At 38.1% G+C, this 122383-nt stretch overlaps 7 protein-coding genes across 9 annotated transcripts; 3 read left to right on the forward strand and 4 right to left on the reverse strand.

The window, feature by feature from the left end:
- Positions 1 to 25337: 25337 nt before the first annotated feature.
- faxcb (failed axon connections homolog, metaxin like GST domain containing b) lies at positions 25338 to 34344 on the reverse strand. The gene is made up of 6 exons (XM_056258516.1): positions 33877 to 34344; positions 31542 to 31677; positions 31116 to 31312; positions 28669 to 28886; positions 27325 to 27441; positions 25338 to 25973 (listed from the first exon to the last, which is right to left on the reverse strand). The coding sequence occupies exons 1-6, from the start codon at positions 34134 to 34136 to the stop codon at positions 25690 to 25692; spliced, it is 1212 nt and encodes a 403-aa protein (XP_056114491.1). The 5' UTR covers positions 34137 to 34344; the 3' UTR covers positions 25338 to 25689.
- Positions 34345 to 36821: 2477 nt separating this feature from the next.
- Positions 36822 to 42016, reverse strand: coq3 (coenzyme Q3 methyltransferase). The gene is made up of 6 exons (XM_056258518.1): positions 41782 to 42016; positions 41473 to 41625; positions 39373 to 39472; positions 38244 to 38486; positions 37642 to 37801; positions 36822 to 37401 (listed from the first exon to the last, which is right to left on the reverse strand). The coding sequence occupies exons 1-6, from the start codon at positions 41943 to 41945 to the stop codon at positions 37211 to 37213; spliced, it is 1011 nt and encodes a 336-aa protein (XP_056114493.1). The 5' UTR covers positions 41946 to 42016; the 3' UTR covers positions 36822 to 37210.
- Positions 42017 to 43990: 1974 nt separating this feature from the next.
- Positions 43991 to 60515, reverse strand: pnisr (PNN-interacting serine/arginine-rich protein). Of its 3 annotated transcripts, none has more exons than XM_056258510.1 (12): positions 60442 to 60515; positions 59738 to 59835; positions 59470 to 59652; positions 57974 to 58206; positions 57725 to 57893; positions 53951 to 54141; positions 52898 to 53041; positions 52712 to 52811; positions 52046 to 52099; positions 51551 to 51742; positions 44703 to 45729; positions 43991 to 44351 (listed from the first exon to the last, which is right to left on the reverse strand). In XM_056258510.1, the coding sequence occupies exons 2-12, from the start codon at positions 59826 to 59828 to the stop codon at positions 44321 to 44323; spliced, it is 2415 nt and encodes an 804-aa protein (XP_056114485.1). In that variant the 5' UTR covers positions 59829 to 59835; positions 60442 to 60515; the 3' UTR covers positions 43991 to 44320. The 3 variants fall into 3 exon arrangements, with proteins under 3 accessions (XP_056114485.1, XP_056114483.1, XP_056114484.1); XM_056258508.1 differs by having other exon boundaries at positions 44703 to 45732; XM_056258509.1 differs by lacking the exon at positions 60442 to 60515 and adding an exon at positions 60204 to 60224 and having other exon boundaries at positions 44703 to 45732.
- Positions 60516 to 62699: 2184 nt separating this feature from the next.
- On the reverse strand, positions 62700 to 95462 carry usp45 (ubiquitin specific peptidase 45). The gene is made up of 18 exons (XM_056258511.1): positions 95187 to 95462; positions 94219 to 94327; positions 93835 to 94004; positions 93001 to 93101; positions 92482 to 92582; positions 82767 to 82915; positions 81187 to 81282; positions 80925 to 81055; positions 72924 to 73011; positions 69270 to 69351; positions 68966 to 69057; positions 68630 to 68686; positions 68363 to 68491; positions 67126 to 67786; positions 66097 to 66194; positions 65725 to 65811; positions 65484 to 65625; positions 62700 to 63969 (listed from the first exon to the last, which is right to left on the reverse strand). The coding sequence occupies exons 2-18, from the start codon at positions 94319 to 94321 to the stop codon at positions 63839 to 63841; spliced, it is 2418 nt and encodes an 805-aa protein (XP_056114486.1). The 5' UTR covers positions 94322 to 94327; positions 95187 to 95462; the 3' UTR covers positions 62700 to 63838.
- An 825-nt stretch (positions 95463 to 96287) lies between these two features.
- On the forward strand, positions 96288 to 100554 carry tstd3 (thiosulfate sulfurtransferase like domain containing 3). Its single transcript, XM_056258519.1, has 4 exons — positions 96288 to 96562; positions 96896 to 97087; positions 97178 to 97337; positions 100039 to 100554. Exons 1-4 carry the CDS (start codon positions 96439 to 96441, stop codon positions 100103 to 100105), a joined length of 543 nt encoding a protein of 180 aa, XP_056114494.1. The 5' UTR covers positions 96288 to 96438; the 3' UTR covers positions 100106 to 100554.
- Positions 100555 to 102419: 1865 nt separating this feature from the next.
- On the forward strand, positions 102420 to 107097 carry zgc:172323 (uncharacterized protein LOC564165 homolog). The gene is made up of 11 exons (XM_056258520.1): positions 102420 to 102706; positions 103571 to 103724; positions 104265 to 104414; positions 104655 to 104774; positions 104861 to 104956; positions 105040 to 105174; positions 105347 to 105457; positions 105603 to 105713; positions 105798 to 105922; positions 106069 to 106557; positions 106943 to 107097. The coding sequence occupies exons 1-11, from the start codon at positions 102483 to 102485 to the stop codon at positions 107028 to 107030; spliced, it is 1803 nt and encodes a 600-aa protein (XP_056114495.1). The 5' UTR covers positions 102420 to 102482; the 3' UTR covers positions 107031 to 107097.
- A 5092-nt stretch (positions 107098 to 112189) lies between these two features.
- Positions 112190 to 117834, forward strand: prdm13 (PR domain containing 13). The gene is made up of 4 exons (XM_056258512.1): positions 112190 to 112620; positions 114136 to 114267; positions 114352 to 114472; positions 115906 to 117834. Exons 1-4 carry the CDS (start codon positions 112480 to 112482, stop codon positions 117345 to 117347), a joined length of 1836 nt encoding a protein of 611 aa, XP_056114487.1. The 5' UTR covers positions 112190 to 112479; the 3' UTR covers positions 117348 to 117834.
- The last annotated feature ends 4549 nt before the right edge of the window (positions 117835 to 122383 follow it).

The raw sequence follows: 122383 nt of genomic DNA on the forward strand, positions 1-122383 counted from the left end.
AGTTATTGTAATTTTGTAATAAATGGTCTCATTCTGTTCTCTCATTATTATGGTGTGAAACAAAATCATTTAATGTGGCATTTGAATAATAATGACTGTAAAAAGTTATGGAAACCCTAATGAGTTGAGCTAGAATTGCCATCAATCTAAAGAATGTTGGTTTGATTAGTCTGGCTTGTCATAATTAACTTAAAATATTACTAAAACAGTGATGTTGTGTGTTATCAAATAAACACACACACACACACACACACACACACACACACACACACACACACACATACACACACACCACACACAAGTTGTGTTTTCATGTTTTATGGGGACTTTCCATAGAGATAATGATTTTTATACAAACTGTATATTCAATCCCCTTACACTACCAGTAACCCTACCCATAACAGAAACCTTTCTGCATTTTTACATTTTCAACTTAGTGTGATTTATAAGCTGTTTTCCTCATGGGACCAAAAAAAGGACAAGGATTTCGGATATTGCCATCTTTGCATTTTATTTTGTCCCCATAGGGTTTATCAAAAATGATCAGAAATGGCCACTGATGTGTCTTTAACTTCAAACTTTACTTTACAACAGAGAAGTACTGGAGTTATTTGTGTCTTTTATATTGTCTAAAATAATTTTGGGCCAATTTCTCACTTTTCCTATCACTCTGCTGCTCACTCCTTCTCTCATGTAACAAGCCATTGAGAAGAAAGACATTGTTTTGATGTTCTGAATAATACATTTGTCTGTTAGAATTGACTGAGAATGTGGCGATTGTGACATTTATTTCATCGTAAATGGCCACATTCCCTCGTGACCTGTCCTGCTGGCCTCTCTGGTGGATAGAAGGCGCCGCGCAGGCTTGGCTCCAAAGAATACGTGCCGCTGGCTGTCCATCATGGACAAGCGGTGGGCTCACAGAGGGAAACAGATGCATACGACCACGTCTTGGCTGGCATTTGCATCGATGAATGACTTGTCCAGTCAGTTTGTCTCATGGGTGAATTGAAGCCCCATTGTCACCACAAAGAGCACGGAGTCTCTATGGAAGCGTCACAGGCAATCACAGGCCAAACTCTCATTAGGACTGGAGCTGTATGGCAGATAAAAAAGACAATTGATTTTGAATAACAGGTTTCTCTCCAATTGTCGCTTTATTTTACTCTGAAAAAGACGCTTTTTGTGCATTATGAATGTCTGATTTTCATAAATGCCTTATCAATTTTTGAGGTCTGCCTGAAAGTTTTAGACTAATGAAAACTGTAAAAAAAAATGTGTCAGTTTAAATAAAGAAATAAATGATAAAATAATAAACATCAGCATCTGACTGTACATTATCCTTCTTATTACATGGCTACTTAAAATACACATAGACATAAAATAGAGATTTTTATAAGCTTACTTGATTTTCATTAATGTAAAAAAATGTATGTGAAAAAAAAAATGTACAAAAATGTTCCAGTTTTTATTTGCAAATGGGCTGATGACATTTAAAAAATGGTGAAAAAAGTTTCTTTCATTCGGCCCCAAATACACAAGAACAAATCTGATGGTCAATGAGAAAACGAGGATAGTTAGAGGAGGAGGCTGATGCTTCGATGAGAGGAGAAGTTGAATGCATTTAGCTTTGATGGGGAAAGGTGCGTGAAAAGCGATGATTTGGAGGATACAGAGAAGCAGTGGATCATTTATAAAGAAAAAAAGGGGGCTGTGGAAGGATTGACAGGAAGAACGGTCTGAACGACAAAGAGAAGGTTGACGGTGTTGAGTCTGTTAGCCTCCAGCGTGGACGGCTCCCTTGACTGACAGTGTGATCAGCTGTCAGCTCCTGCAGGCATCACCGACAGGCCTCCTGTCTTCTGTCAGGCCTCAGTTCCAGCCTGCTGTTCCATACACACTGCAAACACACACACACACACTCACACGCCAAAGCCCTATTCTCCCTCCGACCCAGCTGTCAAAAAGAGCACAGCTAAATAATGAATCTGGCCATATTCCTTGAAGGAAAGGCAGAGGGGAGGGGAAGCGGGGAGAGAGAGAGAGAGAAAGAGAGGAGTTTGAGGATCCTCGAGGGAAAACCAAAAACAAACCTCAGTCCATTTAATCCCTCCCTTCACAGCCACAGTGGAACAAGACAACAGCATCAACAAAAATTCGGCTTTCCATCAGCTGTCATAAATAAGACTTGCTATGACATTATCCTCTCTCTGTCGATCAAAGACCATACACACACAGGGAAGAAAGAGGAGGAGGAAAACAAACCAAGCTCCTTTTATAGATCCTCAGAGACACAATGTTGGTCAAGCATTAGGCGCCCAATTTCTACGTAAGTAATTTTAAATGAATAATGACAGAAGGCTCTTTAATATTATGACCTTTGCAGCACCAAAAACATTCTTTTAAAGTGGACCACTGATAAAGACCCCTCTGTGTAGGGTCACAAAAAGTGTTAATGGAGCTAATACCACTCGAATATCTTGTATAATTAAAGATTCACTTTTTACAATGGGAACCATTTGTAAATTATCTGGACCCTGTGGATTTAATTGATGAGAACTTCTCACCAACTATAGCCTAATGACAGCATGCTAAAATGGAACTTTGTATTTTATGAGCTTTTTAAATTTTATTTGTGATTTGTATTTTGTGGAAAATCAATTAATATATTGTTGGAAATAATGACTTTAAAGGGGCTATGTGTAGGTTTTTATTTTAAAAAATCTTTAAGATAGAGTCTTCATTTGTACATTTATGAGCCAACCATAATGTAATAGAAAGAATGACACCTTGACTGTCCACCACGGTTGCCTCTATCAGCCTTTAGGCTCAATTGTGTGTGGAGGAGTCGGGTCCGAATTGGCGTGAAAATTCACAAAATGTGTCGTCATGCGCGTTCTCGTCTACTTGGGCTTACATCCGTACGGCAGCCATTAGTAAGCAGCGGCAATCGCAAGCAGTAGTGTTTCAAATGGACTCTGCAGACGGAAAGAAGCAACCAGCCTCCAGCACAATCCAGATACCCATGGAAGTTTAAAAAAAAAAAGCCTTATCTAGTGCGGCCAACGAGCGTGCGAGCGTGCGCACCGAGAACGAGCATGAGACTGGCTGCAGTTTCTCTAACGGCCACTGGTGTCAGTAACGGTAAGAAATTTCAGAACTTTCACAATGCTCTTTAAAGGGGTCATGAACTGGCTTTTCACATTTTTTTATATTGTTGTCTGAGGTCAACTTATGACGTTCGCTTGGTTTTTACATTCAAAAACATCAAAATGAATAAGTAATAGGCTATTTTCTACCCTAGTTTTGAGCCTAGCTCAAAAACGCTCGGTTTTTATGGGCATCTCGCATTGAAGACTTGGAAGTAAACGCCCACTGCTGTGAGTGGATAACAGTTTTGCATATTATAATGAGTTTCGTGTAATGCGCGAATCGGTGGGCGGGGCTAAACCGGCCGTGTTGAAGTAGGCGTTGATCTTCTTCTGCGGGGGTGGTGTTTTATCCTCTTTGTCGTCATAGTTCCCCACTTTGAAAAATGAGTCGTTTGCTGAGCCTGGTGTCAAGAAAAGCTTTTATTGGACTAACAAAGACGTTTTCAGTTCTGAAACTTACAGGATATTCTTATAATATGATGACCTCTTAGATGTCAAAAGCTCAAGGAAAATTTGATTTCTCAGTTCATCGCCCCTTTAATAATGACTCAGTAACTGTCTTTTTTTTAAAACAGTAGTCAACCTCAATTTTAAAAAAAAGTTTACAAAGAGCCAACAATATAGTATTTGATAGTGATAGGGATAGTGTATTAGTGAGAAGGTGATTCAAATAAAACAAAACTAAATAAATAAAAAAACACTCCTGCTTATTACATGACTAAAGAAATTCAGCATCTGTAAATTATCCTTCTTATTAGATGGCTACTTAACAAATTAAATGCACATGAAATAGATTTTTATAAGCTTACTTGCTGAAACACTATTTCCAGACAGCATTATTCTGAAATATCTGACTACCATTAGCCTACTGAACAACCAGAATTATGTATTCCATCCAGACATCCACGTAATAACTCTAGATATGTTCTATAACAGACCTTTATGGTTGCTGAATGCCATTGACTTTAATGGTACAAGGTTAAAACATGAATCGCTCTCAGCATTTCCACGCTAGGAGGACAAGCCATTTAATGCTACCATTTTCAGCCTATGCTGTGGATTTTCTTATCTCATCCTCTCACTCCCTTTAGAGACCCATTCACTTAACAGCAACCATTTTCAGGATTGGAGCAATCAAAATTTAAACCCGTTAAAAATATTCCTGTTCCCACTCAAGCCATAATGTAAAATTCAAACATTTGATGCACGACAAGTCTTTAAACATGCGTGGCTGTATAACTGAACTGGTTGGATTACTAAAGGGCTACTAAAGTCATTGTGATCCATTATCATTATTTGAAACTTGCTTTTCAAGGTCAAAACCTGACCTTATATCAGCTTAATTTCTCCATTGCACCTTCTCTTTGCATCTCGCTCTGATTTACCCCCCCTTGTTTTTAGTAATGAGGCTTGATTATTTCCATACACACTTGTTTGCAGACACACACACACACGCACACATCCCGGCCCATTGGCTCCAGGTGAGAGCATTACAATTCACATAGATTTGAATACATTTGCCACCTTGCCAGGTGTTCTCAAACGCAAGCCTATCACCATGGCAAATCGCTCGGCAGCCGCGCAACTGAATGACACTTCACATTCAAATCAAAAGCAGTTACTCCAGCTCTCTTTGGCATGATAGTCTTTTGAACAGGAGCAAGAGTAGGGGGAGGAACCTGTGGCTATAACAACATTATCTGAATTAGAATGGCTTTGATCACTAACAATGGACGGCGAAACACTTGAAATAAAGAGCTTTTGTAAATCCAGTGCCTCAAAACTGGGTATGACTCAATGTAGCGCAATGGCTTTCCTTTGAGTTAAACTAACATGTAGCGCTCACACATGTGTGAACACGAGCATTTTAACTTCAGAACATAAGAGCACATATGAATTATTCATTTTTAACACTTTCTGTTTTTGATCCCTCTTGTCCAAAATGATACACACCTGTTTTGTTTTTTTAATCCCTATATAGTGGCATTCAAAAGGCATATTTGTAAAAAAAAAAGTTCTCATTGCTTTTTCATGAAGATCATACCTGCTGCTAATTGTAACGGTAAACACTGCTCATAATTATTCACATTTCATATCCATATTCCGCTTATCGAAATGATATTTGATTACACATATCTTGCAATTGACTTCATTTCGAAAGGTCGACTATTTGCACAGGCCAGGGAGTGATTTAAATGGTTCATGATGATTACCAAAGTTATTCGCCTTTTGTCTAAATGACAGAATCTGCAAATATAATTAGCACTGGTGGAAATGCAAGGAGATAGTGGCGTTGGCTGTCATCACGTTCTCCTATTGTTACGGCACTGTGTCCTCCAGCTGAACTTCACTACACAGAGTTTAATTGGTTTCAGGAACTCTGGTTTGAGGAAGTCATAACCTTGATCTTCCCCCGGATAAGAGATTTCTCTTTTTTCGCCATCAAATACATGCAAATTTCAGGCTCAGCCTGGGAGAATTGTAAACAGACAAACATTATTTTATTCCATTGTGATTCTGATTAAAGAGAAATAATTAATCACAGTGTTTTAGTGGCCCAGAGACAAGAGGTGCACTGATCTAGTGGAAGAGACTGACACAATTGTTTCGATGAACAGAAATGGCTACATAGTGGCTTATATACTAGGAAATAAATACTTTTTTTGGCTGTAAGTGGCACTGTTTCATGCTATAGAGATTGAGGGGGCATTTACACAACACCAATTCAACTAAAAACAGAAAACTTTGTATGCGTTTTGGCCGTTCATTTACTAACAATAGCATTTTGGGGGCCTGAAAACGCAAACTTTTTGAAAATGATACCGTTGTTGATTTGTGTCTTTGTGATTTGAAATGTTACATTTCCAGTCTATGTGTAGTGTTTCTTTACAAAGTGACATAGCTACTGGTCTGGCAGGCATAATACAGCGTTTTTAGTCGTTTTTGCAGATCCGTGTGAACAGGGATACGTGAAACTTCAAAAACACAATGAAAAACCTTTCCATTTTTAATACAACGTTATTGTGTGAACAAATTCATCCTAATTTCCTTTTATTCAGCAGTGTTTTACTTTCATTCAACCAAATAAAAATCAGTTTTGTACCTTTATAATATCCTGACAACCACCATAAAAGCACAGGTGGTAAAGAGATTAATCAAAGTTCATCAGAAGTTTCCCCCGAGCTAGTCAATTTATGTTTTTTTTTATTGTAAATTATAAGATGACTTGTTTTTTTATCACTTGGGAAAAATCTGTACATTTAACAGAACGTCTGGTTAGATCTTTTAAAGAGTTACTGTTAACCAATTACAGATTTAATTGTAGCATATTACGTAGTAATTACAATCATTTTTTTTTAACAGTGCGGAATCATTTTAGCAGTTAATTTTTACAACCACCACTAACACATCACAACCTAGGACTATTTTTAAAGTTATGTGGTGTTATGGGGTTATATACAGTATTTTAATTTGTATTTTATAGATCCAAAAAACAAACAAGGATACAACATTTTTTTTTCCAATAAGTTGCAGAGTAAGTGAATAAACAGTGGACAGGTTACCGAGACACTGAATAGATTTCATTCTGCAGTCTTGGCACGTAAAGCCTTTTCTGAGAGCACTTATCTCACTATTCCTCAAAGGTACAGAGATCAAATCCCTGCGTCCTTCACACCTGCCTCTCTTTTCTTTTTTAGTCAATACGAACTAGAACTCACTCTTGAGAAAAGCTTTAAAAGTTACAATTTTCAAAAAGAGCAATCCAGGAGAAAGACCAATATAAAAGTGTAGAAATAATGGACACTTGCGAAACTCGCATACTCGTTTTCCCACTTTCTCTGAGAAAAACAATCTTTAACAAAAAATCAGAAGACAATGGAAATAAAAATGGCAATAAATGATATTTTTGTAATGCCTGTAAAGCTTAGAAATGAAAGCCAAAGAGAGCTAATGAAATCTAAAGGGTTTTGTTGTTGTATATAATAATGATTTGGAAGAAATCAACTTTAATGCTGTATTAAAAGCATTAGTCCTTCAAATCTACAGTATTAATGCTTTCATTTCATTACAATGCTGTAAAATCGTTGTCAAAATCACTGACATTAATACACTACCGTTCAAAATTTTAGGATAGGTTTTTACATGTTTTGATAGAAGTCTTTTATGCTCACCAAGGCTGCATTTATTTGATCAAAAATACAGTAAAAATAGTAATATTGCTAAATATTTTTTACAATTCAAAATAACTATTTTTCATATCTATAAATTACAGGAACGTCTGTCTGTCTGTCTGTGTGTCTGTCTGTCTGTCTGTCTGTCTGTTAATCGCATATCTCTCGAACTGTTAGTTCGATGGATTTCAAACTTGACAGGTGTCTTGCTACGGGCACAATTATGTGCAGTGCCGAGTTTGACGTTGTTTGGATTAGAAATGCAAAAGATATCGGTAAATATATCGGTAAAAGAAGCACACATTGGCTTTTGCCGCTCTAGCTCCCCCTCTCACACTGCACACTGTGTGGCCACTCCCCCTCCAGACTGCACACTGTGTGGCCACTCCCCCTCTCTCACTGCACACTGAGTGGCCACTCCCCCTCTCTCACTGCACTCTGAGTGGCCACTCCCCCTCTCACACTGCACACTGAGTGGCCACCCCCTCTCTCTCACTGCACTCTGAGTGGCCACTCCCCCTCTCACACTGCACACTGAGTGGCCACTCCCCCTCTCACACTGCACACTGATGCCACTCCCCCTCTCACACTGCACACTGAGTGGCCACTCCCCCTCTCACACTGCACACTGAGGCCACTCCCCCTCTCACACTGCACTCTGAGTGGCCACTTCCCCTCTCACACTGCACACTGAGGCCACTCCCCCTCTCACACTGCACACTGAGTGGCCACTCACCCTCTCACACTGCACACTCAGGCCACTCCTCCTCTCACACTGCACACTGAGTGGCCACTCCCCCTCTCACACTGCACACTGAGGCCACTCCCCCTCTCACACTGCACACTGAGTGGCCACTCCCCCTCTCACACTGCACACTGAGTGGCCACTCCCCCTCTCACACTGCACACTGAGGCCACTCCCCCTCTCACACTGCACACTGAGTGGCCACTCCCCCTCTCACACTGCACACTGAGTGGCCACTCCCCCTCTCACACTGCACACTGAGTGGCCACTCCCCCTCTCACACTGCACTCCCCCTCTTAACCTGCACACTGAGTGGCCACTCCCCCTCTCACACTGCACACTGAGTGGCCACTCCCCCTTTCACACTGCACACTGAGTGGCCAGCCACTCCCCCTCCACACTGCACACTGAGTGGCCACTCCCCCTCTAATGTCAGAATAAACATTCTGACATTAGAGGGTTGTGGTTTAAAAATATCTGAATATTATATTTTATTCACGGCCATCATTTGTAGTAGCCTACTCACAAACTGTTTGCTCAAGCGTAGCATTTTCTCGGAGTTCACTGTGTAGCTGCTCCTTGAATCGTCGGGCTTATTCATTTGTGGATGTTACTAAATCTGTTAGTCAGCTACACTGTTTAATTCTGAATATTATATTTTATTCTGTTGCGCTTAACAATATCGTTTTCTCAGAATTTAGGCTCCTGTGTAATAGTAGCCTAGGCTATTCAGCTACTCAAACATACCAAACCAATAATTACTAAAAACACACAAAAACAGATTTTGCACAGACATTGCACTAGTCTATCTATAAATTACAGGAACGTCTGTCTGTCTGTCTGTCTGTCTGTTAATCGAATATCTCTCGAACCGTTAGTCCGATGGATTTCAAACTTGACAGGTGTCTTGCTACGGGCACGAGTAAGTGCAGTGCCGAGTTGACGTTGTTTGGATTAGAAATGCAAAAGATATCGTTAAATATATCTGTAAAACAAGCACACATTAAAGTAGTCGTTTAAAAATAAACATTCTGACATTAGAGAGGGTTGTGGTTTAAAAATTGTGGTTTAAAAATAAACATTCTGTCAGCTAAACATTAAGTCAGCTACACTGTTTACTTCTGAAGTAAAAAAGTATCGATTTTCGAGAAATGTAGCGATTCTTTTCAAGGTTGTTATACATTTATTACAATGTAATTATACGTTTATTACAATGTAATTATACATTATAAAGTGTTATTATACATTTATTACAATGTAGTTATACATTTATTACAATGTAATTATACATTAGTGTTATTATACATTTATTAAAATGCAATTATACATTTATTACAGTGTTATTATACATTTGTTACATTAATATTATACATTTGTTACATTATTCTTTTTGAAAAAAGTAGCGATTCTTTTTTAAAAAGTAGCGATTCTTTTCTGAAAAAGTAGCGATTCTTTTTTAAAAAAGTAGCGATTCTTTTCTGAAAAAGTAGTGATTCTTTTCTGAAAAAAGTAGCGATTCTTTTTGAAAAAGTAGCGATTCTTTTTTGAAAAAGTATCGATTCTTTTGTAAAAAGTATTGATTCTTTTGTAAAAAGTAGCGATTCTTTTTGAAAAAAGTAGCGATTGTTTTTGAAAAAAGTAGCGATTGTTTTTGAAAAAGTATCGATTCTTTTTGGAAAAAGTAGCGATTGTTTTTGAAAAAGTATCGATTCTTTTTGGAAAAAGTAGCGATTCTTTTTGAAAAAAGTAGCGATTCTTTTTGAAAAAAGTAGCGATTTTCTTTTTGTAAAAAAATTTAATACATTTGTTACAGTCTTATTATACATTTATTACAATGTAATTAAACATTTATTGCAATGTAATTATACATTTATTACAGTGTTAATATAGATTTATTACGATGTAATTATACGTTTACTACAATGTAATTATACATTACAGTGTTATTATACTTTACAGTGTTATAATACGTTTATTACAATGTAATTATACATTTATTACAGTGTTATTATACATTTGTTACATTATTATTATTATACATTTGTTACATTATCATGTTGTTACATTATTCTTTTTGAAAAAGTAGCAAGTATTTTGGAAAAGTAGCGATACCTTTGGGGAAAAGTATCGATTCTTCTTGAAAAAAGTAGTGATTCTTTTGGAAAAAGTAGCGATTCTTTTTGAAAAAAGTATCGATTCTTTTTTTTTAAAGCAGCTATTCTTTTCTTAGAAAAGTAGAGATTCTTTTTGAAAAAGTAGCGATTCTTTTTTGAAAAAGTAGCGATTCTTTTGAAAAAAATAAAAAATGTAATTACATTTGTTACAGTCTTATACATTTATTACAATGTAATTATACGTTTATTACAATGTAATTATACATTTATTACAGTGTTATTATACATTTATTACAATTTAATTATACATTACAATGTAATTATACATTTTAGTGTTATTATACGTTTATTACAATGTAATTATACATTTATCACAGTGTTACATTTGTTACATTATTATTATTATACATTTGTTACATTATTATTATTATACATTTGTTACATTATTATTTTGTTACATTATTCTTTTTGAAAAAAATAGCGATTCTTTTTGAAACGCTTAACGTTATCGTTTTCTCAGAGTTTACGCTCCTGTGTAATAGTAGCCTAGGCTATTCAGCAACTCAAACATACCAAACCAACAATTACTAAAAACACACAAAAATGTATTTTGCACGGGCATTGCACTAGTATTTTAAAATGCCATTACTCCAGTCTCTAATGTCATGTGATCCTTCAGAAATCATTCTCATGTGACGTTTCTTATTATTATCAATGTTGAAAATAGTGCTTCTTAATATTGTTCTATGAACCATAATACTTTTTTTTCAGGATCATTTTATGAATAAAGTTAAAAAGAACAACATTTATTTGAAATAGAACATTTTTGATCAATTTATTGTTATTCTGAGAGTAAAAATCAACACACTCTGGGGTGAATATACAAGTTAATTAACGTTTCAATTAATGAACACTGACCAAATTGTTACTTCTGTGAAAACTGTATTAAAATGAACACAGGAGTCCAAAAAATAACTGCTATCGGCCCCTTGCAGCGTTGCATCCCAGACACTCAGGTAATTTAAAAGTAATTTTAGTCATTGTTGTTGATACTGTATCTATTCATGATCTATCTATCCATTCATATTTAGTGTGCATATTTTTAATTGAAGTTTATACAACGCTATAAAATCCCATTTCATCCAGTAGACGACCCATTTCCTTTCCACCGCAGCTGCCAAGCATCTCCCTCTGCGAGTGTGACACACTCCCATGGAATGTATTCAAATATTTTGACATTTTGCCTTTCCTTACTTCCAGAGCAGAAATGATTTGTGACAGATGGAGAAGGGCTCTGTCTGATGAGCTCCTCCAACACCACGGGCACCTCTCTCGTCCTCAGTGTGCTCTCCTCCGTTCATTCCTTCTCTGTCTCTCCCTCTCGCCTGTCATGTGTGGTGGCCTGTCTCTTTCCACAGCTGCCCCAGGTGCATCCTCCCTCAGTGATAAACACACAAAAGGGAGACTCCATCAAAAAGTTGAGACAAGAACATGTTGCTGTTACCTCGAGCCGTTCTGGTCTGATGGTCCGAGAACACTTACACAGCCAGTGCCAATGGCTTGTGACGGAGGCAGCCTGAACACAAAGCTAAATGATGTAACGTTCGACAGCGGTTTCCACAGTAGTGTTACCTGTCTTACTAAGTGTCCAATTACTATCAGTAAAGTAAACTGTTTAAAAAGACGAACGGATACCACAATGTCTACATGACAGTTGGCACCGTTTTGTGCCTAATTTAGCCATGTTATTTAGATGTGTTTTTCACTAGTAAAAATGAAGCATGGGGGAATAGCTTTAATTGTCACAGTCACTGGGCTGCTTGTCTGTACTAATGCAGAGGCAGTGAGAGACGCAGGACATGCGATGTTGACACCAGAGCAGGAGTTTGAATAATGCCTCTCATTAGCCACTGAAGCGGTACTTCTGCCTGTGTCTGTCCCCGGTCATTTTGCGCCAGCGTGATAAAAAAACAAGCCCATCGCGTCTGAAAGCTGTCATCAATCAAAGGAGGATGCGGTTTACTGCTATGAAAAGGCATGAATCTCTGTGTTAGTTTCTTAGGCAAAAACATCATACTGCTCTGTTCCAAAACCTAGTAAGCTGCCTATGTAGACAGCACTTTGAGTCATCATAGACATGAAGGGTGCCTCCTAAGATGGTTTGTTTTGGCCAAATTATATGGCAGCAATGTACATATCTTTCACAGAGAAAGATGGAAAATGAGTCAAAAGAAGAGTTGATCATTAATGATCAATTAAACAACAGTGTAAGATTGGGGAAGAAGAATGTGGATTTACTTTTAAACTCTAACATATATATATATATATTTAGCATTTGCATGATGATGATGATGATGATGATGCATCAGCCAATGTGTGACTATAAATAGAAACATCTGCTAATGTGTTGTTAGCAAAAACTGTCAAATATATTAAAAGAGGTAAGTTGGCCCCTACTGGGGTAAGAATCATCTTACCCCCTTTATATTTTTGGTAACACTTCATAATAAGGTTTCATTTTTTAGTTTACTACATTACTATAGTACTATCAAGTTTAATAAATGCTGTAAAATATACTGCTCAAAGTTAGATAATGTTAATAAATAAGGGTCTTATTGTAAAGTATTACCATTTCATTACACTGAAAAGTATAAAAATAATAGTTTTGTATAATTGAAATTTATTAATTTACTCAATATTTGAGTGTACTATGTATTTTCTGCCTATTAGAGCATTGCATATTTACTTTACCAACATGCTAACACAAAACTTGAAAAAAATCAGTTGTGAATGAAAACAATAATAGGCTATATGTATGTAATGTAACAGTAATGAATGAAATATTGTGAAATATTATTACTTTTGAAAATAGTCTTTTTGAATATATTTTAAAATGTCATTAATTCCTGTGATGGCAAAGCTGAATTTTCAGCATCATAACTCCTGTCTTCAGTGATCCTTCAGAAATCATTCAATATATTTGTTGCTCAAGTAACAAATGCTTCAAAGCATTTATTTGAACCTGAAATCTAGATACTGACTTTTGAACGATAGTGTATAGACAGCTAAATGGGTTTTGGAACTGCGCTAAAACTCTACAGCCACTGACAACAGGAACAGTCAGGATCAGTTTCCAATACAGACACTTTTTCTTGTATATTTAATTTTTTTTTTTGCAATTTCCTTCCAAAAAAGACTGATAAGACAAGCAAAAACTGAGAGAGGGAATCTTGTAAGGCAGCATCCATCTGTGCTTTGAGCCGTTGATTGAGTGTACGTCTGGACATACATACTCTCAAGAGCCAACGGGGCAAACCAAACCCCAGCTACACAACACATCAATCAATAATACACACAGAGTAGAAGACTTAGAGGGAGGCGCAGTCTGAGCACATATGATAACAGGAGATTTCCAGCAAACGAGAACCCGGCAAAGAGCTGTTCATCATCACACAATCTGCAGAATCTCCCTCCTCTGCCATCCCTCAACTCTCTCACAACATTTTCGGTGTGTTTGTTCGCGAGGGCTCAGTGGTTTGAACTGAAGCAGATAGACTGAATGTTTTTGACTGAAAGTTCCACTGACACATTTTGTTTTCATTAGGTGTGGGATGTTTTACCCAGGTTGTGCCATCTTAGATGTGGAGTTTGTTTTGGTGGAAATGCTCCATTATTTGATGTTTTATGTCCAGAGAGAATGGGGAAAAAAACTGAATACAGACAATGAGTATACTTGCCAATGAAGGAGATAAAAGGTCCAGCACTCATTGACTTCTTCCTTTGACAGACGTCTTCTGGAGTCATTATCACTGTCTGGGGTGACCTAATGCAGCACAGCGCCACAGGATGAAAGAGCTTGTTTACTGAGACAGAATCAGAATAAAGAGCATTAATCACCTTAATGAAGAGCAAATCAAACCATCACAGATGATCCCATGTAACAGAATGTACTGTTCAATTCAAACGGGCAATGTTTCAAAATGACAAATCAGTGAAAGTTGGTCATGTTGATTGATTTCCTCTATGAAACGCTAATAGATTTAGTCCTCACTGGGCAATTGCCACTCATTAACCTTCAAGCGGTTTCATTTGAGAATGTATTGCTGCCATTTTGCAGCACCACACAAAGGCAATTCAGCAGATGATAAATATCCTGACTCTTCAGTGGCAGGTCACATATCAAATGAGCACTTTGGCACTGCAAACTCTGGCTAATAGATAAACACATACTCTAAAAAAGAGATAAAAGAATAGAAAATATGTGGGATGTCTCACAAGGAGGTTTGGGTCCACTCTTATTTTCACAGAGTTCACACTTACATACAGGGCTTGACATTAACTTTTTTGCTCACCAGTCACCGTAGCAAGTGGTTTTCCAAAGTTACTAGCCACATTAATATTATCTCATAATTTGTCAGGAGGTATATTAGGCTGCTGTCACTCTAAGACCTGAAGCACGAATCCATTATACTGTTACACATGCATTTTCTTTCTCAAATGTTTACACTAAAAACATAACTGACTGTGTTTATGTGAATACTCGCCAAGACCAGCATTTTGACATTTTTTAATGTGTATTTGACTGTTTTAAGTGCAATAAGCAGCGAAAAAGAACTCAATTTAGTACTGTGAGGGGCGGCTTTATGTGCGTGCACTTTGGGTGTGAGCACAAAATATGCGCAATGCCACGCTGAAATGCAAGCTCCGTAACACCAACAATATTCATCTGGAGCAAATGAAATGGGTAAGTGACAGGATGCGGGTTTGTGTGTAACTCGCTGTTGGAGAGATGAGAGAGCGAGAAAGAGCGGCTGCGTGTATGCGGAAAATTAGTATTTGAAGCGTTTCAGATATTTCAGTATTGATATGTATCGAAAAATCTATATTTTTGACAACACTACATTGCACTTAGTTTATTATTTCAGATGCCTTTTTAAAAGACTATACAATTGAAAATGTATATATTATATATAAAATTCAACTTGCTATAGTAGTGACTGTGTTACATGCCACTGCTGAAATCCACTCGAATTGGGCGGGTTGTCGGGTGTTAATGTCAAGCCCGGCTATAAAATCAAATATAATATGCGTATTTGGCGTGTTGTCTGAGGAGAGGACTCCGAGCTCGAAATTTGGCCCGAACCCAGAACACTAATCCCCCCATCCCTGGCTAGGATAGGAATAAACGAGTGTGAGGAGTTGGGGTGGAGGAGAGATGCTGGAAAAACTGTTGTGGAACAGTGGAAAGCCGGCTCTATAAGACTCATCTGGCAATGATTGGGTAGTGCTCTCTTCCTGAACTTTGTTTATAAAACATAATTTCTATTTTTATAACCAATTTTGTTATTAAAAATGTTAATATAATTATGAATGCACATGTTCCCTGCAGCATCACAAACATCAGCAAAGGCCAGAAAGAATTTAAAGTTTGCATGAAATAAAAATTCCCCGTCTATATGTGCTATAGATCTCAATTCATCCATGTCTATGATTTTTTTAACCTTGTAATATTTTATCAAAATCGTCATAACGTGTTTTCTTTTTCGACAATGTTATGTATGCCATAATACGGAAAAGATCTGTCACTACTTCCGTTTCATTATGACTTTAAGTGTTGGGTTACAAACTATGATTGAATGGCTAGAACTAATTAAATTTACGAGTTCTAACAAATAAAAGAAGATATTTTGAAAAACAAAATTTGTTTTGGACCCCATTGACTTTCATTATATGGACAAAAATATAAAATAATAAAATATTCTTAAAAATATTGTCATCTGTGTTCCACAAAATAAAGAAAGTCCATTTTAGCTTGAAAAAGTTTTATTGAATTATTGCTTTATTCTTGTCTTACTATGCATTGTAATTTTATTTATGTGGACCTCAGGAAGATTTCACTTTTTCAACAATTAAGGATATTTCTGACCACACTTGTGTCACACTTTGGCTAAAGTTCACCACATTTGCTTTAGTTTTTGGTTCTGTATCAAACTTTACAAGCACCTCCGGAGAGAGAGGGATGTTGCCATGGAGACCCTAAAGGTGAGTTCTAGGGGTTTGATCCAGGGCGAAAGAGCGTAACTGAAGCCGCCTGCGCGTTCTCTCACTTAACTGACTGACTGAGCACTCATGAGCACTCATCTCTAACTCACACCCATATAGCGTCTGTGAGCCAAGAATTCAATTAGTCACTCAAAACCCAGCGATAGCCCCAGGGGGAGTCAAATCTCCATCATTTAAAAGTATGATTACAAATAAACCAATAACATTTTGACTCTCCGGGAATGGACCAGTAGATTAGAAAATTCAGATTAGATCTAAGTGCCTGTAGATTCTCATTAAAACAGCACAAACTACTGAGAAACAATAGGTAATTAGGAGCCTAATGAAGCACAGCACCGTTAGCACGACTTGACTGTGTGTCTCTCTGCTGGGACCCAGTTTTACTCTACACTTATCCTACAGCAAAGCTTCCAGCCTTTCATTTGGGCAATAAGACATATTTAATTAGATTAATGAACGTTATAAGCTCTCTGAGGAATGGCTTAGTACACAGTGACAATGCAGCAGCTTATATGTGGGGAGGAACACTTGCTGCTTCAGGGCAGACCTTTTCGGTCTCTCAGGACGGAAGTGAGAGAATTGACAGCTACGGTGCAATCTGTCTCTGCGTTCCGCCAAGAATAAAGGGCGATGTACAAATCGTTTATTGCAAACTCGTGTTTGGGAATTACAGGAGAGAGTTGGGAGTCTCGAGACGCGAAACAGAACAGAAGTGGACTGAGAGAGCTGAGAGGGGTGATTAAAACAGGTTTTTCTTGAGAGTTCATAAAACCGGAGTCTGGTAGTTTGTTTGAGAGCTTATTAGTCGTTATTAGTGCTTGAGGAGAAACGAGAAATTGGATTGTGGAATTATGACAAAAAATTCTGACTTGAAGTGCAACAAGGGCAGAGATTTAGTTCATAGGCCAAACATCACCACTTTCAAGGAATCAAAACTGATCCTATTTCCTATTTACTTTTTTTAATGAATGATATATTGTTTCGCTTAGTATGTCACAATCTGGAAGTAAAATTAGTTGTAAATGGCAATTCATATTGACTAAGTACAAAAGGGTATTCACAAAGGCTCTGAAAATGACACTTGTAGTTGTAATATGCAGTATTGTTCAAAAGTTTGGGGTCAGTAAGATGTTTTTTTTAAAGAAATGAATAATTTTATTCAGCACGGACACACTAAAGTGATCAAAACTGACAGTAAAGACATTATAATGTTAAGAGATTTCTATTTCAAATAAATATATATATATATATATATAGGCCTATATGTAAGATATATATAAATAATATATATAAATATATATATGTTTTGTTTTGTTATTGTTTTTTTCCGCACAAAAATGGCCACAATGATGTTATGCAAAACTGGTTTTCATAAATCATGTTATGAACAGTGGTGCTATATAAAATATTTAGATGTTTTAGTCTACTAAAAATAATGCGTTATAATTTTTATTTTTTTTACATTAACAGGAATTTATACACTGTGACTGACACAAAACAGTCACTGCTGGGAATGAAAAAGTTGGACTTTTGATTATTCAGCTTGTCTAATGTTATAGTGCCCTCTATAGGCTGTAGTGAGAATGTGTTCTGTGGGTCTTTCTCTGGAGTGTCAGCTATAGCGCCCTATAGGCCCCGTATAGGTCACCACCACCAATAGCAATAAGAAGCAATACATCTGTAGTCAGGCACAACAGTATCGTAACTGAAACCGGAAGAAGATATAAAACTGAGGGATAAGCTATTTTTTTCACAGTTTAAGTGAAGCTATTGACTTGTATCCATAAACAGCTGTCCACTTAAGCTCATAAGCACAACACATATTGTGGCACGTCTGCCGTCGTTGCAGCAGGTCGCCGCTTGAGTACCTGCAACTGCGAAATAAATCTCTTACACTGCGCCGCCTTTGGGAAAACTTTCAGTATCAGTGCCCCCCAAAAAAGGCCCACGCCTAACTGATCCAACTGTTCTGTTTGCGCTCGTGTTTGTAAACAGATGAATAATTGAGCCAAGTTCAAATCCGCCGTGGCAGAGGGGTGAGAGAAGAGGAGGAGGATAGACAGATGGCCTAGAGCAGATAGTCTAAAGCGCGGCGCTCCGAGCGCACACACCAAAGAACGCGGGCCGGCATTGTTCCGCCCGCCAGGGCCGTGCTGTCATGCGGCGTACAAGCCATCCCCCCAGAGCCAAGGTCTTAGCGTGTCAGTGTCCCGGGCCCATTGTCTCTGCGTTTTTTAATTTCTGGGACGCAATCGAGTGTGACGCCAAAATGTTTACCTAGCGTGTCTGCCTTAGCCATGAAGTGAGGAAAATAATAAAAGACAGAGAAAGGGAAAAAAAACATGTCCAAGGGTCTCAGCACAAAATAATCCACCGTAATGCTAGAGAGTTTAAAGAGGCTTTGCCAATATCCCTCTGTTTTCAGGCAGGGAAAAAAGAGGAGGGAGAGATAAAGAGCCAGGAGAAACCATCAGGAGAGAGAGAGAAAGCTGCTAAAAAACCCTCAGCCTCAATGGGATTGCTAATGATTGTTTTTAGAGAACAACAATTGTGGTATTAGGGCATAAGCAGCTGAAGATAACATCCAGGGGAAGAGAAACAGCAGCTTGGGGAAGGAGATAATGAGGGAAAAGTAAAGGATTCTGGGATGGGTCCCCGCTCTGTTGCTCCGATGCCCCTCTCAGTCATGGGGTATCAAAGTGACTCGCCCTTTCTCTTTCTCTCTTTTGAAAAAGTACCTGCTCTAATCCACCAGGAGGACGGGGGTTGAAGACGTCCTTGCAGAGCAGATCTTGAAAAGCTGTAGGTCAGAGAACAAGCACCCTTGGAAGCATCAAAAGTGAGAGTGGCTTCTCTGTCCTCATCTATTTGTGAGACAAATGGTCAGACATATGTGGGTCTTTGCAAAGAATATAATCAAGGACATGGCACTTTCGCATTCGATTCAAAACAGGAGCTTACCGCGAGCTTATCGTTTCTGGCTCTGTCCGAGGACGCTTTGAGAAGCGATGTGTGTGGAAAGACCAGCCCACACACATACAAACTCCCTCTGGCTCTTGTCCAGCGGGCGAGGGGACTCGTCCAAAACAAACTGGATGCCAAAGAGCAAACAAAGGCTTAATTGGTGAAGAAAACAGCGCCACCTGTTGGCGTTGTAGTCCGGTCTTTATGAACCGCACCTGAGCCTGGCTGCCAAGGCTGAGGGGAGTGAGGTCTTTCGGGAGGGCCTAGGGAGTCACCTGGCACATGCAGAGCTGCACTCTGGGCTCATGTGGGCCGTTTATTCCCATCTCTCTGGATCCACAAAACACACACACAAACAGGAAGACAGCGGGGGGCAGATGGAAGGGTCACTATCTCTGCCAGGTGGCCAGGGGGCCTGAGGATGAAGCCAGATATGATTTTTCTCGCATAACACACACACACAGATTGAGAAACAGAAATGTTATACACAACAGTTCAAAGAAATAGGAATAGATTGTAGACATTCTTCAAATTTATGGTTATGGTCTTTGTGCATTTAACTTTATAGGACAGATTGGATGTACAGGGAAATAGAATGGGATCGAGACAGCGCAGGCTGGATTCCAGATATCTTGATTCACAGCCTTACAATTCCCTGTTTATTCCAGACGGTGCGAAGGAAGTATGTTCCATATGGATTGTGGAATGTGTTTTGACTTTCAGCTGTGTTTGTGACTTTTCCTAGAGTCAGTGTGCAAACAAGTGAGCAGATGACTGAATGAATAAATGAAAGTGTATAGCAGAGAGAGTCTGCCATTTTCCTGCATGCTGATTACCCATAAGACCATTAAACACACGCACACGCACGCACGCACGCACGCACGCACGCACGCACGCACGCACGCACGCACGCACACACACACACACACACACACACACACACACACACACACACACACACACACACACACACACACACACACACACACACACACACACACTCTCTCTCTTTCTCTCTTTTGAAAACAAACTGAGTATCTATCTATCGACCATTTTAACAACTCATTAGTTCATAATTCAAATCCAGTCCTAATATATTATGCTCACCAGCCACTGTGGCTAGTGGTTTTCCAAAGTTAGTATTTTCACTGGCCACAATTCTGACATCGATACCAATGGACAATAACTGCTATATAGATATTTTTAATATTAACTCATAATTTGTCAGCAGGTATATTAGGCTGCTGTCACTTTAATACCTGCAACTGTTACACACGTGTTTTCTTTCTCAACTATGTTCACTTGTGTTATGTTTTAAGTGCATGTTTACGTTCACTTAAACATAACTGACTGTGTTTACGTGAATACTACTCACCAAGACCGACATTAAGTGTGTATTTGACTGTTTAAGTGCGATAAGCAGCGAAAACAAACTCAATTTAGTACTGAGAGGAGGCTTTATGTGCGCGCACTTTGGGTGTGAGCACAAAATGTGCGAAAATTAGTAAAATGATGTGCAATATGCGCAATCCCACGCCGAAATTCAAGCCTTGTAACACCAACAATATTCATCTGGAGCAAATGAAATGAGTGAATGAGGGGAGGTGGGTTTGTGTGTAACTCGCTGTCAGAGAGATGAAAGAGCGAGAAATCGCAGCTGGTAGGCTATCATGTATCTAAAATAGGTATTGGAAGGCCTACATAGGCCAAAATCACATATATAAAAATATCAATTCGTTATTAGGAATTTTAGCAATATTACTGTTAGCAATATAACAGGTTAGAAATTAAAATTTCTCATATCGTGGAATGATTTTGGGTGATTTTTTACTTAATTGTTAAAAATAAAATGTTTTGGGCTCAAAAATTGGAGGGGGCACATTTATATGAGCATGACACTTCGCTTCTGGCTATTAGCAGAAACAAACAGGAGCTTTAAAAGGGATCCGCTCCACGGTTTGAAAGTGGAATGACCTAAAGTCTCCCTGTCTTGGTGCTGAGTGTGTGCAGGCTGTGCCTCTGCCATCCTCAGTCTAAAGCCACAGATGCTGCAGTGTTTGTGTGTTGACTCTGTGTAATTTGTTTGCACTAATTTGTTTTGGGGTATCTGGGGAGTTCCCTTTTTAATTTGCCTCTCTCTGTTTACCCCTCTTTGTGGAGCACTGATCTGTTAAGCAGCAGTAAGAGCAAGAAAGAGAGAGGAAAAGAGAGAGAGAGATGGGGTGTAGAAGAGCCTAAATTAATAGAAGGTACTATGCAGATTGTTTTAAGCTCTGGCTGCTCCGTCGGGCCCAAAGGCCTTGCTCGCAGCCTGCACCTGCTCCATCCCGCGGGAACCTGGTTCCTGATCCGTGGCCCCTCTCCCTCTCCTGTCTCTCTTCTCTTCTCTCTCTATCTCCATCTCTCTCTCCCCTGCTGTTTCCTCTGCACGCCTCCAGTGCCTGGAAACGCCTTAATCAGCCCTCCTCTGCGCATGAATGGCTGCCACTCATTAGCCTGATTGAAAAGATGGTAGCTCATGCTAAACACACGCATACACACATGCACACACAGGTTGGAAAACATTCACACACTGACTTTTTGAATATTAAAACCTACATTTAAGCAATTTAATGCAAGAGTGTTGTTGTTCCGAATATCAGCATGACAGGCCATAAACAAAAGTTGAATACTGAGTAACTTACTAACAGTTCAACAAACAAAACATTAATATTAGGTAACTTAAATTTTAGGCAGAGTATTGCCACGTACTTGTTCTATTTTTGCTTCACCAATGAAAAAATACTGTTGTCAAAGTAAAATCAAACATCCAAGCAACACACAATAGTGGTGTTTTGTTTGAGAATGAAGCAGAGTTTTGAATGAACTTACTCATAAAACAGTGGCTGTATCCTAAATCTCAGTATATGAAAAGAGTAACATGTCTAAATTCACAGTATTCATAAAACAGTATAGGCAAAAAGTACCTGGATGACGTATTACTTCTGGTGAGATTCTAAAGTGTGCATCTGAAGGACACTTTACTATACCATGGCATGAGGCTAATGGAAAGGATTTGTGAATGACAGTGAAGCAACACAACTGATGCTGGTAATAATAATAATAATGATAATTTGTTACATTTATATAGCGCTTTGCTGGGTACTCAAAGCGCTTTACATGGAAGGGGGTAACTCACATGACAACAACAACATGACAAGTGTAGTCTGTCCGGATTACATTCATACACACATTATTCGTACTATATAGATAGTACTTTTTAACGCTCGCAAAGTAGTTACTTGTTCAAAAGAAGTACCTACTCAGAATAGCCTATGCGATTTTGGATGCAGTTGTTTTGTTTTGTTTCTGAATGAATCAGTTTTAACCGAACTGGTGCCATGAATGATTCAATGACTCACTCATAAAAATTAATTCCTGAATGAATCAGTGCTTTGAACGAATCGGTACAGTGAATGATTCAATTTCTCACATATAAAAAAAAGGCTGCATTCCGAAATCGCATACCTACTTTATAGTAGGCGAAAAACAGTGTGTGACAAAAGAAGTGTTCGAATTCACAGTACTCCTAAAAGAGAAGCCAAAAAATTCCCAGATGACCGACTTCTGGTGAGATTCTGAAGTAATAGCTTAGTAAAAGCTCGTGAAGTAAAAGCTCGTGAAGTAATAGCTTATTCAAATGCCTACTCAAGAGAGTATGCAATTTAGTAGCCAGACATTTGTTTTGTTCCTGAATGAATCAGTGTTTTGAATGAACCATTGAAGTAAATGATTCAATGACTCGCTCATAAAAAGGTCACTCGTTTAATTCCTGAATGATTGAGTGTTTTTGAATGAATCGCTAAAGTGAACGATTCAATAACTCAATCTTAAAAACAGTCACTTGTTCTGTTCTTGAAAGAATCTGTTTTGAACTAATCGGTTAAAATAAACGATGTGACCTGAAAAAAGGACAGAGACAAATGGAGTGACACAAACAGTAAAAAGTAAGTGCCACTTGACCTCTCAAATCTGAGGACCTGAACTGTTGCATAATTCCCTAGTAAATGTAAAAGTGGAAAACAAAAGTAAAGCGTCAAACCACCAAACAACAACAACCAGCAACTAATTGCATTCACTGGCTTAAATGGTTTGGAAGAGAAAAACATGGCTCACACACACTTTGAAATCACCACAGCTATTTTAATTGATGTTTTGGAGCAATCATTGTCAAACAACCACTCAGTTCAGGATAACTAAGCACTCATGGGGGGATCTCAGTTATGCACATTTTAAATAGTAGAATCTTTGTCTACATTGCCTATATATTTATAACCATCATTTTGCTTCCATAGACAGGAAATTAACTCTGTAATATGGCTTCAAGATCTAGTAACAGATCTATAGCAAAATGGACTTTGACATCTTATGAGAGCATAATCCAGCTATGTTCTCAACACACAGACACATCTCTAAAAGTCTATTAATAAACATATATCACAGGGTAGAATTAAAATGCATTGGTTAATGCACATTTTTGAATGTGAATTTGGATACAACTGTTAATCAAAATGACAATTTTTAGTTGTGCATCTCCTTTAGTCAATGAAAAAGCTTAATTTTTTTTTATTAGGCTACTTTATATCCAAAAATAATCTGCAAAATTAAGTAATATTAACACAAAATGAATATGAGACTGAGTTTACGACGTGTATTTGACTTTGGATCTATGCAGGGAATAAAGATATCCACTGGTGCACTTTACACCAGCTCACACAAACACATGCAGGTAAATGATGTATTACATTTAGCTACTGTATATCACACACACACACACACATATAACACATCCCACTGATTGTATGGACCCTGTTTTAAGTCCTCTCATTTTTCCATCCATCCAACTTTACATTGTCCAATCATCTAAAATGTGCAAAACAACAATGGAAAGTACACAACAGAATTCTGCATGAAAGATCGAACCTTACAGGGATTTAAATCATTTCATTTAGTACAGGCTTGGGTTTCAAGTAAATTCAACAGAAAGAGGGTGATCTCATCATGCTGCTGTTGATCACAACAATGTTCCCTCAACTAAGGCAAATCTGCTCATCTGCACGCACTACACTTTGGTACATAAATCAGACACTTGGATAAAGAAAATGTATAATTAGACTCCACCAAAGCTGACTGCTTAGTTTTCACTAGAGGTTTACTGTTGTTATTAATATTTAGAAATATTCTTTTAAGGCAGAAACTTGAAGTGATGCCCGCAAAGGCAATACAAGTGGCTGCATAGGACCACCTCAATATGTGAATGGTCACAGTGCCCTCTGGTGGTGACATGCAAAGCAGGTCTGTTTAACAGAACCAAAACGGAAAGAGACACATGGGGATGAAGAGAAAAGACTGTCACACACGTACAAATGGTTGCAGTCAGGCACACAGGTATTAAGCACCATTCAGACAGACCAAGAGTCAGCTGACACTGATGACACACACTGGAGCTATAACCAATACAAATTATAGGAAGGGATTATGTTCTATTGTAGCCTAAATATTTGTGAAGATTCGATTCTCGTTTTGTTATTTTGTGTTTAAGCTTTTTAAATCTTCATCAGTCCTATTTTTAAGTACTTTAGCTGACCTCGGAGCAGGAGTTATTAGGTTTAAAGTCACCATGAAGTCAAAACTGACAAATCTTAATGGAATATTGCAGTATTTATAAAAAATTAAATAAATTCATGTGCCCTCATAATCTTTAATCAAAATAACTTCCCCTCCCTCTTGCAACTACATCTCTTCTCTGATGACATGTTTGCTGCCGCGAGGGCGGGACGACCTGTCAATCACATGAGGTCGACCAATCGCAAACCACAACGATCCAATCAATTCCGACATTTTTACTTGTTTGAGAAGCCGTTTCACTCGGATATACATCACAATAGGGAAGAAAAGACTATCTCAACTTCCGTTTCATGCCGACTTTAAACAGAAGAGAGGCATTCACACAGAAAAAAAAAACTAACTCTCAACCTCACACAAACATCCTAGAATCAAGCAAGCTAATGTTTGTCTACATGATTCTGTTCTGGAGCAAATGTTTGATCAACATTTGAGAGAAATGCCTTGACTGGTCTTACAAATTCAATGAGTTGAATTTCAATCGTTTCCTAGAAATTAAAGCCAATTCAAAACCATACTGAAACTGTGGACAAATGAACTGCTGTAATTTAAAACATCTGAGAAAGATGGATGAGATATAATGTTTTTACAAAGGTGACTGTCCAAGATGTACAACTGAGAACGGATGGTCTTTTACACGTCTCACAACGGGAACTGAAGCGAGCGTCCGACTTTTGCTTGTCCATGACTGATGTCAAGTTGTATACACACGTTTTGTTTCTACTTCAGGTCCATCAAAGTGTGATTTATCCAGGCATGAATGATCAATATCAGTTTTGTGTGCCAGCAGATAACAACCACCACCTCTATTAGATTTAACCCTTGACCTGCTCCACATCTGAGCCATCTACTTCAATGTCAGAGTCTGAGAGCGAGCGTCCAGAGTGGTCAGAGTTTGAGTTACTGTATGAAGGCAGGCTTAGATCGCTCTCCTCTAAAGTGTCGGTCCTGGAAAAGAGACCAAGGTCCAGCTGGTAGGTGGGCGTCCCGCTGCTGTCATTGTCGCTGTCATAACAGAAGTCCTCTAAGTCCACAAACCATTCGGGCCAGAACTTCCTCCGTATGCGCTCACAGTACATGGCGAGGTTGATCAGTTCTCCTGTACACAGATAGACATAATTGTTTGTGTAGCTTTCTTGAAACATGTCAAAAAGGGTTAGATTAATGGCGATTAACAACTCATACACGGTAACACTTTACAATAAGGTTCATTTATTAAACATTAGTTAATGTATTAACTAACATGAACTAACCATGAGCAATACATTTGTTACTGTTTTTGTTAATCTTTGTTAAAGTTAGTTAATACAAATCCAGCTGTTCATTGTTTGTTCATGTTAGTTCACAGTGCATTAACTAATGTTAACAAGATTTTAATAAAGTATTAGTAAATGTTGAAATTAACATATACAACGATTAACAAATGCTGAAGAAGTATTGTTTATTCTTAGTTAATGTTAACTAATGTAGTTAACTAATGAACCTTATTGTAAAGTGTTACCACTTACTTTATCACAATAATAAAATAAATAAAAACAGTTAAACATGAAAGTATTATGCAATCATTTAAGACATTTCTCCTTATATAGAACCTTTTTGGCATAAATTATTCTTTAAATCTGAGTCAGGAACTCTAGGGTTCTATATAGAAACCCATTGAACTTTTTATCTAAGAGTGTAATTTTAATAAGAATACAGCGACATATTTCTATACTGCTGAGGTGAATTGGCATTCTGTGTATGTGACTGAACTGTAACATGCAGAAGCACAAATAAATGCTTATAATGCCATCTAGTGGAAAAAGTAAATAATTACATTCAGCAAACTGCCATGCAAGGGCACAAACATTTTAAATACCGGTAGTTTATCCAAAAAATTTAAATTCCAATACCTTACTCACTTTCCCCAAACCTGTTTAATTTTCTTTCTTCGGTGGAACACAAAAGATGTTATTCAGAATGTTCGTGCTGCTCTTTTTTGAAACAATTAAAGCTCCAAAAATAACAAATGTACCCCAAAGTACTAAACAAAATCCAAAAGACTTGTGCACTATATGTTAAATATATTCTAAAGCCATATGATCACAATGGCTTTTAATTGAAAATCTTACTTTTTTGTCCTCCCATCCCCAACCCATCCCCATTCACCAACATTTTATAGAATAGAATAAGTTGAATATTCTGTCTAACATCTCCTTTCTTGTTTCATGGAAGAAAGAAATCCATGCATGTTTGGAACATCATGAAGTTGAGTAAATAATGACATTATTGGATAAACTGTCCCTTTAAAAACCACAACATCCAAAACTCAAGACATGCATGAATCTCCCTTTTGCCCTACAAATATCACTACTTATGTTTTAATCGGCCAGGCAATAATTTCTGTGACTAATGCTGAACATTATGTTTCTATTAGGAGTGCAAAACTGCAGTTGTGAGGTCTTGGTCACCTTTAATGAGCTGCTCGGGCCGTGTTCCAGGCAGCGTCCACATGGCTTGTGCAAGGTGACCGAACACTGTGGCATCCACACTGGACAGTTTGGGACCCATGATGTACTTCTTATCCCCTGGAAGTCCAGAAAATAAATATTAACCCCCAGCCATAATGTAAGACAAACAACAGACTTCTTTAAAATGGTTTCAGAAACACATTACCTTAAAACAGCCACTACAAGAAAATATTTATAACCTTTAATTTATTCAGTTGGATCAGATGGATCCACTTCAACTCCATGTGGTGACAAGTATGTAAAATATTGTGTCTTCGTGCTTTGTGACAAGTGTAGTTTCACACTTTGACACTTGAGCTATATAATACTTGCAGGAATATATATATTTTTTTAAAAGGCCGATGATTAAAAAAAAACATACAGTTTTAAGGCCTGGAATAAACAAAGTTACACTACCGTTCAAAAGTTTGGGGGCAGTAAGATTTTTTTTTTAATGTTTTTGAAATAAATCTCTTATGCTCACCAAGGCTGCATTTATTTTTTCAAAAAATATATATAAACAGTAAGACTGGGAAATATTATAACCAAACAAGTTAAAATAATTTTTCTTGAATATATTTTAAAATATAATTAGTCAGTGTCACGTGATCCTTCAGAAATCATTATAATATGCTGATTTGGTCTTTAGGAAACATTTCTTATTACCATCAATGTTGAAAACGATTGTGGTGTTTAATATTTTTATTGTTACATTTTTTCAGGATTATTTACATGAATATAAAGTAAAATTTTATTCAAAATGTAGCATTTATTGACGTATTGACGTAACAAGACGAGAATCAACATTGGCTTGGCTTTTTCGGAGATGGCGAGAACTGAGAGGTTTGAAATGTAGTAAAATTGACACGGAGATGGGGTAAATTGCCATATGTAGCTCTCTAACAGAGTTCATTATAAAGAATTATTATTGGGAAGGGTCATTTCATTATGTGTTGTTGTAGTGCTGTGCTGGAATACATTTTTTAAGGAAGTACCATGTCTATTAATGAGTATAGCTACAGTAACATCTTCAGCTGGTCAGCTTGAGACCCTTTCCATCTAAACTGGTTATATCTTAAGCCTAGTAGTGAATATTTTATGAGCAGTAGGATAATATCTATATCTTTTTTTAGTTCACGGTTCACATCCGCACAGTCATGCAGAGCCGAAGCACAACCAAAACAATGTTCTTCTGCAAAATGCATACAGTTTCGTTTTTTTTTAAAACACATAGTGTACCTTTAAACATTGTGATCACATAAGAAAAACATGCTACTTTAAAGCTTTATTTCTTGTTCTCCTCACCTAGCAGTGTGGCCAGTGTGCGCATGTCCTTCTCCATGAGGGTGTAAACCTCCTCTTTAGTGAAGCAGCCAATGCCATGACAGTACATCTCCCTCTTTACAATCCCACCAGTCAGCTGACACAGGGTCCATTTGAGCAGGTCACTGAGGGGTCCGGGAAGGTCCAGCATCCTCTGAGTCTCCTGAACATTATCCACCCACTGACAGTATGCAATGGTCCTGTGAGGACGAGAGAGAATTAGAGGTGATTCCCTCCATAAATATGTATAAAGAGTCATTTGTACTGTGGAGAAAAAAAGTCATATAATGAAGACAACCTGTTTAATAATAATACTTATTGTTATTATAATATAAGTAATTGGCTTTTATATTGTCATTTTTCTATGACAGTGTATTTGATGAGACTTCGTAGATTCGTTTCAATTTCTTAAAGATAAAAACCTGAAAGATTTTTTTTGTATGGATTTTAAACCTAGTCTTTAGAAAGCAGATTTGACATACTAAGTGCATTATAACATGCAGTATAACCATAGAATAGAGTGTACGGTAGTTTAGACTAACATATTTGAAAACTTTACTGTATGTAAATATATGTATGGATGTACTGTATATTTAAATGCCTAATACGTTTATTTAGCAGCTGATTTAATCCAAAACAACTTGCAAATGAGGAAATCATGAGGAAAACAAATAATTGACAAGCGATTCATCATAATATGGGCTTATTTATAATTCCTAGTTTATTATAACTGAGTGCAGCTTCAATATCACACAGAAAACAAACTCAGTTTGGCCTTTGAGATTCAACTTTGAATTAATTCTCTGCTCTGTGATTATCTGAATCAAATTAATTAAAGCGGTCTTCTAATTAACTTCTTTGCACACTAGGCAAAGCGTTAATAAAAGTCGTTCATCCAAAATGGCTTCAAGCGCTCTTTGGGTTCATGGCTTTGAACTCACCACTTGGAATTTACAATCAGCCTTTCATCAGGTTTAAATCAGATTCAAAGCTTCAGTGTGCAAGTTCTGCGCCAAAATAACAACTTTATTCATCCATGTTGCATTGACCAACATGGCATTTTAATTTGTAATGACATAATACATAAATTCCATGAAAAATGACTGTATTCTACACATTTGTTAATATGATATTACAAGGTCTTTTTATTTAAATGGGTCAAGTGTGTTAGGAGGTTCATTTCTTGACCAAAACAAACTAGTGTTATAATCCATTTTTTCTGTCAATATCCCAGCATGACATCCATAACTCTTATTCATAGCTCAATAAATGTCCCTGCTCAGTAAGCTTTTCAGCTGACATACACAACACCACTCTGAAGTGGACAGATATTTAAACCCATGAATTATTCAATCAATAGCCATGTGGGAGCCTATATATAGCACAGTGTAAAGCGTTTCTGACAATGTGAAGACAATGCACAGGAAAAAAAAGAAGAAAAAATTATTTCAAGGAAGCTAATAATGCAAAAGCAATGAAGAGGAGTAGATTAGGTTGTAAGAAAAGAATGTCTATACCATTGCTCTTCCCCCACCTTGATCTTCCCCTCAGTATAATGCTTACTCTAATATACCCAATGTGTAGGAGAATGTTTCAGCTCGAGTCATTAATTTGATAAATCTGATGCTTGCACTGCAAATCTTGCCAGCTGTACACTCCAGGCTTATCATGCATATTTTTTTTATTTTAATGGTTTACTATTACAGACTCTACAACTGTTCGTTGATTTTATTATGTAAGCAGAAATGGCTATTTTTTAAGGATTGAAATCTTACAATTGAAATATTCCAATAATTTGGAATAGAAGATTTGAAATATTTTTCATAAAAAGAACATTCACTTTGATTAAGTATTACAAAAATGATGAAGATTATTAATCTACTTACGGTCTAGTTAAAATCTGTAATGTGTATGGCAGCTTTGTACTTCTGGACAAGTCGTACTAAATAAAATAAGTACCAAGTCTAAAATTCAGACAAAAAATCATTTCTATAGAATGATATATACACATTTTAAAGTTAAAAATAAATTATATGCATTTAATTAATTTAATTAATTTTTAATAATAATAAAAAATGAACTAAATAATTGTATTACCGGTATTATAAATGTAAATATATTCACCAACCTAAAGGATGAAGCATGATTTATACTTTTGGGTAATAGTTATATTTGTATACCGTATTTAAGCCCTTGCATCAAAAATGAGTTTTTTTACATATCACATATTGCATTTTTCTTCAAAGGTTCATTTCCTGACCCCAACCCTCCAGTGTTATAATCCAGATTTTCTGTCTATATCCCAGCATGACATCCATATAACCCCCTGCTCTAGTCAATAATCAGTAAGTGCATATTTGTCCCTCACAATCCAGCAACGGCTCAGTAGCAGGAGAGTGACTCATTCTGAATGCCAGCACATGACTCACCAGTACAAGTGTTCCTCCACCATGGTGGTGATGGCCCGTGCTACCGCCTGCTCCTGAGCGCTCAGACTCTTGTTCAAGCTCATACCAAGTTTCTCCTCCAGAAAGTCAATTATAAATTCAGTTCCACATACCTGCTCGTAGTTATACTCAACCCAAGGCATCTTGCCCTGGGAAGAGAGGCTTCCGTCAAAGTAATTCTGCAATGAAAGAAACATAATGAGGGTGTAAAAGATGTGAATAATAATAATAATAATGATAATAATAATCTTTATTCTGGAGCATCTGGATGTGAATGAAATAAAAAATTTTCTAAGGGCTTTCATGAATTTCATTGACATTTCAACAGCAGATGGTGCCACTTCTAATAACTGCATGTAACCATTGATCAAAAGAAATCCATAATCCATACAGCTCCTTCATGCATACTTGATAGGGCAGATCAACCATGCGCAGATATGTCTCCATTTTCAGGCAGAAAGGTGACAGGCTTGGCACCCCATTTTTTGGCCTGGAGAACTGGTGAAGGATGATGGCGTCTTTAGAATCCAATTCTTGCTCTTTCCTGTAAGGAGGCGATCAAACAGATTTTAAAATCAGACCAATCTATTCGAGATTTCCATATGAACAGATGTATAGTAAGTCAAAATGCTGATGGTTAAATATCAGAGTCTGACAACTTCACATGTATTCATTTGCCATGCATTTTTTTATCTAAAATGACTTGCAGCTTATTTATGGTACGCATTTTATCATAATATCATATTTGTTCCCTGGGAGAATTCATCACCCTGGCATTGCAAAGCATTATGCTTTACCAGTTGAAGTACAGAGAGAACATGGTTTTACAGGAACAAAATTTAGCCTTAAAAGCAGCCATTTAGCCCCCAAAAATCTCGTGGAGTGCAGTGGAAAACAACTTATACTGTAATTATGTGTAAACAGCAGGATGTGTGTGGGAGGACACACACAGGCAGGTCTTATTTTACAAGCAGCAAATACAAGTCCAAGCCTGAGCTTTCAGAACAACACAACCTAGTCCTATTCTGATCACAAACAACTTTAAAAACTACAGGCTGCAAAATTCAAATTCTTTAATCTCAATCAATAATCTAAAACAGGACAAGTCTGTCTTATCCATCATTAATAAAAAGCAATCATGATTTCTACACTCTACAAATAATATACAAAACAACTGATTGGAGATTCATTTTCATAATGATTACATAACATGAGTAGTTACAGCGTATTACACCTGTGGGTCTGTAATTAACCATAATGGTAACAGGAAGTTTACCTTATGCATTGTTTTATGGTATGTAATTCTTAGAGTTAAAGGGATAGTTCACCAAAAAAATAAAAAATTATGTTATTAATTACTCACCCTTATGTCGTTCCAAAACCCGTAAGACTTTCTTTCATCTTCGGAACACAAATTAAGAATTTTTTTTTTATTAAATCTGAGAGCTTTCTGACCCTCTATTGACAGCTACGCAACTACTACCACTTTGATTTCACGTTTTCAAAAAGTTCATAAAGAGATCGTAAAACTAATCCATATGAATCAAGTGGTCCAAATTTTATGAAGAGACACAATTGCTTTATATGATGAATAGGTTGAATTTAGAATTTTACTCACATATAAACATTAATCAACGGACCCATCAGTTGTTTCACATGTTTGCTTGACGTGCGAGTGAGATTCATTCTTGTGTGTTACGCAGCACTTTTGAGCTTCCGCAACAACCAATGAGGTTTGTTCTCGCGCTGCGTCGCGCATCAAGCAGGTTCGGTAGAGCTTCTTTTATGTTCGCTGATCATGAGGGTGAATTTTCATTTTTGGGTGAACTATCCTTTTTAGCAAACTGTCACATGTCATTAACCAGGCCAAAACAACTTGAATTATTTTCCCAATTAGTCTAAAAAGGCCATTCAGTTTTGTAAGGACTCCACTCACCCTCTAGTCTAAGCTTTACATTTCAGATGCTTCCATGTGACTAAAATGAATATTCTGATGCACTAACAATGTCTATTTATGTCTAATGGTTGTTTATTGCACACATTTGTCTTTTTACGTCAATATCAAAGACTTATTTCCATTCTGTGGTAAACTGAATAGATAAAGCGTAAAGCATCAGAATGGATTGAATGCTGCAGAGCTGAGGGCTCAAACATGACGCTGTCCACTGCTAACGGTGCTGAAATCCCCCAGTGAAGTATTCTATGAGGATGAGAACGTCTCTTGCCACATTAAAACAGCTGTAAGTCTGTAGGTTAAGACTTCCAACAGCATAGCAGCTCACCTGAATTTATTAGGTAATGGCCAGCAATAAAGGTCGCTTGTACAACACAACTCAAGGACATCGCGATCCAGTGAAGTAAACAGTCACGATCACGTGCCGCATAATATGGCGCGTCATTTACACAAGAAACAAATTTATTAAGGTGCTGCTGTTGTTCTATGCCAATGTAAACAAGAGCAATTCCAGCTGAATACTGATGACAGGGCGTTTTCATTATGCTCCAGTGCGGCCGAAAACCGCTAGTGCATGTAACGTTAATCTAGAAAACGTGACTTGACGCGAGCTCAAACAATGTACACAAAACACAAAACTCACTGGAACTGACACTACCATGCGTACTAATATGTACATTTTACAGGTTCAAATGTATAAAGCATTTATGATGCGATATTATGAACAATGACAGATGGTAATTTCATACATCATGTGACATCACATTCACTGTAGGCCAAATCACTGACCTGATGGAGAGCAGCTCGTGCAGTAGATACGCAGCCGCAGCCAGCAGGGCACCTCCGGTGATGTAAAGCGTCTTCCTCCACCAGGAATCCGATACCAATCCCGACATGATCCCACCGATATCCTGCACAGGGACGGCAACTATGTCCCCATAAAATAAGTGACGCTCATCAGAGCCACACAACCCGAAGGACGGGCTCTGATTCCGGCCGAGATCAACCACGAACGACCGGGAGGAGGCGAAACCAGCAACCCAGTACATTCTCTCTCTCCCCCCGCTTCCTCCAACGAATCCTACGCCACTTCATTTATCCATATAAATATGGACAGTTGTTACATGGTTGTGTGCTATGTCGGCCTCGTAAGACAAAAGAAAAGCATTTTAACGGGATTTGGTTCCTGCACGGAGCTCCGCATCCTCCTTTGTTGCTGTGCTGGAGCTGAGTGACGTCACGGCGCATCACACATGGAAACTAAGCAAACAAACACATTCAGGCTTTTTATAAAACTAAATGCGCAGGCCTAAGCATTATGTGAGGGACACATAGTTTTACACGGAGTTACAATATACATACATATATATACATATATATACATATATACACATATACATATATATATATATATATATATATATATATATATATATATATATATATATATATATATATATATATATATATATATATATATATCACCCCTCCTCACATTTCAACAAACATTTTAGTATATCTTCTCAAGGGACAATACTATAGAAATTAAACTTGGATATATTTTAGAGTTGTCAATGTGCTGCTTGTATAGCAGTATTACTGTCCTCTGAATACATACAGCCATTATTGTCAAAATAGCTGGCAACAAAAGTGAGTACACCCTAAGTGATAATAGCTGTACGTTGTTTAACCATGCAAAGCCACATGTCCTATTCATCATGTTCATGTTTTTGTCTGCTTGACAGGACCATACAAATTTGTGTATCTTGTAGTAGAGCAGTTAAAATTTGTGCTTTGAGTACAATTCTCTCATACTGACCACTGGATGTTCAACATGGCACTTCATGGCAAATAACTCTCTAAGGATTTGAGAATTAGAATTGTTGCTCTCCACAAAGTTTACCTTGGCTATAAGAAGATTGGTAACACCCTGAAACTGAGTTACAGTACAGGTTAGGGTCATACAGAGGTTTTCCAAGACAGGTTCCACTTGGAACAGGCCTCGCAAGGGTCAATCAAAGAAGTTGAGTCCTCGTGCTGTGCGTCAGGTGCAGAAGCTGGCTTCAAAAAACAGACGCATGAGTGCAGCCAGCATTGCTTTAGAGGTTGCAGAAGCGGAAGGTCAGCTTGTCAGTGCTCAGACCATACGCCGCACACTGCAACAAGTCGGTTTGCATGGCCGTCGTCCCATAAGAAAGCCTCTTCTGAAGCTGGCTCACAAGAAAGCCAGCAAACAGTTTGCTGAAAGCAACCGGTCCAAGAGCATGAATTACTGGAACCATGTCCTGTGGTCTGATGAGACTAAGATAACCTTGTTTGGCTCAGATGGTGTCCAGCATGTGTGGTGACGCTCTGGTGAGGAGTACCAAGACAATTGGCTTTATGCCACAGCTTCACTACTTCCTGAACTTCAGCCAGCCCTTTGTTTCCTGTCTGTCATTATTGGACAAACTGATTAATCCAGGTGTGCCTGGCCTCAGTAACAATAATCAGGCACACCTGGATTAATCAGTTTGTCCAATAATGACAGACAGGAAACAAAGGGCTGGCTGAAGTTCAGGAAGTAGTGAAGCTGTGCATAAAGCCTATTGTGTCTTGCCTACAGTCAAGCATGGTGGTGGTAGCATCATGGTCTGGGGCTGCATGAGTGCTGCAGCTGCTGGTATGGGGGAGCTGAGCTTCATTGAGGGAAACATGGATTCCTACATGTACTGCTGTATGTTGAGTTATTTTCAGAGGACAGTAAATATATACTGCTATACAAGCAGCACATAGCCTGGTTAAAACCAGACCATTCTCAGTTGTAACTGAGTTATGGTCTGGCAAAGCGTCATAGACAAATCATTTCCAGAGGGGCGTCACCAACGGACGTCGTGGATAGACCTAAACCCAATCAGAGCGATGAAGGAGATGACGTATGCAGTGCGGCGGAGAAACATCTCCAAGTGTTGTTCTTTGCTCGGTTTTTAACAAAAAAGAAATGTTCAAATCGCTTAAAACAGACGCGATAGCTGATTCGAACGAGTGATGTTCGACGGCGGCATCCATCTTTGTAATGTAAGCTGCAAAATCTGCTTCAAAATCCCAGCGGTGTCGTCATCGTGTAAAGCCCGCCCCAACGTTTCTGATTGGTGCCCCGATTTCGACGGATTGGAAATGGGCTTGAATGAGCTCTTTGCCAGACTAACTTTCAGAGCAAATCTAAATTTGCCGGAAGTTGTCTGGGTTTTCCCAGGCTAAGCAGCACATGGACTACTATAAAATCTATCCAAGTTTGAGAAGATATACTAAAATGTTTGCTGAAATGTGAGGGGTGAACTCACTTTTGTGAGATACTGTATATAATGTTGAATTCTTAATCGTTTTACCTTTCAGTTACATTCTGCATTTTGACTTATTTAAAGATAAAAAATATATTATATATTATGCGTATGTATACATATGTATGTGTGTATAGTACAGTATATATATTTATATATAGTAGAAATATTTATATTATATATGTAAATGCTCTGATAAATTGTAATATACATTTTGGTAAATGCTCTGATAAATAAATCAGCTGCTTTCTAGTCTTATATTTAAACATGAAGTTGATCTAGAAGACCTTTTATTCTATTTTTTATTTATATACGAAAGTTACCATGATTGTTTGTAAGTCAAAGTAAATGTACTCAAAATAGAGAATTGTTCAGGCTGAATAAAACACTCTCTCAATCACACAACTCATCAGATCTATTCTTTGTGTTCATTTTATTAAGTACTTCAAAAATATCATTATACAAGTGCCATCAAAAATATCATTATATAATTCTCACTGTCTATTTGACCTCTGACATGAACCAGAGATCATCACCACAAAACACAAGTAAATTGTAGTTAATTAATATACATCAACATATGAATATTGTGTGGTTCAAAAGGTCAACCTCAAATTCTCATCTTAGCAAGAGCTTCATAAAAGATGTTTTATGAATCATGCGTCTGATATAATATGTTTTATCAAGGAACAAAAGGCAAAGAATTTTTACTGGTTCAGCAATGCACGATGCAACATTTTGAGATCACACTATTCTGGAGCAGGTGAAGTCTGTTTGATAGCAGTTTCAACATTAAAAATAGCTCAACTGTGACTTGTGGCTCGACCTGGCTCATCCGGATTCTCACTCTCAGCCCAGACCCGGTCAGGCTGGGGCTCTTCTTTGGGTTTGACTGCATGTAAAGCATAGTTGATAGCAGTGCTCTGCTGCCAGCTCCAGGCTCCTGTGAGAGGATTGTACATCATGCCTCTGATAGCCTCCATGTAGAAACCAACTGGGATACAGGGAAACAAAAAGATAGTAAAAGCAAGTAACAATGCAACTGTACAATAAACACTGTAGCAGTGGAACATTAGATCATATTGAGCAGTTATATAATGCATACCAGGTTTTTCCAACAAGCTGTTATTAAAACAGCAAAGGAGATCCATGAAAGAAAAGTGGAGGAGTAATACCCAGACACTGATCAATGAATTAGAGTGAGAGAAAAATGGAACTCAGAGATAACACTCACAAGACTCCAACAGTCGTTCCAGATCCTCTGGGCTGATGAATTTATCCCAGTCATGAGTGCCACTCGGAAGAATCCTTAACAGCCGCTCCGCTACCACAATCCCAAAAACGTAGGACAATTTGGTTTTGTTAATAGTGGTGATGAAAAGAGAGCCACCAGGCTGAAAGACAACACCAGCTCACATTAGTTTTGCAAATATAATTGGTCTCAGATTTCAATAAAGATTTATTTGAAATTAAATTTTACAGCACTTTAGTCATTCATTCCCTATAAACAAATAACTTTAGTTTAGGGGATATACACTGTGAAAAGGGATATTGACTAACTTTTGTGTGTGTACATATTATATTATATATTTTAATCTATTAAATGAAAGGAAAAGAAAGCCTAACAGAAATAGGCTGACGAAAGTGCCTCTTATTTTAACTGGATGCCACAGCATTAGGGAAGATTATGGGGATTTAGTAACTCTTTAGGAAGACCGTTTGTCCTCTGACACACTGACCCAGAAGATTAAATCCATCCATTCAGTTCTCCTTGCTGAGAATCTGTTGCTTTGTGCTACTGTCATTGTTTGAGATGTCAGTGATGCTGTGACACACCTTCAACACCTGCTGGCAGCAGCTGGCAAAGGCGTCCAGGTCAGCCAGATGTTCCACCACCTCAGATGCCACTACGGCATGAAATCCCTCTACTTCCTCCTCAGCGAGGTCTTCCAGGGTGCAGGCCTGATAGCGAACTCTCTCCCGCAATTCGGGATCGTAGGAGGAGTGCAGCTCTGCGGTGCGCACACTGTCCTCCACTGGGTCAATTCCCAGGACATCAGCTCCAAGCCTTCCTAGTGGCTGAGAAAGGTTAATGTTACTCAAAAGAGAGAAAAAAGCCAATTCAAAATATCACAAATGACTATACTACTACTTAAACAGTATGTAAATAATGATAAAATAATACATCCATGGGACTGAAACTAAAAATTTTCAATATTGATTTTGGATTAGTATGGTACACAATTTAAATGGAAAAGAAAATTAAGATGTTAGTAAAAAATATATGTAATTGTTCAGTTTCAATGAAAAAAAAATCATTGTTTACTATTGTACAGCAGGGACTGTTCACTGTTTAAGCAGAGCAAAACATTTTATTTTAATTTTTCATATAATAATAATTATTTACAATAATTTGAACAAGCACTGAATAAAACTATCAGCAGCACAAAAAAACAACAAAAACATCTGCACATTTCCCTCTGCTGGTCATACAGGGCAGTGCTCCTGAAATGGGCTGAAGTAACCAGTCAACTGTCTGTACCACTGATGTGCCTCTAAGGGGATCTTCCGACATAAGCTTTTGCATGACAGGACACTCAAAAAAGATCACGCTCACCAAAACACAACAACGACACATCAGGCAGAGAGACGGCCTAGAGAAAGTGTTTATCTCAATGGAGGAAACCACTGGGCGTGAAGCTGTCTGTTTTAATCATGTAGTTCAGTTGGCAGGTTTTCAGTTATCGTTTGCAGCCAGCTAAAAATAATCATTCATGTTATCAAACCTAACAAACATGAGACCAGCTTTATTTTTGCCATCGAACCCAGATCTGATCTATCAAATAAGAAAGTATCATACAGTAAACAGAAAAAACTGAACTTGCACTAACAAATACAACGGACTCAATATTTATCTGTCTAGTAAAGTCATTATAGCATAATTTTCATAATTAACAGTAGTTACCTCACTTAGAAGGCCTCCACCACAGCCGACGTCCAGTATTCTGAGCCCAGTCAGAGGTTTGCCCAACTGCCGGACACCGTGCACATTCAACAAATTATCCCTGAAAATAAGGTCAAAGGTCACGAAATGAGGTTAAGAAGGCATTAGTCTAGAGGACAAGTCAGGCAGAATTTTGAAGTGATGTACATCAGACTGACGCAAAACAGAAAATCTGAAGCTAATCACAGCATGCAATTCCACAATGTGCTTCTTGGAGTCACAAACACATCTTCCTGCTAGTCCCTCCGGCTAGACACATGCCTTTGTCCTCCTGAAGCAATTGTACATCCTCACTATTCGTCTCGCTGGACCCATAGGCAACATCCCCATGTTTCTCCCCAAAATGCTTGGACAGGCCTTGCAGACCAAAGCAGCCTGAGGTGCTCACTGCCAATCCTGTTAACTCAGCCCATCACTGCCAAAAAACCCAAGTCTTTGAAGGAATTCCCTGCCTGATCTCTAGAAAACACACACTCCTCAAGTACAACATAATAACCAGCAACAGCACTGAGGTCCCTCATTTAAACAAGCCCCCAGGGCACCGCCATACCCATACACGCTGTATACTCATCACCAATATAACTGATGCCGTGTTCAGGGAAGGGGAAGAAATTGTGCACTGGATGATTCCAGGAGACGAAGGGAAAACATCTGACTCTATACATCCTGACTCTCGCGGAAACAGCTGCAAACAGAAGAACCACAGACATGCTGCATAATCTCCAGCTGCTGTCCTCACCCTTTCACCATACTCACCATTACCTGGACACGAAACAGAAGCTTCCGAGTTCTATCTGTGGACATTCTACAAGAAATGAATAGATGCTAGTACTGTTGAAATAACAGCCTGACTCTGATTAATAGAGACGATTCAGTTCAGATGATTGATTAACATGAAGAAAACATTTGAAAGAAATTAATATTTTTACTCAGTAAGGATGTATTAAAAAGATCAAAAGTGACAGTAACAACTTTTGAATCATTACAAAAGATTACTATTTCACGTAATTGCTGTTCTATAGAGCGCTCCATTCATCAAAGAATCTCGAAAAAACTCATGTCTCACGGATTCTAGAAAAATTAAGCAGCACAACTGTTTTTAACATTGATATTAGTAAGAAATGCTTCTTGAGCAGCAAATCAGCATATTGGAATGATTTCTGAAGGATCATATGAGACTGAAGTAATGATGCTGAAAATTCAGCTTTGCATCAGAGTAATAAATTACACTTATATTAAAATAAGTGTAATACAATATATTAAAACAGAAAATTTTTTTAAGTGTAATAAAATTTCGCAATTTACTAGTTTGAATGTATTTTCAATTAAATAAATGCTTTTACAAAAACAAACATTACAAATCTTAGTGACCACACACTTTTGAACAGTAGTGTAGGAAAACATGAAACACTTTTGGGAAGTTGTAGGTGTGATATTCTATAGTTCATATAAAACTATTTTAAGCTAGGGATGCATATTAAAGGAAATCTAGTCACTAAAATTATTTATAGCCATGTTATAACCAAAATAGCTGATATTAAAATAAATGTTTTTTTTTACAAATAAATTTACACTAAAAGTTATTGCAGTTATTACATTTGTACTGTTTTTAGAGATAGTGTTTTCAGATTATATGTCACTGTCACCTGAATGTAATTGTAGATGAAAATGAGAATGCACAAATAAATATCTAATATGACCAATTTTGATAAATTAAAAGATTTTTTATTTTATATTGTGCAACCCTAATTAAAACAGTATTTTGTTCATTCATACATTTTTTTATTAAGCTGTAATGCATGCAACTTTTTTGACCGTCATGTATTAGTACCAAGATACTTTAAAATGAATGGAGACCAGATCTTAGGTTAAAATGTTATATGTATAATGGAAGTATACATTTTTAAATAGTTACCTAAAATCTTGCTGATGGTAAAGAAAAATACTTTAGTGCAGTCATGGCAAACAAAAAGTATTTATCTTTACCATCAGCAAGATTTTAGGTAACTATTTAAAAATGTATCACTATTGACACTAATTTCATTAGTAGAAAGTACACACCGTATGAAAGGCACTCTCAGGTCATTCATGGAGTGCAAGGCTGCAAACTCTCCCCGCAAGTCCCACCACTTGCTCGCCATGGCCTGAAACTTGCGCACCTCGGCGGGGTCCACAGTACTCTGGGAAACCGTGCGGACATTTAAACGGGGCAATCTGCAGAAGAAAACTAATGTTAAAATCTCCTATGTTGTTATGATTCGCTAGTAAACAAAAACACAGCGGGTAAACTAGAAAACTGGCCAATTAAGGGGGGGAAAGCCATGCATTTAACTGCATACCAACTTTTTAAGCCGATTAAATCAGTCTCACCCATTTGACAGCTGATTCTTCTGTCGGTGATGCTGACACACCGTCCAGCTGCACAGAGAACGCAATGGTTTCCCTTTAAAGGACACGTTTCGGGTTAGCCGGCATATGAACGTAGATTCTGCTAACAGCCCGAAAGCTAATCGTGCAAATTTACTGGAGTACATGACTGCATCTTATTGCGTCCCACATGTATCTCAAATGAGCATTTCAGTCATTTAAATCCAATGTGACCGTGGCGTGTTCGCAGAACTTCTGACCGAGCAGAAACTCTAAATGGAATTAAACGTTCCTATCCCACATTGGGATAAACCATAAATAACAAATGTAGTATTATCGACTGATTCCATTTCAACACACTTTATTCACCTGAAAAGGTGGAATACGTTTTAATACTTTATGGTTAATACCACGTACATGTTTTAAATTAAATCATTACTGCATTTATCTGGAACCACAACATTCAAGTTTGCTTGACCGCAAAACAACTGCCATTCCACGTTCTCGGAAGTATGCACTTAATATCTTAAAATGTAATTCAGGAAATGAATGGGGAGCTCACGTAAAAATAGGAATTCATTATACTCTCTCGTGTCAATTCAAACATGTACTTTATTTTTTTTTGTGTGTGTGAAGAATGTAGTTCACAAAATCAGTCTGAACGATGTTCACACGAATCAGGCTGATACAGTTCTTGAGTTCAACTCACTGCCTCGGTTCGTCCGCAGTACTTAACGGTTATCCGTGAATAACTTGCCAACTCTTACGCATGACCGTGAGACTCACTTTTCACACGCTCTCACGCCACACATCCATTTTCTCACGCAGAGAAAAATCGCGACGCAGAGCAGGTTACTTTTAATATGAAATAATGCTGCGTTCCAGGCAGGTTTTTGAGCAGGTAAATCACGACTTCAAACCACGACTCACGACTTTGTAGCGTTCCATCCAGTCACGCCAAACTACCTGTGCGCAATATATACTTATTGTTTCAGAGACACTTAAAATTGTAATACATAATCGTGTGTGTATTTTTATCATTATTATATAATTATTAATTTGACTGAAACGTTATATTGGCCTAAAGTGCATTCTCACCGTGTGTGTGTGTGTGTGTGTGGGGGGGGTTGTTTTGTATGGTTCCGCGGGCTATGTGACGTCAGAACTCGTAACTGGGAGTAGGCCTACATCGATCTAGTACGAGTTCACGGGTGGGAAGTCACGGGTTTGACTGCCGTTCCAGTGCACTTTCACGGGTATAAGGTTGGAAAAACACGGGTTACAGGTTGCCTGGAACGCGGCATAATTCTCAGCTCTCAGATTGTCAATTTTATTACGAAATTCAAACAATAAATACCGTTTTGGCGCTTTTAAATGTGACAGCTCGCTGTAGCGCCTCAAATGGCACGTGAACCTATCATCTCTCTTTAGCTATAGTAAATAAACACGAAGGTGTGTAAGATGTGTTGAAAGATACAGTAGCCTAGGCTACAACTTACCGAAATGTATGCCTCATACATACTGTAACGACCAATCAGTGTTTTTCAACCGCGGAAAGAGGTCAATAAAATAGCTGGAGTACAATGTCACATAACGTTACATTTACCCCAGGAAAGCCATAAGTTTTCTAGAAAAAAATAGTATTTTAGAATACATTTAGTATTAGTATAAATGAGTATTTTGCTAAATATGTGCACTATATTACTTATTATATTTTTTTACTTATATCAGTAAAATATTATAAAGTTCGTTGTAAGAAAAACCGCATTAGGCCTATATTTAATTTGAGTTATTTTTTAACCTTTAATAATACCAGCAGACAGCCAGGGCTCTCTGTAATTATGTTTACAGCATTCGGTGAGATTTTCTTTCTTGAGAAAAATTAACATCTACTGTAGTCTACCTAATATGTATCCAAATTGAATCAAGACCGGAATAAAACCACAAGATTTAAATTAAAATTGTATATATATATTTTTTTTTACATTTTACAATGAACAAAAAAAAAGTCACAGGTTTAAAACAACATGAAGATAAGTGATCAAACTTTTAATTGTTTTGCAAAGAACACTGAACGTGGTTTATAGACAATGCTAAATCATGTAATGAAGATTTCATTGTAAATATGATCATAATTCCACATTGTTGATAATCTGTCTCCACCCAGAACAAGGCATTTCAAACAGCAAACAAAATGAGGCAGGCCATGTCAAGACAGAAAGATTCATTCTTGTTTTATTGAACAATTTACATTAAATGAGAATTTATTTTCTCTGGTGTTAGGTTCTTAAAATGTTACAGTTTCAAGGTTCTATTGACTACTTGAATGCTTAGTCTTGCATAATACAAGGCAAAAAAGAAACTATCATTCAAAATCATCTGTTTTGAAGACAACACTTAAAAATACCATATATTTACAAAATGAGGGAAGTGAGGGGATTTGGAGTGGAGAGTTCACCTACAACGTTGCCTCGATAATGAGACAAGCCTGTTAACTCATGGAATTTTAAAAGAAGTGCACAGACAAGAGGCAGAACACCCCTCAACGCTTGCGACGGCCGGGAGATGTGGACCTGCAAGAGAAACGGGAGACAGACTATTAGTGCAATCACTAGAACAGATCACATCCAGAGCTTCATACACACACCTTAAACAGCTGTTGGATCAACACTGAATGAGAAAAGGGGGGAAATTATATCAATCTCAGTAGCACTTGAGAAGCACAGCCCAACCATTTATGGATAACTCGGCTATTATACATTCAACATTATGTGACTGCAAATTTAAATGTACCATGTTAATTTAAAATGAACTTGAACCTAATTTGAATTGCAACAGTTGACATTCTAAATACTATTGATCATTCACACACAAAAAAGCAGTTCAACAATAAAAGAAAAAAGTAGAAAGAAAATGGATACTACCTTGATCGTGACTTAGACTTGTGTTTGCGGCTTGCCTTCTTACCAGACTTGTGAGATTTTTCCGTTGACCTTGATCGACTACGTTTTGATTTCTTAGACTTTTTTTCTTTGCTAACCTCAGGGGAAGGGGACCTGCTCCTGCTGGACTCTGAATCGGAATACTTCTTGCTAGCTTTGGCGGAGCCTTTCTTGCTAGATTTGCTGTCTTGCCGGGAAAACCTCTCACTGTGAGAGTCAGTCCTCTCGCTCTCTTTTTTACGCCTCAATTTGCTATCGTCTTCCTCGTCCCTTACTGAACTGCCCTCGCCCTCTTTCTCCTTGGCCTTCTGTTTGTCTTTCTTTTTATCTAATTCCTTCTCTTTTTTCTTCTTCTCCTTGTCGTGGCTCCGGCTCCTCTCTTTCCTCCTGTCTCTGTCCCTGTCCTTGCTGGAGGCTTTCTGTTTCCGCCTGTTGCGGCTCGTACTGCGACTCCGGCTGCGCCTGCGGTCCCTGCTGCGCCTCCTCTCTCTGCTGCGGCTGCGACTGGCTTTGGACCTGCTCCTGCGGCCCCTGCTGGATCTGCGCTGCCGTGATTGGCTGCGCTTCCTGTGACGAGAGGAACGTTCGGTGCTCCGCCTCCTGTCTCTGCCCTTGTCGCGCTCTGAGTGATGCCTGCGAGAGCTGCGACTTCGGCTGCGCCTGCGAGTCCCACGAGAGGCGGAGCGGCTGCGTCGCCTTTTCCTTCTAGGAGAGGAGGAGCGGGAGGAGCTACGAGAGGATGAGGAGGATGAAGAGGACCGGCTGCTGAAAGAGCTAGAGCTGGAGGTGCGGCTACGTCGCTCACTCGGCGAGGGGCTGGCACTTCCTCCGTTACGCCCTGTGTGCTCTTTGCTTGCACGCTTGACCTCACTGACCTCAGGCTCACTACGCGACCTGCGTCGCTCTACTGTAGGCTCTGCCTCCCTTTCCCTAACTTCCTGTTTGTGTTTGGAATCTGTCTGCTCCTCATAACCTGCCCTCTCTCTGCTCACCCTTTCCGATGCCAAGTCTTCTGAAAACACAAACACAAAAAGTTACTGTATACACATTTTACAAGGTGGAATAATAGTTATGTTCTTTGTCAACTAATAACACAAAATAAACAATTATTAATTAAAGAAAATACACACTACCGCAAAAAATTTTGGGGCTTTAAATTTTTATATATACCGTAATACCTCAAATAAAGACCGGGGCCTTTATTTACCTGAACTGCAGATGGTAGCCGGCTTTTATTTGAAGCAGGCTTTTATTAGAGGCAGGCCTTTATTTCTAATTCGCGATCCCCGCCCGCCCGCCAGCCAAGTTTCCATGGTGACGCGTCATGCTTGGCACGTGTTCACCACAGCCAAAATAGCGCTGTATGACAGATGTAGCGCTTTTATTTCTAAATATTAACAAACTTGCTTACCATGTCATCAACTATCTTCTATTCTGACTCTCAAATCCGTGTAAGTGAGTTTGTTTTGTCGTTTAAAACCCTTTATAAATTATCTTGATCTGTAACGTGAGATGGGCACCGCAGTTCAGAGATTCCTGTCTTTTGGATTTGTTACGTTACAGCGTGTGAATTCTTCAGTTTCTCCCGAAATACATGAAAGTGGCCGGTGAACTGGGAGAAGAATAGAGTAAACTTTATAGTTACTTACACTGTGTATCTGATATGAATAAAACACGTCGCCAAATATATTTGAATGGATTGTTATTGCTGCTTCCATAGACACCATTGTGTATTTTACAAACTATAAATGTATTGTTTTGCTATAAATCATATCTATTTAAATGTCTGAAACCTAAAATAAACATGTGGTTAAAAACACTGAATAGTTGTGATATGACAACCGCTGAGCGAGTCCGTCTTTGAGTGTACACAAATTTTTCCCCGGCCTTAATTTGAGACCGGCCTTTATTTGTCCGCGTTGACCACGCCCCCGGCCACTATCAGAGGCCCGGCGTTTATTTGAATACCGGTCTTTATTTGAGGAATTACGGTATATATATATATATATATATATATATATATATATATATATATATACACACACACACACATACATATACACACACACATATACATACATACACTGAACAAAATTATAAACGCAACAGTTGTTTTTGCCCCCATTTTTCATGAGCTGAACTCAAAGATCTGAGACTTTTTCTATGTACACAAAAGGCCCATTTCTCTCAAATATTGTTCACAAATCTGTCTAAATCTGTGTTAGTGAGCACTTCTTTGCCGAGATAATCCATCCACCTCACAGCTGATTAGATACTGATTAGACAGCATTAATATTGCACAGGTGTGCCTTAGGCTGGCCACAATAAAAGCTTTACTGTATTGGGGGGGGGGGTATCTGGTGTGACCACCATTTGCCTCACGCAGTGCAACATCTCCTTCCCATAGAGTTGATCAGGTTGTTGTTTGTAGCCTGTGGAATGTTGGTCCACTACTCTTCAATGGCTGTGCGAAGTTGCTGGATATTGGCAGGACCTGGAACACGCCGTCGTATGCGCCGATCCAGAGCATCCCAAACATGCTCAATGCTCAAGTTGACATGTCCGGTGAGTATGCTGGCCATGCAAGAACTCGGATGTTTTCAGCTTCCAGGAATGGTGTACAGATCCTTGCAACATGGGGCCGTGCATTATCATGCTGCAACATGAGGTGATGGGTCGTGGATGAATGGCAAAACAATGGGCCTCAGGATCTCGTCACGGTACATCTGTGCATTCAAAATGCCATCAATAAAATGAACCTGTGTTCGTTGTCTATAACATACACCTGCCCACACTATATCCACCATGGGCCACTCGATCCACAACGTTGACATCAGCAAACTGCTCACCCACACAACGCCATACACGCTGTCTGCCATCTGCCCTGTACAGTGAAAACCGGGATTCATCCGTGAAGAGAACATCTCTCCAAAGTGCCAGACGCCATCGAATGTGAGCATTTGCCCACTCAAGTCGGTTACGATGACGAACTGCAGTCAGGTCGAGACCCCGATGAGGACGACGAGCATGCAGATGAGCTTCCCTGAGACGGTTTCTGACAGTTTGTGCAGAAATTCTTTGGTTATGCAAACCGATTGTTGCAGCAGCTGTCCGGGTGGCTGGTCTCAGACGATCTTGGAGGTGAAGATGCTGGATGTGGAGGTCCTGGGCTGGTGTGGTTACACGTGGTCTGCGGTTGTGAGGCCGGTTGGATGTACTGCCAAATTCTGCGAAACGTCTTATGGTAGAGTAATGAACATTCAATTCACGGGCAACAGCTCTGGTGGACATTCCTACAGTAAGCATGCCAATTGCACGCTCCCTCAAAACTTGTGACATCTGTGGCATTGTGCTGTGTAATAAAACTGCACATTTTAGAGTGGCCTTTTATTGTGGCCAGCCTAATGGCGGCCATACACTGTGCGATTTTCGTCCGATTTTGAGCCGAATTCTGACTCGGGTCGGACCGATTTTCAGCTTTGTCGTGCGTCATTTGTCGTGCAGTGTTCGTGCAGTGTACAGGGAGAAACGAGAGGCGATTAACCTCTCCCGATCGATAATCAGATGGTCGGATGAATTTCTGGCATGTCAGGAATTTTGGTCGCTCCTCGTGACTATATCGCACAGTTGAAGCAAAGCTACGAACCGATTGCCCTAAACTCAGTGTTTTTTCCCCCACTGCGCCTGCGCGAAAACAGAAGTTTAACCAATTCATCTGCAGCAAAAATAAAATAAAAACGAAAAGAGGGAGATCTTTAAGTTCTGTAGTTCAAACTAGCTACAAATTACTGTTGCTTACCTCCAGTTCGTGTTGCAAAATGGATTAACCATATGTTACCCACGTCTTCCAAGCCACCTGCGATGTAACGCCCCTTTTATTAATTTGTTAAACAATGTTTTTGAAATAAACCTGTTTTTAATTTTCATTGATTAATTATTGCAATGTTCAGACATATTATAGACTGTTAATAGTTATTTATATGCCTATAATTCATTGTAATCGACCTAAATGTTTTAGACAATTTTCAAAGAGGAGGAGTAAGCTTCTATGTAATATTTTATTATCCTCACAGCACGTTGGTTATGTGCTGTGAAATTATTGCGTGGCAAATTAATTATAATAGCGGATCAATTTAATAATAAAATTAGCCTAGGCCTCCCCTAATAATGATAATACAATAATACAAACAATAATCATTTAATACATAAATTGAAAATGCTAAATCATCTTGATATAGATAGCTGATGCTTGTTTTGACAATATCTCTGGATACATGATATCGTCTATAGGCGCAATCCAGGTTTATCGCAGATATTTCACACTTATAGTGTGAGCAGTGAAGTCGCAGCTCGATGATCGGACCATATAGTGTAAGCACATAAATCCTGAACTTTGGCTTTACATTGCATGCGATTTACTCGGTCAGTGTGAGTAGGTACCGTGCTGAAATCGCACAGACATCGCACAGTGTATGCCCGCCTTAAGGCAAACCTGTGCAATAATCATACTGTCTAATCAGCATCTTGATATGCCACACCTGTGAGGTGGATGGATTATCTCGGCAAAGGAGAAGTGCTCACTAACACAGATTTAGACCGACTTGTGAACAATATTTGAGAGAAATAGGCCTTTTGTGTACATAGAAAAAGTCTTAGATCTTTGAGTTCAGCTCACGAAAAATGGGGGCAAAAACAAAAGTGTTGCGTTTATAATTTTGTTCAGTGTATATAGAAAAAATGTATTTAATTGACCAAAGGTATCAACATTGATGCATGTTTCTTAAGCACCAAATCCACATACTGGAATGATTTCTCATGGATCATGTGACACTGAAGACTGGAGTAATAATGCTGAAAATTCAGCTTTGCAATCACAGGAATAAATAACATTTTAAAATTGAAAATTTATATTATAATAAAACAATATATATTACAAAATATACTTTATAACATTCAATAATATAGTGTATTTTTTTTTTTTTTGACTTTTTTATAATTAATAAAAATAAATGAACAGGCATACATTCATTTATACACACATATATATATATATATATATATATATACACACACACACACATTAACTTTTTATAAATTAAATATTAAAAGATATAAATCAAATGTATATAATTTATTTAGATTAATTATATACACATTTACATATATTTACACAAGTTTTTTTTGTGATAAGGACAGTTTGCTGCTGCTGATTATATTTATAATATACTTATATATATTTATATTAGGGCTGTCAGTTAAACGCGTTATTAACGGCGTTAACGCAAACCCATTTTAATGGCGTCAATTTTTTTATTGCATCATTAACAGTCTTTTTGGCCTAGCAAACGTAGTTTTCACATGCTTTTGCAACAGGACGCGGCACGCACGGCGCTGCGCTATGAAACCAAGGGGGTAATCCATCCGCCGGAAACTGAAGCTTCCTCTGGGGGCCGCCATTGTAGCTGGCTATCACCTACTGTTAGCATCCCATTGACTCCCATTCATTTTGGCGTCACTTTGACAGCGAATAACTTTACATCTGAGGCATCCAAAGACTCAATTTGTCCATTATTTATTTCTTAAGAAACGGGACAATGGATAAAAGGCTCCATTACTTTGTATCTTACGTTATGGTCCCGTAGAAGCCGTTTTTGTAAAAATAGGCTAACGATTGCGTCATAACCACAGGACGCTCTGTCGCACAGTAGAGACATTACCGTATAGACAGAAGTAGAAGCTCGTAGGCAATCGTTTACTGTCTATGAGGCAATCGGGTGGACATGGAGGCATAAAGTCAAGGGAGAAGCCCATAGATAGAGAGTTCATAAAAGCAACGGGACAAAATATTTCAACAACAGATTTGTTTCAGATTTCAATTCAGATTTGTCTCGGCACAGCTACTAGAAGGTCAGAACGGTTGCTCACGTGACAACTACGTCATCAAGCTCAGTTTGAGCCTGCGCAGTGCGCTTGGCTATCAGGAAGTGAGTGCTTTTATGGGCTTCAACTTTCTCCGTTGAAATCTATGGGGTCGCTGTGTCCATTTCTTTTACTGTCTATATGAAACCCATTGATTTCAATGGCTTGCGCCGCGCGAGGACGTTTTGTTGCTGCGTCGACCAAAGCGCAAGCGGATCTAGCTAGACCGGAAACAAAACAGGCACGACGCCGCACACACTTGTTTGGGCTTGCGCGCCGGCCAAATAGTAGGTTAACGTTACGTTTTGAGTGGATGACGAGGGCGAGATGCCGAAATGGATGCCAATAAGATTCTGAATGGAAAGTTTACTTTAAAAAGTTGCCAAATGGTCCCATTGACAACACCAAAGTGATGTGTGTTTTGTCGTTGTAACTGAGCTATCATCATCGCAGCACGTCCAGTCTGAAATACCACTTGATGGCCAAGCACACACACAGCTGATGCGAATTCTCCGCCCCCTCGTCAATATCAGGACCTCTCAGTATTTCTTTCACCCTTTTATTGTTGGACAGTGTTACATTGTGTGAGAGATTATTTGCTCCAAGTGAGAATGTTAGTGTGAAATTGAACAGTATATGCCAATGTTGTTTTCAATAAAAAACATTTGCACAAAGCAAGCCAATCCACTTTTCCATGTTGATAAGAGTAAAATGAGGGGAAAAAAAAGACAAAAAGAAATCAAGAGACATTTAGAATAGATAAAAATGTGCGATTAATCGGGAGTTAACTATGACATTAATACGATTAATCGCGATTAAATATTTTAATCGTTTGACAGCACTAATATATATATATATATATATACACACACACACACACTCTCTCTCTCTCTCTCTCTGGATGTACCCACCTTTTATAGTCTGAACCTCCAGTGCCAGCCTCTCCTGCAGCTGCTGCTCCTCCCTCTCTTTGCGACGGAAGGCATCCTGTTTCTGGCGAATGCGGTGCTGCAGCTCTTCATCGTCTGTATCCGATGAATCCGATCCTTTCACACTCCGCTCCTCATCCTCACTCTCGTCCGAGCCGTACTCACCCAGCCCTCCTGCGGCAACAAAGCCCCCCTCTTATAACGGACTGCAGGAGCATAGCATTCATAGTCGCAAGCTAACAGTCCCTCCTTTCTCACCTACTCGACTACATAAAACTTCACTAAAGCCCACCTTAGTAAAAGAAGCATGCGTTTTATAATCTTCTATAAAGTGTTGCTGGAAGCTAACCATTTTGAGAAGATCTGCTGCTTGAGCTCTTGAGCTTGTAACAAAGTTCATTAGAGAGCTGAGAACCCCCACACACCCGTTTACTTCCCCCCCACCCCCCCGGAGGACCTAAATGTAAAGACACTTACCAAGGCCGGTCAGAGAAGCCAGTGCATTTGACTGTGCCAGCTGTTTTGCAGGAGCTTTGATTCACATCAACAACAGGAACAACATGTTAAAACACATACAGCCACCACTTTCGAATAGGCAAGAGTCTCTAGAGATGAGGGTACACATATGCACTATTCACAAGAGCTGCCTTCGGCAAAAAAAAAAAAAAAAAATTAACAAAAAAAGGATGGAGAGAAGAAAAAGGTTATCACACAAAATCTGTCAAACAGGCAAACAATGGAGGAGAAAACCAGTCTGTACTAATGCAGTGTCACTTTCGAAATGATATGCCATCTGGCAAACACAGAAGTGAGGAAGTACTTGTTTTACAGGAAGTAAATCTAAGAACGGATTTGACTGGGAACCCTTTGAAAGATTGCATTTAACTGCATCTATGTGACCATATCCACCCTCCCTCTGCGGTTTGTTTTCATCTTCTGTTGCATTAGCATAGAATGGCCGATGAAGAAACATACTTTTGCTTATCAAAGTATTACCAAGGTGCATCAGTCACATAAAAAGTCTTCATATATTATATATATCAGTCAAAACATAACCAAGTCTAATTTCTGTGAAAATGTGGCTCTTCCTCAGAATTAAACGTGAAGGCACAGTTGCACGGACAGAAGAGAAAAGGAGCAGACCTTTAGTGGCTCTGCGATGAGTCTCTTTAGCCAGTAAGAAGATCTCCTCATTTGTGACTTCAAGGAGAACTTCGGTGAGAAGAGTTTTAGTCATCAGCATCTATAAGAAGCAAATAGGAACGGTGAGAAGCACAAGTGATGAGAGTGGACTGGCGAATGCAAAGACAGAGGATTGTGTGAACAGACCAGCTGAAACTCTTTCTCCTCTTCTGTCATTTCTGGTTCACTTTGGTCTTCTTGAACAGGAGAAGTTCTGCCACCAAACTCCATTCTCCTCCCGGATTCGCCATCCTCGTCGGCACCATCTTCACCATCCTCATCATCACTGTCCTGAATTAAAGAGGAGTAGATGATTGGACCAGAGACCACATGCTTGCAGATGACATTAGCGCCGATAGGTATTTTTGATGTTAGGGTGCAACAGCTAACAAGCAATGTAACAACTTAAAAGACTCCATGAAATTAATTGGAAGTTTTGTGGCTCAGTCCCTGTCAGATAGTTTTAAGGTCATCTATGTGCTAGTTTATGCCTATAAGTTGTAGCAGATATACCCTACTGTTCGAAAGATTGGGGCAGGAAAGTTTTCATTTTTTGAAAAAAAGTCTTTTATGCTCACTATGACTGCATTTGTTTGTTCAAAAATACAATAAAAACAGTAATATTCTGAAATATTTTTGCAAATTTATGTAACCGTCTTCTATTTTAATAGTTTTTAAAATGTAGTTTATTCTTGTGGTGCCAAAGCAGAATTTTCAGCATCATTACTCCTTAATTCTGAATTCCTTCAGAAGTTATTCTAATATGCTGATTTGGTGCTCAAGAAATATTTCTTATGCTATGCTGCTTAATATATTTTTTTGAAACTAATTTATTTTTTCAGAATTTCTTTAATGAATAGGAAGTTCAACATTTTTCTGGTAATAATGTACGTTTTTTAATTGCCAGTTGATTAATTTAATGCACCCCTTTCTGAATAAAAGTAGCAATTTCTTTATAACATTTACTAACCTCATATACTTTTGAAAAGTTGTGTACACACTCAATGTTTCAATGGAAAATACATCAAGAGAAATAAAATTGTGCTTGATGAGCCATTTCATGGGGTCTTTGAATTACTTAAGATAATAATGATCATGTCAATGAACATTTGTGCATGTCAGTGAACCCTGGGACAACAGTTGCCAAAGTAACCTCAGCAGGTTCCTTCGCTGTAAACAGATTATGAAAAAGATGCTTACAAATTTGCTCTTGCGTGGCAACCGAGGACCATCACCTTCCTCCTCTACTATATCGCTATCCCTTTCATTAATTGCCATTTCAGCACGCTCTTTCTCCATCCTCTCCTTCTCCAACTTTTTCTGCTTCTCACGGTCCATCTTTTCCAGGCCTTCTCGAATCCATGCCGGCAGGGTCCTCCGTTTAACAGCATCTAGCACCAAGACAGTGTTATCATGTGCATCCCTCTATAACAGCAGTTTTTCTTAAGGCTGTGACACATCAAGTTGACGTCAAAGAACTAACGGCGACAAAAGGTGACGGAGTTGCTGCCTCATGTCGGCTGCGTCTTGGCCAAAAAGCTGCACTTGAACACAAAGACAACTAGCACAGCGTTTCCCAACAGGGGTGCCGTGCAAAAACTCCAAACATTTTAAAATTGCTAAAATGTGTAAGAAAAAAAAAATTATATTGTGTACCATCAATCTCGGATCTCTCTAATAACAAATAACCCACACATATAATAAAAATGCAAATTGTAAGTTTTCGGCGTTGAATTGCGGGGGTTGCGCATGATTTAATTCCTGTGCTTCATTCCCAGTGCATATAAAGCTGCCTCTTTTCCATGGCTTGTTGCGCTTATGGTCAAATCACACTAAAATATTGTCACAACGTCCGTCCGTATTCACATAAACACGTCGGTTATGTCTGTGCTGTCAAATTAAAGAACACGTAACAGAAAATGACTCGCTGCTCTAGACTAAAGAACGCTTGTAGCTTTAATAAGGATTGATCTATATTTAATTTACAATTTATGCAGTGAAGACTAAAGTGTTTGATAACTTAACTCAATTTCTGTGTATATAACAATGTATATTTTTTGGAGCCTAATAAATGTTAAAATTGATAGCTTTCAATTATACTGTAGTGTTGAATGGCGATAATGTGTTGGTATCAGTGATACTGGCCTTAATACATAAAAATATGCCATTAAACAATCATTTAAAATCTACTGTATGTTGTTTCTACATTAATTTGTAGGGCTGGTCCGAATACCATTTTTTGAGCTTCGAAGCTTCGGTAGTAATGAACATCAAATATTCGAAGCTTCGGATTCTCTATATGTCTGTCTGTCCGTTTGCATTTTGATTATTTCGAGAACCGTTCATCCAAACGACTTCACAAGGAGTGCAGTGCCGTATTTGGTGCAATATAGATAGACAGGCGAGACGCGACAAGTTCAGAATTAATAAACTTTTAATAAACTACAGAACAGCACAAGCGGGAAGCGCGCGCGCCTCACGCAAGCAGAGCTTATATGCTCCGAGAACGGACACTGCACTAGTGATTTAAAACACACACACACACACACAGGTCTGTTAACTTAAATATTAGACTACCTTATTAAAAATATTGCTTAAGTTAACAGACCTGTGTTTTATATCACTAGTGCGTGCAGTGTCCATTCTCGGAGCATATAAGCTCTGCTCGCGTGAGGCATGCGGCCGCGTGCGCTTTATTTAAATCTACCCTACTTTGTCAGTAATTTGTTAGTGAGACAAATATTAGACTACCTTATTAAAAATATTGCTTTTCTCACTAACAAATTACTGACAAAGTAGGGTAGATTTAAATAAGCGGCGCGCCTCACATGAGCAGGGCTTATCTGCTCCAAGAACGGACACTGCACGCACTAGTGATATAAAACACACAGGTCTGTTAACTTAAGCAATATTTTTAATAAGGTAGTCTAATATTTTTCTCACTAACAAATTACTGACAAAGTAGGGTAGATTTAAATAAGCGGCGCACCTCACGGGAGCAGGGCTTATATGCTCCGAGAACAGACACTGCACGCACGCACTAGTGATATAAAACACACACACAGGTCTTTTAACTTAAGCAATATTTTTAATAAGGTAAAGTCTTATAATATTTTTCTCACTGACAAAGTAGGGTAGATTTAAATAAATAAAAACGAAATTTAAATATAGAAAAAGGAAAAATAAATGAATGAACTGTAATAGCCTAAATAAAGAACACTGTAGCAATAACAATAAAATAACATCACAAATTTCAATTTATATTTCGCAGTAGATTAATAATAACGGGTAAAAAGGATATACATTTTGTTTCTATTATTCTATTTTCCACAATGTCAAAGCAACGCAGCTTGACCTAAAACACAAGCTCAGGCATGCACTTCTGTCCATGATACAAACTCCGCTGTTCTGCGCTCTAGCCAGAGAATACTCCCGTTGCAGGAACACTTTTAGTAGTCCAAGAAGAATCAAATATATTTATTAGGTAGCTATAACGAAGTTATATGTTAAGTATTATATTTCACCAAATTTTATAGTGTAAAACATATTCAAGCGCGAATGAGAACAGTTTCGAGGGGGATGCCAGGTGCGAAAAAAACAACAACGAATATTCGAATGTTTCATTTTCAAATCGAATACCAACCCACCGAACGAATACTCGAATATTCGAATATCCAGGTCCAGCCCTATTAATTTGGAGATTAACTGTGAAATTATTACATTATAAAATATATTAAAAACTTATATTATAAACAAGCTATCCTGTACAATTATAACAAAATTATCCCAATATAAAAACACAAATACACTTAGTGAGCAAACATTTAGGTGAGATTTGCAATGGTAATTGAGCAACGTTTATATATGAATAAAAGCCTTAATTAAATATGTAATCATATAAAGTGATCTCTTCAGAAGAAATGACTGATTCCTAGACCTTCAATGGAAGGACAATTAAAAAAAATAATATAAAAAATATCTATATGACAGTTGGCGGTTCTTCCCTGTGGCATTTAAAATCAATACATTTCAAGGTATCATATCAAAGTATCAACACTAGTGTAGGGTGCCACAAATCTTTGAACATTTTCAAAGGGTGCCGTGACTGAAAGAAAGTTGAACTAGTGCATGCGTGTAAGGAAATAAATGTCTAGAACAGCAACACTTGTTTGCCAATTTGAATATCAATCATGATGAGGCTCATGTTATGAAAATATTCGTGGACTAGAATGCTCAGGTAAGATGATGTAAAGTGTACGGTTAATGTTCATTCCAAGTGATTGCGGCTCAAACTCCTGGGCATGCTGAAAATCAGCCGTTATTACAAAAATTGAGCCTGATCTAAAGTTTGGGAATTTCTTTAACGGAGACCGAATAAAATGATGCTCTGCAAAAATGCATCTAAAAGTTCATACATAAGTTAGTTACAGCAATTATTTATTGGTATAACCAAAGTATTAATCGAGAAGGAAAAAATTTAAATATTTCGGTGGAAAAATTAAAACATAGATAAAATAGATAATAAAGAAAATAATCAATAGATTAATCGATTGAAAAAATAATTGTTAGTTCTAGGGATGGGCAACGATTAATCGCATCCAAAATAAAAGTTTGTTTACACATAATACATGTGTGACAGTGTGTATAATTATTTTGTATATATAAATACATATGCATGTATATACATTTAAGAAATATTTGCATGTATATACTGTATAAATATATATACACATAATTGATATTATATATAAATATTTTATATATTAAGAACCCATTCTTCTTAAATATATGTGTGTATTTATATATACAAAATAATTATACACACACACATATTATGTAAACACAAAGTTTTATTTTGGATGCAATTAATCACGATTAATTGTTGCCCATCCCTACCCAGCCCTATGTTCTAGCCCGACCCGTCGACTTGGTGTGTTACGGCCCTTATGCATCTGCATCAATATTTATATTCACCAAGAGTAGGCGTCTCTGGTTTTATTCCCATCTGGTTGGGGGATCTGGGCCGTTCTGGTCTGAAGGTAGGAAGACGGTCTCTTCTGTTCTGCGGTCCTTCAGGCCAATAAGGTGCGTGAAACCCGGTGGAGGGGGGTCCATATGCTGCCCCCGTTGGAGCTGCTCCATGCTAAGATGAAATGGACATAAATGTAACTAAAACAGACATTAGAAATTGGAAATAACTTTTGATAACCTAAGCAAGCGTACCTGATAATCAAACTGATTGACACCAACTGGGCCAATAGGGTAAGGCTCAGGCTGACCCCCAAACCCATGACTGTTTTGAGGAAAGCCCCCATGATGTGGGTCTCCAGGAAATTCCAAACTATCTTGACTGTTACTGTCTTCTGACGGGTTGACGACATCCATCGGTCCTTGGCCAGAAGGAATCCATGCTTGTTCTGGAGGGGGATGAGGAGGCTGGCTATGCATTGCCCACTCTATAAACAATCCGCAAGTAAGATCATATTTTAAACACTTTTAACATATCAGCTATGCACTTATGATCAGCACTGGCATGTTTCAGTAGGAAAAAGTGTTTAAGTGGGTATTTGAACATGGTATGCTGTTCAGGGTGTCGTTTTATCAGGTGATGAATTAAATCAGTTGTAATAAAGTCTCGATATTTCAGCTGAACACATTTTGCTACACTAGCAGCATTTTTGGTGACGGTAAATTGCATTTACATTGCTAAACACACTTATTTGTTGTAGCTTATACAAGTGGTGCGAATTAAACACACTAAAAGGCATCAGAAAAGTGCTAATTAAGCATTACCATTTCAGTAAATGATTTTGGCAGAAACTAAAAAAAGAATTTCTTTGATGGTTTGGCCGAATATCTTCGGTTTTTGAAATTCTGATGCATCACCATAGTTGATCCTTTTGCAACACTTTAGCTGCAGCCTATAGGAAAAGGCTACTTCTGCTTTTAATCAAATGATACGCTGGAACGCCAGTGTCTCGTGAACGCACGTACGACAGTTAGCGGAAGTTAAGAGATTACAGTTTGTAAAGTTTAAATATGGATAATTTTCTTACACAAACGCATCGCTTCAGAAGGACTTTATTAACCCCCCGGAGCCTTGTGAAGCACTTTTATGATGGATAGGTGCACTTTTATGGACTTCAAAACAGAAACAGCAATTAACTGCCATTATAAAGCTTGGAAGAACCAGGACATTTTTAATATAACTCTGACTGTATTCGTCTGAAAGAAGCATCATATACACCTAGGATGACTTGAGGGTGAGTAAATCATGGGCTAATTTTAATCTTTGGGCGAACTATCCCTTTAAGTACATCTGAGCAAAATGAATTATCAAACAATAAAAAAGTAGGAAGGGGACTTGGTTCTATCCATTGGTTGTTGACTGGATGAAAGCAGATCTGAATGAGAGCTTATAGTCGATTGTAAGGAAGGGGCGGGGTTTAAGCGGACATACAACACCACAGAGAAGTCTGTCCTTTCATCAGATGATCAAGTTCATTTAATTAAACATATATAAAAATATAACATGCTTGGATTAACTGTTCACAATAAGATCATTAAGATAAGATGCATTTATACAATTTCCATTTCATGGTGTGACACAAACAATGCAGTAAGCAATGAGTCTTAAAGTGGACGCAAGATTTACTCAAATTTTTTTTTTGACATTCTCTATAAAATGCCCACTGTCAAACTGAAACATTTTTTCTCACCTGGTTGCCAACCCCTGCCAAAATTGGGATCGCCTGGAAAGGCACCATGGTTATTATGGGCTGGAGGTTCCATGTTCTGCATCTCCTGGCCATTGGGCTGAATCACTGGCTGGTCGGCAACCCCTCCGGTGGACTCTTTCTGAGCTATCCATGCTTGTGCTAGAGCAGCCCAGTCCACTTGACCTGCAAAACAACCTAGCAGTTTAAACAACTGGAGTACATGATGCATGTTATTATTATCTCAGTCAGATAAGAACAACGGCCTAACCTGGATCCTGCTGATGCTGAAATGACTGCATCCACTGCTGCTGTGAGCCCAGAGGCCACTGAGGCCAGGGTTGTCCTCCCTGGTCCCACATCTCTCACCTTGTGATTCCTGTGCCAGAAGCCGATTTGTCAGATTATGCAGCTCTAATATTTAAAAAACATTTTGTGCAATACACACGCAAATGTGCATGAAACAAACACATTATTTGCACACAATTAACAGGGAACAAATGGTGACAGCAAATAGAGCATTTAAGACTTGTTTCGACTTGCAGTTTCCTTATAAGGACATTAAAAACAAACCCTCCTTTTTCATTGCGGATCATTAATATTTGTAATGCAACCCGCACAGCTGCAGTTCCGAAGACACACACAGCAGAGAAAACACAATCGCAATAAGAATACTGAAAAACCAGACTAGGATGGAACATGCACCCGTGCTTTACAAAGTCTTTCTGAGCATTTACCTTTCTGTATTTCACTGAATAAAATTATGAGTAAAAGGAACCCAAGCGTCGTCGTCAATCTGGCTATGCAAGCGTTAGGCCGCGCGTCTACAACATCAACACTCATTAAAAAAATATTCAAGGCTTTTTAAACGCACGAAATGTACTAGTTCCCTAATCGCCGCAATTGATCCAAATGAGAAGCGCACGACTCTGAAAGAGTTCGCTCAAGAATTACAGACACGTTGCGATTCCTTACCTCTCCACTTCTCAACAGTAAAATGGCGATGAAATGATGACCCGGAAACAATGCCAACAACAGTGACCTCACCCCACAGGCCCTCTAGTGGATATACGTGAAGATCATATCAATACAAATAAATTAATAAACACTATTTATATACACATTTTTCATTATTATAATTATTATATATTTTTAAATAACAATAATAATCCTCTAAAATCAAATAAGAACCAAAAAGAATAACTGAAATTGTCTAAACCTAGCAAGGAAAAATGCTCGATAGATTACCCTTATAAAAGTATATAAAATGTAATGCTTGTTTTATACATACAAATTTCATCAAGTCTATGGATGAATCTAAGTCAGCAGTTTTCAACCTTTTTTTTTACTCAAATGTCCCCCGCTGCCCAATATATTTTTGGTACTTCTGCATTTTGCTGCTTGTAAATGCTGTAAAATATTTTAAATTACTTTTTATTTAATCAATTTCAATATGCTTAGAGTTGAAATTGTGTTATTTATGACTAAGACAGGTTTAAAATTCATATTGATTAACATTTTAAGGCAGTATAAAATCATGATTTTTACTGGGGACACAAAAGGCACCCAAATCCCAGGAATGACCCAATTAAAATTCCCTCATACACCAAGGTTTTTTCAGGACTATGGAATTCCTGGTTCTTAAATAAAAATATCTCAGCTTCTTGATTTTTAGTTATTTTATAGCATGTTTTGTCTGATAATGAACAACTGATAATAAATCTATATATCAGCTTTAAAAAGTCAGACCAGGACCCCAGCAGAATGGAAACAGTGTGACACCTCTGCATATTAGAAATCAAGTTCAAATATTACTAAGCATAAAATTGGTTAATAGGTTTTGATAATTATTATGGAAGCCATTTTTAAGACTCTTATAATACTTTAGAGACTACGTGGAATTTCTCTTACTACTGGACCATTTAAATGAAACAGTAATGTGGAAATGTGATTCAGTTGTTGGAATAATGCCCAGTTACTTTCTCAAAATTACCAGTTCCCATATATTGACAATAAACATACTAGACGTATATTGTTATAAGAATGTAATGTAATAGTATTTCCTTTTAGGTTCTCTGGTTGCAGTTTGTGAATTCTCAATTAAAGACAAGAGCGCAGTGTGGTATTGGTTGTTTCAGTGAGCAATTCAATACCACACTGTTACTGAAGCTTGTGTGGAATGAAGAAATTTTAAGGACAAACCTTCAACAAACTAATAATGTAAAGCACCCAATAGTTGAATACACCCGACATTCCAGAGAACCTCTCTGGCATCTTCAACAAATAATAGCAGATAAATGCACACACTAGGACTGGTTCAATAGCAAGAAATGCGATGGCCGTCACTTAAATAAAGCTCTGATATCCTATCCATCATACAGATTCTAGTATCTAGTTTCTAGTGTCCAGCAACAGGGAATAAAATTCACCCAGCCACAGACGAGTGTAACACTGTGCTGCCACCCCAAACAGACAGAGTTGCATTAGCAAGAATTACAGAAGAGGTTACATGATGTCAAGCAAACCAGAAACACAGCTGGGTCAAAAAAGATAACAAGCATCATCTCTAACCACTTGTTATGTCTGCCCTTAAGGTATAAAGAAAAGCAAAAACCCTCTCCCACCCTGACATGTCTTCAGATTCAGCAGGTTCTTTTGAAAGCAAAAGCATCTCCACCAATCTCCCAAATCAGGTTTCTCTGTCAGTTCAGACTGAGGGAACACATCCTATCATTAACTCACATTAAATCCCCGGCACAACATCCCCGAACCAGAGCCCTGCTTTAAAAATAGACACACGCTTCAAAAAGATTGTGCACTCTTGTTGGTGTCTTTACTCTGTTGTAACTGATAACTGTCTAACAGCTTGATTTGAATGTCACAGAATGAGGAGAGGAGGAAGGGAGGAGGACGGGATCTTTTCGGACGTTGCCCTTTTCTGGATTCCACACCCACCTCCTCTTCACCAGTCAGCGACATGGTCTAAAACAGCACGGCTTTTCACCCGTCACGCCGCATCGCAGCCGTGGACAGAGTGAAAATGGCATCCTAGAATTTGTGGCGACAGTGGAGACTAATGGTCGACACAACATAGAGAGAGAGATAGAGAGAGAGAGAGAGAGAGAGAGAGAGAGAGAGAGAGAGAGAGAGAGAGAGAGAGAGAGAGAGAGAGAGAGAGAGAGAGAGAGAGAGAAGACACCCATAGATCACAAAACAATTCAGCCCATGCAAAGGTTTTTGTCAACTAAATGTATTTAAATTATTTTAAACGATTTATACTAGATTCAATTCACAAAATTCAAGCAAAAGAACAGCTTGAGGAACCCTGAAGCCTTGCACACCACACAAATCTATGGTGTTACTGCAATATCTGCCCAGGAAACAGAATAAATAGTATTGAACATGATTAATTTTTTGACATACAATTATGTCTAATCGGTATATACACAAATCGTTCTCTTTATACTCTTATATGAATATAATACTTCGCAAAAGGCATGCACAAACAATCTCAGCCTTCATAAACTGTAGGCACTGATCTGATGTAGTCGCATGTGAAAAATAATAATATAAAAAAATTGTTTTCTATTCATATTTAGTTAGGCATGAGGCAAAGTCCAGGAATATTATACCAACTCCTTAACCATTAGATATTGAGAAATATGTTACATCTCAGTTGTAAATTCATAAAACCTTACAGGAGGGCCCACTATGTCTGACTATTGATACATTCAAAAACATGAAAAATGAGTCTTGAACAAGCAAATCAAAGTTAAATGTGCTAACAAAAATAATAATTGAATGAAAATCAACAAATTACAATTTATTATATTGTTGTCAATCAGTCTTGTGAATGTAATATTGTCTCCTAACAAATCATGACATGTTGTTTGTGCAGTGAATAGCTTGTGTGATCCAGTGTAGTTTAAACGACTTTGAAAGCAACAGCTGCATATTGTGCTGAGTTTCCCTTTCACAACAAAGGTCATAGACTCTTTTGGCACAATTCTCCATCTCATATAATATATTCTATACATATTTTTACCCTAAATTACTCTTTGGCAATTTCTCCAGCAAAATGAACACACACACACACACACACACACACAAATGTTAAGCTCAAATATTAGCTGTAAAATATAAATAACTTAAATTTCAGAATATTATTTTACATCAATAATAATGGCTCCCAATTTGAATTCAAATCACTTTGAGTAATGAATGAGTCAAAAGTCCAAGATTTTAGTATATAGAATCCTTCCTGCATTAAAATACAAGGATATAGGCATGCAGTAAGTGCTCGCGGTTGTCTGAGCTGATATTGCCTGTTGCATTCATCTGGATCGTGTCGGATTCACGCGGCCGCACGGCTCTATAGCAGTTCTTCGTAGAAAAGTAAATAAGCTTGAGAGTTCAGCACTCTGGACTCCGGTACAGTCTGTACGCTGGTGTCGCTAACGTACACCCACTGGCCTTGTGGTGCTGAACTGGCCTCTCTGGAACCTAAAAAACATACAGAGATGTTGGTCTCAATGATTCAGAGGAACACAAAGTGGCTGAACATCAAAAACACATCCAGATTGCGCTACTAATGATCAGTGTTAGCATTAAACAGTGAAACACACCCAAGTGAAGATTAAACATAGGCTGTGAATTAAATAAAAAATAAATAATTGCAGTTTTTAATCGCACCTAATATTAAAACTAGTAAACATTGAAATGAAAATGTATGTACATTTAAAATAAATTGAATATTTTATTAAATGTTATTTAATATTATATTTGAAATCAATCATTTAGTCTTTAAAGTCCCACTCCGATCATATTTTGAGCTATTTTTAAACATTCCCAGTGGTCTTTAAATTATGATTATGCCATTTTTAGCCAAAATCACAAAACCTGTGCCGTTTTCTGGGACTTCGCTTCAGCAGAGCGGCAGTAGCTCATTAACAATTCGCCTCTGCGTTGTGGGCGGAGCCGTTGGCACGGAGACGACCCTCCCCCTGCCCGTTGCTGAGAGCTCTGTCTCTCCCGCGAGCTTACACCCCCAATACCGGTGGGGCAACAGTATTATATACACGTTAATTATTATTATCCGAAGTTAATCAAAGTCATCACCGATCACGATCATTATTTCACTCCAAGACGTCGTGTGTGGAGACGCCCAGTGGAGTTACTACGTCACAACTCCAGTCTATTTTAGCGTCTGCTACTGATTCACAGCCATTTGAATGTAGAAATACTCAGAAATACAACCTTGAGCTGATTTTTCTCAAGATATGTCCTCTAACATCAGAAAAATGCCACAAGAACATGTTAACACCTAGAAAAACATTATTTTCATCGGAGTGGGTCTTTAAGTGTAAATCATCAGATTACTATATTTGTTCATCAGTTTTTTACAATCAATAACCTTTCATTTCAATAGACCCAAACAATCATCCCCTGAACCCATTCTAATAAAATGTCACATTTCGATCCTCTTGATACTTCAGGAGTTATATACACATCCCTACCGATTTGACCCTCTTTAGTCTTTTCTGGTTCTGAAAACGCAAACACAAGAAGGACGACTGGAAAAAAAAAAGCATGGAGACACAAGGGCAAAATGTATTTCCCCTGCTGCCTTTCGAAGAGTCTTTCACTCTTACCTTGTACCTTCATTACAACAATTCAGCTTGAATTTGTGCACTACAACAGTTAACTACCGAGGGTACACACTATTTTCTCTTAGCTCGCCGTGGGCTTTTCACTCTCTGTTCCAAATGCTGCTGAAAGGCAGGCTCTTTCTTTGAGTAGAGAGTAGAGAAGAACGAATCTATATATCGACAACAAACAAATTCCGATTGGCCTTTGCTGAACAAGCTGCATCTTCAAGGTTGTGGTGAATGGAGGACCAATGCCAGGATAAATCATCCCTTTGTTTACCCAGAGGTTATTCAGGCCTTTCAGAACCAGCTGCGAAGAAAACATTGAGCCACACATGGAAACTATATATTGCCTGGGAGGCATTATACCTGACTGGTTCCTGCGCTGCTCAGGTTTACGCTGAGGCGTGCGGACCTTCACATAGGCAGCGTAGTGCCCACCTCGCATCGATCCGCTGTGTTCCACAATGCCATACAAGCTGTAAAGCACACGCTCTCCTGACCCGAGGTTCTGCCACACGCATAAATACTAAATTAATACCACACACTTACACGTTAAAGCTGCACAGATTCATAAATCACTGATTTTTATGTACAACTCCATCAGTACCTTACAATTGGCAGAGCAGAAAGGAGCCAGGTCCAGCATAAGAGGAAAGTCCACATGTCTATTAACTTTCCTCAGATTCATCCCAGCCTGCGAAAGTGAAGACAGCTCAATCAGTGCATCGGCACACAAAGAAGCACATAACATAACCTTGCTGGAAAAAACATGATTATAGATTTTTTTTTTTTTTGAAAGTATGCTCTGTTGATAAACTCTGAAGATGAAAGTGAGCATATCATCAAATTAAACTTGACATTGTTTGTCTAATAGTGATGATATTTTTGCAGTTATGTTTAGGTAACAAACTGGCTCAAACGACACAAAAACGTACTTATGCAACACAAATGACGAGTGCAAGTTCTATGAATGAAATACCTGGTGAAAGCGTTTGAGGTGAAGAGTGACCACCGGAGGAAGCGCAGAGATGAGCATCTGTTTACGGGCACTGGTGTACACTTTCTCAGCCTTCTTATCTGAAACATACATATAAAACAAGTGACAGGCAACAAATGATGTTAAGGAGAACTACACACTCAAGCTTTTTGACAAATTTACCACCCATAAAGTGTTAATTCTGAATCTTGACTACACCACAGAAAGCATAAGGAGGGAACAAGGCATTTTTTTTTATAAATGGATAGGCAGAAATTGATAACAGAAATTGCAATGCTCAACACGATGGCAAGCACATAGTTGGCCAAAAAAAAAATACTTGGAATGTTTAATATTTAACATTATTTCAGTTAAACAGCTAAATATATATATATTTTATACACTACATTCCAAAAGTTAGATTTTTTTGTTTGTTAATAATAATAATAATAATTCGTTACATTTATATAGCGCTTTTCTGGGTACTCAAAGCGCTTTACGTGGAAGGGGGAATCTCCTCAACCACCACCAATGTGCAGCATCCACCTGGATGATGCGACGGCAGCCATATTGCGCCAGAACGCCACCACACACCGAAATTACTGGTGGAGAGGAGACAGTGATGAAGCCAATCAGTATATGGGGATGATTAGGAGGCCATGATGGACAGAGGCCAAGGGGCAAATTTGGCCAGGATGCCAGGGTTAAACCCCTACTCTTTTTCGAAGGACATCCTGGGATTTTTAATGACCACAGATAGTCAGGACCACGGTTTAACTTCTCATCCGAAGGACGGAAGGTTGTTTAAAAAAAAAGTCTAATGCATACCAAGGCTGCATTTATTTGATAAAAAAAATACAGTAAAACAGTAATATTGTGAAATATTATTACAATTTAAAATAACATTTCTATTTTACTATTTTTTTAATGTATTCTAATATGCTGATTTGGTCCTCTAGAAACATTTCTAATTATTATCAATGTTGAAAACAGTTACTAGTGCTATGAGAATAGTTCTGTGAGAATACACACCACTCCTCTTCATCTGTCTCTGCCTCCATTCAGTGCAGTTTTCACAAAGCAGTTTGTTGTTGCCCATGAGCAGCTCAACAGAGGTGAACTGATGCAGACAGGACTGTACCGAGCACTCTTTAGAGCTGGGGGTGTAGCTGTGACAGAGGGCTTGGAAGGCCCCTTGGTGGTGTTGACGGTCTCTCTCCCGGATTTCAGTTGGTTCCTCTGGGCTGTGGCTGACAGGTAAAGTGTCGGTGGAAGTGTGCACTAGGCCCAGCTTGGACACAGCGCTGACAAGCTGCTCTACAGCGCCGCCCTGCTGAGGTCTAATGGGGGCTGAGGGAGTGTGACTTGGGCTCAGGTTAGGTTTTAGACTTGGATTGTGTGCCGTTGTGGTTGCAGTCGTGGTGGTCAAGACTTTATCTGATGTGCTACTATGACCGGATACAGATGAGATTCGAGGAGACCATTCGCTCTCAGAGGCCTCGCTGTCTGCATCATTACTGCTGTCCTGAAGGTTGGAGTCTTTCTCACTGCAGTCTGATTGGCTGCCCATCGTATCCGCCCGGTAACTTGCCAGGCCACGACCAGCCACACAGAGCTCCTCCTCTTGTCGGCAAGAAACCGAGTCTGCACCTCTCTCATCGTGAGAAGTGGATGAATGGCGACCCTGTAGCTTCTGATCACATACACACACACACATAAAGTCACATTAAAAACAAGGATGCTAGGAAGCATGTAAATTACCATTCAAAAGTTTAGGGTCAGTAAGATTTTATTTAAAAAACATGAATATGTTTATTGAACAAGGATGCATTAAATTGATCAAAAGTGACAGTAAAGATTTCGATTTTAAATAAATGCTGTTCTTTTGCTATTCATCAAAGAACCCTGAATGTATCACAGTTTTCACAAAAATATTAAACAGCACAACTGTTTTCAACATTGATAATAATACGAATGTTTCTTGAGCACAAAATCAGCATATTAGAATGTTTCTGAAGGATTATGTGACTCTAAATTACATTTTACCATCACAGGAATACATTCAATTTAAAATACATTCAAATGCGAAACAGTTATTTTAAATTACAATATTATTTTACAATATTAAAATATTTTACTGAAATTTTGATCAAATAAATACAGCCTTGGTGAGCATAAGGAAAAAACAAAATCTTACAGACTACAAACATCTGAATGATAGTGTGTAAGAACTACATAATGCTTCTCTTATAATAATGGATCCACCAACCTGTCCGCTCAACCTCCTGCTGTTTCGATTGGCTTGTGAGTGGGCAGCTGACGAGTCATCATGAGAGACCAGACCGTCTTGCTCCCGCCCACTTTTCCCCAGTCTACCAGCGTTTGTGGGCTTAGAGATCTGGGCAAGAAAAAAAGATAAACCCTCAAAAGAAAGCTCAGGACATTCAATGCAGGGACAGATTATTAAATGGAAGTACAATAAAGAAAGAAAAAAATGTTTTACAATTGTGGAATGACAAATTAAGGCTGCTCTCACCCTTTCCTCTATGATGGGAAGGGAAATGTCAATGAAGGCTTCCTTTACTGTGGAAATCTAGGAGTGAAGCATATAAACATGTTACATTGTGCTATTCAGAGAGACTCTAAAATGTATCCCATATGATTTGTCTTCAAGCAGTCCCTTAATCACTGTATTATTTAAATAAATACTAGATCTTTAAATAAATGCTATATATTATATAGTATAAAATAAATATATTACAAATATTTAAACAAATATTATATAACACAATGTGTACTATATTTATATTTAAAATTAATGTATTAATATTTATGTACTGGACATTGTACATTACAAATGAGAAATGCTCACATGTTCACACTCTTCACACATTATGGTGCTGGTTAGCTCTCCGACGAATATCCGATCTACAAAATTCATTTTCACTCCTTCCTTTCCATAAGCTGTAGAGCATGAAAACAAGCCAAAATTATACACGCACATACATACAAACTACTCAAATATGCAGAACACAAATAATAGATCCTTTTTAAATGATCATTTAAATGTAAACAGTGCCATTCTTTCTAGAAGCTTGTGAATGCAAGCTGTCACTAGATGGCAATATTGTTCTGAGTGATGTAAAAAGCAGGTGACAGAAGCAGAGGTGGAGCACCCTTCACTTGTCGTTTGGTCTCCTCATCAGCGGTCTTCTCCGTGGGGTTGTTAAAGGCTTTGAGGATGCCTGCTTTAATGCGCTGTCAATGTAAACACAATGTGATGCCACTTTGTTAGATAATGAAGCTCAAACAGTTGCTGTCACAAAAAGCTCCTTTTATCATGTTCAAAATAATAGAGGAACATTAAAGACGTTTATATCTTTTAATAATGAAAAAGTTGACATTTCAATAAAATAAAATAAAAAAAGAATAAAAAAATGTGTGAAACATTTTCTGTATTTGTCAATCTATAAACAATCAAATAAGACATGGCTGTTTCCCCCTCAGACTTTAAACTGTTCACCCTTGGATGTTTTCTTTTTTTTCTCAGGTTTATGTTGCGGTAAATTAACTAAAGGAATCGCAGGGCCATGAACACATGGTGAAAAGTAAATGTGTGCTTCACATATTTTACACGGCACATGCATTGTATATCCCATGTATGTGTGGGCATAAAGACTTTTGAAGGCGAGTGTCGCTGTGCTCTTAATGAGAGGTGACATGGTCAGTGACTGTGTTGGTGAGCGAGCTGTTAGAAGACACAGTCACAGCAAAGCACCAATCAATAGATAATTGGCCGTGGTGGCGATGTCTGTGGGGCTCGACCAGTCTCCCCCATTGTCCCGTCCCCACGCTCAGGACGGCCTATTTAGGTCAAAAGCCTGGTTAATCCCTTTCCTTCAGCCAGTCGGACCACGCTACAACACACACTAATTAATCACACAAACACACACATACCCTAAAATAACTAGGCCACCACACACTCTTGAGAAGTTGAGCTCAGTTAAGCGGCCCCTTTCTTAGCATTTTTATTCAACAGCTAATTGGTGATAATTCATTGATGTTAATTAGCATATTGTGAGCAATGATCCTATTGGCTAATCGACATAAATATTGTGGTGTCCATGTTTAGTGACTGTCTTAAGGGGTCTCAGCACTGTTAAACCATAGCTAAGACACGAATCAAAGCATTTTGAAGTGTGCTTCTATAAAACAATCAATCAAAATCGCGATGATCTTGATCACAACCCCAACTATTTTTGAAATTGACATTCTTAGTTTAATAAATAGTTTTTTGTTTTTGAAAGAAGTCACCTAAACTCACCAGATTATTATTAAAAATACAGTAAAAACTCAAATATTATGAATTACTACAACAATTTAATTGTTTTCTATTTAAATATATTTTAAAATGTAATTTATGTCTGTGAAGGCAAAGCTGAATTTTCAGCATCATTACTCCAGTCTTCCGTGTCACTTCAGAAATCATTCTAATATGATGATTTGCTGCTCAAGTAACATTTTTTACTATTATCAATGGAAAACGTTGAAAACAGCTGTGCTGCTTGATATTTTGTGGAAACCGTGATACATATATTTTTTAGGATTCTTTAATGAATAGACAATTAAGTAAGAACAGCATTTATTTAAAATACAATACGAGTCTTTAATAACATTAAAGAATTTTATACTGTAATATTTTATCAACTTCATGCTTCTTTGCTGAATAAAAGTATTAATTTATTTCATTAAAATAAATCTTACTGACCCTAAACTTTTGAATAGTTAATTTATAAATATTTTTTTATTTGTTATATCTTCAAAGTTATGTGCATATATTGAAATACAAGCTGTCTGTAAATTTACTGAAGTACATGATAACAAGGTATAGGGCTGGGCGATATGGACAAAAAAAAATCATCTCAGTAATTTTTGGCTGAATAGCAATATACAATATATATCTTGTTTTTTCTATTTGGTTAGAAAAGATTTTTTTTTTTTTTTTCACATCCTGCTCAATGTTTTCCTACAAACAATGTTCATATTGACGGGTATAAAAACAAATATAGTGAATGTAACATATATTATGTGCAAAAATTACATTACATTCTACCATTGTAACAACAACTTTACAATCTAAAACCAAATATAATGCTTTTTAAACCAGTTAAAATCACTAAGTTAAAAATTAAAATAAATAAAAACAAAATGTTAACTGGTAAGAACAGCACACATTCTCTCATCTAAGATTAATAATTATATTAGCCTACATTTGATGATTACCACTCTCTTACATAAGGCTCATCCACTCCAACCAGCAAAATGGAAATATTTGCATGGCCTTCTAACATTTAGAGATGGAGAATATCCTTGTATATTTTGAAGCCCTTAAAGGGTTAGTTCACCCAAAAATGAAAATTCTGTCATTAATTACTCACACTCATGTCGTTCAAAACACGTAAGACCTTTGTTCATCTTCGGAAACACAAATTAAGATATTTTTGATAAAATCCAAGTCTGAGAGCTTTCTGATCCCTTATAGACAGCAACACAATTACCACTTTCAAGGCCCAGAAAGGTAGTAAAGAGGTCGTTAAAATTTAAAAAATTTGACTACAGTGGTTCAATCTTAACTTTATGAAGCAACGAGAATACTTTGTGTGTGCTTACAGTTTGGAACGACACAAGGGTAAGTAAGTAATTAATGACAGAATTTTCCTTTTTGGGTGAACTAACCCTTTAATATCAAGCATGTCTCATGTTTCGGACAAATTGGATTATGTACTTCCCATGCAGCAGCTCACTCTGTGTCCTCCGCTATTTTTCAGATGCGCTCGTATTATCAAACTAGTGTATATTGATATAAACAGTATTGCCTTAACCTTTCGTTTATATATCAATATATTCTACAAACTCGATATAAAGCCCATCACTAATGAGGAACATTTAAACCAGATTGTTTCCTGTGTTCTCCCCCTCTGCAGCCCCAAAATGTGGAGGGAGGGAGGGAGGGAGGTGGGGAGGTGGGGACGGACCTCCATCACAAAGCCTCAACAAGCAGCTGACTGTTTCCCAGGATGCACAATGAGGCCAGTCGCGCCACTTGCAAGGTTCCTAAGTGGCACAACTGTCCACATTCACAAGTCTGAATGGGCCTGGCTGGCCCTGGGGCTCATCGCCCAATGCTGCACCCGCTTTCTTAGGGCAGTTAGGGCCACTGGTGGGGATGTGTGGGTCTTGGCCCCTGGCATGTCCGTATTATGAGACCCACAAGCTGTATCATTCTACAAGAAGCACCCTATCTAACTACTATGCATCTGCTCACGTGAGGTCAATGTCCCAACGTCAGTATGCAAAAGTAGCCCTTTGCAGTGACTGGTATTGTTTATGTATGCACTGAGGAGGACTGAGGGTATAACGCTGAGAACAAGACCCCCTATAGACTTGGTATTAACATCGATTTTGAGGCACTCCAATTGAAACAGGATGACAGTTCTAGAACTTGACCACAATGCACTTGTAGTTTAAAAGCTCAATCTTTAAACAAAAGCTAAGGACCGCCTGCTCACCTGTTTTTATATTTAGATCAGCCAAATACCAACTTAAAAAAAAAAACTAAATTGAAATATTAAAAAAATATTTTTTAATACTTTATTGCTTTTTTTTATTTGTATGCATTTTTAAAGAATTAATCTGGATATGGAGCAAGGAAAGGATTTTTAACGATGATGCACATTTTTGCCAGCTCTAAATGGTCTGATTCTTTGTGATCGGATCACATTAGACTGATTTTCATACCATGTGTAAGAAAAACTAAATCACACACTCACCTTTGTCTCCTCCACTCTCATAGAGTCCAGGAGGTAGTGCAGCAATTCCTGACTGTCCTGTTGCTGGTAACCCTTAAAGCGAGGGGCCCTGCACACACACACACACACACACACACACACCACACAGAGAGGCACAGAATGAGAATTCCTGTCACAAACACATTCACACAAGTGTAAATACATCTAAAGGGACAAAAGGAGCCAAAGCCACGCAAACACCAATTAGCCACACACAAAAAGCAATCAGCAGCATATAGATGAGTAAAGACGAGAGAAGAATGGACATAATCTTCTCTCAAGGCCTTTTCTCTGATGCTACATAAGGTAACCCGCTGTCTCTTGACAGGTTTCAGGACCTTAGAGGTGGCTGTTATTTTTCCCTGACAATTTTCATTCACTTTTCATTTCATCATTCAACCAGCTGAGGTCGGTCACACACATGCAGCCACACATATACTTTCATACGCTACCAGATACATAAACGTTTTCAAAGTATTCATTAACCAGTTCTCTGATTCTACTGAATTTCAATTCGAAGATTGGAATTTGTTGCTTTTTTTACTTCAAAGAACTGCAAATTAAACAAAAAATCTAAAAAGGAAGTCTGTGAGTATTCAATTTCAACATTTTAATATGTCAAAAAAAAACTTATACAGAAAAGTAATTCATCTTTTGAAAAGTGTCATCTTTGCTCACTGTTGTTGATGTGTAATTTTGTTAGATTCTTCTAGAATGGTGTGATTATTTTACGTAGGTTTACTTTTGTAATTGATATTTCAAATGGTAAAAAAAATATTCTCACTAAAATTGAACAAAGTGCTGCTAACCAGAGGGTCGGGGGTTTGATTCTCAATACCGGCAGGAAACGACTGAGGTGCGCTTGGCCTTGACTTGAGCAAGCCACCTAAGCCCCAATTGCTCCCCAGGTGCCACAGTGAATGGCTGCCCAATGTAATTCTGCATGTAAGTGTTGATCAATGTGATACTGCCTTTAAACAAACCATTTTTAACAAAGATCAACTGAAAACACTTTCTAGAAAAACATCATCAGAAACCAGTATTTTCCATTAGAGTTCTTTAATGTAATTTTCAGCCAAGATTTTCCGCCTATTTTCTAAAACCGACAACAGCAATTTATGGCATTTATGAACAAAAATTTACGGCAGCCTAAATTTCAGTGCATCTCTAAACATTTGTCATATCTTGGTGTCCTTCAAACACATTTAATGCCACATGTTCAAAATTACTAAAATTACTGAAATTACAGAACAGAACAGAACCAGACAAGACCACCCTAAATATGCCAGACTGGAGGATAGTGGCAAAGTGGGCATGTTTGTCCTTCCTCCCAGCTAACCCAGAGGTAAATCGAATGGAAAAATATCTCTTTAGATTCTATGCTGGGCAACCCAGGCCAGATGTGTGCCAGCTGTGGAGAACATAAGGGCAGCTGGAGCCGGCCCTGCATCAACCTGTTGAGCAGTGAGGCTGGATAGCTGGTCAAGATGATAGGAAGGCCATTTGGTCTGGTGATGAATCCAAGGATAAAGGGGCAAAGTCAAAGTGTTGGATCAGGTTAGGACTGAGGCTGTCCAGATGCTCAATGTATTTTGCTACAGTATTACCTGCTAAGCTTGCAAGCACTGTGTGTGTGTGTGTGCGTGCGTGTTGCGTGTTGTGTGAGGGCAGGCTGGGTGAATGGCAGGACGGGCAGCACGGATGGTCAGGCAGTCTGGACCGCCTCTACCATGGGCTGATGAGGTCTGACGTTCTGTTTGGATCTGACTAAAGTGTGTTTAAAGGAGAACTCCGGCGCAAAATGAACCTTTGGTCTAATTACACATTGTTACCTAGTCAACCGTTATCTGAGATTTGTTTTCATGATTATCGAATGTAAATAGTTTTATCTCTAAAAACAGTTTAGCCTATAAAGCTAGTATAACGGTAGTATATTGGGCATAGATCAATGACAAATAAAAATCGCTTGTTAATACCCCTAACAAGGCTCAAAATAGCCCCACACTAACACGGTAGCATAATGAGGCTCCCTACCTTCAAACCGAAGCATTGAGAACTTTGTCAGTGTCCAGACAGTTTAATAAGAAGATATTTTAAACATACAGTCAACTTCGCGTATACAGGCAGAAGCCATCTTTGAAATACAGTCTTTACCAGTTGATCTACGAACGCCGATCCAAGCCTGCTGTTTGCGCTCACCTTATCACAACTTATAGCTCGTTCACATTCTCACCAGCGCACTTGGATCGGCGTTCGTAGATCAACTGGTAAAGGCTGTATTTCAAAGATGGCTTCTGCCTGTATACACGAAGTTGACTGTATGTTTAAAATATCTTCTTATTAAACTGTCTGGACACTGACAAAGTTCTCAATGCTTCGGTTTGAAGGTAGGGACCCTCATTATGCTACCGTGTTAGTGTGGGTCTATTTTCAGCCTTGTTAGTGGTATTAACAAGCGATTTTTATTTGTCATTACACTATGCCCAATATACTAGCGTTATACTAGCTTTATAGGCTAAACTGTTTTTAGAGATAAAACTATTTACATTCGATAATCATGAAAACAAATCTCAGATAACGGTTGACTAGGTAACAATGTGTAATTAGACCAAAGGTTCATTTTGCGCCGGAGTTCTCCTTTAAGAACGTCCAGCCACCTGCTTCTAACACAGGTCATGAGCAGGGGGTCTAGAGACACAGCCTTCTTCCTCCTCTTTCTCCGTTTCTCTCTTTGCTCCACCACTCTAATATATTAATCTGATAAACTCACTTAAAAAAAAAAAACATTTTAGTTCAAAAGTTTGGCGCATTAGAGGGTTTGGACTCAGTTTCGCAGAGCTCTAGAGCTCTGTGATTAATTGTTTATTCACATTTGAGGATTTATTATGCTTGATTAAGTTTTATTTTTTCCCTTTATTTCACCCTCTCTTTTTGATGGGGCTTTCAATATCTGGAAGTCACAGGGTCTAATTTCAATTGATCAGCTATTTATAGATAATAATTTTGCTTCATTTGACCAACTTAAAAATAAATTTTCTTTGCCCAATTCACATTTATTCCGGTATTTTCGAGTTCGGAGCTTTGCCCGTAAACATTTTACGGAGTTCCCCGCTGCCCCTCCTAGTGGTGTCTTGGAGTGTATTTTAGACCAACATAAATGTATAAGGGGTGCCATTTCAAAGATTTACAGTATAATAATTGACAAACAAACCCCATCTAGCGGATCATTAAAATCTCTCTGGGAGCAGGACTTAAGTATTTTGTTATAGAAGATGAAACCTGGGACACTATCTTAAAAAGGATACATTCTTCTTCAGTTAGCTCTAGGCATAAGCTTATTCAATTCAAGGTAGTGCATCATATTCATTGGTCTAGGGTGCAACTCGGCAAGATATTTCCTGATTTAGACCCCACCTGCCCACGCTGTGTTGTGGAGCCAGCCTCTCTGTTTCATTCTTTTTGGTCCTGTCCTAAGTTGTTAAGGTTTTGGGGGGGGGGGGGGGGGGGGGATATTTACTTGTTTCTCATAAATTCTTACCACAGTAATAGACCCCAACCCATTGACAGCTTTATTTAGGGTTCTTCCGGACAATGTTAAACTTACATCTTTAGAGATGGATAATATTGCACTTTGCACACTGTTGGCTAGACGACTTATACTAATTAATTGGAAGCTGCCATCTCCTCCAACCTACCATCAGTGGGTTTTTGACCTACTTTTTGCCCTCAAACTTGAAAAGATTAAATTTGGAGTTAGAATGAAACCCGATCTTTTCTTGAAATCTTGGAGCCCATTTTTAGGTTATTTTAAGGAGACGAGCTCTGGATAAACAATTTTTTTCTCCTTTTTTTCTGGTTTATTTAGTTGTTTATATGTATAAGCATGTTACTGTGATTATATGTTTATTCACATTTGAGCATTTATTATGCTTGTACTGTGCTTGAGATGCTTTTCTTAATAAAAATAAATAAATAAATAAAGAAAAGTTTGGCGCATTAAATTCATCGGAAGTAACAAAAAATACTTTTACATTGTTACAAAAAATTCCATTTCAAATAAATGTCATTCTTTTAAGCTTTCTATTCATCAAAGAATCGAAAAAAAATACATGTATACATATGTATATTAGATATTGACTAATGTTACAATTTTTGACTGATACCAATACAGATTATTTTTATGTTCAAGAGTCCAAAAACAAATTTGCAGAAGCAATTTTAAAATGTCTCTAGATATCTGCATCTGCCAAACAGTAAGCCGATCATGCTGGTGTAGCTCAGCATAAGCAGCAGAACTGAGTGAAAGTGTTCTGGAGGGAAGCTGACGGGTGAGATGGGCTCCAGTAGGAGAGGTGGGAGAGAGACCGAGAATGTTCTGGAAGCTCATTCCACTGGAAGAGAAGGCTGAAGGAGCCTGTAGCGGTATGCCCAATATGGCCCTGTCACAGACGGACAGCTGTAACCACTAACACAATTAACAGCGGATGAGTTAGTACCAGACGCCAGGCAGCCTCAGCACAATGCTGCAATGCACACACAAGCATACTACATCAGTCGAATATAAAACACTCCCATCTTACACTGAGCAAAAAACATACACAACAAACAGTTCTATGAAACCGATCTGTTCTGATTTTGACAATTGATGAACATAAAATTTACTTCACAAATTCAGGTTTTCCAAGAACATTGGAACCCTGGTTTTTCAAAAAAACAACAACAACAACAACAAAAAAACAGTTGTTGAGAGTATGAACTAAAATGAGAAATAGCTTATGTTTTATCTTATTTTAAATCATTTTAAGACATCTTGAGGGCCACTTTGACTTTTACAGAAGCCCCCAACCAGCCTCCTGGTTGAGAACCAAGGAATTATTCGGTAAACAGCCAATAAACTGACAATAATCTCAACATGAAATATGCAAAGGGTTTGAGAGCTGATTACGATACAAAATTCAAATATAGTTACAGAAAACATAAGATAAGGCCATGTTTCAGGCTGGGACCCTCAGTAGCACCAGGAGCAGTGTGTGGTGAGCAGGGAAGGCTGCTCACTGCTCTTTGGACCGCTGCTGGCACTGGTGCTGCTTATCTGTCCAGCTGGCAGTGTGACCTGGCCCTCGACCAACCATGCCAACAGCACTCAGCTGTGTAACACACACAAACTGACACACACACTACTTGTTCTTCACCCATTTAATGGTTGGTGTTCATCCCACCTTCAAAAATACTGTCCTTTAAAGCACGATGTCTCAAAAGATGCCATTCTGCCACATTGTCCAACATAGCAAATGTACAAGATGGTGTTCAAGATGGCGCAGTAGTTCAAGTACCCTATTAGACCAGCAGCTGTGACCCGCAGTTTGCCAGTCAACAAATGCATTAAACAAACAGACTATTTCCTGTCAAGGACTGTGCAGCACAAAAGGCCTTCACTTGACCCTACGAGCTGCTGCTCTCTGTAGTACTGAAAGTGTGTGCATGTGGGTCTGCCGTGCAGACAGCGAAATTAAAGGTGTATGCAAGGCAGAGAGAATCAGAGTTTTAATGCTTTCACATGTTAGACACCAGACTTGTGTGTGACTAGAGAGGGTGACAATTGTGCTTGACTTGTAAACACAAGGAAAATTATCAGTCTCACTCTCAACCCCCAAAAAGTGTGGATAAATGGTCAGTATTTGAGCTTTTGAAATAAATCACATCTGCAGAAACCATATGTACTGGTGTTGAGAAATGTTATCTGTACCTGCAATACATAAATATGTTAAAAAAGGACAAAACTTTCATGGGGTGTACTCAGTGGTGTAGTCTACGTGATACGCAGGTATACGCCGTATACCCACTAGAAAATGTCAAGGATTTCCGTATGCCCACTAGGAAATGTCAAAGATCTCCGTATACCCTCTTTAAAAAGCATGAGGATTCGTAACAACATCGTTTTGTGAAAGAACTTTCATTCATAAATTCACCCCGCCGCCCGCCCGCCGTGACGTCTGTGTTTGCGCAGCGACACGGATCGAATCGCGGAACCCAGCAACAAAATAATGTAACTTTGTAAAGCGTAACGTCACGCAATTTGGCCATTTTTGAATGAACAAATCAAAAGTAATGATACAATGAATCAAATCTCGATATGTACTAAGTGTCTATGAATATTAAAGCATGTTCTGCGTGTTTCTGTGAATGAGCGCTCAATGTGTGCTCTACTACACACTGAAGCGCGCGTGACGCGTTGTGTTTTCAGCGTCTATGAGGAGGACATGCACACATTTGAACTTCATCACAGAGCTTTTATGAGAGTCACATCACAAGAATTTTACCATTTCATTTGATAAAACTATCGTCATTCATTCGTATCATATACACACACTCACAAACTAGTCTTCATGACAACCTGTCAAAATCAAAGTTTTGTATAACTTGATGAAAATATAACAGAAATATATTACTATTGCACAGTAGAGTATACTTCAAGTAGGCCTAATAATAATAATAATAATAGTTTATTAAAACACACAGAAGCTCAAATGTCTTTAATTTACAACCCACCAAAATAAAAGTTTGTAGAGAGAAATAAAGTAACTCGAGGGAATTATGAAAGAAATTGCATAGTAAGATGTACTTTTTAAAATAATAATAATCAAATCTATTAAAACATAATTTTAAAGGAATATCACACACGTTTTTAAAAAGTAAATTTTTATTTGTGCTTATAATGTTTAAGTCTTTTATTTGTAAGCTGATAAAACCTGTGCTTCAGGGACCATATTCATATAACATCTAAGGCTAAATGTAGCTCTTTACTGGCTGAGTTAGATGGCGATTAACACTTAACAGTAGAAAATTGGGTGGCGGCGGCAGCGGGTGGGGGACGGGGGTGCGGTGGTTGGGGGGGGGGCTGGTATATCACAGTATACTCACTACAAAAAACTAGACTACACCACTGGGTGTACTTACTTTCACATACACTACTGTTCAAATGTTTGGGTACAGAAAGCAATTAATTATTTTATTTAGCAAGGATTTTAAACAGATTTAATTGATCAAAGGTGACCTGATGGAGTTTTGGTTCCTTAAACTGTTGCCTTTTTCGCCTTTTTTCAACTTTGCTGCCATTGGCTTTTGGATTGCTTAGTTGGGGACATTAAATTTAATATTCAGCAATAGTATTGATCTGCATGCATTGACACCATTATATGAGATTGAGAACTAAACTGAGCTGGACGATGACATCACGGTTCTCTCCAGAGCGGCTATATATATATATAAATGAACTAAATTAATAACAAGTTTTGTACTTTTTCAACATAATTGGGCATTTTGAGTTCTTTGAGACATCCTGAAGCATCTTGTGCTCAGCCCCAGCCAGAACAGATTGTTCTGAAACCTTTATTTTTAAATCCATTTATTTTAAGTGCAGTGAAATTTTCATTAGCTTGGAAAATAATCAATTTCAACAACTGTCCTCAGGACTGTCCCCAATGTCTATATGTTAAAGGAAAAATAAAATTTTTTCATGGGATATACTTACTTTTTCACATCATTGTTTTATGCATTCGTAATGGCTGATGTGATGTGATGTGTATATGCTCAAACGAATTGGTGTGCTCAAGGCTGAGATGATGCCAGGTGAGCAGGACACACATGTACACATATGCAAACCCACAGGTCTGATAAAGGCACAGTACCTGAGTTAATATCACAGAAGCACCAGAGAGACACCCAACTGCCTGGCAGGCTCCTGTCTGAGCCACCCAACCATTCAGCACGTTCAAACAACGTTTAAACAACAGCCAGTGAACCGTTTAGCCAGTACACGGCATAAAAATCAACCCCTGAGAGCAGGGAACCAACCAACCATTTAAGCTCAAAACAGGCTTGCACACAGTGACGATCAATTAGCCACATTTAGATCCACTATCCCACACAGCTTTTTGAGACTTTCATAGTAGATATTTACAAATGGCGGCGGTGTAGACATACTTCTGACAAAGCTGGTTGAAAAGGATCTTGGGTGAGACCGGCCCTTTCCCAGGCTCCTTCATGCTTTGGAGGAACAGAAACATGGCTGAGGTGAGGGGTTCTGGGCTGGGTAACGTCACAGTTAGTGGCCCCTACAAGAAAGCATAGTAATGATATCACATCTAACATACAAACGGTGAGGTTTTCTGTATATTTAAAAGCTAACATGAATGAGATTATGAGAGAGACTGTTCTAGTCCAGTTCAGTTTAGTTGGAACATACCAAGTTAGTCTCAGCAGAGGGGCAGATCTTCATCTTATGACCTTTTTCCTTGACGTCTTGAATCAAGTCATTCAGCATGTGGGTCTGGGAGAGATTCTAAACCAAAACAAACAATGGAAAAAAGTTAGTTATCACACACTCTGCTTATTTATATTATATGTGTGTGTGTGTGTGTGTACACTTTTTATAAAGTACACTTTTTATAGTTATTATTTATTCTTTATTTATTTTAATACATCAAAATTGTACATTTATTTTCATATATATATTTAATATTGTATAGGCTATAGGTTATTATATTTTAAATATTATATTAATATATTTGTATTTATTTTGAACACAGTGGTGTAGTTATTGTATCAAGTCTTCTATTTGTCTTCTGTTGGTTGTCGTTATCCAACAAAGTGTGCTGTCTGAATTATTTTTTTGACTATATTTTTGAGTCTTATACCTTTATTCAGAAAGGACACTGAAGAGTGAATGGAGAGAGATATGATGGGATCGGGAAACGGCCGCAGGTCACATTTGAACCTGGGTACCCTGTGAGCACTCGGACCAGAATACGATACGGACGTGGTGTGGCAGTAGTGATATTAAAAATGTTTACTATGTCTTGTCCAAAGAGGTGGACTTATAGGTTTTTCCAACAAAAAAAAGCACACATGGACTTAGACAGTTTTGCAGCAAAGGACAATCAAATTTGTTAAATACCAATGAATTGACTAAAGTGACATTTTTGTAAATAAGACATTTCAAAAACTGACTAATAACCTTTTCATTGCCTTTAAAGTGAAATTACTGAACCTAAACACAGGAGCCTGATAAAAAAAATGCTACCGGAAATTTAAAAGAAAAATGTCAGACAGACATAGAGGTTTTTTGCATATGAAGTCTTCATATATATATATTTATATACACACCAATCAAAAGTTTGCGCTCAGTAAAAAAACAATTAAACAAAATAATAGCAGGGATGCATTAAATTGATCAAAAATCATCCACAAAAACATTAAGGAACATCACTGTTTTCAACATTAATATAATAATAAGAAATGTGTCTTGAGCTCCAAATCAGCATATTATAATGATTTCTGAAGAATCATGTGACACTGAAGACAATATATTTAAGATAATTTTTAATGTTATCAAAGCAGCAGAACAGAATTAAAGCAGCATTAACAGAAACAAAACTACAAACTTGCCAAATATTTAAGATTTATTAATTTAATAGTTGTGGTAATTAATAATTTTTTTTTTTTGTATCCTTTGGAAATAATAGAAATTTTTGGTTACAGTGAAGTTTCTTACGTGAACTGTCTGACAAGGGGAACCTGAAGTGTCATTCAATATATTGACTCTTATATTGACCCAACAAGCAAGGGTCAAGTGTTTGCTCAAGGGTGAAAGGCCCGTGTTTGCAACACTTCCAGATATTTGAATTGTATTTTGAATTGATTTGTGTTAACAGCCCAGATCAGAAACCAACTGGCTTAAACCATCCAAAACACACAAAACTGACACAAACAAAAGTTAAAAGTAAAAGTAAAGTGAGTAATGTGAGTTCTCAGACAAGACTTTACCTGCATCACAGCATTGAAGAAGCAGGTGTTGCCCAGGTTGTTGATGCCCTTGACTGGGATAAGTGTGCTATTCACTGGACTCTTCCCTCTCTGAGTGTCCACATACTCAGTGGGTTCCTCTCTGAGCTTGATAATTTTTGAGGTTGTTGCTAAAAGACAGGACAGAAATCAAGTTGATAGATCTCTAGTCAACACACTAAATAGTAAAGTAGTTTCAAAAATGGAGATAGGCAGAAAACTCAACTTTATTTGAGAGAAATGAAAACGGATCTTCTGCTATATGAAGATCTGGGCTACGTTTCTCAAAAGCATTGCACGCCTACGTAGATCGTAGAACCACTGGCAGTCTGGCACCAATAGTCACTATGATCAACTTGGCTCACAATGCTTCTGAGAAACACAGACCTGGACAGGGCCTGGTTCTCAGAGTGCGCTTGATTTTCTGCCGCAGAAATGGGTTAACATTCTGGGTATCAGCTGGGAGAGGCTGCAGATGACAGCTGGATAAAAGTACGCTGGTTAGGGAGCAGGGAACAAGCACAGCTGCTCCCCGCTACTGCCACGACTCTGCAGGAGCTTCTTGGCAAAGGCGGCTAAACACAAGGCCCGCAGAGAGAGAAAGATAGAGTTTTTCTACACAAAAAAAGCTAAACTCCAGAGAAATGACGGGTGCACTGCCCTAAACACTCAGGAGACATGAAAGCAACCTGCATGATAATTCAGAGCGAGCAGTCGGTCCTGTAAATAGCTCTCAGTCCCTCAGAAGACTGCATTATGGGTTTCAACAATTAAGGATACATAAAATGATGCGATTTATTTTATCAATGATTTCTAACAATGGCTACTTCTTTGAGCAAAAATGTATTAAACGACAACAAAAAAGTTAAAGTGGAACTATATTGTGTTCTAAGACCTATTAAATATTTTTTGTTCTGCATTGTGTACCATCTTTGATCATCTAATAAATATATATTGCACAAAGTCTATTTAAATACTAAAACAAAATAATGTCAATATCATTTAAAAGAAGTCTCAATTTTCTGAATCTAGTGAGTAAATAAATAGTGGATATCCTGTACCCAATGACATGCAAAATACATGGGGAAAATTGCCATAAAACAATGAAAATTCAGAATATAATATTATATGATTGAAAATGAGACAACTACATCTATTTAACTTTTTTTTATTGTATAACTTAAAGCTAGTTATCATGGATCTTTGGGGGTAAGGAATAAATCTCCAAGATGGACCTTGGTGAAATGGGGTTGACGTATATTTGACTCCCATTTTTCAATAATGAACATTATGAAGTACACCCCTTAATTTAGCCTTTATGAGATAACATTACCTTGCATTGATGCATTGATCAATTATCTGCATTTTCCACTAGGCAAAAAAAAAAAAAAAAAAAACGGTTGCAATTCAGTGGATTGTACAGAGTGGCCTACATATACACAACCGAACTTGTCAGGCAATGTTTGTATTAAAGATACAACTAATTTACGTTTGGGAAAAATGCAGTTTATTTGTCCCCCCCCCCCCCCCCCCCACTTTTTTATGTTTTGATTTGATGGACCGTTGACAATCCGGTCGGTGGCCTTTTGCAAAAAGGCATTGGACAAGCCATAACAAAAGGTTGAATTCATGAACATCTCAGGACCCATATTTTCTTTTTTTTATTGTCACTGGCACCATTTGTGAAGGAGAATACAAGTGTGTCAAATTAAGCATTAATGAACAACTGCAAGCACCCAAGGCACTGAGAATGAAAGAGAAAGTCAGCATGGTACTGCTTGCCACAACTAAATACTATTTACACTCTTTTGAACTATTATTTATGCAAAAGCAAGAGCACAGCCAATTAAGGAAAATTAAAGTACTTGTTTTATGACCAGCTCAATATTATATTTGCACTTCAGGAGTCCTCATATATATATTTATAAATACTTAAATATTTAAACAAAATATTTAAATTCTATTTTCCCATTGAATAAACATCAAAATTAGTTATTTTTAATATTAAATATTTTTTCATTTGATAAATATATGTGTCAAAATGGGTACCAGGGTTTCAAGTGACCGATTGAAAATTCAGACCAAATTGAACTATCACTAGTTTGGGACCAAATGTTGTTTTGTAGTTATTGATCAAATTATATTTGCCATTAATTATTTTCTTTCTTTGTACATCTAAGCTGTAAAAAAATCATATGCATCATATTCATGTAATGTGCCCCAAATAACTTCAAAATGACCTGAAGTAATTCATATCATATAGATGAGTGCAGGTTTTGTACATATCTACAGCTTGTTCTTCCCTCAAGTGGAATAATATGCCTTACTCTTGTGTCTCCCAATAGGTTTATTCTTGCATGAATGATTTCGGTTAAGAAAATTGGATAAAATTAGCAGTTTATGTAGGTAAGATGTTTACATGCCTTAGTGTGCATTGATTTCCCCCTCCCTCTTCAACACTACCTCCTGTTAGAAAAATGCACACCCACTGACACGCTGTGAACAACATGGAATATGATGTATTGGAGGTCATCTTTTTGGACAAACTACACAAAACCGAAGCACTTATAAAAACGTTCCTTTGCATTCTCGTACATCCAAGAGAATGGGTGTTATTATTACACTATTACAAGAAAAAGACTGTTGAATGGCTGTGTAGATGGGGAGATGTTAGCATGTCTGGCGAGATTAACTCAAGACCTGTCCTTGACGAATCTCTGCTTGGACAATACCAGGGGTCTGAAACATAGATGAATTTAAAAACTGCTTAAGGCTGCAATATATCCTCTTTAACCCTTCAAATTCGGCCAAGCATATGATGGGGTGGAAAAAATTATTTCTGACAACAGGAGTGCAACTAAATGTCTTGCGTTTCAGCTAACATTGCGGTGTCCACAGGTTCATCTTGTTTAGTCCCCCGTCCTGAATCCATATTGTCACACTGCCACATCTGAGGGAAAGTCCAAGGACAACCCATGTTTTCCAATTCAGGAAGTAAATTGGTTTTCCTTTGTGCAATAATGCTCCCCGAAGCTGCCCCAAATGTTATGCAGATCCACACACAATTATTGTACATACTGCCCCAGTATTAAGCCCTGTTCAGGAAAAATCCATTAAAATCTGAAGTGGGTAGCTTCTGTGCCCCCATGATTTTCTCACAGGGGTTAATCAGGCATCAAAACAATAGACTGGAGTGCTGCTATTCCTAAGTGGGGCCAAAAGCATCTGTAGCGCTACACGAAAACATCTGGAAGTTTGTCTGTGTCCATACAGCCATTCGAGAGGGAGCCCATATGTCCATGAACACTGTGGTGCAAACAAGTGTAGACTACGGGGACCCACAGCGCATACAATGTGCAAACAGGAGAACGAGCGAAAGTGATGTAAAAAAAAAAGGTACTTATTTTGTCGGTCCCATTTTTTTAGTGCACCAGGAGAATAAATGGTGCAATGTGGGAATGTCTATGAGTTGCATCACATCTGGGCCCGCTGATCAAGGTAAACAATGTTCAGAGAGCCATCTGCCAATGTGGCAGCGAAGGAGATACATAGAGGGGACTGGGGGAGGACAGTGCCCTGAACAGGCATATGGAAAAACAGATTTTTCCTCTCCCTGCAGCAGTTAGCAAAGGCAAATGTCAGCATGCACCACGGCCACGCTTGACTGTCCTGAACTCGGCACCACCACCTGGCTCTCCTTGCTCAGCCACCGAATATGGGCAGGAGTGACACTGTGGAGCATGTCCCCGGGGCAGCCTAAACGATCAGCAATCCACTCCCCACTCCCCACCCAGTTCTCTCCAAAATGCACAAGCGCCAAAGTGAACTGTATGTGGTTTCCTGATAACTGCATTAAAAGAAGATCTTCCCTAAGAGCTTTGAGGCTAAACAAGAGCTGTGAAACCCTTTCATTACTCGCCCTCAAAAAAAAGGTATTTAGCAGAATGTCTAAGCTGTTCTATTCTATACAATGAAAGCTAACAGTGACAACAGTGGTCTCTGGTCCCCATCCACATTCACTGTATAAAAAAGGTTGTATAGAACACAGTTTTAAAAAGCAGGTATCAATATTAACATTCTAGCAGTGTTATTTTAGCATTATTTATATGCGATTATTATATTTATTAATGTTTTGAATCAGCTTTTATTTTTAGATTTTCAGTTTACAGTTTAATTTCAAGGTTTAGTACTTCAGTGTGCTTTTGTCATTTTTATTAGCTTTTGTTTTTTTAATATTTCTATTTAGCTTTAATTCTTTATTTCAGTTTTAGCCGTTTTCATACAGGTTCAACTTAAACTAGGTAACATTTCAATTTTTTTCACACTTTTTCATATATTATACAGTACCGGTCAAAAGTTTGGAAACATTAAGGTTTTGTAATGTTTTTGAAAGTAGTCTCTTAATCTCACCAAGGCTGCATTTAATTGATCAAAAATACAGTAAAGACAGTATTACTGTGAAAAAAAACAATACAATAAAAACACTGCTAAATATGGAAAAAATATGGGAAATGAACATGGCTAATTAATTAACCAATATCACTCAAATAAATTTTTTTTTTTAAAGTCTCTTATATCGTCCTATACCCTATATGGTAAGACATTCTGCTAAGTATTCTTTTTTTGTGTGTTTCATGCAAGAAAGATAGTCAGTTTGGAATGACAAGAGGATGGAATGACATTTTCATTTCAGGTGAACCATTTACACTTGGTCCTAGACACCATCACACTGAAATAATTCACCTTTTATATCTGCTTTTTGCATACATGACTCCAAAAAGTCATAAAGCATGAAAAAGCATTGAAACAAAAGTGTCACAAAAGTAACAAGTTTTTGTAGCATCGCAGCAGAGAACTTTCCGAGAAGAGTCAAGCACAGATTTATAGAAGTTAATGCACTAAACATGTACACTATTCAAAATCTTCCCTTGTTTCTCATAAAGTGAAGAACAACTCTCCTCAGGCTGAAGACAGCAAGCAGTCATGAGGAAGGCCGAGCAACACCAAATGCCTTATTAATTTGTTAATTTGTTGTGGCCATGGGGCATGAAAACCGTGCTTCATTGCCATCTGAGGCCAAGGGTATCCAACGTCTTGATTCCTTCATACACACACACACACACACACACACACACACACACACACACACATAATGTGCTGTTCGCGTTGGTCCTGGATTGACCTAAATAGAAAAGCATTCTCCCACCCGAGGCTAACCATCCTCGGTAATCAACAAGACCTAGCTGTAAAATCCTCAACATCAATAGATTAAATGTAAAACAATGTTTAAAAACCATCCAAGTGTATATCAAATATAGGCTAATTTGAGATTCGAAAATACAGTGAACCAATAAAGAAAAATTATAGAGTTGTGAAGGGATTACATCAGAACCCTGAAGAACCCAAAAGAACAAAGATATTCTATGGGGTTTTATAATGGGGTTTTTCAATTTATGAGTAAAATAAAGCCTGTGGTAAACATAATTTTGACATAAAATTTTTTGGTATGGGTGTGTGTAATTTAAGTTGTAGAACAAAACGTCAAAGTATCGTCAAGTTATGTTTACAACACGCTTTATTTTACTCATAAATTGAAAAAACCCCATAGGGAAATCTGGAAGGAACCACTGGCAAATTAGTCTTCGGAATTCTGACGTCATCCCTGCACCACTCGATTTAGGAGGCATTTAGTAGATTTGTAAGTAATGCACTGGTGTTAAAAATTTTGGCTAATACCAATAAGCTGATAATTATTTATTATGCTATGATCGACAACATAAAAATTCAAAACTATTTTGTCCAAATAAATGAAAAATAAAACGACACACAAAATGTTTTACATTTGAAAATAAATAAATGATAAGTTAATTTGGGCATGTAATGTACAGTATGAAAAATGGATATTCGAAGGCTAACATTTAACAGTGTTATTATTTTATTAGTGTTTTTAAAAAAATTGTTTACGGCACTGCAAAAGTAATCTAAAATACGGGAAAAAAGTATGCCCAAATAAAATTTTAAATATGACACAGATAATTAAAAAAAACTGCCAATAAACAATATGGTACTGAAATATTGTGCATCTCTACTTCGAAATGCTACTTTCCAAGTGCTGAGATACCGAGTACTCAAGTTCTCTGTGTTAATTTTAATATAATCAACTCACTCAGGATTATCATGCAATTGTTCACAACTGTGCTTAAAAATAAAATAAAAACCTGAAATGTAGAGCAAAATAGGTTTGAACCCTCACCTCATGAAACATGAAATTAGATTGAAAATCAATATGAGAAAATAAAGATTCAACTGCTGCATGTGCCAGCTTGTGATGCCTATTGAAGCAAAAACATTTTAATTTCCTCAAACAATGCCTTCCCAGCTGTGTTTCAAGCACAAGCCTGGCTCTCTGAGGTCAAGTCTCTTTCTACCAAGACTCTGGTACTTGAGCTGAAGGCCTTTTTGGTGAGAGAGCGCAGTTAATAGATTTTCTTTCTTCTCCCTGCTGTTGTTGTGGAAAACTATTATGGATTCTGGAAAATTCTTGCTGGGGCTCTTTTGTGCGAAAAAGCGAACACAACAACAAGCTCTGTCTAAAAAAACCCTGGCCTTCAAATATTGCAGAAATGCAATTTCACCAGTCCTCTATGCCAGTGCCAGTCCATTTCACAGCCACAATGGCCGCCTGTTTCTTCCTCATTTAGTCAGCCTGCCTGGAACAATGAGCATGGAAGAATGGCAACAGGTAATTTAAAGAGCTGGGTAAGAAGGATGTGTGCAGGAGGTGGCCCAACTCTGGCCCAAAACCACAGACCACCACCAGCTACCTTCTGGACCTCACCAGAAAAAAACAACACCTCGTGGGCAACTATTTTCCCTTTTCTGTCTTCAGATTTCGGTCTCTGAGAGTTTAAAAAATGATCATCCGACGAACATCAAGACGTTTGAGTTAAGTCAAGGCTATGGTGCAAAGATAAGCGAGTCTGTCTGGAATGGGAAGGTTTTCCACTACAAGAAAGAATCAATGTTTGTTCCCAAAATTAGTTGTGAAATAATCAATTCAAAACTGAGTTTTCTGTTCACATGTTTGGAATAAATACAGCCATTTCATAAGGAAAAAAAAAATCTCTCTCACAACATCCGTCACCTTTCAACAGCAGAGGATGCTCTATATACGAAACGAGCTCCCCTCCTGAAGAAAACGAGACCCTCTCCCAGAAGCTCGGAGTGAGCAAAGAGGGATCATGGGAGATGTGGCTGGGCAGGGGGAGGAGCAGAGCTCAGGATCCCATCCCCACACAGCTGCAGCCGTTCTTCAGGGAATCCGACCGGGGAGCACCACTCGAGCGCCTAATGCCATTAATGAGCACAGCCATGCGGCAGTAACGGAATTGGAGCGCAGCTTCTCTAGCAAGAGCCTGGCTGCCCTTGGAGTGGCAGGAGACCAGTTAGGCTGGGTTTAACTGAACTTAACTTTGATACACCAGATCATGAGTCCATGGACAGGGACGGAAATGGATTCAATGACTGTTAAGCATCATGCAAGGACAAGGTGGTAGCATATTTCACTGCTATGTGAAATTGTACACTAGCTTTTCCTCATCACTGAAAAGAGAAATGAGCATTTTAACAGACACTGTGCCTCGGTTGGAGGTGTCGTCTAATCTTACATACCAGAGAAAAAAAGCTGTCTTTCGTGGCACATAGTTGAAACTTGAATAAATAATAATAATATAAAAACAACAGACAATGTATTTGAAGTTGTTTCTTCGTAATAATGAAGAAACACAACTACATGATCATACTCTGTTATGCTGGTCGGTCCTCATTGTTTCAGCCAGGCTTTACAATATTAATGAATTACATGGGTGAATCTCATGAAACTTGCAAGAACACTTGCACTATTTTTACTGCAAATTCACTAAATAAAAATAAAAAAACAACAGGAAAAAAACATTTTGCCTGAAGAAAATTATGCCTACATACATATTTAACCATTCAAAAGTTTGGTTGGCAAGCTACTTATGCTCACTAAGGCTTCGTTTATTTGACTAAAAATACAGTAAAATCAGTAATCAAATCTTATTGCAAAGAAATAACTGGTATTTTTTAATATATTTGAAAAGGAAATTTATTCCACTGATGGCCATGCTAAATTTTCTGCAGGCATTGCTCCAGTCTTCAGTGTCACACAATCCTTCAGAAATCAATCTAATATTTGATTCTCAAGAAACATTTCTTATTGTGATGATTCATATTTTTGTGGATTATTCGATGAATAGAAAGTTTAAAAGCATTTATACAGCGTTTATTTGCGATATAAATCTTTTGTAGCATTAAAAATGTAAACTTTACAGTCACTTTTGATCAATTTAATGCATCCTTGCTGAATAGAAGTATTAATTTCCTTAAAAAAATCGGACCCCAAATTTCTGAACAGTAGTGTACATTGTGACATTATGTTTATGACAATTAAGCACATTGTTATGAAAATGTCAAAATGTAAAAAAGCAGGGCAATACTGAAAAAGAGCTTAATTTTCTTCATTAGAAATAGAAATGTAATTTATTTCTCTCTAATTATGTTTTTCTTCTGATTGTGAGGTTACCCACGTGTTCTTGATAGATTCATTAAAAAAATGAATGCCAATTGGAAGACATCAAAATGTACATACAGTAAACTGTGTGATGCAGATGATCATGACATGTGCATGGATGGACCTGATGAAAAGTCAAGATTAGCAGGTGGAAATCCTAAATATTCAGAGGAGGACTTCTACTGTGGTTTGTGGTTATAAATAAGCAACGGGTTTTAAAATACTACAATATGCATTCCCGGAAGTTGTGTTTACTCTTACTACAAGGACAGTTCAACTCAAGCAACCTGGGGTTAAGCCTCCTGCTCAAGGGCATAATGGTGATGATGGTGAGTTCATGAATCCCTCCAACAGATTAAAAACAAAAGTGTAGCAGAGTAACTTTATCATGGGTCCAAAGCATCGCTGCTGCTGGAGCTCTAGGTGGAGCCAGGGAGCTGCTCAATGACAGAAAGCAGTCAGCTAATTACAGCTTAGTGACACAAAGTTTAATATATCACCTATAAGAGATAAATCAATGCTAAACTGAGGGTCACTGTAGTTTGAAACGTGAGACAACATATCCAAGGATTCTATTTAGAATGGGGTTTAGAATGACTTTAACTCTTTAATGTGTGAAAAGCTTCATATATATATATATAAAAATATATTTTTTTAAAAGGCTATATGCACAAAACTGAATTTAAATAAATATAGGAGAGGACACTCAAAAAAACAGCAGATTTTTTGTCAATGAAATATCACAGTGTTTTCAGGTTGTCTAAAGAGTGTGTATGTCTCCTCATTGTATTTGGAAAACTAAACCGAGTGATCCCAGGGCAAAGGTCAGCGATGACAGTTGTGCTAACATGGCATTGCTGTGTACAGAGAAACAATGAGGAGCTTCTAAAAGAGCCATTTGAAAGAAAACCCAGCTCTTATTTGAGCTCCAAAAACAAGGCAATTTTCAGGTTTCAATCTGTAAATAAGAGTCAGCTTCTATCAAAGATGAATCTTCACAACAGTGTAATGACTGTCACTACTATTAGCAAATGAAAAAAGAAGTGTTTTCCTATAATTAAAGATGAAGTCACACTTCTGCGTGTTTTTCTGTGGAATAACTACCTGAGGCGGCCTTTGCTGAGTGCTTCTGCAGGAAGTCCAGAGTCTGAGCCAGGGCTTTCTTATTGCAGTGAGTGGAGAGCTCTTCCTTACATTCAAAGCACCTGTTAAAGGTGAGCAAAACTAATGTCAAAATGCAATTTATTATGCATTTTATGTCTAATACAAAAGAGCTTACATGTCTTTGAAAGCTGTATTTATTTGACCAAAAATACAGTAAAAACAGTAATATTGTGAAATATTTTAATGAATTGTTTTGTATTTTAATACATTGTTTTGTAATTTATTCCTGCGATGTCAAAGCTGAGTTTTTGCAAATCATTCAAATTTTCAAATAACTTTGTTTCTTTGATTAATAGAAAGTTCAAAAGAACTGCGTTTTTTTTTAAATAAAAAAATAATAATAATGTAAATATTAAAATGAAATGCATCCTTAATAATTTCTTTAAAAAAATCCTTTGTGTATATGGAAAAATGATAAAATAATTATGCAATACAGCATAATCAATTGACGTTTCCTACCAGGCCTTCCATGTACTGAGGCTGATGGTGATGCAGTGAGAGTCAGAGCGATGAGCTTGCTGATGTTTTGTGGAATGCTGAGTTTCTGCCTGGTTACAGCCCTGGAAGAGAGAGCAACAATAGCAAGGTTTGAAGGTTGGCATATATTTTAAGATCTAGTCAAGTTTTGGTCAATATGTTTTTTTCCCACTGTCAAATCAAGGTCAAACAAAGTCTCTACCATACTCCCAAATATATTGAATAGCTTAAATGACCCATTCAAATACTGTGAGCAAAAGGCAAAGGAAACAGTAGGGTCACTCAATCTACTTTCAAAAATGCTGTGCGACCAGGGTAATAATATGAGCTTTTAAGCATAGGCCTAATAAAAGTGTATTTCCCCTTGGTTTTGACACTTGCAGTACCCAACAACCACTGCTGCCATTTTTATCACCTCTTTTCACAACACTAACGTTCAAAAGTTTTGGGTCAAACTTTTGATACTTTTATTCAAAAACACAAATTGATCAAAAGTGACTGTAAAGACTTTTGCATTGTTACAAAAAAATTATATTTCAAATAAATGCACCTTGGTGAGCGTAGGATACTTTTTAAAAATCATACTGACCCCAAACTTTTAGACAACATATTCACAAAATGCCTTAAAAAAGCATAAATGCTTAAAATGACTTTCTGTGAAAAAATTATTTATAATTTTTTTTTTTAAGTTTTGCCAGTAAAGTTTCTAATATTTGTGAAATATTAATATGCCGTAAACAACCTGACACTGCGCACTGACAGAACTGCATAGATTGTAACACAATATTTTAGTGTTTCAGAGTGAGAAGATCTCACCTGGAACCCGCACTTGAGGCACACGAGGATGTCATGTACTCCTGCTGCTTCTCCCTCAAGCACATTCCTCTCCTTAAGACAATCGGAGCACACCGACCACATGCTGCCTGTCAATGCCTTCTTCACTGAGCTGAGGTCCACAGCCCTGCTCACATGCTGACACGTCAACCCTAGATGTCACAAGAATATACATCTTTACTGAAGAGTTTACAACTCTATACAAGCTTTGTTAAATCCACAATCTGAATTGGAATGATTAAGGAACTACATGCATGATAGATCCTTAATGTCTGATAATTGCTTTGTATGCTTCTCTGTGATTTTGCAACGTACATCAATGAACAATGTACAGGCATGAAAAATGACATCATAACCTTTCCTTACCGCCAACCTCGTCGGACGAGTCTTCATCGCGAGGCTTCTTTGGCTTGTTAGACCGCTTGGTCATGTCTGCGGTTTTTAAAGAGAAGGGGTCTTTCAACCGCATTTGTATCTGGGGGGAAAAAAATGACTAAGTATGAGAACCAACAGCACAGTTAAAATTGTGTTTCTGAAGCCTAACATTCTCAAATAACACATACACATGAGGGCCTCAGCACACTTCCGAGGTGGGCACAAAATGACAAAATTATTTAAAAGACTTATATTAAAATAATCCATTGTAACTAAAAGACTAAAATTATTTTAAAGAGTTAAACAATTTATATTGAATTACATAAAAAAAAGTATATATTTTTTATTTTAATAAGTAATCATAATAAAACAATCCAAAGCAGCCTATAAACTGCTCAAATAAGGACGCACAACATTTAAACTGATATTATATTTCTTCTTATTCTGATTTTTCCCCACTAACGTTACACTGTGTGTTTTTAGTGAAGAACAAGATTCTGGAAAGCTCTGGAATGATCTATCTAATTATCTATCAATTATCTTCAGTCCTGCGAATTTTTCCTTTCCATCTCAAATATCTCAGTGGGGAAAACACTACAGTAGCAGACTACCCGAACTCTCTGAACTCATGAATACTGTAAGATGACAGCAATTGAATACGGGTTAGATAAGGAAGTATCCTGTCAGCAGTTTAACCATTCACTATAACTGACGAATCGGTAAGTGAGGATAATAAAGCAATACGGTATAATTAGTTATTAGCAAACCACTGTAGAAAAACAAATAAGAGCACGACACCTGAGACTTGCCCAGGTAACTGATACAAGTACTGACAACAGATACCGGCTAGTTAAAGGCCTTTGCTTCCCTAGTATTAAGTAAGATCTGTTTATAACACACAGTTAAGAGTAGCTACAACAGTAAAAGGTCGTTGGCTTATAGTAATAAACCCAACTCACCCTGTTTATGTTCCCTCCTCTCTAGGTTCGCAACCAAGTGAACGTCAGTTGACAAGTGGCCAGGTGGAAGAGCGAGGCTAATAACTTGCATATGCTTCCAAGTTTATAAATACGGAAGAATTCCTGTCGGTAGTTTGGTGTTCGGATCTAAAACTTCGACAAGAATCGAGCAATCCCGAGACAGTTTGTATTTTGATTTATAGAGTTTGTCGGCGTATTTGGTGGCATTTGGGGAAGAACAACAGAAAGCACAAGTATCACATATGTCACGTGGTCACACCCTCAACGACGCGCTACGGGTACTTGTATGGTGAAACTCGTTTGGGTATCTGCTCAGCTCAGACGAAAAAGTACTGTAGTGTTTTGTAAAAATTTAAACACAAAAGAGCTATTTGAGAATGCAATATTATTGTTATATATAATGTAAAAAGTGTCACATTTTCACTCTTTTTTTGTTATTAGAGTAAATGTGTCAAAAATAAAATAAGAAGGGGGGGGGGGGGACTCTTTTTTATTTTTACTTTTTCTTCTTATTTTTTTTTTGCATACTTTAACCATTTATTATTTGCTGCATTATAAGTGCATTATATCCGGCCGATTATTTATTTTATTGTGCATGAACATTCCTCTTGTCTTGGTATTTTTTGTGTTAATATACATATTGCGATCATTTTAATGAAAGTTAGGCCTATATATTATTAACAATGTTCAAATGTCAATTAAACCACACGTCAACATTAAACAAATGCTTTCATTTGCAAGCACTAATATTTACCGAGTGCCCACTTTCTCTACTGAGATTTGTTTTTATAATTAGTTTAATATCGGACGTGTGGGTCTGAGCAAACGTAAATTATGCATTAACATGACTTAACATAACCACTTCGGATTCTGTTAAATAATCATTCACTTGCACGTCAAAATATAGTATAATACTTTGTTGAACACATATGCAAAAAAATAGGAAATGAGAAAATATGAAGAAAACATGCAAATAAAAAAGAAAAGGGGAAAAAACTATATCGTTATATATAAACAACCTAAAAGTGGAGTTGTGGCAAAAAAAAAAGAGTAGCATACGTCACTGGTAATACGTAGTAGTTGTGCGCATGCGTACAGGAGTAGTTTATAGCTGCAATTCTGCTACGTAGCTTAGACTTGCGTCCAACCTTGTTTTCGTCGATATTTAGACACAAAACAAGGGAAAAAGTAATATCGTCATCTTGCAGCTTTCTTTACTATAAATTCTAGCATGGCGTTAAATGTCTGTTCACGGCTGACGAGAAGTTTAGTCCGCGTTGTAGCGAGCAGAAGTGTCATTCTTGTCACAAGACCACTGACGAGTTCATGCTGGACACATTTACGTTGCTTACAGCGTGAGTGTTGAAATATTGTAGTGTGTAAATGTTATACATCGTGATTGACATCTATAGATCTGGAAAATCCCGGCAAATCTTGCATTCGTCTTTACAGCTTTAACATATGTGATTTCTCCCTCTGCGTTTTTTGAAAAAGTTTGGGCTGTAATAAGTAGGCTACTTAAAAAAATCCAAAAACCCAAGCTTGTATAATTTGTTCTAAAAGGTGACATTTTTGATTTTTAGAGGTAAAATGTCACACAACGACAACTATGTCTAGCAAAAGAACGGCCTCTGTCGGTCAAGTGTGTGTGTGTGTGTGTGTGTGTGTGTTTGTGCGTTATCTTTCAGGTATCCGCGTCATTCGTTATGATGGTGCTTCTTCGTTACTAAATTTCAGCTCTTCTAGCCAGCCTTCAATAGATGTGTCATATGAGCAGCTGAAGAAACTGCTGGTGTCCCGATCCGGATTGGTTATAGACGTCCGTGAGCCGTGGGAACTCAGGGAATACGGGAACATACAGGGGTCTATTAACGTTCCACGTAAGTCAGTGAATGTCCTCATCCATGTAGCCTACTGTATATTTAAAGTCTCATTATATAAATTACAATACTGTACCCTCTCATCTGCAGTGGGACAGTTGAATGGAGCTCTCCAGCTCGAACCTGATGAATTCAAGGAGAAATACAGAGGGGATATGCCATCACAATCCCAAAATATAGTGTTCACCTGCCTAGCTGGTGTAAGAAGCAAAACTGCCCTGGAAGCTGCAGTGTCATTAGGATACACCAAGTGAGCAATTATGCTTATTATAGAACTATTATAGTGCTTGTTTCTTTGCCACTTTTTACACAGCTTGAGTTCTGCGCGAAACTTTGAAAAGCATGACTTCTCAGGACTATTATATTTTCAGTCCAGAAATCATAGAAAATGACTCTAAATGTAGCATTTACAGCATCTGTTATACCTCACGGCAGTAGTCTTCAAATGGGTAGTCACCAATTAGTATTTGATTTGAAAGTAAATTTGGTCAAGAAAAAACATATCAAAATAAGTATTAATCAAAAATGCAATATTAAGCTAAGTTCAACCAAAGCTAAAGTTCAGCTATATGTTTCATTATCCCTCCTACATTATAATGCAATGGTTACATTAAATTGTACTGTACGTTATGTATATGATTCTGTGCGTCAATAATGATTATTTTAATGCAGGGGTGCCCAAATGTTTTACTATGATGGGCCAAAAATTAAACTTGCCGAAATTAAATGTTGCATTTTATTTTATACAAAGTTAACTTATATTCTCTACATTTAAATGCAAAGATTTAACAAAAAAGGTAAAAACAAAAATATACATTAGAAATGAAGATATGCTTCAATGGCATGTTTATGTCCTATTTTTCTCCTCCTGATATGGCATGGCAGGCCAAATCAAAGGTCATCACAGAACAAATTTGGTTTAGCCACCTCTGTTTTAATGGTTTTTCATTGTTATTATTATTACAAGTATTTAAATACATCAAAGGTGTACAATGTGTCTTGTGGAAGAACATTGTAGCCGGAGCTACTTGTCTGTTTATGTATATGACAAGTCATGTCGGTACTGAGTGTCTAACTTAGTCTGAATATAAACACTTCTTAGGCATACCATAGTGATTCAAAATAAGACAAAAACACAGTTTGGAAGATGGATTCATGATGTACTTCCTCATTATTTTAAACAAAAAAGTTACATAGTTTGCCTTTAATGTAGTATGATATATACATTTATAGGCAGGGCTACTGTGAATTTTATACAGTATACTACAGGTGTCTGTCCACCAAGAAGAAGCAACAGGATATGCACCAGATTATACAAACCAGGGGCCGTATTCACAAAGAATTTTAAGGCTAAAAGTAGCTCCTAACTGGCGAATTTAGGAGCAACTCCTAAAAATAATGGGCGTGTCACTCCTAACTTTAGGACTCCTAATTTTTTGCACTAAGAGTAATTCACGAAGCATTTTAGCCCTAAAAGTAGCACCTAAGGGCCCATCCACACTACTGCGTTTTAGTTTAGAAACGGATAATTAAAACGAATACGATCTCCGTCCACACCAGCGTTTTAGCTGCGTATTAGAAATTGATCTCCGTCCACATTAAAACGACTGAAAACGCGGATCACGTGACCATTCACCAACACTGGGCATGTGTGTGCCGGTGTAAACACAACTTCATTGATAAAATTAGCCCACCATGCTCTGGGTTAACCCCAAACCGACGCTCCATGTACGCCGCCGCTGCACACGGGAATTGTCACAGATCGCTCGAATAATAGCTTGACTCCGGCGCATGTAGGCAGTTATAGCGTTGTAAAATGCAGAATTTACTTGTACAACAGCTGCTAGCAAAGATATACGCCATGACTGATGACACCCAATCATAGAGCCGAGCGTGAGCCTCTACTACGTCATCGTTTCTAAAGTCCTCTGTTTTGACCCGTCTACACTAAAACGCCCTCCGGAGAATCAAAACGAAAAACGGATCGGCAGCGTTTCTAAACTTTTCCGTTTTGGGTCTCCGTTTTTGCCGTTTTAGTGTGGACGGGAGGTGCAAACGTAGCAAAAGGTCTCCGTTTTTAAACGAAAACGCAGTAGTGTGGACGGGGCCTAAGTCTGGGACAGCTTAAAAGAAGTCGAGAGGACTCCTAACTCACTAAGACCTATTCACAAAGGATTGTAGCACATTTTTTTCTAGCACCAACTGGGCCAGCAGCAGTAACTGATCCTGCGTCCAGTTGGGCTTTCTTTTCCGTTTTGGCGAGTTCATAATCCACCGTCATTCAACTATTACATTACTTCAATAGAAGCAACATTTCCTTGTTTTAAGTTTATTTTTCTATTTAGGCTAATATGATGTCAATTAACCAAGCAAGTGTTAATGCAAGTGTCGTTTTTCATTATTAGGCAAGTGGCGGTTTTCATTAGGGTATTAGGCTACCTTGATTTAATTTAATTTAATTCACGACTTTTCTCTCTCTCTGCCTTTTTAGAATTACACTTCACTGGGGCCTGCACAAACATGTCATTATATATGCATTTCGATGACATTACTATTATTATTTTGTGTAGGACACAATTCCATGATTTGTTGCGTCTGTGTTATGTTCCGCATGATGGCCCTGTCATCTAACAACCAATCACCGTGATCATTGCGAGGAAGCTCGTGCATGAGAAGTGACGTCATCCATAGCAACGAAGACTCACTCTTAGTTTAGGAGTTGTCATTTTTCCTTTCTAAGAGTAGGTCTGAAAGGCGTTGTGAATAACTTTTAAGAGAAAACTCCTAGCTAAAATATTTTAGTGCGATTTAGGAGTACTCCTTGTGGTAAGATAAAATTCTTTGTGAATACGGCCCCAGATTTGTTTCTTGTATCAATAGGCTACGCTACAGTATCTTGAAGTTCTGTTTGTATGGCCTTAGTTGCCTAATTGATTTTTCTCTTCCGGTAGGGTTCAGCATTTTCCAGGCGGATGGCAAGAATGGGCAGAACGTGAATTAATACAAACCAAAGAGTGATTGTCCCATTGTAGTCATGTTAACACTGTGAAAGAAGTTTGACTTGTACTGCAATCTCAATTGACACTGAGTCAAAATGTGCCACTAAGACTCTGTAATTTTAATGGTATTGACTGGAAGTAAAGGAATAGTGTGATTACATTATAAACCAAGATGCATTAGTAGTATAGTATTGTTAGAATATTGGCATCAATGCACATTCTACTCTATTTCATTTGACATATAGCCTACTGTAGTATAGTTGGAATGGGAAGTGCAGTGACCTGCAGTGTGTATGGTACAATTTCTGTTCAAAGGGCTGTTGGCTATTTGCCTAATACGTAAACCTAAATATTTTGAGCAGGCAATCCAAATATCAGGGCAAAAACATTTATCAAATGATTTATGTTCAGTTTGCATAGTACTATAAAGTGGAGTGTTGTAATATTGAAAGTAAAACTTTAATGTTACATTGTGTGTGTATTGTGCTTATTTGAAAAACTATCTGTGCATTATCTCACATTGGTCATTTTTGATAAAAGTGTAAGTTTAAACAAACCCCTAACCTATTAAAATGTAGGGTGTAACTCATCCTTCATTTGAATGTCATCATGTACAGGCTAGAATTGCTTGCATTTTCTTCACAAAATATAAAAATCTGATGTAATTTATGTCATTTAGTGAGATAAAACTACCAAGATACACTTTAATTGCTGGTTTATGTGCAATATAGGCCTATATTTATTTAGAAAGAAATAACCCTTTAATGCAGCATTAAATTGATCAAAAAATACAGTAAAGTCATTCATTATGTTACAAAAGATTTCTTGAAATAAATGCTGTTCTTTTGAACTTTCTATTCATCAAAGAATCTGAAAAACAATGGATCACGGTTTTAACAAAGATATTAAGCAGCACAACCATTTTAACAATAATAGAAAATGTTTTTTTGAGCCGCAAATCAGAATATTGAATGATTTCTGAAGGATCATGTGACACTGAACACAAGTAATAATGCTGAAAATTCTGTTGTTGTTTTTTAAATGCAAATAAATTGCATTTTAAAATATATTAAAACAGAAAACAGATATTTTGAATTCTAATATTATTTCACAATGTTACTGTTTTACTACTTTTAACCAAATAAATGCAGTGAGCATAAGAGACTTCTTTCAAAAACATTAAATCTTACCGATTCCAAACTTTTTCAACAATTTCTACCTTACAAATAAGAAAACCCTCTTCAGCCATACATAATCTGACTGGCACTTTAAAAGACTTTGTTATTGTCCTATACAAGTTGCAATGTCATCTGTGACTTATGACAACAGCTATTGTACTGCCATTTTATAATAATATCATCAGAATTTCTTACACACTAGCATGTGTTTTTGAGCCATAAGTATGTGCCCGATTATAAGAATTATGTGTACCAGTGCCATTAATGTGGATGTAATAAAGCTGTTTTCACCAATAAATCTGAAAACAAAAAATGTAACTAAGCACAAATGGACAAAGATAATAGTGCCTTATTATTGCCAGTAAAGAGGCTAGCCTATTGTCTTTATCAATGGTGTCATTGTTTTTTTCTGTATATTAGCACTGCTACAGGAATGACTAATGTACTGTAATTGAATGAGATAGCAGGAGTAAAATAACGCCTGGATGATTCAGCTCATTTAGCCACTGTTCACATCTCAGAGAGATGCAGACCCAGCCTTCCTCCCACATGGCTGGCAAATCTTAGATCGTTGGAAAGAATCTCATAAACCACATTCTGTCAGCACAAAAATGGCAGCATTGTGTAATGAAGAAAACATTAGAGCATAATTCGGCTGATACTCTATCGGCACCTTCTTTTAGGGAAAATAGTTATTTTAGGTTCTTTAGATTATGATTAAAAACACTGTGAGGACTTCCCACTTAAATCCTTTAGTCATCTCAAGCGTGAATCTCAGACAGGCCATAGAAAAACACTGGGGTTTGTTTTCGTTTCTCTTCGCATTTCTCATTTTTACACATACTTCCATTTAAATAGTGACCAGATTAATGTCATCTCTCACATATCAGTCAGTATTCCCATGCACAGATTGACCCCGTGACACTATTTCTTGCTCTGTCTAGAAGCATGTATAATTAAAATCCCTACATATCAAAGCACATCAACATCACGACTGCCTCTTAATTGAACCTTCCATTCAACACCTCTCAAGACCCTGACAGATGTTTGAGTGACGGGCCCATTTCTTGATGGTGCAGAGGCTCAACATTCCCAAAGCACTGACTCATGTTTATAGCGGAGTATAAAATGCCTGGACCTCTGGGAGTTTGGATTTGTGAACAGAGCTTGCAAAAGGAAGATCAACAAAGTAAGGCCTTAAAGTTTAGCCACTGATCAATGATGAGTCGCAGCCCAGAAAGGATCTCATCCTATCGCCGGCATTTCGAGGACACCAGCACCTCCTCTTACCAGGTGAGGGTCAGCAGCCCTTCTCCCGTCAGACGGGATGTGGGGAGGTGCCGTTCAGCCAGCTACTCCCGTAACGCCACCGCTGTGAGAAGCAGTATGGCAGTGGGACGGAGGACCATCTCATCCTCACGCAGCCAGCCCCTCATGACTGGGTAAGCATCGCACATGAAGCAAAGGAACAATACTGAACATCATCATATGCATTCACACTTAATGGAATTTGTTAAACCAACTGAGGAGAATAAATGTTTTATCTGCCTAGCAATGGAATTAATGATTTCTGTTATTTATAGGAGGTGCACAGTGTAACTTAAAAATGTTATATACATGTGTAAGTTATATATTTGCTTACACATATAACATTAATACACACACACACATATATAGCCTATGTGTGGGTGTCTGTGTGTGTGTGTGAATAAATTCCATGTAAGTTTTTGTATATAGTTTTTTGTATATAATTTGTGTATTACACATGGCAAATATTTAATAAAATATCGAATTAATAATACAATTAATTTAAATATTTGTGTAACTGTATACATAAAACTCAATTTTCCATTATAGAGACTTTTGTTATTTTTATTTTTTTATTGTTGTTTTCTCTTATTTATATTTTGTCTTATAATAATAATTATTTATACAGATTATAGGCTATGAGTTAAGATATTTTTAATCAATCTCAATACAAAACTAACAAAAATGGGTTGCTTGCAAATATAGGTGGCTTTAATATTTGAATACTTTTCGAGTTTCGTATTTAATTAGTAGCCTACTATTGACCGGTGGCAAATAATTGCTTTGTTAGAACACACTTTCTTTTTCATTTGACTTATTGATCCGTTACAAATCACACAAAGCCTCTAGGAGACTCGAGCGCTCTGTGTGACCGTGACCTAATAAACCCAAAGTGACAAATAAATGAATCTTCACAATATCAGTAATACGCTTGCATTCACTTACAGTTGGTGTTTTACCGTGAAATTCAAGTTATGCTAAATCTGAATTGATTGCAGTGTCGGAATGGGAGCCCTCTGTGTCAGTGGAAGGGGTCCAGGTTTCGATCTCGACCAGGCTGCTGCAGAAAACCGTGAATTCCTCAGCACACGAACCAGTGAGAAACAAGAAATGATTCTGCTCAACGATCGACTGGCAGCATACATTGAGAAGGCAAGTGCACATTTGCACAAAATGAATAGCCTATGCCCTTGGTGCAATTTAAAACACTATGCACACAAAGCTTTGGCAGCACTTTTATCCACAAAAAAATATTGTATCATTCAATGAACCTCTTAATAGAATTTCTTTTTCTTAACACGAAGAGCATTTTTATGATCTAAAGAAAATTTTTCCACTATATGACCACAAAGAACCTTTTGTGGAATAAAAATATTCCATGCATGTGTAGCTTTAGTATGTCACATTATATTTATAACACCATAAGCTACTATAATTGATAGCCTAACAAATATGCAATATATTTTACATTGCTCTTAATGCTCTTGGAGACGAGCCTCATTTTTAGAGCCATCTTTGACAGCATTTGTCTGATTTGGCCACGGTTGAATGCGTCGCGCTCACTGGCAGTGTGGAAATGCCACTGCTGGCCCACGAGATAAAGCGCATTATTCGCACTTCTGTGGGCATACAGAGACAGACAGGGCACATAACACGCGTACTGTGTGTTCTTATTCTCCTGTCGAAACAAAGGTCCGGTCGCTTGAGCAGCAAAACAAATTGTTGGAGACGGAAATCGAGTCCCTGAAGAATCGATTCTTGAAGCCCACCGGCCTCCGCTTGCTGTACGAGGAGCAACTCAAGGAGCTGAAGAGGCTGGCTGACCAGATGAGAGTGCAGCGGGTAATCATTTGAACAGATCTTTATTTAATAGCCTAATAATTAACAAAAATCATATTTTTAAAAACGGCCTAATTAGTTAATATTCAGCCATATTTACACAAGGCTGTTTTAAGACTTAAACATTTTTGCCCAATGTTGTCTTTGATAACTCTGAGGCGATAATTCGCAGTGAGGAGAAATAGTCTCTGACTTCGACAAATCTATGAATTATGATAATAATGCTTCCAATTCATTTGAAAGGACCTTGCTATTGCTGCAAAGGATGCTATGGCGGGTCAGTTGGAGATGATTAAAATTAAATATGAGGAGGCCTTAGAGATGAGGAGGAAAGCCGAGCTTGACATTGAAGCTTTCCGTCCGGTATGATTCCCATCAAATTGCCTTGTAACATTTATCTTTATTAACAAAGAAATGAGATCTCTTACGAACATCTTTTATATTCTCAGGACGTGGACGCAGCCACCTCCGCGCGCATTGCTTTGGAGAAGCAGCTAGAAAACCTGGAGGTGGAAATAGAATTCCTTCAGAGAGTTCACAAACAGGTAATTAAATCACAACAATAATTATACTTGCACTTGATAAATAAAATCGAAATGTTTTAATGTTTCAAACCGCACGCTTGCAGGAAATCGACGAGCTTCTGAAACAGATTTACACAGCCCACGCCACAGCATTAGACGTCTACAGTCTCCCCGACCTCTCAAGCGCTCTCAAGCAGATCCAACACCAGTATGATGACATTGCAGCTAAGAACTTACAGGTGGGTCTCTTTACATTACAAATATTGTTTAAAATGTCTGGAATTGAGGTGGCTGATGAGCATTGAACACACTGTCTGTGAGTAGTTTTTATTAAAAGAAAAACACTGCAGTTTAAACAAAACACACTCCCTAGTCTCCATATTAACAAAACTACTTTTCATTTGCCTACAGGAAATGGATTCTTGGTACAAAAATAAATTTGAAGATCTCAACAACAAAACAACAAAACATGTGGACAAGGTGCGAAGCGTGAGAGAGAATATTGTCACTGCGAAGAAGGATGTAAGTATTAATGATCTTTCTTTAACATGCTTACATTGGGCAATAAATCTTTGATACTTTGTTGATTTTTACTATATAACAGTAGTAAAATAACAAATAACGTCTAAAATGATTACAGTATTCATTGTTCCCTCTTGTTTTTTAGATTCAAAATAAGGAGCGTGACTTGGACTCTTTGAAAACCAAAAATGAGGCTTTGGAAGCACAGATCCGTGAGACTCAAGAAAAGTACAGGAAAGAACTAGAAGAACTCCAGGTGAGACAAATATAATTTGGCCTACATGCAAAGTAAAATCGAAGAAAGAAATTCAAGCATAAATTATATAAACACTTCTGACAGGCAAGAATTGAGGCCTTGCAGCTTGAGCTGAAATCCTCCAAACAGAAGATAGCGCTGCTCCTGCGTGAATACCAAGATCTGCTCAATGTGAAGATGTCCCTCGAGATCGAAATTACCACATACAGGTAGCTTTTAGCAACTTAAATATTTGATCACATAAAACAGTTTATACCCAAACAAATCCCACAACACAGAGTAAAACATACCAGAATGTAATCATTTCGAAAAGTGCGATTTTCTTAAATTCTTCCTCCTTAATTGTTGTTAACAGGAAGCTCATTGAGGGTGAGGACTCTCGTCTGTCTTCCATGGTACAGAGCATGCAAACCATGTCCCTCATGAGTGGCAGCATGAGTGTTCACAGTGCTGGAGCCACAGGTGTTGCAGGTGCCCTGGGTGCAGGAGTTGCTGATAGAGCGGGTGGAGGTCTTGCCGGAGGTCTAGGTGGTGGTCTTGCCACAGGTCTAGGAGGAGGCATTGGCGGAGGTCTAGGTGGGGGTCTTGGAGGAAGTCTTGGTGGCAGCCCTGCCACAGGTCTTGGAGGAAGCATTGGAGGTGGTGTTGCTGGAGGTCTTGGTGGTGGTCTTGGCACAGGTCTTGGAGGAGGCATTGGTGGTGGTCTTGCTGGAGGTCTTCCCGGAGGTAATGACAGAGGTTTTGTCAATGGGATCACCGGTGGGGTTGGCGGCCCAGGCACCACTGTCGACTATACTCAAGAGCAGGCTGTGGAGATGACAGAGAGGAAGACTGTGCTTATCAGGTAAGCATTCAAATAAAGCTTTCTAGAACCGTGGTTTTGCGCATGTGCTCATTCTGTGGTGTTTGTGCCGAAACTTGGGTTCAATTCTGGCCATGAATCATATTCCCATCTCACTCCCTGTATACATTTCCACAGTGTTTCATGTCCTCTCTCAAATTTCTCTGCACATAAAAGGTACAAAAGTTGTCACTGGGGCAGTTCCCTTTTGAAAGGGCACCACCCTGACAGCTTTTGTACCTTTTTTTCTAAGCATTCTATCAATAAACTTAAATAAACAAAGAAGATAACAGATACTGCGGAGCTTTGAGAAAATAAAAAGTGTAGAATTAATATTTTAGAGTTTCATTTTAGCCTGCTGAATAAATTGCATTGTTTTCTCCCACAGAACAATTAAAACTGAGGATGACATTCTGGAGAGCAACACACAGGAGAAATCTTATTCCATCTCTGGAGCAGCAGATGATGATGAGTAGTGGTGTTTTCTGCTCACCAGTCATGCCTTCAGATGCGTGTGCCTTACTACTCAAAGATCAGCTTGCGTCTTGCATTGCTCGTCCACAAATGGAAATAAAGCTCTGAGCATCATGTCCTTTTGTGAGTTTTGTTTCAACATTGTCTGTGCATAAAATCCCCTCTTACACAATATCAACAGGTGTAAAATGCAGGGCACCGTTTATGACGAGGAAGGAATAGACAGGAAAACCTCTTAAGGGAGTGTGATTGTGTCACTCAAGGCTCAGTTTATGACCTTGATTCTTTGGCCAAAGGGGAACCCCAAGCTGTGTGGTATACTGCCACAACAAGAATCACACTCACTATGGCCCCATTCTATCTAAATCTGCCCTCTTCATCTCCATCTGATCCATCCTGATCGGTTCACACTGGAACGTGCCAAACACTCAAAACTGTAGAAGTGTGAGGTAGATGTGCACTGGAGTACTTAAACATAAAACTACTGTCGGCAAAAGCAGCATGTAGTTGACCCAGTTTATCAAATTTAAAATATGCATTTACTTTAAATGAAAAACTGATGATTCGATTCAAAACAACTTTCAGATCACGAGCCTGGCCCTGAGCACTGATAAGACAACTTTAAACCACACTTGAGTGAATAGTCTACAGCAAACAAAAGAAATGCTCACAACAAGCACTAAAACGTGTGACTGTTGCTAGAACTAATCAATCAAGACAAGAAAGTCTAGATATTGAAGGAAGTATCCAGGGCTGCGTTTCCCAAAAGCATCGTAAGCCTAAGAAGTTCGTAAAAACGATCGTACGACTGATCTTAATATTATGGTCTGTTACCCAAAAGCATCGTAACTTAAGTAGCACTTGAAAATCTTCGTAGAACTACGAGTACTCTGGAGTAATCGTAAATCCCCAAGTGCATCGTAAAACAGATTTATGAGGTCACCTGCAGGACAACCGGCAGATTACACTTTTATCTAGATTTAACAGATTACACTGCAACTTGAGTATAATATAAGGTTTTGACTGTACTTTATTGTACACTTTATTGTACTCGTGTTTTGTTTAAAGTAATTTATAAATGAAATAATTAAAATGGGAAGAAAAAATAGAAATACACATCTAAATTGAATGAGTGAACAAAATAAATCATAAAAGAAGTGAAATAGTTCGTTGTGACAGCAGTTTTGTGTCATTTTTAATACCAAAAAAACCCCCAATAACAACATTTATTTGTTTTATTGTTATTATTACAATTATTATACTGTACATATCTCAGCCTATTCGCTAGATTTTTTTTTTTTTTAATTGACAGCACTGGAAAGATTCAGGGTCTTGAACATATCGGGTTAATCAATATAGCCCCTCATTTCTTTAGCTATACGGTCATCATTTCCACAAGCTCATCCCACCCGAAACGGAGGCGCAATTAACGGCCAGTACTTGCCTTGCATTGTTTCTCCGCAGAAATGCACTGGACATTATGAAAAACCCAGAAATGTCAATCCTGTCCATTAATGAGGTTGCCACAGACAGTTTTCGGTGATGGTCGCTGATTCATATCATTAGTATGAATTTTGCCAGTCATGTAAAATGCATTACGAGCTATAGGCGTTGTAAAGTTGGTGATATGCATTACGGCATGATAAAAATGAACTGCCTCATGCATTGCCTGCATGCGTGCATTATCAATATAATTAGCTGCGTTCACGTGAGTGGCTAGTGACCTTTCAAAGACGGGAGCTATCCAGGGTCCTGCCAGGCCACATGAACACTGAGTGCTGCTGAAAAGGGATTTAAACATGGTCATTACAGCTCATTAGAATCAATGCGAAAAAGCAATTACTTTCCTTTAAAGACGATGTATTAATTTAAACATATTTCCATTTATTTTGAGCGAAAACAAATATTGAGAGAAAAAAAGAAGTGTGATTTCTCATCCAAAATGGTGAAACAGGGATTTTCTATGTTAAATAAACTTTAGGCCTCATACAGCACTCAAGATGTCCAAATAAAATAAAAATCCTCACAAATTATATCCAGAACCACATATTTAGCCTATCTGGAGATTATTTTAGAATAGTTTCGTTTTCGGATCATCAGAAAATGTCATGCAGACACCCAAATTATTCAAAATGTTTTCATGACTGAATTGAAAGAATCTCGTCAATGGAATAACTAATGATCTGTCTGTACATCACACAAAACTCCCTCAGTCTTTTTTTTTCCCAGCGTCCACTTAAATGATCTGAGGATTAAAAGGGGGCAGAAGTTGGTGCTCTCTAAAACCTGAGAAATCCTGTCACTTTTTGCATATGGTTTTAGTGCTTTAATCCCAATTAGGCCCGGCTGACACACATAACCATTCACTGCAAACCTCCCCTGAATACATTTGCCTAAAAATGAACTTCACAAATAGAGCTCGCGGTAAAGGCGTTCAACAGCAGAGAGAATCGGATAGACTGAATGTTCATTCTTACGCGCTCGAGTGAAAAAGGGTATGAATTTATAAGGTACACCGAAACATTTCAATTCAGACAAGTTTACACCCCATTATGCGAGGCCTTTCAACTGGGACAAGAGAGGTAAAGTTGGGGAAATTCGGTTCAAAAGGCAGAGCTAACTTTGTTCAGGCTTTGAATACTGAAACGAAGCAGCCCCCTTTCTTTTGAGAGCATTTAGAAATGGGAGCACGCATGAACAGAGTCAAATCAGGAGCCACTTATCTCGCCACTTTCTAATGCGACTTTGAATATTAGTCTGGGTTAAAATCCCAATCATGTCATCTGGTGGGACTCCCATACAAGCATAATTACTATTCAATCGCGTCACTAATGTCCCACCCGCATCCCCTATCTGCGACGCAGCTGGTCCGCCCTTTGTGAGGCTTGCACTTTCCCGCAACAAGAGCGAGTAGGTTAAGCGCATACAAATGTAAGATTAATATTTGTAGCCAAACATATTTTCGTTCATGTTAAATAAATAAATAATCGAAACATTTTTTGAAATTTTCTGACCTTTGTTTCTTGCAGCATATATTAGCTACATTATAGCCTATTATGCTATTAAGCCATGGAATGTTGACGTATATAACTAAAGTAAAAAGAAATGCAGCAAATGATTTGTATAGCCTACAACGGTTTCCTTATTTGCACTGGGAATGAAAGAAAAACGACGAGAAAAGAGCGAGCCTATAAAAGGAGTTTGTATGGCAGAGCATTTATGGTCGGCGTAAAAAAATGTTTTCTATAGAGCTCGGGCATTGTGCATCGTTCAGATAGAGTGGTGAACCCTTGGCACTCAAGCCCAGTTTGGACGCATGAATGAAACCCCTGGTGGGACACTGCAGTTCTTCACACAGTTCGCTGTTACCCCTACATTCATGCTTCATTATTTGGCAACCTGTTAAATCAAATCCCACATTTAGCTCGAATTGTAACGCTGAGACCCTGAGAAAATGCTTTCAACCACTTGACCAACACTTTCTCCGAATCTCACAATCCGACGCGTAAAAAAATGTTCTGGAATGCTCTGTTTGGGTCCACAATATTGTTCCGAAATAAAGCTGCTGCCGTGTAATTAATGTGCCATTTAAAAGACAGGGGACAATGCGAGCGTTCAAGCTATTTGATTTCATTTAATTTTCCATCCCATTTGCTCTGAACACTGCTTTAGCTTCCAAAAACCCTGCTCCAATGAGCGCTTTGGGATGACTTTCACCCTTTGCTTTTCCCGGTTAGGAGGACAGAAAAGAAAACGTCCCCGTTTCCGCCTTTGTGCACAATTTATTAGTTGGAGAACTTCGACTTTAAAGACACAAGACGAGAATGAGAATGGGCCCGGCTGGTGTGAGAGCTGTAGAGGCCGGACCCGCTGTTGCAGAGCGGATGGGAACCAGTCACAAATGGCAACATTAATAAATAACGCAGCGCACAGCCGGCCTTTGCATGCGCCTATTCAAAAATTGTTCGCGTGTCGTTCACGCTCTTTGACTCATTAAGGAGCCCAAAGAGAAGACTCCTAGAAAGGAGCAGTGGGGTACCTTTTCCCGAAGAAAGAAATCCCACCTCTGCTTCTCCAATTACAGCGTAGTGTCATCGCAGAGTCGCCAGGGCAGAGGTTAGCGGGACATGTTCATGGCTTGAATTTATCGCCCACAAATTCTTGTTTCTTCCCTTCGGCCTCTGTTCAGTCATTGATCGGGCCACGATCAAAGAGGTCAAATGAAGTTTTAAAACCAGTGGACGGTCACTTCAAATGACACCCAATGCTCCTGCATAAGTGAAATCAGAGGGCTCCTCTTCTTGACACATGTCTAAATGACAACATAAAACACTAAATTGTTATTTATTAACTTTGTATTCAAAAGAGCAATGCCTTATAAATGTTACATGGGCCAAGTGTATTTATTCGTAGAGGCTAAAATTATCACTTTTATCTGAATGTTGGGTGAAAAAGATGAACTTAGAAAGTATTATTGCTTTCCCCTTGAAATTATTCTATACAAGTAAAAGCTGCTAAAAGATTCAACATTCTCAAGCAGAAACTGTCTTGCACCGGATTTTCTGTTCTGTTTTGTCCTGCGTCTTTTGATAAAATCTTTTTTTCTCCTCTCCATTAGTTCCCTGCAGGGCACTTCATCAAAACTGAATGCGTCCATCCTGATACGTGACCTGTTGTCAAAAAGTGTGAAATGATAAGGTGGTGGTTATTTTGAAAGCGGCTCTTATTTTTGTTGGCTGGTTCTCCCGTTGAGTACCTGCCCGGTCCCAGCACGGCACACGCCGGGAGTCAATAGAAGTTAACAAGTCTCCCAAACATTCCTGCTCCTTTTGTTGAAACGGCAACAGACAATGCAGCCAGGGAGAGAATAAAGAGCTTTGAAGTACATAAAACCTAAAAGGATGCAGCCAAGTAGATTTAAAGTAGTCACTGATTTCCAAAAACTGGTTTGTATAGGAACAATAAAAGGGGAGAGAATTTATGGAGAAATTATACAGTGGATTTGTCACTTAAAATATCGGAACTGTCTGACGGACAAAGCCACATGCTGAGGATTAATGGTTGCGCCAGACCTTTGATTCGGCACTCTCTTTTCTCTGCCCTTGACAAATTGGATTTTGGGGATGGGAAGGTCGCTGGGGCCTATTGTCTCTTGACCGTTTGGAGCGGTTCATTATGCGTGAGGGTGAGGGAAAGTCTCCATGTGACTATTTCGGAGGGTTCTACAGCTGCTAAAAGAGCGCAACTCTCTCATAGCGCGCTGCTCGCCCTTGCGCATTAATGTGCCGAGGGGAACCTGACTGCGCCATAAGAAAAGCCGGATCACACACGCCACCGCGTCACTTGGCGGGCGGATATTAGTCTGTCCTCATCTCAGACTCTCTGCTCATCTCAATCAGTGGCTGCTTGATCGTCCTGGTTCGGATAGCTCAGCCCCACACAGAGCCAGCCATGCAAGCGACTCGGACACCCACTATCAGTGTGTTCGCCGACTGCAGCATCCCAGTCGGGCTTCGGATAGGTCCGGTCCCGGGCATCTTCAAACTCGGGAAGTATGTTTCGGACCGCAAGGAACTTGGAGTGAAAAAGAAGGTTAGTTTGATTCATTTCCAACGCGCTCTTTAAGAAAGATTAGAAAGTTGAACATTGTATTATGACTTTTGAAAGTTTTTATAAAATGCACACCGAGAGAAATGTGAATGCATTCGGGACATTTTAAACAAGATGTGCAAAATATTGTACAATGTAGAATAGATTATACCTGGAAATATGCCTTTTTCATTTGTGTTTTATTCTGCAGCTTTTTAATTTAATTTATTGAAGGACACCTACATATACGTACAAATAAAATACAACAATAATAATAATAATAACAACTAATTATTATATTTTGATTATATTGTTACTACTACTACTACTACTAATAATAATAATAACAATAATGCTTTAATCTGAAAAAAGAAACTAAATCAAAGAAAAAAAAGTATCTTTTAAAAACTTTTTTTTATACATTTAGAAGTAATTATTTATGCAGTTAAAAGAAAAGTTAGTGCACTTTACTTTTCCAAGTCTCGATGCTGACCTGTCACTCTTCATAAAGCATCCTCGTATTAATTGGTTTGTGCTGTCAGGTTAGAAATAATTGAGTTATATTAGCAGGACAACATGTCATTCTTTTACTTAACCGCCTTAATAGGGTGACCTGAGTTTCTGGGCGAGATTTCATGCCTTCTACCCTATTACATTTCAAAGGCTTGAGGGCTGGTTTTTCCCACGTACCAATTTATTTCGATATAAAGATAACAGTAAATCAGACAATTAACCGATCAGTATATAAAATCTTGATTAAATTTAACTGAAAAATTATATTAAATATTAGTAGGCTATAAAATCAAAATATGGCCAAGGTATTTTATTTTATTTTTTTAAAAAGAAATGTATAATTATAAAAAAAATATATTTAAAAAATAAAATAAAATGTGGAATATTCGTAAATCAAATGGGTTTAAAAGGCGTTTCATGTAAACGGTTTTTACTTTCCTAAATAAGTTGTAAATAGACTGGAGCTCTTTCCGCTGTCTGCTTCTGTGATTGATGCGCGTAAATGCAACGCCGCGGGCCATGGGCGATCATCAGGTGCAATCTCCGTGTCAAATGTCACGCTTTAATCTTTAATTTGTTTGAACAGAATGGAAATGCTTTGACACTCTTCAAATTCGTTTCTCATATCAACTCAATTATGTGGCCTGTTCCTTGTAAAATTATCACCATTGTCTAATAGACCGAATAAAACGACATTAACGCGCTTTTGTTTGAAATACCTTGGGGTGATATAATTAAAAATGCGTGGGGAGGAAAAAAAGAAAAAGACAACAAAGAATATTAGGTATATATATATATATAAATATATATGTAGGCCTATATACATTTTTACATAAAAATATATATTTTTTAAATTCAACCGCTTCACAGGAGGCAGACATCATGCGCCAATTTTAATTCAAATTCACTGAATAGTTTGACTATTTTAGCTACCTTTCGTTATGAACCAAGTAAACAATATTATGTTATACAATATGTTATTCATGTTGAAATTTGTATTTGTAGATTCGTCTGGTGAGGGGAGAATTCGTGGATGAGTCTGGCAGCGCAGTTCCAGATTGGATCGGGTTAATACGCGCGGCCAGGAACAGTCAAGAACAGAACCTCGAGGCAGTCTCGGATTTACCTGGAGGACAGGTGAGTAAGGAAAAAAATAGGCTAGAATGAATTTTGATCCTATGTAAATTACAGACTATTTCTAATACTTCTTCTTTTCGAAAGATATTCTACCGTGTGATGAGAGAAATACAGACTGGAGAGGAATTGAGCGTTTGGTATTCCAACGCACTGGCGCAATGGTTTGACATTCCTACGACTGCAACTCCAACTCATGACGAAAAAGGTGAGACGTGCGTCATAATTTCGTTTATTGAGAAATGTGAAATAATTAAATATAATTCTTGAAGTAGAGAATACACCTCAGACCTTTTCACATTACTTGAATATATTTCAAAAAATATAAAGTAGCCTACCCTACAAGCTGTAGGCTATGTAGTCATTCAAAATTTTCATTCAATTCGATTAAAAAAAGAAAAGAAAATGCATAGCATATAAAAATACCGAATGCAACTCCGGTAATTTTGCATTTATCAAATAAAGCGACAGTGTATTACCAAATTAGCCCAAATAAGGACATTATTATATTATAGGCTATTATATTATATTATTATATTGTTAAAACTAATAATAAATTAGTTTTGATGCGCTATGAACAAATTTTTAAGCAACACGGCCACCAGCACAATCAAAGGCAAATCCTATTCAAATCCGATTTAATAGGCTTATCTGAGAATGTTGTCAGATTATCCCAGTTTAGTTAGTAAATCGAAAGGTCTGGCGTCTGGGGCAGTAACTCATTGATTGGTTTAGAATTATTGAGCAGAGTCCACACACACACACTGCAGGCTACTGTATTTGCTAGCTATATATTTACATATGATTTATCATGCTCCGGTCTGTATTAACTCTCTTAATTAGTTGTATTCACTAATAAAGTCCTGGATGTGCTCTCCTGGGCTGATGCGCGGTGTAGTTCAGCGAGGGTTAACAAATGTCATCTAGCCATTAATATTCATGTATTCAAAAGCAAATACATTCAAAAAGGTGCTCTACGGTAAATTAGCTGGCTGCATAATGTATTGTTTGCTAGTGAATGCAAACTTTTATGTGGGATGTATATTGCCCTGATTTGCGACGCTGTACTGTGAGCGCTGCTCTCGGGCCAATACACGGTGCGCTCCTTGACATACGCTTCCTATTCTCCAGCGTCAACAGATGGGCCAGCCTCATTGTCTTATGCGACTCGCGATTTCAAGCAACAGCTGCCGTCAGTTCCACGAGAAAGCGCACAGGGAAAGTCCCTATTGAATGTATTGGTTTGTAAGCGCCAGATTGGGCCGGCGCTTGCTCTTTTGATGGTGACAATAAACAACGGGGTTTTGAGGATTACAAAATCATTACATCTATATCATTGACCCCAGACTGCCCAACTGGTGTCATGCCAACGTGACCAAGGCGCGGTGATAAAAAGTCACGACTGCAGGCTATCAAATTCAGCAAAAGGCCATCTTGTCAACAAGAATCATTTACAGTCGTTCTTGATTTGTTGTAATGGTGCTCTGGAGTTTAAACATCTTTGACGCACTATTTGAGTTTTGTTTATTTTTAAAAAAGAGTCTCCAATGAAATCTAATTGTAAAACATTTTCCTCATACAATTTAAGAATGTTGTATCTGAAAACAACGTAATTTAATTGCTTATTAATTGTTGTTTCAGGCGAGGAGCGCTACATTTGCTGGTACTGCTGGAGAATATTCAAATACCCGAACACCCTGAAAGCTCACGTGCATTTCCACTGTGCGTTGAGCAACGGCAGAAGTTTGGTGAGCAACGAGCAAGTGAGAGGCACAGACAACTTCAACAGATCTCCGAAATCAGGGGACATCCCGAATACGTCGTCCTCTCCACGAATCGGCCACAGCACCTTCATGTCAGACGCATTGAAACCGTTCGCCAATAAAGCGGGGCTATCCAAAAAACCCAGCGCAGAGGAGCAGGACAGGGCCCTTGACATGAGCGTGACCTCGGCCAGGAACCCAGGACACATCATGGGCCTCGGCGGGACATCGTCTGTGCTCAACAGCATGGGTTTCCATCCCGGCGTGCGCTCTGCTTTCAAACCAATGGGACTTTCAAAAATCTCCCCGGCTGAGGTCGCGAGAGATGAGCCCAATGGGAAACCAAACAGTATTGGGTTCAGTAAACTGCTGGGAAACATCAAGTCAGTGCGCACCCTAAACGAACCTCTACCAAACGTTCATCCCTCAAAATGCGCGCACGCCATGGACAGCACACCTCCCGTGATCCCCTGCGCAAACACCATCCGTGGGTTTCCTCTACTACCACATTTTGAGGAGACTTCCGCTTTCAAGCACATTGACAACCGCATGCACCCCACCCTGTCGCCCTCGCGCTACTCCCAGCTTCCGGCCGGGTTTCACTTCGAGAGGTTCTCCTTGCCACAGTTTGATGGTGGGAAATCCTACAATGGAGACTGCAACATACCCCTCATGCCATTCACGGTTTACAATGGAGAGCTCCTTTATAGTTCGCCGTACTACCCTCTGAAATTTCACTTCGGCAACCTGCTGAAATACCCAGACTACTTCGGCGCGCCCGCTCTAAATCCAGATCTAAACGCGATTACGAATATCGACAGGGAGATTGCAATGCACACGCAACAGCTGTCTGAAATCGCCGTAGAGAAGAACCGTTCACGACTGGAGTCTATGCCCGCATCGAACCCAAACTCGGGCAAGCCAAAAAAGGGACATTTGTGTCTTTATTGTGGCAAACTGTACTCTCGAAAATACGGGCTGAAGATTCACATGAGGACTCATACAGGCTACAAACCACTCAAATGTAAAGTGTGTTTTAGGCCTTTTGGTGATCCCAGCAATCTCAACAAACACATCCGACTGCACGCGGAGGGAAACACGCCCTACAGGTGCGAGTTCTGCGGGAAGGTGCTGGTGCGCAGGCGAGATTTGGAGAGGCACGTCAAATCGAGGCATCCTGGTCAAAGCATCAAAAAATCCGACGACAAAATGGAAGGCATCTTCGAGGACGCCGAGCAAAAAAGCGACAACGACAGCGACGTCGATGTTTGCTTCACAGATGATCAGAGCGACCAGGAATCGAGTAAAAACAATGATTAATGGACCAATTTCTGGACATATTTCAATAGACTTTTGCTCTTATGTAGCTAAATTATGCATGTACATAAACTAGTTATGAATTGTTTGTTTATTTTATAAAATTATTGTGAAGAGAAAACCTTGCAGACTAAGCAAATGTCCCTAGTAAATTAAATAATTCTGTGAAGGAGGCACTCATGAAGTTAATCTCATAACATGCTTATTGGTATTGAGTAGACATCTCAGCGCCCTCAATGTGGAGCTGCACTTTATAAAGACGGGATTATGCCACACAAACGATGTGTTTGCGTCATCTTTTCTTTAAAAATGTTCCTGTGCATCTTTTCTTTAAAAATGTATGACCGTTTCCTTAAAACACAACGTTGGAATTACCTGTCAAATCCGCACTTTTTTATTTTATTTTTTACCAAAAGCATTTAACTCATTCTGTATAAATGATTTTTGCAGAACAACGGGCACCTATCAATAAAAATAAAGTGGTGTTTCAAAGAAATGTTGGTGTTTCTATTTAGTTGAAAAGCATTTGTCAAAAAAAAAAAAAAAAGTGAATATTATGAGGCTATTCATTAAGTAACAGCTGTAGGATGTATCGTTTATTATTATTGTTGTTGTTGTTATTAATTGATATTTTATTTGACCATTTTTTCCTAGAGAAAAAAAATATTCCTCCCACTGTCCGTTTTTACATAAAAAAAAAAAAAAGTTTAAGATTAAATATAAATTAAAATGTGCAAGGTATATTTCTAAATGTCATGCTTGCTTTATGGGCTGAAACATAAACGTTTGGCTCTAAATATTTTTTATCCATAGTATTTTAGAATACTAGACAGTGCATTGTTCACTTTAGGCAGTCTCACTCAGACATCAGATTAGTTACACATAATTACTTAGCGGTTAATGCTTTTCAGCAACTCAGGTTTTTTTTACACTGTAAAAAGTGGTTACAGTCAGCTGTTACCTGATATAGATCTTTAAATTACTTTTAATTGTATTAGGCACATTGATTCAGTCATAATTTTTTGGCATGAATAAAAACGGTTAATTAAGATGTAATAAAGCACATTTTTAGGTTAGGCAACCTGACAAAACATTTTTCATGTTTTTATATCAACTGACAGCTTTTTTGCTATCTAAATGAATTATTTCCATAAATCCATAACACATATGTGTTATATTTAGGCAAAATGAATAGTCTACAATTACATCATGACTTAATAAATGGAGGTCTACAAAGCAAACAGTCACAATGAAGTTATAGAAATTTACCCTATAAGGTTGGGGGATGAAGATTTAGTGTATACTAAAAAAAAGCAGCAGTCTCTCTCCACACAGTATTCTATCATTTATTTCTCTGCCCTTCTCCACATTTGGTGTGTCCTTGACGTGCGACTATCTCTTTCAGAGCCTCGGCTGTTACCAGTCATTGTGTCTTCAAGGTATACGACAACACAAGAACAAACTGTAAGTTATAGCATCAGCACCATGATTACTTTTTCTTGTTGGAGCAAATGAAAGAAAAATGCTGGGTTGTTCTAACTCAATTTTGGGTCAAATATGGACAAACCCAAACGTTGGATTAAAAATGCAATTTAAAAATGTAACAAAACGGCTGGGTTTGTCTATATTTGACCCAAAATTGAGTTAAAACAACCCAGCATTTTTTAGAGTGGGATCCTCGTGTGTAGTTATACTTCTGTTCAAATTAACATTTCTTTAACTACAGACAGGGTTTACACTGGAGAGTCTGCATGAATAAAGAACTTTTGAATGAATATTGTGTATTTTTTCTTTGGGAGCAAGTTATTTCTTCACTTGTTTACTCTACTTTTACTGCTAATATGAAAGATTTTGGATACGGGCCAGAGATAACCCGCTCATGCCCTTCCCCTGGTGCCCCCCACCCCCACCAGCGCTCAAATCAATTAGTGCCGTTGATTAGTCCAGACACCAGAAAGAGGGATTGATAGAGAGAGACTGTTGGCTTTTCACACAGTCTGGAAGGAGAAGTTTGGCAAAGCTATTACATCTGCAGAGAATCGACCAATAAAACAAAGCAACTATATACGGTCTACTGTACAAATGTTTGGGGTCAGTAAAATTTTTTAATGTTGTTGAAAGAAGTCTCTTATGCTCACCAAGGCTGCATTTATTTGATCAAAAATACAGTCATATTTTGAAGTATTATTACAATTTAAAAGAACTGATTTTTATTGGAATATATTTTAAAAACTAATTTATTCCTGTGATGGCAATGCTGATTTTTCAGCATCATTACTCCAGTCTTCAGTGTCACATGATCCTTCAGAAATCATACTAATAAGTTGATTTGCTGCAAAATAAACATTTCTTATTATCAATTTTGAAAACAGTTTTTGCGGATTCATATTTTTGTGGAAACTGATTGTGTATAGCCTGTTGTTTTTTTTTTCAAGATATTTTGATGATTAGAAAGTTCAAAAGAACAGCATTATTATTGCAAACCAATACATTCAATATTATTTGAAATATCTTTTTTTGTAACATTATACATATCTTTACTGTCACATTTAATCCATCTTTGCGTAATAATTTTTATAAAATGTCTTTAAAAGAATCTTACTGACTCCAAACGTATCCACTCACCAGCCACTTTATTAGGTACACCTTGCTACTACTGTGTTCGTGGACCTCCTTTTGCCTTCAGAATTGCCTTAATTCTTCATGGCATAGATTCAACAAGGTGCTGGAAATATTCCATATTTCATTCCATATATTTGGTCCATATAGACATGATAGCATCACGCAGTTGCTGCAGAATTGAAGGATGCACATCCATGATCTGGTGACTGTGGAGGCCATTTGAGTACAGTGAACCCATTGTCATGTTCAAGAAACCAGTTTGAGATGATTTGAGCTTAGTGACATGGCATGTTATCCTGCTGGAAGTAGCCATCAGTAGATGTTATAAAGGGATGGACATGGTCAGCAACAATACTTAATATGATGCTCAATTGGTACTAAGGGGCCCCAAGTGTGCCAAGAAAATATCCCCCACACCATTACACCACCAGCAGCCTGAACCGTCGATACAAGTCAGGATGAATCCATGCTTTCATGTTGTGTATGACAAATTCTGACCCTACCATCTGAATGTCGCAGCAGAAATCAAGACTCAGACCAATCTCCTATTGTCCAATTTTGGTGAGCCTGTGTGAATTATAGCCTCAGTTTCCTGTTCTTAGCTGACAGGAGTGGCACTGGTGTGGTCTTCTGCTGCTAGCCCATTTGCTTCAAGGTTCGACAACATGAATTGTGCATCCAGAGATGCTCTTCTGTATACCTCGGTTGTAACGAGTGGTTATTTGAGTTACCCTTGCCTTTCTATCAACTCGAACCAGTCTGGCCATTCTGCTCTAACCTCTGGCATCAACAAGGCATTTTGGCCCACAGAACTGCCACTCCCTGGATATTTTCTCCTTTTCTGACTATTCTCTGTAAACCCTAGAGATGGTTGTGAGTGAAAAATCCCAGTAGATCAGTAGTTTCTGAAATACTCAGACCAGCCTGTCTGGCACAAACAGCATGTTTAAACAGCACAATTTAAACATAAATATCCCCTTTCTTTCTCATTCTGATGCTCAGTTTGAACTTCAGCAGATCGTCTTGAACACGTCTACATGCTTCAGTGTATTGAGTTGCTGCCATGTGATTGCTGATTAGATATTTGCTTAAACAAGTAGTTGAGTGTACTTAATAAAGTGGATGAGTGTCAGTTGCATTAGGCAAAATGTTCAAGCCAAGTAATTTCTACATTTTAGAAATCTACGTTTCATAACTTTTCTAAATAATACATTTGTAAATATTAAAATAAGTAGTTATACCAGTCCTGCTTCATGAGAAGTCATCATAATTCACACAAGATGGTCAAATATTTAAAAAGCATTAAAAAATCATCCATTTTCATCCAAGTCATATGATGTCGAACAGTTTCGCCATCTTGTATGTAACATTACAACTATAAATAATAATAGATCAAATAATTATCTTCACTTCCACTCAACATGACAATCTCAGTGCATGCCTGTTTACGTGACAGAGGACATCGTGAAACAACAGGTCCCCGAAGCACACAGCACAGTTTTTACATCAGTTTACAGCGTCCCTCTTCCTCTTTTGGGGGGGGGGGGGGGGGGGGGGGGGGGGGGATGGGTCATTTTTACGTGAACTAACCCTTTAAATACACATGACGGTTTTTTACACATTTTACAACCAGGAAAAAGGTAACAAATGCCATCAAAGGTACTCGATTGCATCGTTTTGAAAGAACAGCTTGTACAGAAAGTTCGCTTTCCAGAAACAAGTATCGACCAATGCTATAGAAACAATGACAATAACACAAACCAAATTATATATTAAGTATAAAGCAGCAGGGAACAGCCACAAGGAAATATATGTTTGTTTTGAACTTTGCAATAGTAAATATCCAAGACCATAAATGCATACAAACAGGAAACAAGGTGTATTGCAGTCCTTGACAGCCAGGTCAGGGAACAGGACGGTAGAATGATTCCATTTCCTTCATCGGCACCTCGCCACCCATCCACCACACAACCTATTGGACTTGTGTTTGTTAAACACTGGAAAGCCAAAGTAGAAAATGAGTTGACAGATAAAGGGGGGATGAGAGCGTTAAAGCACAGAAACCAACAAGGAATCTTATCCATCAACCTCTTTGACCCACCTAAGACTAAAATCTCTGTGCAGCATCCTACATTATAAACAGTATTATACTGGATTATTACATTATAAAATAATGGATGGTGTAACAAAATAACAATGGATGGTAGATTCCTAACACAAGGTTTCTGCTTTTTAGTATGAATGCATTCATATGATGTTTAGCTGTGAGTTAAGTTAACCACGTCTCCTCTGTATCCCCTTTTGAAACAGTCAGCATTCTGCAATTTCTATTCAACTCGCTCTCATTCCATAATAATTGCTTCATCAGTGTAAAAACATAATTCTTGAGCACATCAAGAGCAGCAAATAAATACCTT

The sequence above is a fragment of the Rhinichthys klamathensis genome, unplaced genomic scaffold (genome assembly GCF_029890125.1).
Source record: "Rhinichthys klamathensis goyatoka isolate OS25496 unplaced genomic scaffold, OSU_Roscu_1.1 h1tg000152l_1, whole genome shotgun sequence".
NCBI lineage: Eukaryota > Metazoa > Chordata > Actinopteri > Cypriniformes > Leuciscidae > Rhinichthys > Rhinichthys klamathensis.

What these genes read in the sequence shown, in the direction of transcription:
- faxcb (XM_056258516.1), bottom strand. Translation starts at nt 34,136, where the DNA reads ATGTACTGGGTTGCTGGTTTCGCCTCCTCCCGGTCGTTCGTGGTTGAT. An exon ending in CACGAGCTGCTCTCCATCAG is followed by an intron (nt 31,678 to 33,876) that starts GTCAGTGATTTG and finishes GCCTCCTTACAG; the next exon opens with GAAAGAGCAAGAATTGGATT. An exon ending in CACACTGGCCACACTGCTAG is followed by an intron (nt 27,442 to 28,668) that starts GTGAGGAGAACA and finishes CTGGACTTCCAG; the next exon opens with GGGATAAGAAGTACATCATG.
- coq3 (XM_056258518.1), bottom strand. Translation starts at nt 41,945, where the DNA reads ATGTACTCCAGTAAATTTGCACGATTAGCTTTCGGGCTGTTAGCAGAA. An exon ending in AAGAATCAGCTGTCAAATGG is followed by an intron (nt 41,626 to 41,781) that starts GTGAGACTGATT and finishes TTTCTTCTGCAG; the next exon opens with ATTGCCCCGTTTAAATGTCC. An exon ending in GGAACGACTGTTGGAGTCTT is followed by an intron (nt 37,402 to 37,641) that starts GTGAGTGTTATC and finishes CCTGTATCCCAG; the next exon opens with TTGGTTTCTACATGGAGGCT.
- pnisr (XM_056258508.1), bottom strand. Translation starts at nt 59,828, where the DNA reads ATGTGGGACCAGGGAGGACAACCCTGGCCTCAGTGGCCTCTGGGCTCA. An exon ending in TCAGCATCAGCAGGATCCAG is followed by an intron (nt 59,653 to 59,737) that starts GTTAGGCCGTTG and finishes GTTGTTTTGCAG; the next exon opens with GTCAAGTGGACTGGGCTGCT. An exon ending in GGCTTCTCTGACCGGCCTTG is followed by an intron (nt 51,743 to 52,045) that starts GTAAGTGTCTTT and finishes TTGTTGCCGCAG; the next exon opens with GAGGGCTGGGTGAGTACGGC.
- usp45 (XM_056258511.1), bottom strand. Translation starts at nt 94,321, where the DNA reads ATGCGGTTGAAAGACCCCTTCTCTTTAAAAACCGCAGACATGACCAAG. An exon ending in CTCAGCAAAGGCCGCCTCAG is followed by an intron (nt 82,916 to 92,481) that starts GTAGTTATTCCA and finishes CCTGTCTTTTAG; the next exon opens with CAACAACCTCAAAAATTATC. An exon ending in GAGACAGATGAAGAGGAGTG is followed by an intron (nt 66,195 to 67,125) that starts GTGTGTATTCTC and finishes TGTATGTTTCAG; the next exon opens with ATAAGAAGGCTGAGAAAGTG.
- tstd3 (XM_056258519.1), top strand. Translation starts at nt 96,439, where the DNA reads ATGGCGTTAAATGTCTGTTCACGGCTGACGAGAAGTTTAGTCCGCGTT. An exon ending in ACATTTACGTTGCTTACAGC is followed by an intron (nt 96,563 to 96,895) that starts GTGAGTGTTGAA and finishes GTTATCTTTCAG; the next exon opens with GTATCCGCGTCATTCGTTAT. An exon ending in GGGGTCTATTAACGTTCCAC is followed by an intron (nt 97,088 to 97,177) that starts GTAAGTCAGTGA and finishes TCTCATCTGCAG; the next exon opens with TGGGACAGTTGAATGGAGCT.
- zgc:172323 (XM_056258520.1), top strand. Translation starts at nt 102,483, where the DNA reads ATGATGAGTCGCAGCCCAGAAAGGATCTCATCCTATCGCCGGCATTTC. An exon ending in ACCAGATGAGAGTGCAGCGG is followed by an intron (nt 104,415 to 104,654) that starts GTAATCATTTGA and finishes TTCATTTGAAAG; the next exon opens with GACCTTGCTATTGCTGCAAA. An exon ending in AGGAAGACTGTGCTTATCAG is followed by an intron (nt 106,558 to 106,942) that starts GTAAGCATTCAA and finishes TTTCTCCCACAG; the next exon opens with AACAATTAAAACTGAGGATG.
- prdm13 (XM_056258512.1), top strand. Translation starts at nt 112,480, where the DNA reads ATGCAAGCGACTCGGACACCCACTATCAGTGTGTTCGCCGACTGCAGC. An exon ending in AACTTGGAGTGAAAAAGAAG is followed by an intron (nt 112,621 to 114,135) that starts GTTAGTTTGATT and finishes TTGTATTTGTAG; the next exon opens with ATTCGTCTGGTGAGGGGAGA. An exon ending in TCCAACTCATGACGAAAAAG is followed by an intron (nt 114,473 to 115,905) that starts GTGAGACGTGCG and finishes TTGTTGTTTCAG; the next exon opens with GCGAGGAGCGCTACATTTGC.